Below are 141,074 nucleotides of genomic sequence, written 5' to 3' on the forward strand. Positions count from 1 at the left end.
AAATCAGCAGTTGGCTTCATTGTCACCGTTCCTCACATTTTCATTAGTCTTGTTGTCGCAAACTACCAGCTCATGCTTGTACAGTACTTTCACAGTTGTTATACTCACAGTGGAATTTATTGTGTGAGATCTAATACAATGTGTGCTTTGATTTTTCAGCTCTTACCAACGACGCTTTGAGGAGCCCTGCCTTGTGGACACAATTTAGGTGCATTGGTCCTCCTTTGTCCCTTCCTTTCCCATTACCCCTTCCCTTCTTCACCCTCAGCCAATCCTACAGCCACCCACAGAACGACTTTCCTGCAGTCCCTCTTATATAACAGGGGAACACATAAGCCTTCTAATCATTTGCCATGCAGGTTGGGACTGAGTGATGCAAGTCTAGTGAGCAAAGACATACAAAAGTAAGTGCAGGAGAAAACAGTTTTAAAAAGGCAATAAACACAGGAAGATGTAGGAGTAGACATAAACCAAAAGAATAATATTTTTTGAAAAAAAAAATGTAAAGATTTATATTTTGTACATCAAACTTTTGGCTGAAGCTTAACAAAACCCAAGGCACGACAACAGGCGTTTTGCACGTACAATCCCCCATTTAGTTCTCTTTTATTACTTGACACACACGACACGGTCTCATGATGATGTGCGAGGTGATGCCCACCATATCCGAAGATGGGCGAAGTGGCACCGGTGGAGGCCCCACCTCACCCGCCAGCGCGGGAATCGGAGGCCCAGGAGGAGCAATGGGTGGAGGAGGATTCAGTGGCAGGGAGCCCAGAGGTGGAGGAGATGAAGGAGGCAGCACAGGGAACTTGGAGTCTCTAATGGTCAACATGCTGACAGAAAGGGAAAGGCTGCTGGAGAACCTGAGGGAGACGCAGGAGAGCCTGGGTACAGCTCAGCTCCGCCTCCGTGAGCTTGGCCATGAAAAGGAGTCGCTTCAGAGGCAGCTATCAATTGCTCTGCCACAGGTAAATCTGTACACGTATATATTTACACTGTGCTTGTGTACGTGGGTTACAACGTTTGGGTGTGTTTTCCTGATGCAAGTGTTTTATGGAACATTTCTGCCTGTAAGGTAACTTTTGCTTATTCTCTGCGTTATCAGAACTGAGTTACATATGAGTCTGCATTTATGAGTGTGTCATCATGAAGCGAGCTCATGAGACAGTAAGCCTTTGCAGTGATGCCTCGTGGAGAGAGAGAGACACTCAGCTCCAGCTAGAACAGGACATTAGACACTTCCCCCACTGCATGCTTAGAGTCTTCACTAATTCTGTTTCTAGTAAATGCTGTAGGTTGACGCTCGTCTGGCTGTCAAGTCCAAGTTGCATCTGCAAATTTCCCCTTCGTTGTGTAACCAGGTTTTATTATGTTTGTTAATCATATCGTTAGTGGGTGATTAATGAGAGTGGAAGATAATATGTGCTTGGGCCTTATCTGAACTTCAATAAAAATGTAATTTATTGGAATTCTCTGAGCTTGCCTGATAAAATTGCTTATTGATATTAACTGGAATTTACAAGTTTTATCCTACCATTATTAAAAAAAACTCAATCTCTCCTTTCTCCTCATCTAAAGCTGAATGTATTGTAATTATAGTATGTAGAATTTAATGTACACGTGACCCCTCTAGCCACTAATATACAAGGTGTGTCAGGACAAATAATAATAATAATAATAATATTTTTTTAATTCAGTCAGATTCCTTTTTATGCCTTTTTGATAAAGTCCATTTCTGACTTGACTGTTGTAATGGCTTTCTTCCAAACATTTAGGGTTACTGATGTTAAGTTAATCCACTGAGTTACTCACGGTTCAGTTTGGTGTCCAAAAGTAGTCCAGAGTGAGTAGGAAGTCAAAGAGTGTGTGTGGATAACAAAAAGGTGCCGCAGCAACCCAAACTAAAGAAAGTGATTAATGTACAGTATGTATACAACACCATATACTGACCACGCAGTTTAACACAATACTTATTTATAGCAGGCAGTTTTACGTGTCTCCTTAGTATTAGGCTCTAACACTCGTCTAGAACATCATACAATCTACATATGCTCTCCAACTATTTTGATAGCTTATTATAGTTTGCTTATTTTGAACAAAAATACCACACATTTTCCCCTTAAATTTCCATAATAAACCTAGTTTAATATCATATACATCCTCCTACATGTCCACTATATGGATGTTGAAATGTGTTTCTTTGTTTTCTCAGCATATCAGTTTTTCCATAAATTAATTTACTGGTTATAATAATAAGCAGTTATGGCCTTGAACACCTCAGAAACAAGGTTAAGTATTAATGTAAGAGCCATATTGTTGGATGGAATTCGAATGTACATGTGTTCATGTGAGTGCAGCATGAATTATAAGACAATGTGTAATTTCTCCGCGACATAGGGCCACGTGCACTGTAGACCAGGAATTCAAATTTATTCAAACAAATGGAGGCCGTAGCCTGTAAAGATAGAGTGAGATGAAATAGAAATGAAACGACAAGGGGACAAGGAGAGCCAACTGCGAAGCTGACCCCTATCCAAACAAGAAACAATCCCATAAGGCCAAGAGCCAATAAACACGCTGTGTCACCATCTGTATAGATTTCTCTTTGGCTCTTTCTCTTTCCCCCCTTGTAAACACAAACCAGTTTCATATGCCTACCTTTAAGTGTTTGTGAATCCTAACCCTAAACATCTGCACACTGTCACTCTTAAAAGCAGCTTCTAAGGCCTTAGATGCGTTTTATGGAAATAAAAAAATCTTTTACCGTCGATCCTATGAGTTTTTCTCACTGTGCAGAAATCGTGTAGTACTACCTCTCCTTTTCGGGCTCACTTTCAGCACCATGAAGGAGTTGCGAGCGCATTCCCAGTGGTGCTGTAAATGACATATCAATGCTGTGTTTTGGGGGGTCTCTCCTGTGCATTCCAGAGCCGAGTCATTGTGTAACAGCGTGATGTAATCCATGCATGAATGCGAGTTCACAGAGGAGGATGAGCACGATGAGAGCGGTGGTGGAAAGTGTGTCATTGATTTACATGATTATTATGTAGGTTTACATCATGTTTGTCCTCCTACATTGCTGGTCTCAGGTGTTTCACAGAGTGTGTAACTGTAAGCCTTTGGTTCTGTATATTTTTAGCACTATGTGTGCATTTGCTGTGTGTGTGCATGCTCGTGTCTCGCCTAGATCAAAACTCACTGCAGCTGAACTGCCTGTGCCGAGACCACTTAATCTATTAAAGCCATACGTTTGTGTAGTTTGTTTTCTTGCCTCTGAACGCAGCTTGTGTGTTCCACAGGAGTTTGCTGTGTTGACTAAAGAGCTGAACGTTTGCCGGGAGCAGCTTCTAGAGAGGGAGGAGGAGATCGCTGAGCTGAAGGCAGAAAGAAACAACACACGTGTAAGATGTTTAGCAGCCATTTTGCTTATTAGCACTGTAACAGGCTCTGTGTTATCTTCCTCACCCATTGTGGTTGTGTGGGTGTCACACTGTTTCATTTGCTTCTGTTTGTTTTTCCTTCTCTTGATCTTCTTTTTTTTCCTAATCCACGCTCTCTTTTCTCTTCATGGCCCCTTTTCATTGTCCATATCTGCTTTCATTATGTCTTTTTTTGCTGTGCTGAACGTTTCTCGTCACTCTTAAAACCCTCACTGCTCTGTGCCGCCCCTGAGCCTACTCTCTTTTTTCATGATCCCGGCAGTTACCCTGTAATCTCTGCTCCTGTCTCTAATTCCTGCTCATTTTGTATGAGCTTTTTCCTTCAAATTGCCTTTCTTACCTCTCTCTCTCTCCATCCTTCTCCCAATTAACCCACTCAATCGTTCAGTTGTTGCTGGAACACCTGGAGTGTCTTGTGTCTCGCCATGAGCGCAGTTTGAGGATGACGGTGGTGAAGAGACAAGCCCAGTCCCCTGCAGGGGTCTCCAGTGAGGTGGAAGTCCTCAAGGCCCTCAAATCCCTGTTTGAGCACCACAAGGCCCTGGATGAAAAGGTGTGTTTGAAAGGCTGAGAGCAAGAGATTTCACTCGCTCAGACCAAAAATTGAGCCAAAAGATTATTAAACTCAAAGTCATAAGTCACTAGAAACATGCTTGAGGTAAAAAGGGAGGTGAAAGGACAGAATCGGCAGGTGGCAATAGAGCCCACTAGCAGCACGGAGATGTCAGAGGGAAAGATGGGAGACTTTCCAGATTAAATAGACCACCAAAGTGTGAGGGTGTGTTTGGTGTATAATGTGAGAACAGAGAGGCAGGATATACATATATATACAACTTGGCTGCTCAAAGTAGCATTCAGGCTGCAGGTTTAGCTCACATGTTTCCGTATAAAATCAAATATTATTGCTTTATGACAATGAAAATTTACTTTGACGTTGTTTGCTGTGATGATCATATAAAGGTCCACTTATAATGAACTGCTCTTCTCCCGAGTTAGCACTAGAGCATCATTTACTGTGATAGACGTGAATAAATCAAGTCCTGTCAGCCTTAGTGATTGTCTCATGAGGATTGCTCACACCCAGTGCTGAGTTGGGTTCAATTAAAATGCAGTGTGGTGTGCAGAAATTCCCAGTGTAGCTTCCGTGGTGAGCTTCATCTCTGATGCGTGTGTTTTGACCTCTCATGAACTCTTAGTTGCTTATTCGGTAGTGATAAAAATGTAATCACAATCTTGATATTAATTCCCCGGTGTCAAGTTGACTTACTGCATGCCATTTCGTATTGCTTCACCCCGCAGGTTCGAGAAAGGCTCCGTGTGGCCCTTGAGAGGGTGTCCATGCTAGAAGATCAACTCGCAGCGTCTTCTCAAGAGGTAAAGTCTAACGTGCCAGGATTGTGATTTGACGTTAACGAGCGGCTCAGTGTGAAGGGAACATTTATTTGGATCGTCTGTTTATCTCTCTTTTCAGGTAATCTCTTTAAGAGACCAAATTAAAAGACGTCAGCAAGGGGTGGACGGCGGGAAAGATGTAAGGGAGGGTTTTATGCATGTTGGTTCCAGTTGTTTTTGTGTATGTGTTAGCGTCCAGACAGTCAGTAGAAAGTAGATATTGGGTAACATGGTGTGTCAGTGTGATTTTTAACTCACCTACAGTTTCATTTACGTTTTTCTGCAATAACAACCCCATTCTAACTCTTTTTTTTCTTCATCACTCTCATTTCCTGCTTTATTCTCACCATTCCAGCGACTGCCCAATGGTCCTTCCTCTGGACTGGAAGATGGGGAGCTTGACAGACAGAGAGAAGGGGAGATAGAGCGGCAGAGAGCTGAACTCTCCCAGCTGAGGGAGAGGCTGGCCCTCATGTGCCGGCAGGTTGGTGTTTGTGATCCTCTGTGTCGAACTTTGTGAGAATGGCTTTTAGAGTTTGCATTGGGTTTCATGTCTTAAACGGTACGCCCACAAATTCTCTGTCAAAATCCAAAATAAAATATAAAAGCTTCTAGCAAAGTCCTGATTAAATCATTTACTATTGTCCACACATCCACAACATGCCTGACCCATCCCAAACGGCCTGAAGGAAAGCAGGTGAAACTGTTTGAATTCCCAGCTACATTTCTGTCTCCCCTTTGTTTGTAAGTTTGGTTTATTATATAACCCACCCTGGCTATCGTAATAAATCAGTGCCAGCTCCTCACTAGCAATTCCAGCAACACAGCATATCCCAAGGAGGAGGATAACTAATCACAGTACTTCTCCTGGTCACCCTCTTCCCTCTTGTGGCCGGTTACACTACTGCAGTTGCTTTAAGACACCGTATTCATCCCATATAGTAGGCTATATGACGCCATTTGATTTTAATAGCTGTACGTAGCACAAAATCTTACATAAGAGATCAGAAATGTTTAGAGTAAAATGAGTAATGCTTTGCTCTAACCTTCAAAACATCTTAAAACCTTTTGCGTGTTCTGTGCGTCACCACGTTACACCCCCAGAGTCTCGTGTGGACCCAACTGGCATTTGTAATCAGTCACTGTCTTGTCTGTTTACACTTAGTGCCGTGGCGGTTAATACTGGCTCACGTAGGTTCAATCTGTGTCATCTCTGGTCCCTTTGTGTTGTCACGTTAGGTCGGGGAAATAGAGGAACAGCTTGCCGCCGCCAGGAGGGAGGTGACGAAGTCAGAGGAGGCCAATCAGAAGCTCCAAAGGGAAGTGAAAGAGGTTTGTTGGGCCAGTCTGTCTCTTCATGGCCAAGACCCTGAGATCTCACAGCACCCAGGGTTCCAAGAGTACAACGCAACGGGCATATGTATTAATATTTATTATTCCAAAGGGGGATGAGAGTAAAATTAACCGATATCAAAGAAATGCTGGGCTGAAATGAATGCCATAATAAATATTAATATACTCCTGCAGTCTAACAATAGAGTGCTCTGTGCACGTATTCAAAGAAGCGTAGTAGAAATCTCTTACCTGGCCAGTAGTTTTCTACGTGATAAGCACTCATGTGTTTTGTATATTGCAAGTTTTATATTTATATCATTTTGTTTCATGAAATATTACCAGGCCCTTTGCCAAAGAGAGGACATGGAGGAGAGGATTACAACACTAGAACGAAGGTATTCTTTTCTTTTCTTTTCTTTTTTTAGTCTTCTATTTGTAGCTATCTTGTCTATTTGTCATCTATTTGTAGCTTGAAAGAAGCTCAAGACCAGAAGACCAGAATTTTATGCATAAACTATGATGCACATAGCAGAAGGACCATATGTTTCACCTGTTGGCAGGCAATGCGTTGCAAAAGCATCGTGACGCCTCTTTATAGCATCTAAGCTAGTTTTACATAATGACATTTGCATTCACTAATGATTCAGTGAATATTTGGACAGAAACAGTAATTAGTTTGGATGTATTACCCCTTAGATTTGATGTACCGGGTTATATTAACATTTGTTTAGAATTAATACTCCATTAAACTATCTAAGTTCCTGTTTCAGATTAGTGCTGTTTCAGCACCAGCTAACTTAAAACAGTCACAAACATTCATATATGTCACGGTATTTCGATTTAGGACCGCTGCAGCATTCCTCTTTGATGGCGGCTTTGTGTTGCAGGTACCTCAGCGCCCAGAGGGAGGCGACTTCTCTACATGATATCAAAGACAAGCTGGAAAATGAGCTGGCGAGCAAGGAGTCCCTGCACAGACAGGTAAAGTTTGGCTCAAACAAGCCAGTATCCAGCTGTGTTGGTAACAAAAGTCACGAACGTTTCTGTGTCTGATGAATGTTTTCTTGACTGTCTAGAGTGAAGAAAAGAACAGGCAGCTACAGGAGCGTCTGGATGAGGCGAAACAGAAGCTCCAGCAGACCCTGCAGAGGGCAGAGACATTACCTGAGATTGAGGCCCAGCTTGCACAAAGAGTGGCTGCTCTCAACAAGGTGGGCAATCAATATCAACCACTAACTCTTTTGAATAGAATATTCCAGCTTTTATTCGAATCTCATTTCAAATATTTTAACCAGCATCTGCAAATATCTTTCTGTTCTTACACAAAAGGCTGAAGAACGTCACGGAAACTTTGAGGAGCGACTACGGCAAATGGAAGCTCAACTTGAGGAGAAGAACCAAGAGCTGCAGAGGGTGACATTAATCATATTTTCCTGCTGAGACACAGTCTGATGTGAATTCTCAATTCTGAATAAAGTTTAAATTTTATCTCTGCTTTTATTCCTCCTCTCCTTCGTGTCTTCATTCCAGGCCAGGCAGAGGGAGAAGATGAATGACGAACACAACAAACGCCTCTCAGACACTGTGGACAAGCTTCTGTCAGAGTCCAATGAGAGACTTCAGCTGCATCTCAAAGAAAGAATGGCAGCACTAGAAGAGAAGGTAGAAAAAGAAGAGTATTGTGTATAAACCACTGTACCACATGAAAATGCATATGTATACTTTTTGTTTTCTTTGCTTCTAGAATGCTCTTTCTGAGGAACTGGTCAATATGAAGAAAATCCAAGATGATCTTCTTGCTAATAAGGTATTCACTTTTGTATTTTTTGTAGTTACAGATTAGAGGTGAGACACCCCATGATATGATGTTATCACAATACTTCACTCACGATACGATATTATTGCGCTTTTTTACAGTTTGCAATAACTAATACTTCGATGAGTAACCTTTTTTTTAATAGTTAAATAACTTATCTCAATTAAGTTATTATGCTGCCAAAAGAGGCTGTGAGCCAACACCAACACCGTCACTAAAATCTGCCATAGAAGAATGAATGAGGTCAACTTGGTAATTACATGTAGTCTGTTACTGATAGTGCAGATAAATCATCAAAGCTAAGTGTTGGGTGATTTTTCATTTGAGACTATTTAATCGAAGCCCTTTTAAATTGTTTCCAGAGTGTTCGGACTTGTTTAATAAAATATTAATATTTGTTGTATTGATACAATATCCCCACGCAAAATTTCACGATATGATGCTGTATTGGTTTTTTCCCCTACACCTATTACAGATGTTTAAACCTTTGGCGTCATGCTAAAAGTGTTTTCTCCTCTTTGTTTTAGGAGCAGCTGATTGCTGAGCTGGAGCGAGTCCAACTGGAGCTGGATCAGCTGAGAGGAAGGCCAGGCTCGTCCTATTCCAGGTTAGCTGACATGAACCCTCACGGCAAAGTATTTATGCACCGTGCCCTACATTTATGAATACTCAAAGTCTCCCAAAGAACACAGCGCTTATGCTGAGTACACCATTTGTTCACACTCCTCTGCTTTGTAAAGTTGTTCACATTGTACCTGGAGGCTGTTGGGCTGTCTGATAAATACACAAACAAATGCTTTATTCATAATTTTATAGCTTTTAGTTTTAAATTCCTTGTTTATTTATGGGGGAATCTTTGTGTGTGACAGTGCTGTGTGTTTGCACACTCACCCACGAAATGTTTTCAAGTGCTGCTGCTTAACATTTGAATTCTGGATCTCATCATAGGGCGGGCAGCGTGAGCTCACTTCCCTCCACCCTTTTTCGAAGATCTCTTCCAGGGAGTGCCTCGGAGCTGCGGTACCCTCAGGGTGGAGGCTCACTCCCAGCTGGCTATGGCAGCTCCTCTAGTGGGGTCGTGGTCAGGCGTCACCGTGGCCGTTGGGGGACTCCTAGAGATGATAGTAACAAGGTGTCGATCTCAGGCTGAGATAATGATGATGTGCATATATGCAACGTTATATACAGCCATCATAGGCTTAACTTTGTGCTCTGAATGATTTCTTTAAAATGTTCTTTTTTCCAGGGTGGTATGATTGTACAAAGAAACAAGAACTGGGTGCAAAAGTTTGAATTTATTTGGGATTTTCTCTGATCCATGCAGGGTTAAAAGTGTAGAAATACCCTCACTAATGTTTCATATTCCAGAAGCCTAGTGGGTCAATACTAAACATTTGCAAAGTTGCAAGATCATCAGTTAAAACAACTGTATGTAAAATTAAGTTATTTGGATTTGTCACCACTTCGTCAAGATCTAAAAGAAGACCCAAACTGTTACCTTCAGTTGAAAGGAAATTGGTTAGGATGCTCAGGAACGATGCAGGAATCACCAAGGCCTGCTATGAGCTGAGAACTGCCTTAAAACCAACATCACTTCCATACTAAAGTGTGTTTTTCATCACTATGGGCTAAGAGGATACAGACTAAAATCGGCATCTTCAATTTCAATTTCAATTTGCAGCTGCCCACATGGACAAGCCAAATGTGTTCTGTAGAAAGATTTTATGGCCAGACAGGATAAACATTCAGCTATTTGGCACAATGACAAGAGCTATGGTTGGGGGCTTTTGAGCGTAACAACACTATACACAAAGTGGATGGAATAATGAAGAAGGGGGAATTTAAATGAATTTTACCAACTCTGCCAAGAAGAGCAGTCACATATTCAGTCAGAAATATGCCAAAAGCTTATCGATGGGAACCAAAAGTGTCTGGTCAAGGTGCAATTTGCTAAGAGACATTTAAGCAAATATCAGTAGGGAATGTGTATAGTTTTGTGTAGAAAAAAATCCCAACTCAGTTCAAAGTTGTGCACCCAAATCTTGGCTTTTAAAGACTTTAAAGATGCATGCCGCACAATCATTCCACACCGGGACGTGAACAATTCAAATAAATCATTCAAAGCACCAGATTACCAAGATATATAAGCCTTTGTAAACATTTGACCACAACTGCATATACTGTGATATGGTGCTATTTTCTGAATGACACCATTGTCTCTATCCGTTCTATTGTTTTTCTCATTTTCCAGTATGGAGAGTGGGACAGCAGCACTATGCTGGGTCCTGGGTTTGAGGGCGGCGTGGAGGGAGGCTGCTCTGATGATGAAGAGGATCGGGAGACTATGTTCGGGTCGGAGCTGCTCTCTCCCAGTGGGCAGACGGATGTACAGACTTTGGCCATCATGCTACAGGAGCAACTGGAGGCCATTAACAAAGAGATTAAGTAGGTTTTGTGTGCAACAGTGTGTAGATGAGAGTGTTGTGAGATCCTAGGATTGTTTAGCCTACTGTTAAAATTCTTCTCTCTTCTCCTTTAAGGCTGATTCAGGAAGAAAAAGAAAGCACGGAGCTGAGGGCAGAAGAGATTGAGAGTCGGGTCAGCAGCGTAGCCCTCGATGCCTCAACTCTTCCACCCTCTTCACTGGGTGGACGTGACAGTGTCGGGAGGGGCTACATGACTCCCTCCATCACCTCGTCCACATTGGCGTCACCCTCACCACCCAGTTCTGGACATTCCACCCCCCGCCTGCCCCATTCACCTGCCAGGGAGAGCGATAAGCAGGTGCTGTCTCACTGCTGTTTTATACCAACAAATGAGTGAAGTTACACTGAATTTCCCCATATAAACCTTTTGAACTTTGTCCACCTTACAGAACAACAAAGACGGTGAAGAATGCAGAGCACTCGCCCTGATTGACTCCACCCCTCCGCCTGTTCCTCGAGCCCTACGGTTGGACCGAATGACACACACTCACCCAGGGGCAGGCCTTGATGATCACCGTGAATTTCGCAGGTACTCAGAATAATATTAACATGCAGTATATTTGGCTCTGAATTTAGCCCTGAAGTGGACTCAGTTTTCCGTCCCTCTGTTTGTCCAGTCTTTCTGCTGACGGTGCCACCACAGCTAGCCAGGATTCCCTTCACAAAGCCAGCAAAAAGAAAAGCATCAAATCCTCTATTGGTCGTCTCTTTGGCAAAAAGGAAAAAGGACGGATTGGTGCACCTGGACGTGAATCTGCCTCACTGGGTGTGTGAACAGCCTGGACACTAGTCATTCAAAATGCCGTCTCTCATGTCCAAGTCATACATTTATCTGTTTGCAGTGAGAGAATCATCAACAGTGAAACCAATACAGGAAGTAATTATTATTTTTAACCTATGATCTTTACAGCCTCCACACCCTCTGATGACCTGGGTTCAGCTGATCCATTAGGTCTGGCTAAACTTGGAACTGGAACAGTGGAAAAAGATCGCCGCAGCAAAAAGAAGTGAGATCAGTCATCTTTCCACACGCTTCTCATGTTGTAGCGACATCTTTGATCCTAATGCGATATAGCAATACATTTCGTAGTTTAGTATTAATTTAAACAGAAAAATGTACGCCTATGCGGTGCCGCAAGGCTGAAACGTTTTTAACTTCTCATGTTGATTTTCTATTTATAAAAGAAGACAGTGGTAAGGTGAGATATGAAGAAATTAATCTTCTGTTTTCCACTCTCCTTGCCAGGCACGACTTATTAGAGGAGGCATGTCGTCAGGGTCTGCCTTTCGCCTCATGGGATGGCCCGACTGTTGTTACGTGGCTTGAGGTACGTTTCTGAGCCTCAGGACATAAAACCATCAGACTGATTTGGACCAGTTTATGTAAAGTTTAGTATGTTGTCATTACCGACATATTACATTACCGGAATATATATTGTATACATGATGGTAGATGATAATATTATTTAAAGCCAAAGCTTTAAATAATGAGGTCAGTGAATGCACAGGTAGAAGTCTCTTTGGAGAAGTCTTTTTTTCCACTCTTGGTAAAGCAGCCCTACTCTACTGCTATTAAAACCTTTTGTCTGTGAAGGGCAACCAATCAGAAGGAAGCCAGCTTAAACGGAAGGTAGCTGGGGAGAAAAGCTAAAAATGCTCGTTTCAGAAATAGGATGTATTTTTTTTGGTATTTCACTCACAAGGTTTTTGTCACCAAGTCATACTTTATTTGAAGAATGTTACTGTTACTGTTCGTTGTGCACCACTTCTGCTTTCTGTTGTCCCAGCTGTGGGTCGGGATGCCAGCGTGGTATGTGGCAGCATGTCGTGCCAACGTGAAGAGCGGCGCCATCATGGCAAACCTGTCGGACACAGAGATCCAGAGGGAGATTGGCATCAGCAACCCTCTACACAGACTCAAACTTCGCCTAGCCATTCAGGAAATGGTCTCCCTCACCAGTCCATCTGCACCCGCAAGCACTCGCTCTGTAAGCCTGCGTACAAATCCCAGTTAAAAAACACGGCACGGGGGGTAGACACAAACTAATAATTTGTGCGCTGCCGTTACAGTCAACAAGTAACATTTGGATGACGCACGCTGAGATGGAGTCTCTCACTGCTGCCACCAAACCAGTAAGATTATATTTCATGTGAAATACAGAGAAGCTGTTTTTATATTGCATTGATTTATTTGACACATTTGTTATGTCGTGAGCAAACTGTCCCGTTAATAAGGTTTCTTCTTTTTTTTTGTCTCTTAATTAGGCATGTTTGGCTACACCTTTCCCTTGCTGTTCCCTAAAAATCAGTTTTGATGTAGTGTTTTCCATCTAATTCTCACTCACTAACAAAGCTTTTCCTCCTTTTGCCTTCCCTCTCCTCCTCTGTCCCGACACTGATTCATTACAAACACAAACTCTCACTGGTGACCTTTCCCTCTCTTTGCAAATATCTGCTCCTTTCCTCTGTACGCTCGGCCTGAACCGTAAGGAGCAGAAGGAGTTCAGCTGGGATCAGGTGAGCTGCTGAGAATCCACAGGCCATCACATGATTTGCAATTTATTTTTAAATAAAGGCTTACCAGGAAACCAGGAGACACAGCCTTAAAGGGAAGAAGAGCTAAAACGAAGTCTTTAAATATGCATCTGTGTGTCTAACGAGACATGCTTATATAAATCCAGGTTTGAAGGTTGTAGACTGGCACTTATTTTGCCTTTTTTTCATCTCTCTCTTTAAATAATCAGAAAGTGAAGGAAAACAAAAAGCAGCAGAAATACTTTACTTTCATAGGTCTAGAGTTAACACATAACTAATTATTTGAGACATGAGTTACACTTTAGCGGCGCATTTTTAGAAAGTGAGACCAAATTGTTTTTGCCATTTTAGGCTACAAGTATACTGTTTCCTGTTCCCAGTAATACAGAATTTGTGTCAGAGAGATGTTTAGCATGACCGCTGAGTGGCCAGCAGTGTGTATACACGAGTGTGGTGTATATAGAGCCCACGGGAAGGAGAAACAAATGGAGAAAACCCTGCATGGCGGGGGATTTTGTTTTTATTACACTTTCAGGTTTCCCTTTTACTACTATTTTCTCTGCACTTTATCTGCCCTGTTCCAAGGAATTAAGAAGTCACTAAATATTGTTAATACAAACACATTGTAATTTTTCCTGTTTCATTATTTAGCTCAAGTGAAACACACAAATTTGTTTTATATTCAGAATGTTACCTTTAGGATTTTTTTTTCATGTTTATTATGCATCTTGTTTACTCTCATGTCTATAAACCTTGTTCTCCAGATCCTGGCCTATGGAGACATGAACCATGAGTGGGTGGGAAATGAATGGCTGCCCAGCCTGGGTCTACCCCAGTACCGCTCTTACTTCATGGAATCGCTGGTTGATGCTCGCATGCTCGATCACCTCACCAAGAAAGAATTGAGGGGCCAGCTGAAGATGGTGGACAGTTTCCACAGGTGAAAGAAAGGACACCCACGTTATTGGATTAATTTTATGTTCTGCATATTTCCACCCACTGCATGTCTTAGGTCTCTGTCCTTACTACTTATAGGGTGAGCCTTCACTATGGCATCATGTGCTTGAAGCGCTTGAACTATGATAGAAAGGAGCTGGAGAGGAGGAGGGATGAGAGCCAACATCAGAACCAAGGTGAGGCCTTTGGATAATGCCCCAAACTTGATTTCAAAGCATTAGTTTACTCACACTGGTGTGTTTTTGTCTTTGTCTTTGAATTTGTGTTTCTCCAGATGTGATGGTGTGGTCCAATGAGCGAGTGATGTGCTGGGTGCAGTCTATCGGTCTAAAAGAATTTGCTGACAACCTGTTAGAAAGTGGGGTCCATGGGGCCCTGCTGGCACTGGATGACACCTTTGACTACACTGACCTGGCCCTCCTTCTTCAGATACCAAATCAGAACACACAGGTAGACTACCTCACGTGCTCTACAACAGCCGGCGATGTCAGATGCTCTTCTGTTATCTTAATCTACAGGTGTAAAATTACCCGAAACATCTTTTCGTCTGTCTCTTTCAGGCAAGACAGCTCCTAGAGAAAGAGTACAATAATCTCATCTCCATGGGAACAGAGAGGAGGCCCGATGAGGTACAACAACAGGAAATATTTTCAGGAAATATTTTTTTTTCCCTTTGTTTAATGTGCTATGAAAGATAAATTTCTTTCAGGGTTAAAAAGAAAGACTAAAACATGGCTTTTCCTTGTAAAGGAAGGCTTTACTGCTAGTGAACTGCTGGCAAGCCACAGTGGTTCAGCTGTGTTTACACGGGTGCTAATTGCTTAGTTACAGCTTGTAGGGCTAAAAACTGTGCAACTGTGGAATATTGTCACAACAAATACTGCTTTGTCAAATACTGTTTTGTTAAACCCCACTAATGCATAATGAATAAGGGCCAGTGAATGCTGTTGTTTTGAATCACTAGCATTATTTCCTTGTCTCCACAGGACGGCACAAAAACATTCACACGGTCACCGTCATGGAGGAAGATGTTTAGGGAGAAAGACCTCCGTGGCGTTACCTCCGATTCCTCAGAAACATTACCTGCCAACTTCCGTGCCTCTGCCATCTCGACCCCGTCTGTCACACTGAGAAAAGTCCAGAGTGAAGGTGAGGACTTGAGCATGATAACAACAATACTGTCAGGATCAGGGATTACACAGCAGTTTTTTCCTGTTTAAAAAAACCCCAAAGGAACAGTTCACCCCAAAATCAAGTTTCTATCTTTTATTTCTCTGGCTTTTGCTGCTATTTATCATTCTGAAGTATTTGGGTGTGAGTTGCTGGGATGTGGAGATATTAACTGCAGAACTATGATGGAACTGGTTGCTCCAAGCACCAAAAAAACCCCCAAAAAAACCTGACTCTACAAACCTTGCTGTGAGCATGTTATCTATGTGCATGCTTCCTTTGTTTGGAAAATAGAGACAGTAAAAAGAAAATAGTTCCTGCATAAATTTGCTAACAACAAGGTTTTTTGTGATTTATACAAAGAGATATTTTGGTGCTCCACATGTACCATCTGGATAGATTATATTTATATTTAAATACAGTGCTGTGCAAAACCCTTGAGTCAACCCTCATTTCTTTATAATTTCATTTCAAAGAGCCAGACTTGGGTTTGTTTTTTTTTTCTAAAATGGACTTTTGAAGCTTTTCTTTGGACATTGGCTGCTTTGTCACTCATTTTCAGGTGAACTCTTGTACCTGACCCTTTTCAGAGAAGTGATTTTTGTTTGTTTAAGTCAGTTAACATTGGTCTATGAGTCATTCAAGAATAAAAAAAGATGCACCTAATGGATGAAGTCTATACATACCAAACATAACTGAAACATGTGCAAACATATATGGAAATAAAACATAAAAGGCAAAGTCTCTGGGCCAATCCATGCCCGATATGTTCCTTTGTGTGTTTTTCCACCCAGATATGCTTTTACCAATCAAATGGTATCGCATGGTGGATCTGATGATCCTTTTCTTATTTTGAAAAGAGCTCCAACACCATTGGCTGAAATGCCTCCACCATGTTTTAGATGAAATTAACAGAAATATCCAGTATTTCTTTAGAAAACGGTTTCCTGTTCTTTTTCTTCATAACCAATGAAACTAAAGATGTCTGTAGACATTGATATGGTTTGGACCAAAATTTTCAAGTTTGGATTCAGCACTCCAAAAGTGTCACATATCTCATCCTTACTCCCTGTTTCACTTTCTTAAGAATGGCTTCTTCACGGCTCTTAAGGAAGAGAAACAGCAGCTGCACCTATTTCCCATTTTCTTTGCAAAATATAAAGCAATGAATGGTGATGCAAGACTTTTATATTAAAAACGCATTATGCAGAAATATAAACAAAGTCTTGCAAATGCTCCTACTTCCTACAGTGATAATAACAATTTAGCAGTTTCATTGGTTATGAAGAAAAAGAACAAGAAACAGTTTTTTAAAGAAATACTGGATATCTCTTTTAATTTCATGCAGAGCAGTAGATGAGAAGTTTAACATGATTTGCTTTACAGTAAATATGAAACTATAGCCAGTAGTTGGTTTTTCCTGAGGAACAGTAAGCTTTATTAGCTTAACAGAGCAAAATCGGTGTTTCCCTAGGATGCTGTGTTTCTTAATAGTTTATATTTGGAATACAGAATTTAAAGCTTAGCAGTGCCGTTTTTTTTAATAACATCAGTAATGTTTTGCTTTACTGACTTGTATCTGTTTGTCTTGTATATTTAACAAGGACTAATCACCTTTTTTTCCCCTGTCAGCAAACTCTGGTCCAAGAGCAGAGTCGGGGTCTGTGAGAACATATTCCTGCTAAAAAAAAAAAGAAATAAAGAATTAAATAAGCACACCAGGTGAGAAAAGCACTCTGATTGATCATAGCTAAAAATAGCTTGAGCGGACACCACATCAGTCACGTCTATACGGTGCCATTATGACTCTTTAAATGTCTTTTCTTATATTTTCATAGAACCCCGCCCCCAAATCAACCCAAGGAAAAACACATTTTAGAGGAAAAAAAACCTGAGGAACAAAAAACGAAAAAACGAAACAAAAAGGACACTAGAAGATGACCAACAACCTTCGAGCCACATGTCTCGAAAAATCAAAGATACAGAGTGAATGATTTAAAGATGTTAAAAATGGAGTGAATGTCTGTTTTACCATCAGTCTCTCTCTCTCTCTCTCTCTCTCTCTCTCTCTCTCTCTCTCTCTCTCTTTCGATCCATAGTTGTGGCATGATGCTGTTTGATTCTGTAGAAAGTGGCCTGTAGAAAGTGACCAATGCCTATCGTGAATTCATCTTCTGTTTTTCCTTTTTTTGGTTTTTTGAGTGTAAGACGGCAATATTGACACAATGAATTTATAGTTTTTAAACTGGAAAATGCATTCCTGTTCCTATCAAGAGAACAATAGTCCAACACGCATCCTTTAAGTTGGTCTGACTGCGATTTAGATTGATTATAGAACATACTCAACAACGCCAAGTAACATCACAATACAGTATGGTGTGGCGAGGGGGGAGGTTTAAGGCCAGAATGTAGGAGTACACAAGGAGGACGATATGTATGTTCTTAAGCCATAACGGAGGTGAGATGCACAAATGTGAATAGGACAGACAATGAGACAATTAGCAAAGTGCTTTATGACAAAATCCTGTTTAAACTGGGGGAAAATGACTTGAGTTACGGAGCATTTGTGTTAATATGCATGCCAAATTCAACCATTTTAGAGTGAACGTCATGATATCGATCATCAAATGATGTGAAAGCAGGACTTTGTAAAATGTGTGTATTTTATTTTTATCATTTTTTATGATAACTGCTATTGTTTGTATGTATGTATGTATGTATGTACAGTATGTATGTGTGCGTATTAAACTGTACGTTCATTTCATACTTAGTTTTAAGACTGACTGTAATTTCATTTTAGGTTGACAAAGGAAATATGTTTTAAATTATGGACATTTAAGATATGCTACTTGTATGTGTACATTTTGGACAACAAATTGTGTTATGATTTCAATTCATATTATTGGAGAGTAGTGATGATAATTGATTATAATATGATAACAATAATGATAATGATTGTAAAAGCTGTAATTAAAAACAAACAAACATACCTGTATGAATGTTATTGAAGGAGTTATTTCAGAGTTTCGCCTTCACACAGCCTGCCCACAGAAGATCACATGCGGGTGAGTCAATAGTTATGAAGCTCTTAGTAAGAAATATGTTTATCAGACTAAAATATATATATTTACATTTATATTTACCACACATTTTCAATTTCTGGCACTTTAAATTAGATAAAACGATGACTGGAAAATTCTAGAAAAGTTACAAAACTTTCTTAATGTGAGTTCATCAGTGGGGAGATTTCATAGTGATATCAGTCACTTAAACGTTTTAATGGTAAATTATGTTTTCCAGTAAAAATGTTAAAGTTAATATGCATCTCACAAAATTGTTTCATTTTTTCCCATTTTCACTGTTTCATTAAGGAACATTTTTATACCGAAATAAATGAGAGAAATTGACTTTTTATGGCTATCCATAACATTTTCTGATATATGGCAAAACAACATCCAAAATTTCCTTTGTAAAGACTTTTGCTTCTAATATGTACATGAAAGGAAATAGAAATCTTGAATCTGACTTTATATTAAATAATATTTAGTAATAAATGACAATGTCTGTTCTGTTTAAGCAAATTAGTGTACTGTATGCACTGTAGATGGATAAAATTGAGTTTGTAAAGCAAAAAAATAGATGCTTTATGTAAGTAATCAAATTGGGAAGTTGCATGGTAGCACTTTTTTTTTTAACATTTATGTTCCTGTCGTGCTTGCCTGCAATTTGGTCCATAACAGAGTGATCTATAATAAGACATGTTGGTGATATGTAAACAGCCTGGTTTTTAATATTATATTAGAGCAAAGAGATTACTGTAGTGACACTATAATTGCAGCCTATGTTACAGGGTAAATTTAGCACCACATGACTGGAAATGAGCCAAAACAGATGGCGGATTATAGTGGAAGTTATAAATAGTGCAGGGCCATTTATCGCAAACAGTTGGACAAATACAGATTTTTTTTTTTAAGGTGAGAACACAGAGGCAGAACATATTTTTCCAATCGTTTCACTTCCATAACTCATTATTTTAGGTTATGGGAATAAAACCATCGAACATACGCAGTCTAAATGAGTCTATTTGCATATTTCAGGATACCATAAAAAGTGTGAGACAAAAAAGAATGATTTTAATTTATGTAATTAACTGGGGTAGTTTTAGTTTGATTTCTATTCATTGGAATACTCACCCTCATCACCTGTAAATATATTGACGCATTCATAAAGATCCTTAATATGTGAGGGTGGGGAAAAACGTGCTTAAATTAAGAGCATGATGGGTTTTTCTTACAAGTACTTCTCGCACACACACTGATGGGACTTACACCCCAATTTGCTGGAAGCTTAAAAAGTAAACAGGAAAATCCAGCATAAACATTAAGGAATATTTTGAAGTGTTTCTGACTATGTTCTGTGTGTATTTGTACCATTTGATTGGGAAACAGCATGAAGAGTTTTCCATATAAAACAGAGACATTTATTTACCTAAATCTATTACTTATTTTATAGAAGTTGGAGATGGATCAGTAGTAAATCAGAGCTTTGAAGAAAGCATCATCAATTATTTCTTTGGCCTTAACGGTAGTGTTTGCAGATGCTTCACATTCTTAACTGACCGATTCAGTATGACAATGCAGTGAAATAAGTGATGGTGCAGTTTGAAGACGTTTCACTGTGATGCACCTTTTCCTAACTGGAGAGTTTCCGATCTGACGTGAGGCCTCTCTTGTGACTGCACAGCTGCATTCCTGTAAACACTCCGGCTGCTTATAAATCTGCTTCACCCACTCGTCCCCCCCATTCTCTCTCAAACACACGCATATCAAAATAAGATAAACACCATAAAACTCAAAACACACTTGGTCACTTCCCACTCCCAATTCATTGCTATTATTCATTCGGGAGATGACGCAGACACTTCCTGTTATATTTTCTTGCAGTTTTTAAAAGTATAATTGGAGGGATGAATGGAAAAGCAAACAGCACACTCGTCCACATGTGACGAAGCAAAATTAGTGTTGTGCTCCGGTCAATTTTCACTACAATATTTCAAGGAAAACTATGAAAAGGAAAGAATTGCTCCAATGTATTGTTGTGTAATCAAGGTATTTTGAAATATACTGAGTATACGTGATGCTCTATCTAATCAAGAAGTCATGAATTGCAAATTCCAAGCAATACTAAAAATTCCTCACATAAGGAGGTTCTGTAAGGTGTAGGGCTTCAATTAATATGAACAGAAGCAGTTGTTTAAATACTAATTCATATCAAAATGTGTTCTGTGCAAAAAAAGACTAAAATTCAGGTGTTGGTAAATATTGTGATTAAGTTGAGTTAAGTGATGAAATCACTGGTTAACATAATTATGTATACATGTTGCACACGTGCATGATGCCTCAGAAAATACTTAGTCCACTTGAACCTGTGGGAGTCCAAAAAAACACAACTTTACAACAACTCTTACTGTAAGTGATCTGAGAAGTCCATACACAGTATGAGAGCAAAGGTTTTCCCCTCAGCATTCAATCACACTAATTATGTAGAAATGTCTGACTCATGCGGTCATGAAGTAGGACCTCCTTCTCCAAGCTCCTTTATAAGGGCCAAAACTTGCTCCTGGAGTCACTAGTGCACAGTGGTATATTTCTTATTTAATATTTATTTATTTTTTTCATCTTTGCAAATCTATTTATTTTTATTTATCTCTTATTTATTCATCTCTTTATCTTAAAGCTTCGTCAATCTTTTTTTGCCCAAATGCCTTTGTTTTTTCACCTGTCTTCTCTTCTCTTAATCATTCCACTTCCTGTCTCTGTGTCGTTTTATCTCCCTGACTCCAACCCGCTTTTATCCTTTAATAATCAAGTCAGAGAAGTGCATCTTTACACAGGTATTTAAACATTTTTTCATTGCAGCAATTCACAGAATAATTGAATGCATGCGCAAAAATACAAACGAGGCGATGTCACTCTTATAAAACTCAAATGTTTCTGATTACTTTCCTTCATTGCTTCTTTTTGCAGATAACCACAGACGTGGGATGTATTTGCAGATGAACATGGATGGGAGAGTCACAGGAAGTGATGCTCAGACACCTTACAGTGAGTATTAGGAGGATAAGCTCGCAACAGATTGCATATTTGGCACTGACTTCCATCCACAAAAGACAGTGGATAATTTGAGGCCTATGTACAAATCTAATTTTTATTATCACTATTTCTGTATTTTCAGGTTTGCTGCAGCTGAAATCAGTTAAACCAGGCCATGTTATCATTAAAGGACCATCATCATCTCTTTTTCTCTGTATGGATAGCGAAGGCAATCTGAAAGGGCAGGTAAGCTATAACACCGAAAACTGATTCCTCCTTTTTTGCATCACTTTCTATCAAATCTTAACAATATTTTAACACTATTTTCAGAGTCACTATTCAGAAACCAGCTGCACCTTCAGAGAAATGCTGCTGGCTGACGGATACACCCGTTTCATTTCCTCACAATATGGATTTCCCATGTCACTGGCATCAAGACATTCCCCAGATCGACACGCACTTCCCTTTACACGGTTCCTACCACTGAGGAATAACTTGAAAACGGATAGCGTATCTGAGCAGATGCCAAACAATCAGAGACTTTTTAACGTGGACTCTGATGACCTTCTTGGAATGGGTCTAAATTCTATGGGCAGTCCTCAGTTTTCTATGGACAAATAAAAGAATGAACTGCACAGACTTCTCACAGATCGGCACCTTTATATATGTTTTTAGATTCAGCCTGTAAACTTGATTTAGTTTTGAAATGAGTAGCTTTCTGTTATTTGTTCTCAACATGTTTTTGCGGAGGCAATACTAATGTAAGTTATTTATTTATTACTATGTATTGTGCATTTCAAATTGTTATTTATTATTTTTTTTACATTTCAAAAACTGTAACTGTACTTTGAAATCATGTTTGTAACATTCTGCTGATTTTGACATGTGATGTTTCTGAAGGTTCCCTAACACAGATGTGCTGGGGAAGCCCAAGAGGTTTCTGTTTGTACAACTCAAGTGTGTTTATCTTATTGGGGAGAAATTCTGAATTAAAACAAACATGATATAAATATTTGTTGTCAAATTTGTCATGAAAAGATTGAGCAACCTTATTAAATGGTTCAACAAACCAGAATGTACTTAAAAAAAGCAAGCATGTATTTACCAAGTACACAGACCGGGAAAGTAGAAGTGGGAAAACAAGCGTGTTGAAGTGAAAGCATGAGCACCCTCTGGTGGTACAAAATCCAATGAGAGGTAGACCAAGTGTGTGGGTGTATGTTTTTTTCAATGACTGTAGAAAACATGGACGATGCGACAGCTCCCCAAAAATAAAGCCAAAACGTCTCTATCGTCTTTTTTTTTTTCACAGTTATTGTTTTTTTGTGCCTAATGAAATTTTGCCTCGTCTTTGGCCAACAGATTTTCTCAGTTTATATCCCCCTAAAAAAAAGTTTTATGTGAGTTTAACAATTTATATTTTGATTTATTTGATTTTTTTTGGTAAGGTTTAATTATTCTCATTTTATATCAGTTCTTTTTTTTTTCATTGTGATCTATAAACAGACATTGTAAATGCACACTTTCTTTGTTCATCACTTCAGGCCTGATTGCAGGTGACCGTAACAGTGATTACATTCCCTATAAAGATTAAAATAAGTGATCACAAGATTTGTATTTCATGCTATTTTCCATTATTATAAAGTAAACATAGAGTTTACTTGAGGAGTTGTTTGAAACTCAAAAAGACATCTACTGTCATCCAAGCATTGCATCGCTGACTAATCTATTCCAGCAGACAGGGATCCATTGTTAAAGACAATGAAAAAAGGTTTATTTTAATCTACACTGTAAAAAAAAGTAATATAAAAGTATTTTACTGTGTATTTTACAGTTTTGTAATGTTTTTCTAGAATATCATTAAAATTACGTAGACTGTGATTTTACATTTCAAATGTAAATTAACGTAAAATGACTGTAAATGTAAAAGAACATAATTTTCTTGTTTTTGCATATTTACATTGTTAAAATGCATTCACAAATGTATCATAATTTCACAAATATTTATCCGTTATTTGAAAGATTAAACTGTTAAATTCAAATGTAATGCTATGGAAAAATATATAAAATAATTCTCATAAACTTTTTTTTACATCAAATAATTATTATTATTATTAGCGTTGTTTAGGGCGAACGTGGCTCAAGAGTTGGCAGTTTGCCTTGTAATCAGAAGGGGTTTTTTTAGGATTTTTTTTTTTACAGTGTACTTGCCCTTTACTGACTGTTAAGCTAACATCAATAACACAAAGTAAAACACATTATTACAGCAGTTTACACAAGTGAGGTAACATAAGCACACATACCTTCCATGGATCATCACTGTGATGTGTTGGAAAGTCTTATGTGTTCCTGTGAATCTGACAGCAATGTTGTTGAAGGTATTGCTTATAACAGCTTAGTGGCTCTTGGAAAGGTCAGGCATGGACACACAATAGTGAAAACAGAGCCGCAGTAGACTAAGCTAGCAAGGATTGTTATATTTCATTGTCATAAATAACACTGCTGTAATAGACCTTTTCTTAACTGTTAAATACTGACTAAAAAAACAACACAAGGAAACCACAAAAAAAACCCCAAAAAAACAAAATGGGAAACTTAAGAAAATTATTAAAATATAATCTTTATCAAAAACACTGAATGCATTAATCAAGCAGATAAATACAGAACATTTGCCATGGCAGTCAAATCAATTATTTAACACAGGCATTTTAGGTAATATATAAGCCAGAACTAAAAAAAAAAAAAAAAAATCAAATATGCATACATTATACTTATAGAACAATATTGAGAATGTGAAAGGTGTTGTATGAGAGATCTTACTCTGTCCTCATTGACAGCTCAGCTGGTATTTGGTTGAGTTCTGAAAAGATGTGACATTCATATCGCCTGTGATCTGTCTGCTTTCATTTCAAACTTTCAGGCACAAGTACTAAGACATTATAGTTTCAAGACACAAGACATTCAGGAAGTCATCTCAAACACAAGCTGACAGCATTAATAAATAAAAGCTTGTATTTCATTAATATCACAACCCTGAGAATGTAAAACTTTTGTCTTTTAAACCAGTGTTATGCAAAAGTTGCTTTTCAGTGACATTTGACTGGTTAGTGTTCCAGCAAATAACAAAGGCAATATTAGGTTGTCAGGAGGTATATGAGCATTAAATTGAAATGACACAAACTAGCATTTGTTGGTTCACTAGTTTGTCTTGCCAGGACTTCAGAACCTTTAAATACATTTTTATTTAATTGTGAATCATGAACTTTTCTTGCTTTTATGATTTTGTCAAAGGATACAAAACTTCCTCCCTAAACTTGAGTAACCAGTGGTTCCCTCAGATACATGTTTCCTCCCTTGTACTCTATACTCTGTCCTGTACACAGTCCACCAAGCAAAGTCCCATTTAGAGGGCTGCAAATACCTTCACTGGCATAATAATCTCCCTCTGGATCCTGGCCATCTTCCTCAAAATCCTCTCGTTCAGCCTCCTCATCCTCCCATAGGCCAGTTTCGACATGAGTGTACTCACTTCGGTCCTCGCATTCAGTCTCTCGATGGTAAAAGTAGCTGAAGTTGGACACAATGACAGGAACAGGCAACGAGATGGTAAGAACACCAGCAATGGCGCACATAGAGCCCACCATCTTGCCCCAGACTGTTGCAGGGTACATGTCACCATAGCCTACTGTAGTCATGGTGACAACTGCCCACCAGAAGCCATGTGGTATACTGACAAAGTCTGTTTTGTTGTGGTCTGCTTCAGCAAAGTAGACAGCACTGGAGAAGAGGATGACGCCAATAAACAGGAAGAAGATAAGAAGACCCAGCTCTCGCATGCTTGCCCGCAGTGTCTGACCAAGAATCTGGAGGCCCTTAGAGTGACGAGACAGCTTGAAGATCCTGAAGACCCTCACCAGCCTGATGACCCTGATGATGGCCAAGGACGTGGCTGGAGAGGCATCATTGTCTTTGACCAGTTCTGTTCCCAGAGTGACAAAATAAGGCAGAATAGCACTGAAATCAATGATGTTCATGACATCTTTGAAGAAGTGCATTTTGCTGGGGGAGCAAGCGAATCGCATGATGAGCTCAAAGGAGAACCAGCATATGCACACAGTCTCCACCATAAAGAAGGGATCGTGGAAAAAACTTGATGCAGCAGGCATGTTCTCAGACATGTTCTTTGCTTGGGAGTGATGCTCCTGCGTGAATGACACAGGGTAGACAGGAAAAATGTAAAACATACTTGTGAAGTTAGAAGTAAAAACAAAAGATAATTTAAAAAAAAAATCAAAAAACACCTAAGTAACAAAAACATTTGCCAGCACCTTAAAATTAACAGGATGTGTCTTGATTGTTTGATCAAACTAAAAGTGCATAAGTTACACACACAAAGTCCCACAGGATTTGTTGTAAATCAAACCTACATCTATTTTCTAACTACCAATAAAATACATTTGTATGTCTCTCAGCTGAAAATGTGTAGAAAACCCATGGAGGCGTGGGGAATACATTCAAACTCTACACAGAGATGTCCCAGCTAACCAGAACTGTCTTGCTCTAAGGAAACAGTGCTAACTACAAACTACTATGCAAAACCATGGCAAAAAATCTGGTAGGTAGCCATCCATAGAACAGTGAACTAATTTTAATATTATATGGATTAAAATTAATTTTAAAAAAACTTTAAGTTTGCTGGCAAGATTTGTTACTTTTGATAGCACCAGGTTACCTGTTGTGACCAGTCTTTTTGCTAAGCTTAGTTAAGCTAAGCTAAGTGGGTCGCTATAGCTATATATATATATATATATGAATGTGGTATGCATTTTATAATCTAAGTCTTCCTAAAACATATTAAGTAAACATATGTTCTTTCAAATGCAAAGCTGTTACTGTATATTGTGCTAGTATTTTACTTTAAAAAATACTGCTGAGTTAGGTAGTGTTTGATACATTAAACTACAGTATGTCGCCCACCATGCTATTGGTTCTCACATTTGGCAGCATTGCAAGTGTTTGGCATCTGCACTTTTCCATTCAGCTATCTCTTCTGGTCCACCTGTCATTCCATCATGTGTGCCACTTATTATTATAACACTGCATATTCAAGCATTGGCTGGTGGCTATTTAAAACATCTTATACTAAACATTCAGTTAACAGTATGAAATCGGATTGCATGGATTAAAATAGATGTGTTTAGTATGCTGTAATGGGTTGTGTGGAATATATATAAAGCTCAGAGTAGACATAAACTTAGTGTATTCCTTATGACTTTCAGTAGCAGGTCAGTGACAGTGTTTATTACTAAAGGTGGACATCTATGTGTTGATTCGCTCCAAGGGCTCTCCTAAGACTATATTTAACCAAGTGAGATCTCTGAAGAGAAACATGAGTGTCTACTTGCACCACTCCTCATCCATCTCCACCTTCATCGCTATTCCCATCGCCCTGGCTGCCGAGGCCGTGTAACATTGCCAGTGCAGTTCAGTGAGTGTACCGCTGACTCGAACAGGAGGAGGTTACAGTAGTTTCCTGGCAGCTGCCTTGTGCAAAGGAAGTCTGCCACAGCACAGCAGTCCTGGAGGAATGTGTTAACATGACCCAAAACAATGCAGCTCATCCTGTGACACCTTTTAGTCTCTGGTTCTAAGCCACCTGGAAGGCCTTGGCTCACCTTTGCCTATATGTATGGTCACTTGTGACACTTAACTGTCTTCTCGGGTCTGAATATGCTTCCTATTATTTGTATTCCAATACCCACCCATTAATCCCTGTACCCTTTAACACTTCCTGAATCCGAGCGTATCAAATTTAACAGCCGACTAAAATAATCACGCCATAAGCTCTCGCTTGCTCTGGTCTGCTTCCAGACATATTGGCCAATAGTATCCTATGTCAGTATTTTTCCTCTTAGCACACTGTAGTACTCTTCTAGTGTGTGTTTACCTAAACAACAGCTTACCAAAGTATTATGTTTCCTTTGACCCAAACAATCACATATATTTCATTCAAGACTTTACAACAAGATTTTGGGTTTCTCTTTTAGTGCCTTGATACCACCATTTTGTCTTTCAGGTAACCCTGCAAAAACCATCCATCTTTCACACCTTTCCTTCCCAAACATGAACTTGAATTAAATTTCCAACCTCTCTGTCATGTCTGAGGTCAGGAAGTGTCTCCAGGCAGAAGATGAGGATGGACACCACGATTACCATCACACTAATGATGGCGATGATGCGTGCACCCGATGAGGACTCTGGGTGCTCAAACAGCATCCACAGTTTTCTCTGGAGTCTGTTGGATGGCAAAGGCCTCTCCTCTTCTTTTGGAAAACCTTCGTCCTCCTTGAAGCGGTTCATGATGTCCTCTCCGAGCTCATAGAATATCAGCTCATCCATGAAAATATCCAGGGGTATGTTTGCAGGCCTCCGAAGCCTACCCCCTGACTGGTAAAAATACAGAATGGCATCAAAGCAGGCTCGATTGCGGTCCAGGAAGAGCTCATTTCGAAGTGGGTCAAAGTAGCGTGACCTTCGTCTGGGGTCGCCGAGCATGGAGTCAGGGAATTGGGCTAAGGTGCGAAGCTGAGTTTCATAACGCATCCCTGATACATTGATGGCCAGTCTTTCACTCAGTGCCCATCCATTCCTCCATAGAGATCCTGAGCGACGCTTTTCTTTCTTCTTCTCTTTCTCGTTTCCCCTGATCTCCTTCTCTCCTTTCTCCTCACTGTCGAGCTGGTCCTTGAGATGCTCGTCCTTCTCCCCATCGCTCTCTTTCCCTCTGCCTTCTCCTTCACTGGACTGTGGATCCCTGCTTTCCATCCCTGTTATTATCCTAACCGAGGGAATGCTGCAAACCACCCTCTTGAGATTTTGAACACCTGGACTTAAAAGAAAACCTGTTTAAAACCAGAGTGATTATTACATCAGCGAAATAGGTTTTCAGTTGATAAGCATTAGCAGCAAAGGACTAAAGAGGGGAAATTGACATTTCATGACAGATTTCATTACATTAAAAGTTAATTCATGGTTTTGTTTTTAGATGAACTGAAGGCAAGACAACAAACAATGTTAGTACCCAGTTAATGAATATAATTTACTCACTAAGAAAAACAGCTGGTGGCAGAGGCTAATGACGGGGTGAAAAATCACATTGTTTGTTTCCTTCGGCTCATCAGGTTGTCTCTCTTCCTCTCTATCATCGTGTCTGCCTGTCACAAGCACAAAGCCCTTGTTTGGCTATCTAACTTATCACACAGAGGTTTAACTCTGATCAACTTTACACAAACTGTACTTCCAGTTATTTGCTCCGGGAACATCCAGGATCTCTCCCTGTCCCTCACTGCCTCACGTTGTCTGCCTTCAAATTTTGGGGGGAATGCTGTCCTGTTGAAATTTGATCTGTGCTGGACCCCTCCACCCCCTTCGTGTCCCTTCCCTCCATTTTAGCTAGGGGGCATGTCAACCTTCAACCTCCCTATCAAATGTCACCTCTGCATGGTATTGCCCTCTCTAACAAGCATGGGCGTGTGAATGACAGAAAACCCTCACTGTTTTTCATTAAGTCGAAATGACTGGATTTGAATGTGCGTAGATTAAAAACCAGAACTGTGGAGTTTGAGCGTCATAGAACGAACATATAGAAAACATATTTTTAAAGCTTTCTAATTAATTCCATTTTCTAGCGTCTTCAGTAGGCTCCTCCAATTACACTCAAACCAATGCTGCAGCCTGAGATTGGGGTAAACTGAAATATGCTGCAACAAAATTCCATGTTAAATTACAATAAACTACTTGGATCTGTTTGGCAGCATGAAATTGTTATTTTACAGTATAACTACCGTAATCAACAACAAATGTGTTGTAGTTACTAAGTTGCTCTAAATATGTTTTCCTTTTTACATCACAGTCATTTATTTTTACACCAAATTTAATAAATTTTGTAGTATACAAAAATGTAAAAGCACAATCACTTGAATTTCTTACAAAGCTCATATTAAAAATTAACTTTTGACATATCTTCATTTATGTAAATATTATTAGGGTTGATTTTCACAAAGTCCACCACTAAACTATTCCACAAGTTGGCAAACACAAATGAAATCATCATCCATTATTATTTTATTTAATACATCTCGTGCTTTTGTTATTTTTATGTACAAAAATGTCTTCAGTGACACAAACCTAATGTTTGTGTCACTGAACCTATTAGGTGAACTGGCTCACATTTTTCTATTTGTGGAGCGGCACAATAATAAATTATTTACCAGTGTAGGTTTTATTTTGCTATATCACATATTCACCCTCATTTCACAGATAATGATACTTTGAGTTCAAAGGAAATTGGACCCTTGTCTGCCTCCATCACCTCTAAATCAGGATCAGCCCCCACCAGACTCTCAATCTGTTGCTGACGATAGCTGTGCCACACAACAGGCTTCATGGGGGGGAAAAGAGCTACCGCCTACACCTTGGATCTGCTAGTTCATGCAGTTGGGTGGAAAATCATTCAAGTGTCTGTGACAACTTACAGGGGTACAAACGGACAATACGAGAAGAATATTATTAAATTTGTGGATTTTTATTTTTTTGGACCGTCATGACTGTAGAGAGATAATCTACTAGAAACAATCAGATTCAAGCCATTGTTACATTTAATGACAGGGCTGTCTTCTGAGAAGTCATTTGTTACCCATAAACAAAAAAGAAATAATATAAAACTATATTAAAATAGATAAATTTGCCCTAGAAGAAGAATACCAAGCTGTTATTGTTTTTAGTAATGTGTTCATATTGTAAAGGACCACAGATTATTTCTAACTGCACACACAATACTTGTGATGTTAACCTATCTCTACCAAAGTGGATTACTACTATGTTTTACCACCAGAGGGAGGTGATGTTTAGGCACAAAGGAGAAAAACTGAAAAAGGCCTCTGCAGACATTTCTAATAGCTGTTGGCAAAAAAAACAAACTGCCATCCGGGCTGATATAATACACTGTCATTTGATCACAGTCTGCTTACTAAGAACCTGATGACCATTTGTTTTACAAACCAATACACTCAGGCATATACAGATACAAATATTTCAACGCTTTGTGAATATAAAGTATCAATAAAATGCAAGAGGGAATTCAGCTAGATTTTTTGTTTTGGGTTAAAATTTTGGAAATCAATCATTTTGTGGTATTCTTGGTGTTGCAATATTCATCATAACCTGATTGCTCCTGGTTCTATATAGTGCCGTATAACTCTGCTGTTCGTGCAGCTATGCAGCACAGTCATTAAATCTTGTGACTCCCATGGGATGGCTACACATAACCACTACAATTTCACAACACAGTTTGAAACCGACAGTTGGTAACCATGAGTAGAAAGAACAGCCAATTCATTAGACCACATTTTTATTTCTTAGCATGTGGCCCTGCACCAGCTTCACTCCCTTAATTTTCCAAGCAGCAGTAGTGCAAATGTTATGCAGTAATCTTGTTCCACTACGCAAGTTTTCTTTTAAGAGGTTTGGTTTCTAAAGATACTTTCTCCCGGTAACAAATTTTACTCAAAATGAGGCTGCTTTGAGTTAAAAGTGATAGAAACGAGTACTAAACCTAGACAGCATATAAGACAGACGTAGCTTCTGGGTTGGAAAAATTAAGGCACTGCAGGAGTGTCTTAAATCTGCTTTCTGTCTACAGGCTACTAGATAGGTGACTGTGACTGCAAAAAAGACTTACAGTCCCATAGTAGTTTATTTTTTAAAATATTGTTTTAATTTTGGTCATATGTTGGTTTTTTTAATGAAGAGTTGTCTGTGATATGAATCCACACACTGAATATTTCTTATCAAACATAACTCATTAGCCAATGCGTGCGCAGTTTCACAGTCAGACATATTCCTCACTAGTAGTTTTTTTCTCTTTAGCAAGCCAGATGACAACGGAAGAAACACTCACCTCAAGGCTTCAAAAAACACGACCTCAGAAACCAGTGGGTACCATCATGGTAACTACATCCATCTTTTATGCTGTCCCTGATGTTGACACAGACAATGGCTAGCTATTTGCTACTTGACATCAGCTAAATTGAGTTGCTGCTTTCCGAAGCATTTAGCGAAATAAAACAGTGTGTCTTATTGTTAACTATAGTAAAAGCCCCTCCAAAGAACTTAGTTAGTAGTAAGTGAAAACTTAGTATCTGTCAGTTAGTTTGCCTGAATTAATGGGTGTTTGCCTCTGTTTAATGCACACATACCAGTATATGGATGTAGGTTGCTAACAAAGCCAGCTAGCATTAGCTGATAACTTAACAGACTGGCTCTTCGTTTAAATATGGTCACTTCGAGGTAAAAAACAACAACAACAACAGGCACGTGACTAAAATGCTTCAAAATGGCGCTTCACAACCAGGTTTCTAAATATCTGGGTTTTTTTCTTCCAAACAGTCCATAGTTCAGGTATAAAATATTACAGGTAGTAAGTAATACACTTTATTGCCAAAGATTTCACATTCATCAGTATAACTTGAGTGATAATTCCATAGCATTTAATATGATGTTGGCCCACCCTTTGAAGCTATAACAGCTTCAACTTTTCTAGGAAGGCTTTCCACAAGGTTTAGGAGTGTGTTTATGGGAGTTTTTGGTGATTCTTTCAAAAGTGCATTTTTTAGGTCAGATGCGAAGGCCTTGTTCACAGTCTCCACTCTGATTTATCCCAAAGGTGTTCTATTAGGTTGATCTGGACTCTGTGCAAGCCAGTCAAGTTCTTCGACACCATACTCACTCGTCCATGTCTTTATAGACATTCCTGTTCCTCTCATTTTGGAACAGGAAGGGATATGTTGGTATCCAGTGTCAGGAATATTATAAGTTACAGTTATCTGATATCAAGCTGGGAAGATAGCACTTAGAGTACATCCTCAATCTTAAATATCATGACACAGTTACTGCTGACCTCAAATTTATCGATTGCCATTATGTGACTGTTTCTCAAAGTAACAGTTACTGACTTAAACAGAAACTTCTTGTAAATGCTGGCACTGATATACACCATGTCCTTCCAGTCATGAATTCAATGTCAGTCTCCAGTTTCTTGGACAGCTTTGCATTTCACTGTGTTCTCACTTCATATCAAATTATATCAATCACTTTATTGTGGTATCCTGTTCCCGACAGGCTGATAAACAGTGTTAACTGTGACAGTCGGTGCAAAATGTCACTCTATCAGTCATATTCAGCCGGTGTTCACAAACGCCCACATTTGATCAGAAATCTTAAACAGACACACGAGTGGTGTTACTTTTTCATTTATTTTAAGTTAATTTCAATGATTTTAAGCAATTTTAATGTCTCTGAAAAAGCATCTCATGACTTTTAGTTTGTTATTCATTCAAGCTGCTATGAAGATTGAGATTCACATTAGATCGCATTGACATTCATACATTATAAGTCTCAATAGTAGAAATATGTTCAATTATGACACTTTATTGATATGTTTCTATTTTTTCTTCAAAATATAAAAAGATAGATCATGAACATTCCATTGAAATATACTTTATACAGTTCTTGATGAGTTGTTCTTTGTTTTACAACATTTCAAAAATAAAATCCGGCATAAGTCACAACCAGATAATCCAGTGACCACCTCTTCGCCCCATTCACTCTCCTACTTAGACTGCAGTACAATGGACTAGTACTTAAGTCTGTTTTAGACAGTTTGATAGCTTCTAAAATGAATATGTCTTCATCTTTGGATGCATAATGATACTATGTACTGTTAGTTCAACGTATATTGGGTATGACTTTGTATTAATCATTATATTTCTAATTAAAATAAGATATATGATATATGTTAGAAAAATGTAGTTAGTATGATAACATTGATAACAACTCTGTCATTATTAATTTGTAAAATAAAATATTTTTCAATTAGTGTGATTGCTAAGTTACTCTATGGAAAACCATAAAGCCACTACACATTGCAATCATCTAAACTGATGACAGAATATCTGTGTCTCAGGGAGCATACAGTAAGTGTCTATCAGTGGCATTCGTGGTGCAAATTGCATACCGTGTCCTCAACTTAAAAAAGAAAAACAGAAAAACATATTAAACATAAACGAGCATATAAAGAAAATGGTTACCACTGAGTATGTGTCATCCAAGGACCACATGACACTTTCCCAACACCTGCAGATGACATGTCCACATACATAATAGTCATTGTCACAACAGTTGCACCTCCTTACCATGTAAAGCAAATTTGTTCTTTTGGTTACGGTGAGTGTTTCTACATGAAATTTATAACATTTTTAACAGATTGTAAAAATAAAACAGACTTAGCACTCTCAACATTGTAACTCATTCTCTTCAAACGTGTCTAAATCAAATGGCAGTATTATGCATTGGAAAAGGAAAGACATCTTTTTCAGCCTGGCATTGGCAGAGCAGCCACAACGTAGAGAATGAAGGAAATAAAGACTGTAACCATGAAAAATAAAAAGAGGAAAAGACACTACTTGGCCATAAAAACAAAAACAGCTGGGTGAAGCACAAGGTTTTTGCAAGTGTGCGCACCATTGCAAGAAGTTTACCTCTGAAATATTCATAAACATCTTTGTGACCATCAAAGCCATGGTAGCTTAATGCCTTCCAAAATGGGAACTGAAATTGTGAGTTTTTAAAAGATACGCGACCAAAAAAGAAATTCCATGGACCATTTAATGCAAATAGACAAAAGTTCTAGACCCTGTAAAACCAGTGTAGACTCGACAGAATTTTTGAAGGACTTCTACAGTCTACATCACACCACTGAGTCTCATATTCTGGTGAGCCTCCAACTGCAATGTACTAGGAATGGACAAAGAACCGTGCAGCTGCCTGAGCTAAGCCCTGGACCAGCAGGGCCTGAAACTCACTTGGAATACCAAGACAAGGATGAGGGGCTTAGAGAGCACTCAACAGTGACATTATTTTTTACTTATTACATCATTATCAATCTCCCCTTGGTGGACACTGGTATTTCTCACCCTTTCGTTCCCACTTTCTGACATCATTTTGGAAGCTCTGGGTCTTTTTGATTGGTACTCACATGACTGTGCTGTTTGTTGTAATAAGCTGCCAACTAGCCAGCTGGATGACGATAATCATGGTAAGTGACGAATGCAAAGACCTGACCATCTAAAAAAACGAAGACGAGCTACCTCTACACACTCATGCTGACACTGCGAGTGTGAGTAGTTTTCAGTTGCCTCTTGGAGGAAGACGTTTCTGCTCTACAACACGGCACAGTGTTTATAGTTATCAGGACTGGATTCATGACAAACAATGATAGGAGGCTAAGGGAATATGTCAAGACTCTGTTCCCCCCCTTGAGAGATTATCAAGTCATAATGCATGCGTTTGTACACATCACTGTGAGGTGTTCACATTATCGTCGTCTATATACTAGGATTTTTTTTTTTATCTTAGAAAGAAAATAGCAAAACACCTACATCCAAGCACATCATTGACACACCTGAGTCCTTAAAACCACACAAATTTTGGAATGGCAGTTGGTTCCATGCAAACCTGATATCTCCGACTATTTGCCAATATAGTATCTTTCGTACTGTTATTGGTCTTTATTGGATAACCTACACATCTACTCCCATGTTTCTATGAATGGAACAGAATTGCCTATCCTAGCAAAATCCTGCCATGGGACATCCAAGGCCTTTATAAATCTCTAACACTGAGATTTTAAAGATACTCCAAGGACTCAAGGTTCTCCATTTGACCTGCTACAATCTTGTGACAACTACTGTATTATTGCCAAAGAAAAAAAGCAAACTATGAGTAGTATTCAAGCTGTCAAAGTTGTGGTATGGAGTGCTGCTGTTTTAGAACTGCTGCTGCTCTTGCTGCTGCTGCTACGTAAGTTGTGCAAATGAATCAAGGAGGAAAACATGGACCTAACAAAAAAACAAAGAACATCCCAGGAAAGAAAGCCTTTGCGCAGGTGCTATAGGCAAAGTCTTGAACGACCACTGTTGACTTAGAAGAGTTAAAAAATATACTGCTCAGTGCATTAGAAAATAAAACAGTGACAGAAAAGGTCAAAAACACTGGAATGACGAATGTAGGGCAGTAGTAGCAGAGAGATTTCATCAAACAAAACATAGTTCAGGGTGTACTTTGCAAACATACATGTTTCAATATTCACATTTTTTTAACTTTTCAAAACAAAATATAGCTCTTCTCTTTCATTATAATCTTTTTTAAAACATTAATTGCATATAACATTTTTTTTAATTAATTTTATATATATTTTTTTGTATCTCTAGCACCCTTGTCTTCAACTAAGGGCTTGCAGAAAAGACAGTCATGCAAAGTAGTCATGCTGGTAAACAAAGTTACAAAAATGCATTATCTTTTTTTCTCCATTTGTTTATCTCATCGTCCATCCTCCATCATCCCCATGTCTTTGTAGGTGCAGTCTGTCATTGCTCATTGTCTTTCAGAAAACATTTTCTCAGTGCTTGTGGGGTAAACAGCTTTGCACACCCCTCATAGCAGATTATTTTCTCTCCGTATTTTTATAGGACTTTGACTCCATTTCTTGATGCCAAATACTCAAATCACATTTGCATCTGACTCTATTTTTTCTGTCATTCTGGACTTTTTTTCTGCTCAGAAATCTCCTCCAAAGTAATGGAGAGTTGTGGATTTGTTTATCAAAATATAGATTTGTTCTCTTTGTACACTTCCGCGTTTGCTCTACTCTTGGTCCACGTCTTCTGGTTTAACTCTTCGCGTAAGGGTCCCCGAAATGGGCCATCTTTATCTTGACACTTGCCCGTGAAATCGTTCACATCAAGGGCAAGCGAGAGATGGGGCAGTATGAGTCCAGGGAGTGCTGTGCCTTGACTCGCAGTGACAGCCTTTGTGTTGAGGGAGAAGATTTATCTGATTGGTCCCTTTCAAAATAACATTGAAATTACAACCACTGGAGAGTGAATTAAAAACAGTTCTTGTAGTGGTATGGTCTTATTTGTCATTCAGGAAGGCTGCTATCCCTTGATCGATGAGGACTTCACCTCTCTTTACTCCCCATGGCTGAATGCTGAGTCAGTCAGACATGGGGAAATATCCTATATGTGCAAATCAGGATAGGGATAGTGGCAGTTTAATAAGTAAGTTCTATTGGGCAGTGAATTGTAGGGCAAGTATAAAACTCAACCTTAATGGAATATTTCCTCAATCTACAACACATTAAAGAAGGTCATTCAGCAAGTGCATGCTACAGGACCTTTGGGCAAGCCCATGTCAGTACATGAGAGATAAAGACAAGTCTTTTCTCACTATTTTGTTGCAGTGACTGTTTCAGGTGAGTATAAATGTACAGTAAATGCCATATGTGACATGTTTGAGCAGATGCTACATGTGCTTTGTTTACATGTGCTTCACACTTGGTATAGTTTGTAGTTTTTTTGATATCAGTGCTGTGAGGAGGGCAGTGTTTCAGTCAGATAAAAGTTAATGGAAGACATAGATTCAGTGGCAAACATACTATACACGTGCTAAGCTTGAACAAGGGACCATATGGGTGTAATATATATATATATATGTATACATATATACATATCAATATATATATACACACAGGGTCCCCCAAATGGGCCATATATATGTATATATATTTATGAATATATATATAAAATATATGTGTGTGAATGCCAGGTGTTTTAATGAGTAAGACCAATCCTTTGTCTCTCGTGTACTCGTTTTTTGTTTTTGTTTTTTTAACTGGAAAAGGAACCCAAGAGGAAAATGACATCTAAAAGATCCCTTGAATGCATAAATTCCTCTCTCTGTGAACGGTTGATGAGTTAAGTCAAGTTATTTCCCAGCCAACAAATGCTACAATATGTTAGCAGAGATGCTACATTGTTCATTCAGTCCCGTTGAAGACGTGTTTTTTTTTGTTTGTTTGTTTTGTTTTTTCAGAAACTCAAAGTTGCTCAGTTGTTCAGTACTGTAGATAGCACTGAGTTGGTCTTCATACAAGATGGCGAGTATTAGTGTCAGAGAGATGTCATCTGGAATGTGAACTAAGGGGTCCTTTTTTCTCCCAAAAGTGTGTAAGTGCAATGCTCAGTCAGTTTGCCAAAGGAAAGGAAAAGAAAAGGTCAGTCAGACAGCTGTAAAAAGTGTGGTTGGAGTTCCGAGAGGCTGCTTTGGTAACAATGTGAGGAGCAGACCATATGATTTTTTAATTCATGATTAACCTCTGGTCTCTCTTGTCACCCCAAAGATCTCCTTTAAACTGTCCATCCGTGTCACACCTGTCGTTATGTGGCTCCCGCCGCAAATTTGTGTTTACCAGTTATGGACTCTTCATTAGAGAGAGGGCGAATGCTAGAAACTTAACACTGTAAAGAAAAGAACAGAAAGCCATTAATATCAGGTCCACAGAGTTTGTGAAATAGCATGCACAGTAAAACGTTATAAACAAACTGATTAATTTATAAAAGTGCTTAACTGATATAAACCAGTCTTAGTTGTAAAGTCATATTCTGAATGTCAATAATAGGGACTTTTGTAATCCAGGTTATTAATTCTGTTAATATTATGTAGAATAGGAAAATAATCAAGGATTGCTATTACCTGTAAACTGCAGGTTAACAGTGTCAGAATGAGGTTCACACATTTAAACTGTAATGACATCTACAACAAGCTACAAAAAAACCAGTCTGTCTCATAGATATGTACAGACAGTAACTTTGCATATAACTTAAGTTCTGCAACTCTGCACATAAAACATGAGTGTAGAGGTTGCTATTTTTAGTACATTCCTGTAAAGTCCCATTTTGACAAATTGCATTCTGCATTTGTGATGTTAGCTGGATCCCCTCCGTTGTGTCAAAGGAACAATGTCGCAAGGAGCCAAATATGGCAAACAGGATGGGTGGTGAGTGAAGACTGTGTCATTGCGGCACGCACCACAGTTCTCTAGCAGTCACTGAATATATTACTCTGGGGTCTATGGTGAAATCACAGATGCAGAGTGCAAGTACAAAGTGGACGTATAGGAAGCAAACGAAAATGACAGCGCTGCTGGGTGTGGTCCAGAGCTGCACAAGGAGATAAGTGAGATTTAAGTTGGGATAGATTTTGCTTATTATGGGCAGAGTTGCTGTACTTTTTTGTAATCACACATTTATAATTTATACTCAGGTATCGGTGACGATAAAAATGACAGCTGACATTATTAAAAAAACAAACAATAGACTGAATGAAACTTGCTACCAGCCAACTGACCAACTTTGCACTTCAACTTTCAGTGAACACAGCAGTCATTGTTACATGAGTGAGTTATGCACAGAACATTTCAAAGCACAGAACATTTCAAAGTGAGCAGGATTAGGGAAACTCTAATCAGTTCTTCACTAGTCTGTGTAAGTGCGTGTGTGCAAACATTTTCATTTGAATGATTTGTATACTTCACGGAAAAGGACATTTTTGACATTTTGACACATGGACACATAGAAACATACTGAATGCCATTCATGGAGGTTTTCACATCCACAAAAGTATTATTGGACTTCAGATTGTGAGATTGTGGCATTACTCCCAGACACAGTTTCAGGGGTTTAACACCTACCCTTAAGCTACACTTGAAAACACAGCTACTAATTCCAGAAAATGCTTGTCAACAACACCACACTATGAAGTTCATTCATTTAACAAATCTAGCAAATTTTGTGATGCCATTAAACATCTTTCAAGAAATAAAACACTTCTGTTGTGGTCACACCAGCAAACATTAATGTACAATACAATTATCCATTGTTGATGCTGTATAAGCTCTTCCTGTGGGTCCTTCATCTCTTCATTTGACTTCCTTCTTCTATCAGTATCCAGTAGAAAGGTGCCAGACAAAAAAACCCAAACAAACCAAAAAATAAAAACACAGCACAGTAACTAGGAAAAGTCACTTTTGCAGTAAATGTAGCTCACAAGCTTACAATTACTGCTCAGTACATCTTAATTTAACCAAGACATTAAGTGAAGTCACTGAATTCTGTTAATATCAATAAAGTATTTTTTTTACATGTGTTAAATGCAGACATATAACCATTACTGTATATGACTCTCTCCTATTGTCAAGTGAGAGTTCCTATGTATGAATATAAATATATAAATTAGCCACTATTGGACAGTAAAACAATATTATTTGTCTGGTCATAAATTACACTTTAATATCTTTTTCCTCAATTTAGTATAGTTATGTTTGCAGACATCTTCCACAGCCTTAGACTCATACTTTGTGTATTGCCCAAAAATACACAAAAACACAAAATACACAGTGCACAAAGTTGAAGGAGGATGAGATTCGTCGTTATTGCTTTGTTTTCTTTTTTCATTTTGATAGATATTGCAATAATATTGTTATTGTGAAAAATCTGACATTGTGACAGCCTCATTTAGAATCTGATGTTTTGGGGACAAAATATGCAGTTCTGACTGTGCCTTTGTCTTATTCACTCATTTCCACACAACATAGCTACGAAGCTATAAACAGAGCATAAGTAAAAAAGAACAACAAGAAATATCTTTAACATTACACAAATAGCAAATACAGGTGTCTTTGACATTATTCCTATGTTCTTATATTGCTCCAGCACTTTACAAATGTAAATATTACTGCCTGATTTGTTTAAAGGGTGGTGTATGCATTATTTTAATGCATACACCACTAGTTATATTATATATTAGTTATAAATCTGATCCCTAGGGCAAATTCGAGGAACAGTTTAACTAATTTTTCCGCTGTTGGGGATTGACATTGTTTGTTTTATTCTGCTATGTCCAAGACTTTGAGATTTTATTCACTCATCATCCTCTTAATGGCCACTACAAGTTAGTCTAACTATCTTGTTATGCACAATAGTGACACACACAGGCGTTTAACTGAATTCACAGTTTCACTTCCACCCTTCTCAAAGCTCAAAGTTCAGCTTCATTCTCTTCCTTTCTAGAAGGTTTTTACAATACAGTCCTGCATATTTTCCCACAAAGCTGCACATTTATCAAACGTTTTTTGATACATTAGTCGTGATCACTGAAATATTCATACTCATTGTACGTTTATATCGATTAACATAAAGCACATGTACTCAAATCAGTTCTTATCAAAGCAAATACCGAACTTACACTCTGAACCTTCTTTCAAGCCATCATTACAGGTCACTGGATAATTACATAGATTTAAAAAAAAAAACCCTAATCATGTGATAACAGTAAAGAAAAAGATAATAAAAAAAAAATGCAAACATACCTCAAAAGTATGTATTTATAACTGGAAACCAAGTTTGTGCATGGGACTTTTAGGATTTTTAGGGAAAGCCAAACATCACTTTACATGCATATGAGATCAGAATCAGTGGTTATGGAATTTCTTGCCCTCCCCTCATATGGTATACATACATAGGTTTTGGCTTTAATGTATATGTAGATACAGATATGTACATATTTAGTAAAAACCACTGACCTATTGAGCATTACATCAAAGGTCTAGCTAGTTAAATCTAACTTTAAGTTAAGCCTACATGGGCCTCATAGAGGCACTTACAACATACTGCCTGTTTCGTTTACTTAAACAATGGGTGCTTTGGAGGATTCTAGGTTATTTGCATTTGCCACAACTACTCGTTTCTCTTTTTACTAAACATATAGTCAGTCGACTCTTGTAGTGTTAATGTTAGGATAAGGTTGTGTGGGGTGTGGTACTCCCCTCATTCGCTGTTAATCAGTTAAAGCATTCAAGCAAAACAATCCCCTGCAGACATTGTAAATGATGGATGGACATGTTCTTTTACTGTAACACAAATTTACATTCTACACAAAGTTGCATAACATCCGAAGTCAAAGCATCTGCAAACTATAACATCCACAATGGGGATTTTATAGATTGCGTAGACATTCTATGATAATACAGTACAGTAAGTGGGCACAAAAAAGGTTTAACGAGCACTGAGAAGCGATGTGAGCAAACCTTATAGTCCAAAAGATTTGCTTGTGTGGACTAAGAACATCTTTGAGCATGTGATCTAGACCAATCAGTGATTCATTTCACTTCACAAAAGACTTCTCTGTAGGATAAATTAATTGAAAAACCTATCCCAGAGTTTTCCTATCTTAACTGTACAAGTCCAGTTTGACATTTTACATCAAGTATCTATCAAAAATGCTTTCATTCACAGGAGAACTAAATCTCGGCATGCAGTTTCGGATATTTTCAGACAACACTAAAATGTTGTAATTTTCTGACATCATAATCATGAAGTGAATCAACCTAACGCTACTTTGGTCTGAAAATATATGCGATGGCCTTCAAAACCAGCAACGGATGAAGCCAGGCAAGCATTACTTCTTACAGTGCCTGAATGTCAAAATCTATCCTAACGCAGACACTAAAACATCATTCAAGGAAAACATTCAAGTGATGTCACAGCTTTCATGTAAACGCTGCATATCTAGGTTCACAAATATAAGGGGTCTGGAAGCATGTGGATAGTAAGACTTCAAAACAAGTATGGAAATACTTTCCTTTTACAATTGTCTGTAAAAACTAGTTCTGAAGCATTTTGATTTTTTATTTTTTGCTCTCTTCAGTCTATGTTCCTGTTGGTTAAGAATCCTATGAACAATTTACAACATTGTATTATTTTAATAGTTATTTTAGACAACCAGTGGCATTAAAATGTCATTTCTTGCCATGAAATACACAGTATTCATGAAAAAAATACAAAATCATTAAAAAACTAAAGCGATTTAAAATGACAGCCTGGACATCAAAAAGTCTATATACTGGCTTGAAATAAAACAAGAAAAATGGCTCGTGTCATCTGAATAACGTTTGTACATTTACAGCTGGTATAGCTAAATCAATGATAATGAGGAGATTGCCTGCTAAGTCTGTGCGTGTTTTAGATTAAAAATATATCTGTGTATTTACATATGTATGTGCACAGCATGTTTTCCAGCATTAACGTAATGTTGCATGTTTATTGCATTCGTGAATGTGTCACTATTTTTAAATCGTTTTTTTTGTTTTGTCTTTTTTGCTTTTGATTGAGATTGCTGAAGGTAAAATTATAGCGACAGCCCACCTAAACATGATGGTTTATTTGAAATTATTAAAGAAAATGTCAAAAAACCCTTCAAAGCATAAATGGTGAGGAAGAAATTAATTAGATTTAGAAAAAAGGAAGAGGCAAGTTTGATTAGGTGGTCCAAGGTTTTCATTGTATACTTGTTTTGTAATATTATCTGTTTCTGATGCCGAGACACAAGCTTCAAGAGTGAGCAAATTAACAATGATTGTTAGTAAAGTGCTTGCATTTGATTTGACTGTATAGTTAATTAAGTAGTAATCCATATCTGACATTGTACATTTGTTCTAATCTTCTTGTTTATAAATACTTTGCATTTAAATTTCTATAAAACGTTTTAGACCTACAAGTGCATATTTCATTTATATCACTGTCCTGATTATACTTCAAAGGCCAACTCAGTCATTTGCTACCATAAAACAGAAGATTTTGCTCCTTTGCCAAAGGCCATTTCAGAATAACCAGTTAGCATGCGTTGAGCCAAGCAGTCCCACTTATATGTAGATATTTGAATGGTAAAATTTCTCACATATCACCCTTCACTATAATTTGTTATCAAAAAGCTTAAAAAAAGACCTTGTGAATGTCTGCCTTACTGGTATAAAGATTTGGCTGACATGTGGGTAGATTTAAGGTTTAGATTTTGCTGTTATGTGGCGATTATATGATAGTGCATTTGAAGGAATATTACAACGCAATGCAAAATAATCCAGTGGAACAATATAATAATTGGGGAAATAAATTAGCGTTACAGGGAAGTAAATATGGAAAGCAATAAAATCTGATTTTTTAAGCTATTTTTTCTTAAGTTAATCATAAGCCTTAATTTTTTTTTCAAATCAGTTAAAGTGTCTAATGAAACAATACTTTTCTTTGTTAATGAGTATTGGCTTATCTATATTAGACATCTAGAATAACAACAGTAGCAAGTGGATCAAGTGAATGTGCAAGCATCTAACAAAGGATTAGACAACGAGACAATGATCGTATGTATTGGCTCCTAACAGCAATACAATATAAGAACTATTATTTTCAAGAGACATGTTCACCCTCAGAATTAGATAGCTCTTTTGGTACAATAAAACACGTATTACTTTCATTTGTTTCTGATTTTGTTGACAATGACGTCACAATAATGAAAATGAATTGAGTGTTAATTGAGACTTACATAGGATAAGTTTTTTTTTTCAACATTGTGGAATGCTTACGCGGCGCTGTGTTCACTCGCTATATATTTATTATATTATCTATATATTTTTCTTTGTCTTTGGCTAAATAAACTAAATTACACAATATGGACAAAAGTACTAAGCCACTTACGTATAACACTTACTGGAGCTGCTTGACTATGACTTGACCATTTTTGTCCTGATGTTAATACCAGAAGAGCTGTGGAGGTTATTGACCTTTATGTGTGACCCTGCTTTGTGGACACATTACAACAAAACAACTTACAGTTGATTATGGACTATCTTGGAGGGAAGACCTTTCACTGACTGACTTATTGCAATGGTGGCATCCAATTACATTTTTTAGAAGTGGAAAAAGTCTGTTGAATGAGAGGCAAAATGTCTTAAAAACTGTTTAAAAAATGTGAAGGATTTTATCCAGCTGTGGCAATGGCACACGTGAAACACCTGAATTCAAAGATTAAGAGATGTGGCTCAGTAATTTTGTTCATATCATGTATCTTGCTCCATGATTATTTCACTGTATGAGTGTTAGGAGTCTAAGTTAGTTTGGTCCAGAATTCGCAAAAATATTCATCTGAAAATGTAACTGAGCACATTTTTATAACACCTTCTTGATGCATGGCACTATTTTATTCACTAAGCAGCCCCAATCAGTTTTACATTACTTGTAATTATTTAAATAACCACTTATCTTTAAAGCTAAATTTTGCATTTAACTCCACCTAACATGCTTCATAAACCATTTGATTCACAAGACAAGATCTCATTCTTTCTACATTCGAGTTCATTGTATGTTATTGCTATTGTATTTGCATGGCGTACAATGCAAATGGAGGCTTCAACGTAATTGGTCCATGGCTAATCTGCTGCATCTCTTATCAGCCAATCATTAACACAATTTCTGCTACAAAATGGAGGGGATGGGGGAACGACAGCGCCGCAGAGGTCCTGGAGCCTCATAGGTCTCAAAAGGCGGGCTAGTAATAGGAGCGAGTCGCAGTGCTGACCCAGTCATTCCCGATATGTTATTAAGACTGCGAGATTTTTCATAGCCGGTTGCTTTAAGACAATAAATATAATAATAAATCAGTTTAATAAATTGTTTGTATTTTTTTTATGTCATGTGCGAATAAATGGAAAGAAAATCAGTGAAATGTTTACAGATAATATGAAAAATTCCCATATGCAGAATGTTTTTTATGAAGGTTTCATAGTTTTGAAACATGAACATGAGGTTGAAGATGTTAAAAGTAGGAATTAAAAAAAGAACCACAAAAGTGAAGAGAAAAGAAAATGAAGGATATTAAATGAAAATCATAAAGACATATAAAGGACAGACAGACAGAGACAAGACAGACAAGACAAGAAAATGCGAGTTATGATATGCCTTTTTTTCCTCAAAAAACATAAACGCAAAAGATTTGTAGATATTAAAAAATTTAACACCAATAAACAGGCCATTGCATAAATTACCCAACACCTTGTGAACGGTAACGTCCGATGTTCAGGTAATTTGGACAACTATTTGGCCAAAACCGCAGTTTACACAACAGCAAATACTCTGATATCACTGATACATTGTAGTTGACCACATGAAGTTTATGTGGAATCATATCATGCTTTGTCAGCAGCCCATTTTGTATTTACTTGGTATGAACTTGGTATAAACTTCAAATGGCCAAAACAAAAATGTCCTCTCAGCCACATTTAAATCACTTTGTACCCTCGGTAATCACATCCTGTTGTGAGTGACTACTGAGTCACTTTCTATTTTGATTACAGTGGGAAACAAAGAAGTTCATTTAAAACGCTTTCCAGCTACAAAAGGACCTTTAAATTATAATGCGTGACACTTTGCATTTAGCTTAACAAATAACCAATTCATCTAAGACTACGTTTCCTTTCCCACTGTATTTTTGGTCCAAAACACTTCATGCATACACTGAGCCCTTCTTGTAGGAAGCAGCCACAAACAAGGTTGTGTTGTGATCACAGTGTTGTTGCATCAGCTGTAGTGAAAGGCCCCATTGTTAGATAGCAGCTATCTGCTCTAACAATGACTGACTGACTTATAGTGAGTGGAGTTTTATACATTTACTAGCAATATGCTCATGTTAGCTGAAATGAATGTAATGCTCTAACACTGTGATGCTGGAGCAGAGTTTGTGGTTTCTGTACACTTAAGTTATGGATGTAAATTTTTGTCAAACTCCATCCACCATAAGGCTGCGTCAGACAACAAAGAACAGCCACTGATCCAGTGTGACACCCTTTGTGTCTTCCTGTTGCAATGGAAAAATATGACAACATTCAGGGTCAAAGTGGCCGATTCTACCACTCTAGATAACCAACCTTAAATCAAAGTATTTCTTTTTTTTTTTACTCAAACACTTTTGTCAGATGGTACCTCAGTGACATATTAATGATGCATATTTGCATCATTAATATGTCACTGTACTGGTCATCTTTGGAGTAACATACCACAAACACTTTTGAAAAGCTGCCTGGCAAATCTGGTGCTGCTTCATTCTCAAGTTAAGTTAGAGGAACGTTTTTCTCATACCACGCAAATGCATCAAGACAAACTGTCAGTTTACATCAAGTGGCAGCCATGTATAGAAAGACTGCTGACTGAGTACAAGACGGGAGGAGAAAAAATAAACAAACCTGGTATGTTGTTGGAACTGAACAACGCTTGATAGTGTGCTTTCAGAGTGAGAGTTGAAGATCAAAACTCAAACATCTCTGCTTATTTATTCTTAATATTGTTTAACAGTTAAAATAGTCAAATTGAAATAATCTGAAGGTGCCTTTCCTACAGCTAACAAGCAAAGATCTTTTTATGGCACAATGTATGCTTGAAATCCAACATGATTTTAAGTTTACTGTTCAGATTCACATGTAAGAAAAGATGTTTTCTTTTCTTTAAAAAGGGAAACAGAATAGTCATAATCGTGAAGGTTTACAAAAACAGTAAAGGCTGAATATTAGACAACTTCTAATTTGGATTAATGCTCTGCATATCTGAAGATATGACGTATGATTTATGGGGGTTCACAAAAAATAATCCTTTATAAGAACTTTTAACAAAAGTCGATTCTTTGATTTTAGTCACAAATTCCTTCCAGTATTTTCTATATATTGTTAAAGATCACCATGCAGCATGCTAAGTGTTCCACTGTGCTCGCGTAATAGCTATGTTTTATATACACTCACTCACTTTATTAAGTACACCTTTTCAACTGTTAAATATGGCAAGCATCTAACTAGCCAACCACATGTCAGCAAATCAGTTTATTTAGGCTTTTAGGATATGGTTGTTGGTGCCAGTGACTTAGCACCAAGCTGGTCTGATTTCAGAAGGTGCTATACTGGGATTTTCCCACACAAACACCTCTAGAGTTTATGGAGAACAGTCCAAAACTGCAAAAATATCTATTGAGCTGCATGTCTCTGGGTGAAAATGCCTCGTTGATGCCAGAGGACAATGATCAGACTGCTTCAAGATGACAATAAACACTTGCTACAACTGAGGTATGCAGAAGAGCATCTCTGAAAGCTGATGTACTACAGTGGCAGAAGAATAAAACGGGTGCCATTCCTGTCAGCTAAGAACCGGAAACTGAGGATATGATTGCCACAGGCTCACTAAAACTGGACAACAGGGTACTGGAAAAACATTGTCTGACCTGAGTCTCGATTCCATTCGGATGATGGGGTCACAATTTGATGTAAACAGCATGAACCCATGAATGGTTCAAGCTGCTGGTTGTGTAATGGTGCTGGGGATATTTAGTTGTCCATCCCTTTATGAACATGGTCAGAAGTGTACCAATATTCTGATGGCTGCTTCCAGCAGGATGTCACAAATCTCAAATAATCTCAAAGTGGTTTCTTCAGCATCACAATGAGCACCTTCGGGATTTTGTAGAAAAGGAGATTTTCACCATGGATGTGCAAGAGAAATATCCAGCAACTGTGTTATCCTATCATAAAATCATCATCGTCATCATCAAAATTGACCAGCAAGGGGTCACACCCGGTATTAGCAAGATGTACCTAATAAAGTGGCCCGTGAGTGTATATTCAAATAAAGTTGGTAATGGTGGTCTTCTTAATTTCTGGCTTTAATATGATCTCACTGACATTTAATAAACTGATTTCTTCAATCAAGCTTTTTAATGTGATTCGTAACACTTGCCGAATGGCATATCGGTAAAAATGGAAATTGAGACACAGAAAAGCAGTTCCCATTTGTTGATTATATGAAAGGTGAAAGTGATAGAGAGCAATGAGATCAGGTGGTAACATGGTTGTGATGGTTGTTCAGCTGACAATAGTTTGCTTTTGTCACACACAGACTTTGTTTTAAAAAAATCCAAGAAGAAGAAATATTGTGAAATGAAAATAAAATAAGTTAATCATGTCTCGGCCACTGCAGTCTCTCACAGTCTGCTCTCCTCCTCTCTGGGCTATCTGCTGCATTTACAACAACAATCATCTGTGGTTTTGTGCTCTGGGATTCTCTATCAAGGGAAACGGTGAGTCTGGCTGTCACTGTATTCAGTGATGACATAATTCCTGCCCAAAGTCACACTTAATTTACACTATAGAGGGAGTATGTACCTACCTAGAGTCAGACTTTAGTTACACTTGCACTGCAGTGGCGGCCTGGGGATGGGATGGAGAATGAGTGTTAATCACACAAGGAGAAGGCTATGTTGAGGGAAGACACAGAGGAACAGAGACAGCACTGCAAATATTGTTGCCAGACTGTTTACCAAGCACATAATCATGTGAAATTAAGACTGACTCAAAAAATAGCCTTAAAAACACACTGTACAGTACTGTATGTCATGGTCCTGGGCCATGTGGGCCCAGTATTCTTAGTTCCTTGTATTTTTGTATTTCGTTCCTTATTTAGGCCATGTTTTCTGAGTTGCCCTGTTGTGTTGTTCCCTAAGTGTTTTCCCTTCATGGCTTTTACCCCCTGTGCGCCCCTCTGTGTATCTGTGAGCCCTCGTCTCTCCTTATGTTTTATTCCATGTTTCCCCTGCCCATTATGTCTAAGTTCTCCCCGTGCTCTCTCTCCCCCCTGTGTGCCCTCTATGTATTTATGAGCCCTCGTCTCCCTTTGTGGTTGTTTCATGTTTCCCCAGCCCGTTATGTCTGTGTTTTCCCCGTGCTCTCTCTCCTCCTGTCTGAACCTCTGTGCCTGTACATGTCATGTTCAGTTCACCCCGCCCTGTCTCGTTATGATTATCAGTGTCACCTGTGTTCCCCGTGTGTGCCCACTTTCCTCGTTTACCCTCTGTGTATTTCTGTCTGAGTCTCCCTCTGTTCGGCGTTGCGTTCTCCCTCATGTTGTGTGTAATTCTCCCCGTGGTTCGGTTCCTTGTACAGCTCATGCTTTAGTTTTCCCAGTTTTAGGTTATTTTGTATTACTTCTCGTGGCCAGCAATAAAGCTGTGTTTTTTGAGTTTATCCCTGTGTCTGTGAGTCTGCATCTTGGGTCCTTCTCCTGCCTGCCACACAGCAAACCATGACACTGTATGCATGTGTGAAGGCAATAACCTGTTTTCAATCACTGTTTATAGCGTCATTGACTGTTTGATTCTTTTCTAAGAATGGCCACATACACACTGGTTCATTCTTACATGGTTTAAAGATCGTATGATCTCCTGTTACCAATAATGAAATGTACTGATTTGGTCATGACCATTACTGAAGCCACAATATGTGCATACACTACATACAGCTCCTACTATATCTTCTAGAGAAGATATAACATCCAGCTGCATCCTACATCCTTTAGTTTGTAGTATGTAGGTCAGACGTATGCAGTTCATGTCGAACCCAATTAATATTTTATGTCCCTGCTTCTTGTACATATATGTGAATATACGCTGTGCATACATGTGTATCGGTAAAAATCTGGCTCAGAGAGAATATTTGCAGAGTGTGATGGGGGGAACACAGTAAGACACACACAGTGGTACTGTTACAAATATCAGATCATGCATGGCAATGTAGAGCGAGTTTTACATACTGTGTCAACCGTAAAGAGAACACATGAGAGGACTGACAAGTGTTACCACATAAAAAACTTTCACACGGGTTATAGGAAAAGGCTTTTAGGAGTTACTTTTAGAGTTAGCGTGTCGCTCTGGTAATGACCTCGAGCACAGACAGAAACAACAGACAGGTCTGTGGTGGCTGGAAAAATATTTCTGCCAACAGTTAACTTTAATCTGTGTCAAAATTAACAATATAAAACAATGGGGTAAAAAAGGAGCAGATGAAATGTCAATGAAGAGCATTTTTTTCCCTGTAAACCTCAGCATCGTATCTGTTTAAAGTCTAGATAAATTATATTATCCTTCCATGAAAATGCTGCAGATTTACTGCACATAGCACGGATTTGCTAATAAGTATTAAAAAATCTAACACCAATTACCCAACAACTTGTGCACGGTAACATCCGATGTTCAGGTAATTTGGACAACTATTTGGCCAAAACCGCACAGTTTACACAACAGCAAATACTCTGATATCACTGATACATTGTAGTTGATTACATGAAGTTTAAGAAATCTTATACCACTAGTGAATTTATGTGGAATCATTAATTGCCTTGCATTATGCTTTGTCAGCAGCCCATTTTGTATTTACTTGGTATGAACTTCAAATGGCCAAAACAAAAATGTCCTCTCAGCCACAATTAAATCACTTTGTACCCTCGGTAATCAAATCTTGTTGTGAGTGACTATTGAGTCACTTTCTATTTTGATCACAGTGGGAAATGTCACATTACAAAGAAGTTCATTTTGAAACTCTTTCCAGCTACAAAAGGACCTTTAAATTATAATGTGTGACACGTTGCATTTAGCTTAACAAATAACCAATTCATCTAAGAATGAGCACACTGGACTCATTCTTATATATATATATATATATATATATATATATATATATATATATATATATATATATATATACACATACATATAAACTAATGATAATTAGCGTAATAACATGAATGCATAAAAAGCACAGATAAGTACGGATTTGCTAATAAGTAGTGAACGTTTTGGCCAAATATGCTCTTGAGAATGCCTTTAACCAGCGAGATTTGCACCACTTTTCTGTTAATTTGTTCCGCTGTTTTGTTGGCAGTTTTGTTTGTCACTCCGATTCAGAAAAGACAGATCGCAGGTGATGGTGAAACTCAAAGGGGATCACAGGAAGAACACGAGGGACGTCACAAAACACAAAACAACAAAAAGAACTTGTACAAAACACAATATCAAGAGAAAAACAAAACAAAATACAGAATACAGCAAAATATAATTAAAATTAACATAAATCAACTCAATCCACACACATACACCTCGAAACAATAAAGCATTCAAATAAATACTTCTTTTTTTTTTTACCAAACTGCTGGATAACACATCACAGTAATACAGATGCACAGAGCATGTTAGAAACACAGAACAGAACAAAAAAACACCTCATATACATATATAGAGGAAAAGAGTGTGGAGAAGAAGAGAGACAGAGGAAGAGAGAGACAGAAGCCAATATAAACTCCTTGAAGAAGGTCTGGAGGAGTGATTTGGAGTGAGCAATCAGAGGGGGGTGATTGACCGTTTGACCTTAGTGAGCCATGCATACGGCACTGGGTGCGTAGGAAGTCAAATGGCCAACAATCCAACAAAAGAATCTGAGAAGCTAAGAAAATAAGTTGGCAAAAACACCTTATGCATATATCTACAAAATAAATCACAAATAAAGCACACAAGAATGATTTTTAGTCAGCATGGAGGAAATCCCTCTTTAAAAACAAGTGGAGAGCAGGGACTATCATAACTGTTATAAACCCAGTGCTTTTTGTTCATTTAATTGATATTCAAAACTTCTGATTCACAAATTTAACAGATTAGTCAGATAAGTTTGAATGCTCCTATATAACTATCTTTTTTCCCCCCAATAGGAAAGAGGTAGGCATCACCTTGGCCAGGTCATTTGTCTAACACGGGGCTTATAGACATGGAATCTTGTTATCAGATACTAGAGACTCAAGTGTCAGAGAAAGTAAGAAACAGATCAAATTGATTTGGTATTTACTGTAAGCACTTAGTACAGTCTCTTCCCCCAGTGCACAAGGCTCAACATTAAAATACACACTAAAACAATAAAGACTTTTATACATCGCTTACCTACAAATTACAAGCTCTACGCAGCATCCTAATAACCCAAGCACTTGTTTTGCTCAATGGACTCCTGATTTGTTTTAAAGAGGGATCTTTGTAGCACCTAGATTTTATATTACATATAGAAAACCATTAAAAACTGCAGCGATGTCAGCAACCTCTAACTGAAAGGCTCGGACAGCTCGAGGCTCGCTTACCTTAAACAGCATGAAGCCGCTTTTTCGGTCAACTCTGTCATAGCATTTGTCTTTCTGTCTGGCCGGTAAGTGTTTCAGTCACCAAGTGCAGCTTATGTTCCTTCTGATTTTTCCACAGTACTCATACAAAAGGTCCTAATCTTTGGACTACACTAGGCACTGAAAGCACAGTTATACGGTCAGGGGATAGTATTTCAGATCCATTACATGCTTATTTTGTAAATTAGCACTCTGGTATTATAACTGATTTGTAGGTCAATTTTTTTGTTTGTTTGTTTTTTGATTAATGCATTCTTTAAAATGTTTGCTAGTGTTAAGCATGCCATGTTTCACGAAGTGATATCCCCTGACACAGATGGCTCCAGTGACCCCAGTTACCTTGGGCCTTGGAAAGGTGATATCCAGCACTGCAATCACAATGTGTTAAAGTATCAGTGCAGACCAGCTGATTAGAAATGGTGCATATGTACATGTAATTTTGCAAATCCTTGTGGCCACATCACGGCGTAGCAGGGACAAATGCCACTGTTAGTGCATACAACCAGTGCGAGAGTACATGTACATATTATATATACAGGTGTAAATAGAAAGGTGTTGTTTATAGTCAAACATTGTTTTTTTTAAATTGCAGTGTGCACTTCTGTTTGCCAAGGTGGAGGTCCGTGGGGTAGGGAGTAAAACACAATAGGAAGGGAAAAAACTAAATTAAGCCACACACGACAAACACAAACACAACACTCAGACGGCATTGAGAGGACAGAGACACAGTGTATAACATGTAAGAATGAAAAAAGCGCACATACACACGCGTGATATGACACAACCTGAAGAGAGAGACAACAACAACACAGAGGCACATCAGACAACAACATGACCCGCTGTTCCCATTGGTTCTTCTTCAGTGTCTTGCTTTATTAGTTATTGACACAGGACACAACAACGGGGTTATTTTTCATTTGAGCTTCTGGGTGTTATTTGCACATGTGCATACCCGCATGGATGCGCTCTTGCACTCTCATGACTGTATGCAGGTTTTAAGCTCTCACACAGACAAACAAGTAATTACTGAGTGTATATCACAGCGAAATTTTCACATTTTCTCTCCAGATTTTTTCTTTTCTTTTCTTTTTTATTACATCTTGTACAGTGTTCATTGAGATTGTCATTCACAAAGTTATAATAATAAGTACAACATTGGGCTGAGGTTAGGACTCATTGTATGAAATACCTCTGAAATCACAAGGTGAGCCCCGAAATACCCTTTGCAACCCAAACCTTAACATTCACACTGAAGTGCTACCTAACCTGAGCTCAAATGTTTGCATCATTCCACGCGTTCAGGCACAGATAAGTCTTCTTACAGGTGACACAAAGGACAAACTCCATTGAACATTTAGACACAACACTGTGAAAACATTTGGTGTATCTGCATATCTTTTGAGGTCATGCGTAGCATGTGCAGCTGCATCTGTGTTAAAGTGGGCACTACACTGCTGTTTGTGCAATTAAAAAATATCCTACCTCTAGGACAGCCAGATTAAAACTTTCTGGATGTTTCCAGGATACAAGCTCCTTTATTAAAAAAATTTTTTGTTTTTTTTTTAGTGTTACCTCTGGTCTATGGTTTGATCCAGGAAGATGTGGAGTTTGCATTGAGGTCCTGCTGTAACAGAGACCCCTCCATCTTATACCAATCCTCAGTCAGAGGGGAGTCTGGGCTGGGTGCCAGGGCTGCTGCCTCTAGTTTGTTGTCAACAGGGGGGTGTCGAAAGTTTGGAGGGAGTGTGGGGGAGTGTTTCAGTGCAGGTTGGTGGCAGTGGTGGTAGTTGGATTGCAGTAGTAAATGAGGTGTTGGGTTATCATGAGCATGAAGATAATGGACATGGGGCAACGAAAAGGGAAGGCGTTATGGTGGAGCACAAAGGAAAAGAAGGGGTGAAATGAGGGCGTGGGTTTCAAAAGGGAAAGAGCGGGGACAGGAGGGTAGATGTGGGGCAAGTTTGGGAGGGTAAGGGGTCAAGGGGTTGAGGGAAAAGTAAATAAAAAGGACAACACAAGGCAGGAGAGAGAGAAAGAGAGAAACAGACAGGGAGAAACAGAAGTGACGAGAAGTAAATTAATGCATGGTCAACTGTCTGAGTCCAGAAGACAGAGAAAGAGATCGTTTTTGAGCATGAATAAATGTGACATTATGGGACACAGAACAAAGTTCACAGAAACCGTGGAAAGATGGAAGATATGAATGGCTGAGGCATTGTGAAGAAAAAGGAAAAGGAGAGAGGTAGAGGGACAGAGATTCTTGTCCGACAGAAGAAATAAAATGTGATACCAAGCGGTGATGGAAACACAGACAACATGAATGTGAAGAGATGGAAACAAACAGAGCAGAGCAGAAGAACTTGGTGTGTATGCATGTGTGGTAAATGCACGACTGTAGATGTGTGGATGTTTTGTTGCTAGCTGTGACTGAAGTCTCCTAACTCAGTTTATAGTGTGCTGTCCCATCCAGCGCATCTTTCCTGCATGTTTGAATGTGACATTCAAAACGTATAATGACCTATATGTAGTTTATCTGCATTGGCTGCCTCTGCACTTATATAATATATAATGTATGTTTACATCATACTGTGCCAAACATCTTGCTGTGTGGATCTGTTTACATAAGATGTGCATGTTTTGCATATCCGTCTCCTGGTGTGAAACATACCTTTCCGCACATTCCCATCTGTGGCACGGAATTCCCTGGTATTAAGAAGGAAGCAGGCTCTGTCCTGCTGGTAGCGTTCCCGAGTGGGGCCTCGCCCAATAGGACTCCTCTCATCCGGGCTCAGCACCTGGTCGATGGTGGGGCAGTCCTCATTAGCCAAGGCGGCTGAGGCTGCGTCACCATTCTGCTTAGAATCTAGTTGAGGCAAAGGAAAGTGAAAAACACCCAAAGAAGAATCATTGTGCTACAAAATTAAACATCTTGTTTAACTCAAAAAACAATTTCATATCTAATTCCTCTTTTCCGCCTACTCGGCTGTACTTGACTCTGGTTAAGACCAAACCAGTGTTGGTTTGTTTGTAACCATTTCTCTTGTTCAAAATTTTCTCTGTTTGATTTTTGTGAAGGAGTCGCTCTCATGACCCAGCCTGAGCCGTCACTACCTGGCCAATCAGTGGAACGCAGGCTGTCGACGTCACATTTTAAGCTTGATGAAGCTCGCTTGGAACCCTGGCTAACAAAGTACTTGGTACCAGATAATACTACCTAATGGAAAACCCTATAAACCGAGTAGAGTCCAATCGAAAGAGAGGCTTTAATGTTGGCAGATGGCTTTCCTTTCCTAAACGTGGTTCTGCCAGAGGTTTCTTCTTGTTAAAAAAAGGTTTTTCCTTCCCACTGCCACCAAGTGTTTGCTCATAAGGGGTCATCTGATTGTTGGGGTCATTTCTAACATTATAGGGTCTTTATGTTACAATATATCTGGCATTAATAAAATTCAATTAATGTGTCCTACTCTAATGTAGGAAAATAAAGCATGTTCTGGTCAATCCTTCTGTTTGTAAGGGGAAGCCAACCAGAAGAAAATGTCTTGTTCTACGCAGTGAATGAGCTGAGGGCCTCACCAAGATTAATATGAATGATATGGAACTATGAGTCATGCAAAGACATGTTAGTAGACAAGCTTTGCATATAATGAAATTTTTTACTTGATTGTACTTTCCGAGTCTGGAGTCTGCTATCAAAAGTTTGACTGATACAACTTGCTAATAAAAACAAGGAAAAAAGAAAAAAAAGAAGAAAGAAAAGACACCGCCCACAAATACCTGGAAAAAAGCCAAGCAGACAAGATGTAGTAAAAGCACTGAAGAAATGTTTTCTGACTCACTAATGATCAGGCCATTGGAGTAATGCATTTAAGGTGCATTATTGTGGCATATGACTGACGCCTGATGCTGCAGCATGTAAAAAGCACGCCAAGAGCCACATTACTTCGCCTCCTGATTTCACTGTTAATGCCAGAGAGATAATATGTGGGCTGACTTTCCTCAATTCGGGAAGTCAGCTCAAAGTTGAGATGCATTAAGCTGTTTTAAAAGATAATTGAGGTCATTTTCCTTCCATAATGTTTGTTTTTTCCCCCCTGACAGATGGAGGCCTTAAGGCAACGGTGAACCTACCAGTTGATCATAAATTACATATGAGTTGTGATGGGCCAGCAATTTCTCCAGGGTGGCTCAAGAATCAGCTATGCATCTCTTCTTGATCGTACTTCCACTTCTTTCTCTTGACACTTTGGTACTCAGTTAATTCTCAGTTAAAAGTCTAAAATCCTTTTGTACGCTTCAAACTACCATGAGCAAACTGTCATATTGATTACAATCATGCAAGTTCATTTTAGATTGCTTAAAGTGGTAAACAACATAGTGAAACTTGAATTTTATCTTGAACATACACAATTTATTCATTTCTATATTTTCAACAGTAAAACAGATTGCATATGTTCTCATGATAAACATAAGCAGCATTAAAAAACAACAACAAACACTCACCTCTGTTGATCTCTATAATTTCTTCTTGGGCAAGAGGACAGTCACCTCCTATTCCTCCAGACCCCATCACTCCTCCTAAGACATTTCCCAAGATTCTTTGTGGTGATGCAGTAGCCATCGCCAAGGCATCTGGCTTGCAGTAGTTGGGGGACCCTGGTTGTGGCGCTCGGGGGATATGTTTGTTCTTCTTTTTGGGAAGCTTTTGTTTGGCCATAGCCAGAGAGTAGTACATGCCGAAGTTGTTGACAATGACAGGTACAGGCATAGCAATGGTTAGCACACCAGCCAAGGCACACAGCGCACCCACCAGCATCCCTGACCATGTCTCCGGGTACATATCTCCATAACCCAGCGTGGTCATGGTCACAACCGCCCACCAAAATCCAATGGGGATGTTCTTGAAGTTGGTATGGGCACTGGCTGTTGGGTCATCTGGGTCTGCACCAATTCGTTCAGCATAGTAGATCATAGTGGCAAAGATGAGGACACCAAGAGCTAAGAAGATGATGAGCAGGAGGAATTCATTGGTACTGGCACGCAGGGTGTGGCCAAGGACACGGAGACCTACGAAGTGGCGAGTCAGCTTGAAGATTCGGAGGATACGAACAAATCGGACAACACGCAGGAACCCCAGGACATCCTTGGCAGCTTTGGAGGACAGCCCACTCAGACCAACCTCCAGATAGAAGGGCAGGATGGCAACAAAATCGATGATGTTGAGGGTGCTTTTGAAGAATTCAAACTTGTCAGGGCAGAAGGTGACTCGAAGCAGGACCTCAATGGTGAACCAAATGACACACACACCTTCCACATATGTCAGCCAGCTGTCAGTCACCACCTCATAAACGATCTCCTCACGAGTCATGTTGCCCACTGTGACGTTCTCTGTCTTGTTGAGGATGGTGTTGAAGGCCTCGTGCGTCTCCATGCAGAACGTGGATATGGAGATGAGGATGAAGAATAGGGAGATAAAAGCCACATACTGAAAAGAATGAAGAAAAGGGTCAATAAAAAGAGTTAATGTAGGAAGAGAAATCAGAGAAAGAGCAAAAGAAAAAAGTCAAATTATGAAAATCCAGCGAGGCAAAGAACATCAGAGAAAATGTCAGCATTTTAACAGTATAAAACCTCAAGCCAACCGCAAAAGTAAATGCATTAATTATTCATTCAATTTAATTACATTAAATTAAATTTAACAACCAGTGAATGTATAACACTTATACCCTTAAATAGTATACTATCAGTTAATACTCAACTCAATATTTAAAAATGTCTTAATATGTCAGTGTGTATCCTACATATTCCAACTAATTACCACATCTTAGCCAGAAAACAAAAAGTGTGCAGAAAGCTATAAAAATATTTCAGAAGCATGTAGTCCACAAATAGAACTTATAATCAGAAGGGATAAAATAAATAACTGAAAATATGTCTGCCATATTACACTCATGTGGAGAAGGAAGTTTTCACAGGACTTTATTCAGCTCTATGCAAAGAAACTAAGAACGCCTTACTTAGTAATTAGCAGCCAGTGCTGATAATCAAATTGACCCAAATAACTGATCATTAGCAAGTGTGAGCACCTCTATAAAACCAGAGGCTTTGGCAGTTTCCCAGTCTAGAGCATTCAAGTGTGTGTTAACACAATGTCACCATCTTCCTAGTTGTGGACATCCCAGCAAATTCCCCCCAAAATCCAACTGTGCATGTTAAAGTTTAAAATTCATGAAGGTGCAATGAAAAAAAGACTAATAGGTGTGGCTTATTTGAAAGGGTTGATAAGAGAAATACTGTCTAAAAAGAACTTGGCAACATGATTTAGATTTGCAAAGTTGCATCTAAATAAACTACAGACAGACAAGACCAAAGACAGTTTGGTTAAATAGACAGCACCGCATTTGCAGAAAACCAAACACATCACCAAAAACACTTCATGCCAAGTGTTTTGCAGCCACGGGACCTGGGCAGCTTGCAGCCAGTGAGCCAATCTATGTGCCAAACTATTAAATGTCAAATGCGAGGCCATTTCGTCCATCAGCTAAAACTTGGCTTTACAATGTAACAGTGACCCCAAACACAGCAACAAATCTGTTGCAACGTCCCAAAGTCTGGAGCTCAAACTGATTGAAATGATGTGATGAAACCTTAAAAGAGCTGTAAAAAAATAAAAGGAAGAGTGGCCAAAATTTCCTCACAGTGACGTGAGAGACACACAGAAAACAATTAATTAATTAAAGTTTTTCCTGATAAAGGTCGCGCTGCAAATTAGCCAAAACAATCACTGGGTGTATTTAGTTAGTTTTTTACAGTACTGTTTGGAATCCCATTGTTATGAAGATTTCATTAACCTCACTACTCATTTAAATATCATGCAGATGCTTTAAGGTAACATTACCCTTCACACAGTCATATCATTTGGCCTACTTGTGTGTGTTTCTTTAAATTGGATATTTTGACGAGTCTTTTCAATACTTAATACTTGGTGTTCATATTCTTAATGCTATGGTTGCATTTGGCCTATTAAAACTAACAACTCACACTAACTCCCATGCTTTTTTGTTGATTTATTATGTTGTTATTGTGAACCTCTTCTGAGAAATGTATTGCTTATCTTTCCACAACCTGGGTCCTTTCTATATACTACAATATTTTGCATCCCATGGGTTTGCCTGTTCACTTCAGAAATCTCTGCAGCTTTCCTTGACAGAAAGAAAAACAAGCCAACTTAAACCATCACACTGTCCCGCTTCAGACATCTCTGTTTTCCAGTTTGTTTCTAGCTCATCTGCGTGATCTGCAGTTTACTATATGAAGCCAATCTTTTCCCTTCACTGTAACTTGTTCAGTTGTCAGCGAATCAATGACAGTAGTGTGATGACACCAGTGTGCGAGCGGCTGCTGCACAGTCTTTCCCCATTGTGGTCCATTCCTAAGCCCTGCAGTGTATTTATAGATGCAGTATACTTTGTGCATTATCAAATAAATAATAAAACACAACCATGGCCCGAGGAGCAAAAGAGAAAGGTAAATCATACTTGAGTGGAGTCCATATATATAAGAACCATGAGTGCCCTCAGCATATTGTGAGTGCCAGCCTGTATTTTTGGCATTATGCACTTATGTAATATCAAGAGCAAAATGTTTATAAGAAGAGGCTTTATAACTGGGCAAAAAGAGCAACCAGTGCCACTTATGTTTCTTGAAAGGTCTCCTTCCCCCCCACCATCCCTTTTCTTTGGGTTGGAAATTGGATGAGAGCCTACACATATTTTCTCTAAGTGCCTTCATGACAGAAACAGACTGGGCAGAAGGCTTAATACTGTGAGCGGTTGTATTTATTGAGGACATTAGCCAACGAGCATTTAGCCAAAGACGTGACCTTCCAGGAAAATCAGTAAGTTGGTGTCCATCCTGTAATTCTTTTTTGATTGTTTCAACCATTCGTTGGTTGTAATGTTGTTTAATGTTGTTTAATGTTGGCTCAATGAATCAAGAAAGTGTAATTGCATTTTTTTTCTTTACAGGCTACCTCTTTGCAGCCCAAATACTTTGGTAATGTATATCATTAGATTTGCTCCTGTTTTTCTCTTTTGCTTTGGTCTGTCATTCTTGCAGCATCTGCTGTCCTTTCTGGTCTGTTTTCCCTCCCGCTCTCCTTCTCCTCTACCATCTATGCTCTTTCTTTTTTCCCCTCTCTTTTCCATCTCTACTCTCTACCTCTTTTTTTCCTCTGCTATGTTTCTCACTAGTTGGTGTCTGACCTACTTTCTCAGATTGCTGCAGTACTCTCCTCCTCTGTATCATGAAAGCACACACATACACACACACTGAGGTTCTCAAACACCCTCTACACTCCCCCACCCCCGGTATCAACCCCCACCCTCCCGTCCCAGTGAAGCGGGATAGTACCAGTGGGACCAGCACAGGATGTTCCCTTATTGGCCGAGCACCAGAAAGTCTTCACAAGTACAAATCACAACAACGAAGAGAGTTTCACCCTGAAGTGTTGTGCTCATTTTTTGTTTGTTTTTGTTTCTACTGTTCTTTTTATTCTTTACGACGTCAGACATTACTGATGCAAGGATTATAATAATAGTTAATAACTGAGTAGATGATAAGCATGGGCAACTGTAGAAAGCATGAGGATGCAGAGACTGGGAAAAAAGTGTGAGATCTTGTCTTCAAAGTGAGCTTTTCCATGTTGTCCTTTGCGCATGTACGAGCTAACACATACACAAGAGACTGCAAAAAGAAACTTGTGGCAAAACCGTAATAACACTGTATCGTTTATGTAGGTTACACAGGTGGAGACACAGGAGGGGGTGGACAAGTGGGAGGGAGACCAGACGATGCGGATCCATGCGTGGAGAAGCACAAAGGAAAAAGCTGAAGCAGTCCAGAAGCAAGGACATAGAGTAATACGAGCAAGGTGAGAGGGATGGACGAATGCCAAAACGGTTAACAAAACTCAGAGATGTGACCGAGGCAAGATTTGCTCATTGTTCTGATGATGTTAATGTGATGTGACTGTGTGATGAAAAGAAGACTTTTGCAATGACAAGCAAGAGGACAAAAAGTATGACGGAAATGATGGTGAGAGGAAGAGCGAGGAGCCAAAGAAAAAGAAGCAAACCTAACAAGAGACTGAAGGCTAATAATAAATGACAGGCCTTAGCAACTTCTGTCAAACGGAGGGACAGATGGAGCTCTGTGTCTTTTTCCAACATGTTATTCCGTACAAGTGATTTCAAAGCTGCTCAGAACTTATGCATAAAGCTAGTTTATATTACTGAATCTCACACAAAGCTGGATTAGGTGAATGTCTGAATGTCAAATACGTCCATCTAATCGTTCTAGCACAAAAGTGGTAGAATCTACACTACCAGCCACTTCATTAGGTACATATGTTCAGCTATTTGTTAATGTAAATATCTAATGAGCCAATCAAATGGCAGTAAATCAATGCATTTTTTAACCTCCTGAAGTTCAAATCGAGCATCAGAATGGGAAAGAAAGGAGATTTAAGTGACTTTGAACATGGTAAGGTTGTTGGTGCCAGAGAGGCTGTCTGAGCATTTCAGAAACTGTTGATCTACTGAGATTCACTTGCACAACCATCTCGAGGGTTTAAAGAGAATGGTCTGAAAAAGAGAAAACATCCAGTGAGCAGCATCTCTCAAAAATGCCTTGTTGATGCCAGAGGTCAGAGGAGAATGATAGGAAGACAACAGTAACTTAAACAACCACTTGTTACAATCAAGGTGTGCAGAAGATTACAGCTGGGCTACAGCTGTGAGCTAAGAACAGGAAACTGAGAATATAATTTGAATATAATTTGAAGGGTCTTACCAAAACTGGTAAGCAGAAGAAACATTTCCTCTGGTCAGATGGGTTTTGAGGTCTGTGACATCGTTCGCGTGGTAGAGTCAGAATGTGGTGTAAGCTGGATCCATCTTGCCTGGTATCAACAGTTCAGGCCAGTATGGTGTGGTGTTGTGGCAGATATTTTCTTAGCACACTTTGAGTGAGTGTTGTTGCTGCCCATGTCCAGACCTTTATGGAGATGGTTAAAAGTGTACAATGTTCTGATTGCTGCTTCCAGCAAGAAATTGTGCCATGATGCAAACTGGTTTCTTGAACAAGATAGTCACCAGATCTCACTCAGTAGAGCATCTAGATCCTCATTATGGAAATGCAGTCAACAAAACTGCAGCAACTTTGTGATGGTGTCGTATCAATACGTATCAAAATCTGTGAGGAATGTTTTCAGCACCTCGTTGAATCTATGCCATGAAGAATTAAGGCAGTTATGGAGGAAAAAGAGGGTCCAACCCAATACGAAGCAAAGTGCACCTAATAAAGTGTCCAGTGGGTGTTTTAATCTCTTTTCACTTTTGAATTCAGTCTTTATGTTGTTGTTTTTCTCATTACCTCATATACCTATATATAACATAATTATGTGGGCTCAGACACAGTAGATGCACACACCTTAAGCTTTTATACATCATTTTAAAAAAGGCCAATTTTTATCTACTCACATATTAGCACCAAAATATGAAAGTTAAACAACTTTGTTTGAGCCGATCTGACAGTGAGCTCAGCTCACGAATTTAATACAGTGAAAATAATATTTCTGCTAAACCAAATGTAGCTGAGTGCACTGTTCACGAGCTTGATTTGTTGCAGAATTTTGTCTTAAACAGAGCAGATCTGTTTAGATTATTCAAACACACACATCTAAAAGCTGATTTGATTCCAGCTGCAAGAATCACTTCTGTTTACACTAAATAACATTTTCTTTTAACCAAAAAAAACAAAACAAAATACCTCCAGTTAACTCAACACAAAGGGAAAACAAAACAAAACAAAAACGAAAGCGTTAATCATCTGTTTTCATCAATCAACAAAATGCAGTGAATGAACAAAAGAGAAATCTAAATCAAATCAATATTTGGTGTGACCACCTTTGCCTTCAAAACAGAAAACAGCATCAATTCTTCTAGCTACACTTGCACACAGTTTGTGAAGGAACTCGGCCGGTAGGTTGTTCCAAACTTTGGATGTAGACTTCCTCACATCCTTCTGTCTCTTCATATAATCCCAGACACATTTGATGATATTGAGATCAGGGCTCTGTGGGGGCCCTACCATCACTTCCAGTACTTCTTGTTCTTCTTTACGCTTAAGATAGTTCATACTGACTTTCGCTCTGTGTTTGGGGTCATTGTCCTGCTGCAGAATACATTTAGGGCCAATAAACAATCATTTATAATTCTGAAATCATTCTTTTGTTTACAGCATTTTTCACACCTGCCTAAAACCATTGCAACTGTACCTGTAATGCTGGCACATCAACTCTTCAGCTGTTATTTTTAACTTATAAATGACTAAATTAATACAAGGGGGAATTTAAACTGATATTTTGGGTGTTATAATTTAATCTGGAACAGTTTTAAAACGATACTTGATGTAATAAAATTCAGAGGCGCTGTATATTTTTGATTCACCGTGCCAAAACCTTTAACACCTGCTGAGCTGGCACATAGTCGGACTGCTCTTAATGAGAGGCATTGGCTGACTTACAGAAAAAACAGAGTAAGTTGAGAAAAGGTATTGTTTAAGTTTGTTTAAGTTAATTGCACATTACACCGTTCATTGTGCATTACATGTGTACATATATATTCTGCACCCAGCTAGATTTGCTTGTAGTTGTAATGTGGTTGTAATCTCAGGTGTACCAGTACACTAATATTTTAAGGTATTACACCCATGGGTAAGAAGTCTGTGACCCCTCTCTGATGGCAAAATTGTAAGTGATGACCTAACAGTGGCTGAGGAGCTGCCATCGTCCACATGGAGAATAAACAGGATTATAATAAATTATAGTCAGTGCTAGCTCTAAGCCCTGAAAATTTATGTTTTTATCATCTGTGTTAACCACACTGACTTCTGCTATATAATGATATACAAATATCATAAATATAAAAGAGTCAAATATAAATTTATAAATGTATCAAATGAAACTGCCATTAAGATGGACCACAAGAATGTGCATGCTCTAAATGTCCGAGTGAGTCTTTGTGCCGTTCTGGCTGTTTTGTGCTATAGATGATTTCATTACAAAAATAATGATGACTCAATTAAGCATCATATGAGTCACGAGTCACAGTTCTTGGGTAAAATGACTGTTTTTCACTCTTTAACTTAACAAACAACAATATTTACTTACTCTTCCATCTTCCTTTCTTTATTAGCAAATTTCTTGCTTCATATTAAATTAAACTTTTGGAGTTGGATGTTTTTCCTAGTAGGAAATCTCATACACAGAGGAAAGCACTCTGTACTGAGAAAGCTTGACCTAACAATGACAGATAAACGTATTCAGCAAAAACAAAATGCAAAGACACATTCGGGTTTGGGTTTCATTACCCTGGCAGCTTGAACCAAAAGTACTGCAATTAATTTGACTGAGATGAGCTAAAAGCCACAATCAATTATTGCTCCTGATAAAACAAAGGTCCATTCATGTTTTCAGTGAGTAAATCGAGCCGTATTCACAGCAGCAGAGTACAGTAGATTGCACAGTAGATGCGAACATCAAATCAATACTACTCAATCAACATGGCAAGCAGGAGTTTTCTGGCTCTGAGGGGGACAGAGAAGCACTCAAACTGCTTGAACATTAATAAAATCAGCTTAAATCTATTCATCAAATCAGCCTGCAGCACACAGCTGCAGAGCCTGTGCGTGCATTCGATGCATATACATCTGTTGGTGTAAGTTCCTGGCACCAAACGTGTGCGTGTGTGGACATGACTCACAATGTGAAAGAGACAAACAGCCTATGGGCACAGGAGGTGTGTGCGCACACTTGCTGATCACAGATAGCAAGTGGTAGCTGCATGAGCACTGCATTGAAGTGATGGAGAGGGATGAGCAGGGAGACAGAGAGAGAGAAATGGAAGAAGATGATAAAAGGAGGAGTAGCAATCTGTCACTTCACACTTATTTATCTCCTTGGGCGCTTTGTTCTCTCCCGCCATCCCTTTTTTTTGTCGCTGTTGTCGTCACAGCAACGTAAAGGTGTGCACTCTGGACGATGCTCTCGGTGCGTAGCACTTACAGGCACAGGTGCAATGTGGTCAATTCCCTACATTAAAGCTAACAATGACCTTCAAGGTCCAATCGAGCCCACCACACCGTCCCACCACCTTCCTCCTTACTCTCTAGACACCGAAATTAGATTTTGAAAGATCATCAACATAAATTTAAAAGAGCGGGAGTCAAAGATGGAGAGAGGAGCAAATGAAAAAAAGAGCCTCTTTGAGAGAGCGAGAGAGAAACTGCGAAAGGAAGTTGATCAAGGCGAGCGCTGATTGTGTTTCCGATGGATGAATGAAGAAGGGAGAGCAAAGGAATGGAGGTGGAGGAGAAGGAAAGGAAAGAGGAGAGAAGACAATGAGGGGCAGCGGAGAGTGAGATTGCAATAAAGAGACAGGGAGCGAGGAAGGAGGAGGTGCTGGGAGTGCACGAATGTAAGCGATATAACCGAGGAGAGATTGTCGGAGCTGATATTAGCCCTACAGGCATTTTTGCATGCATGGCGGTGCGCTGCGCTCTTCCTTAACGGGACCCTAGTGGCGCTGTGTTTACTGCGGCACCATCCAGAAGAGCTTTATCATTACAGTATTACCACAGCCCTGCCTGGCTCTGTGTCACCATGACAACCACTGCGTTAGCCTCTGCTTTCAGGCACCAAGGACAAGACCAAGCCAAATACTGCTCCTACAGCTGGCATAGAGGGCTGAATGTATACAGGAGCAAGAGCCAAATTGTGATCATTTGGTCCAGACGCTGATTGTCCAATCAAAGGCTTTAGTTTATCAAGTTAAGGGCGCGTGACCTTGACAGTGATACACAAAGGCAGGTAAAGGATTTTGCTTCTCGTTAACGAGGCTTTTGTTTGATTACTGTTAGTATGACAATCAGGGAGCGGTGGAACGTGGAGTCTTTCCCAGCAGGGCAAAGCAAATGGAGGGGGGGGGGGACCGCCGCTGCGGAGTCAGCACTGATAAGGAGACACTGAAGGATGATCTGAAATCTGAACATGAATGAGGCATGAAAAATGAACATTTGAACGATGTGAAATACAGAACCCTCTCCTGAAGGGCAACCTGAGCAGCGGCTCAGACCGGGATCGGGTGATTAATCTATTATCTTAGGTGAACGACCGCGGCCATCACTCAGAGACTTCCAAAGTAACCACTTAGCGTGCAGGGCGAGTGTAACCTTGGGTGGGTAACGGGAATAGCCTTCACTTGTGCCATCATCATCATCATTGCTGCAGAGCAATACTGAAATTGATGGTTTTGTTTCTTTTAGTCCAAGATCATCAAAAAGAAAAAAGAGAAGAAAAAAAAGAGTGAAACACCAAAACTAAAATGTCAGGAAAAAGAGCGTGCTCCCTTTACCGACACGTGAAGTGGGAGACTGTGACAAGAGATGAAGTCTGAATCAGAGAAGAGAAAACACGCCTTCCTCTTTTTTCAGAACTGTATGTTTTCTTTTTGTTGAACTATGAATGACTTATGTCAGTTTACTTTATGCAGCTTATGAAATATGTCCATGTGAACCACGATTACATCATTTTGAATCCAGTCCACTGACATACAGCTAATGCCACAGTGGCGTTCCAACATTGCAGTTTAAAAGCTACACTTTAGAAATTATAATCAAAGCAACTGCCATGTCTCTGCCAAGTCTTAAGCTGTCCCTCTTTTCTTTATGCTTTGCAAATGCAAATGTGAAAATATGTGCAAACATAGATGGACATACTTTATATAAGGCAACAACGAAGCTTGTTCAATTCTAACGAGCAAGCGTTGGGATGACTTTCTCTCACCCTCAGTCCGAGGCAGACAAACTAACATACACACACTTTTATACACATAACCTCAAACGTGCACACAGACACACAGCACACACATGAGACAAGCAATCACCTCTATTGAGTCAGACCTGTTGTCACTGATTTTTAGGTCCAGTTCTTGTGTAATGCCGCATTCTTTTCTCCTCTTTTCCCTTCCTTAAGAATGGCTTCTGGACAACCACCCTTCCAGTGAGACCATTGCTGGCAGGTCTTCAGTGAAAAGCAGAATCCGCCAAGGTCCTGTGTCTGGTCTTTGGTGGATATTTTTCTATTGTTTAGGGACATGACTTTCCTACACTACTCATCTGCCTGCTGCAGATAGGCTTTCAATTTTTCTTTCTCCCCCCACTTGTCCAGTTTCCTCATTTCTTTTTGTTTAATTACACACTTCACATAATGCCAAGATATATGCCAAGTTTTCATCTAATAGCATCTAACAAGTGTTCTCTTTGCTATTTTTCATAGATTCAAGTAAAGAATTAGGAACAAATTATGGAGTTCTGCAACAGGCTGCTGGTAACAAAGAGCCTAAATGTCTTATTTGCTGAGTTGTCACACTGGTTCATCTCTTGAATTTAGAGACTATATTACACTTGAGGGATTCATAGGTCAGAAAAATATTCCTCTGAAAATGGTCAGGTAGAAGCACTGAACTGAAAATGAGTGAAAAAGTAGCCAATTTCTCAAGAGAAACACTAAAAATCTTCAGAAAACCTGGTGAACTTTTGCTCAAGACGACACAGCACTGTAAGAAGTGACCACCAGCAGCCAGACGGCTTAGACTCCTCCCAGTCAGGAAACAGTCCAGCACAAACCTAATTTTACATTTTATTTAAAAAATATATATAAATAAACTACCTGAAATCAACACTGATGATTAAAAAAAGTTAACAGGACAGATTTAACAGAGATGGCGCTGTCTAAATTTATAGCACAAGACAAAATCAGGCCAGTGTTGCATAACCGGATGCTGTTCAGGAACAGTTCCATCACATTTATCTTTGTTGACAATTGATGGAAGCCAAAACTGTAAATGAAAGTCAAGTTCCATTAATTGTTGAGCTTTTTTTCTCAGGATAAACAACACGGGTGGGGGAAAGTGGCACAGAGCGAAGAACATGCAGTTAAAGCCCCTACTAAGGGGTCACCCACCGCCCAACACGGGACACTGCGGAATTTGCAGGGCAGGAGAGGTGAGGCATGAAAATGATGGGCCTGGTAAATGTGGCACGTGCAGCAGGACAGCTACATATGTCGAATTATCAAACGCGCGAAACACGTGGCCACATCCCACGCTCGTACGGATGCTTTTTCAGGCTTATCAAACCCTGTGAATCCATGAGGACATGAAAGAGTAGAACGTTGACGGCTGGACCCAGGATGTGAGATATAATTAGCTTCTGCTCTGGTTAATCCTTGCGTATGTTTTATTTTCTGAGAGCCGGAAACGCTGACTTTCAAGGGTCAGTGCTCTTGGAATTGATTCAGGTAAAAATTCAATCACAACGCGCACTTCTGTTTCAAGAGATTCCCTGAATGAGTCAACTCCTTGACATGATACAGTCAAATCGGTAAGCTGTTGCACACACATACACACACTCTCCAGCTCTCTAGTCGACACGTCACAGTGTCGTACATGCTCTGCAGCATTCAGGTCTCCTCCATTTCATTCCCACTGCAATCCTGTTAAGCTGGGGGAAAAAAGAAATAGAAAGGCGCCACATGGAGATAAACTGAGAGCATGTATGTTTCTTCTTGTCTGCTCTGTATGTGGTTCAGACTCTTTTGCCATATATTTCCGTTTCTCCTAGCGACACAGCTCCAATCTCTCTCAGTCGATCTTTTTTTCTTGGTTCCTCACCCTGCAGTCTCCATCCGTGCTCTCCTATCCTGCTTGTACTGTCTGAGCCTCTAAAGCGGGTCTATTTTTCTAAACCTCCTTTGTCCTTGCTTCCTGTCCTCTCCCTTGTCTGCCTCATTACTTTGTCCATATTCCACCTCTTATAAAAAAAGAAGACGCATCATGGAATCTGAGCAAATGCAAACTGCTCATAGAGCACAACAACAACAAATGAAAATTTCCTGATCTAAACAAATGTTTGCACACATTTCCATCCAACTCTACTCCAAAATCAGGCTTTTACACGCTTATATAGATCCTCTTTATATTTAAAATGGTCATATACACACACTCCACATCGCCTCTGCTGCCACTTGGACACTTGGATCGCAAGTAAGCAGATGGTCACACAGGAATTGTCCCAGTGACGCCGTCTAATGTCATTTTCCAAGGGAATGAGCAGGGATCCAGTGTGAGTGTCTAAGTGCCACGTAAGTGTGGTGAACCGAGCCAAGACGCAAACCTGTTACTGTAAAAGCATACGCCTTATTAACCACACGCTGAATATCAGCACAAAAGGTATTTGATAATAAACTGTTCCTTTAGGTAATTCTACAATAATTACAATTAAATAATCATAATTACATTAAATTCCAAAACTGAACTGGTTGGGAATATTTTGTAAGTTATCCTAACCTGAATCTTGAATCTCTTTGGGTTGCATCCCAATGGCTGCCGACCTCCACTCTAGGCACATTCTGCAGGCTCTACTCTCAGGAGAGAGGACACAAAATATAATTTGCCCCTCGAGACTTTAGAAGATGTGGCAGGTTCTCCTTTGCATCCAGAGTTATGGTATATATTTCTTGAGGGTAGTAAAGTATATCATGATAAAATACAGTTGTTAAAATTAATATTTGAATGCTACTATCTTCTCAAATGTAATAATTTGCTGTATTTCTCTGATTTCTATCATTCAGTTTGAATAGTCAGCCAAGATAAGCTTTTTCAGGGAGTTACATTGTATTGGCTTAATCTAATTCTTAATAAAAATATTGATTAATTCCACCCTTGTGTGATTATGGGAAGCCTTTTTTTTGGTTTAATTTAATAGCAAACTAACATTCAGTTTGTTTAACGCTTTATCCACACGTGAGTGAGAGTGATCCGCAGGATGACGTGCGGAGGCATGAAGTGATTTATCAGTGTGCTCTAAGTGCGCACACTCAGCTGACCGGTTTATGGGCAGCTACCCTTACAGTGTACAGGCCAATGTGTACATGTGAGCGTGCTCAGAATGATGTATGTCCGGCCAGGTGTTTGAGGGAGTCAAATGGAACATGCGTGCCATAATAGAAATGGATAGCGTGTTTCTCTACCACACTAAGACTTTCTCCAGACACTGCTGGATATCGTTTATGAATTATTGACTGCCTTTACGCTGTGAAAGGACTTTTGATTCAGCATGCAATTAAAACGTTTTTTTTTCTCCTGCCAGTATGTGCACACGGTGTACTCCTTTGTTTACTCATACATGTGAATGTAGCAGTTTGTGTGATCACTACAGTACAGAGCACATCGCTCCTTTGCACGATTTGACAAGACTTGCCCCATTTAGGGAATTCAGACTCCTACCACTGTAATCGGCTCTGGCACCGTGCGAGCTCTCCTCCACGCCACTGTTCTGAATGTTTCCAATCCCAGAGAGCGCAAGAGCAAAATTGCCACTATGTTGAACTAATTGTGTGTGCAGTCCTGAAGAGTGCTGATTCAGCACTTAACCAGGATGGCTAAATGGACCAAGGCCGAGGTGAAGGAGGGAGACGGCTGAGACAGGCATAAAGAGCGGGAATGTATTAGAAGTGCTTAATGCTTCTGCCTGAAATATGATGCCGTGTCTGTAGTTTGACATTTTGGCAAATACCCTTATTTGTTTTCGCTGCCAAGAGCGGAGAGATTGATACTGCTTTCATGTGTGTTGGATAAATATGTTGCTGCAGCCTGCAGCACCAGCCGTAACCTTAACTTAGAGACAGCTAACCTCTTTCAGTCCCAAACGTAACGAAATGAGCATGCCAGAACATGCAAAAGTCACCAATATTGTCCCATTTGTGTAAGCTGTACAAGGCCAAGTGTATAAGAAGCAATTCACAGTTTTCAGAGGGTTATGTGTCAGTCTAGTTCCTGGCTCGGAGCAGTTGCCAGGCAACCAGCAGAGCCTTCAGATAGTCACTGGTCCTGGCTAAGACATAGCTAACATAACAGCTGAAAGATTTAAAATCAGTGTTGTTACACTTCGATTTTTGTGCAGGTTACACAGAATGTGTTATTAAGTGACATTCAGAATTTGCTAGTATTTATTACTCAGACCCGGCCTAACTGTTTCCATCTGTTTTCAGCCTCGATGCACAGCTAAGCTAACCAGCTGCTGGCTGCAGCACAGCATTAACTGTACAGGCATGAGGGGGGTATCAGATGTCTCATCTAACACTCAGCAAGACAGGGGCTGAGCATATTTCCCAAAATCTTGACCTACTCACTTAACCTCTTCCTCCCTGGAGGTCTGTTTGTTGGGTCCAGGCTATATCTGTTATAAAAAAGGGCAACAAATGCTTTTTTTGCTTTTTAAAGGCTTGGGGTTTTTTGAAGAAGAGTTAGAAGTCATGATTTCTAGAATAAGTACAATAATTCTGGATTTGGGCTTGTTGATAAAAAGTTGCGACTTATTCTCTTATTTAAAGTTTTGATTAAACTGAAGGAAAATTCATAATACTCAATAAAGTTGGTTTGTTTCTGTTTAAATTTCACTCTTATGACTGGTAATAATAAGCATAAGGACAATAAAATTCCCCAAAATGTGTCTTAATTGCATGCTTATTTTGTCCTAGCCTAGAGCATGAGTGTCAAACATATGGTCTGTGGGCCAGAACCTGCCTGCCAAATGCACATCTTTATATACATTGAAAACTCTAGAAAGTTAGGGAACGTATTGGGACACAGGAATGCAGGAAAAATGCAGGAATGTATTGTGTCGCATTTCCTGTGTTACAAGTTGCAAAAATAGCTAATGTCACAAGAGGCAGATGTCCCAAACTGTTTTGTTCTTCTAATGGATCAGTAATTCTGGAGTAAAAATAGAATGGAAACCTCCTCGCAAGCAGAAATTCTTTTATTTATTTATCTTTTTTTAAATGTTTGCATTCAGGAACAGATCACGCGTAGTTGCAGTGACCAACTGTTCGCCCACATGGTTAGGGTGTTGCATGCTCAACCTCTAAGTAACCACTTTCAAAATCAAGGTGATCACACAGGTCGCCTGGTGGACTGGACTCTGAATGTAAGCAGTTAATATCAGCTTCTGTTTAATGTGAATTTCTGTTTGTGTAGACAGTAACAGATATCAAAGTTAAATGCTGTTTTATCACAGACTGCATGTAACTGGGAACTTGACCCCACAGCTTTGACTTTGAAAATTTCCCTCTGAAAATGGCAGCTGGCTGTGAGCGGGTGCAGACCTGGTCCCCATCTTCAAAGCAAGCATCAGAAAGGAACAAGACTGCAAGTTGCTTGCACACAGCTACGATAATCTTGGATTTGGTAGTGTGACTGTAGCATAAACCAGAGTTATGTTTCTTAAGGCATCTGGGGCTCTTTTATCATCTGTTTTTGTTAATGCACAGTTCAATAAATGTGAGCTTTTTAAGAATGAACTAGTTGAAGAAAGGGAAAAATGTGGAGGTGTTTTATATAAGGTATCATTAGCAGTTTTACTGGCCCACTTGAGATCAAATCGAGCCATGAACTAAAATGAATTTGACACTCATGGCCTTGGGTAAAAAAGGTTAAACTGATACTATTTATTCAGTTTAGTCAACTCTTTTTTCCCCTCTAACACCTCAGATTTAAGTGTAGGCATTCAGATGGCTTACTTACAGCTGCAATGTATGCGGTCCTATATATATGACTACAAAGGTCACATCAGGCTCTTTTTGGCCCTCTCAGGTGTTGTCTGCTTATTCAAAGGTCGTGCTTCTGTCCTTGTTATGAAACATCAAGCATTTATCCAGTTATGTATCGCCAACAGTGAGAGCTCAAGTTACAAGCCAGCGAACGGAGGGGACAGGGACTTCCGTCGATGCAAACACAACACGAGAAGGCCTGCAGTACAGAACCTTGTCAGTGAAAATTGAAACAGAACAAAATATATATTTACCAATTGCAAGCACAGGAAAGGCAGGTTAAATAAATGCCACGCCTCTACTTGATCTGAAAAAACAGTTTATCTTAATGAACTTGATAACGTGCTTAAAGCTTTAGGTATTTTGAGAATTGTGGGGGTTTTTCTGCTTATTTGCTGAATGGTCATATAAGCACAGAGTCTTATCCTCTCTCCAGTAATGGAAGAATAGATTTGCGATCAAGAATCAAATTAGGGCCTCCTTTCCCTTTCTTTGCTATTTTCAGATGCAGCCCACAGGGAGGGGATCTAGAATGGAAGTGGGAAAATAGGCCTTTTTAGCAGGATTGCGTTTGAATGGAAGTAATTGGGAATCACTCCCACTGCTGAAGGTAGAACCTGAACTCTGGATCCAAAAAAGCTGCACATTAAATAAAAATGCAATGATTTGAGAAGTATTTAAACATGTTATCTAAATGGAAACAGAATAAATAAGACACAGTATTTCTCTAGTATTCTGAGAAAAAATGGTTTAATGAAAATAAACGCTCATTTAAACTTTGATGGTGCAAGAACTCTTAAAAAGTTGGGAGAGGGGGATGTTTATCGCTGTGTTACATCACTTCTTCTTTTAACAACACTCTGCAAGCACTTGGGAACAGAGGAGACCCACTGCTCCAGTTTTGAAAGAGTTTTGAAATAATTTTCTCATTGTTGCTTAATAAAGGATTTCAGCTGCAGGCTGGGCCCGCCACCAACACAGGATTTTGAAGACCGATATGACATGCGGTGATTTAGAAATCCAGTAAATGGGCCGATATTTTTTTTTTCTTCAGCACCAGAAACATAAACAGATTTGCCTAATTTCTGCTATGTTTAGTTATTTATGAGTTCTTACTAAGATGACATGACAATGCGGTTTAAAAAATAATCATTTTATTGTCACTAAAAGCCGTTGGCTATTCTTGCTCTGCTTGGATCGGCTGGTTTTTCCGATTGTGGCAGGGAACTGGCTGTTATTTGCCGTAGGAATTTGCAGACAATAGACAGTCACCTTCACCACAGTTTCCATTGAGATCCTACCAGAATTGGGAGTTTCTGTATTTGGAGCTGTGTAGCTCTGGGGCAAACAGAACTGGTGCAAAAAATCTCACAAGACTGCTAAATTAGAAGTGACCCAGTATATAGTATAAATCCTCTGCCAGTTAAAATCAAAAGAGGGCGACATGCTTTATTGAAAATTGATGTAATACTTTATCAAAGACCTTTTTACTACTGCTGTCTATGAGCCAAATTAGACAACTAAAACACTTTTTTTTTTTTGTCTTTGCATACGTAGCTTTTTAGTGACGAGTCTTAACTCAGATGTATTGTCTCCAACATAAACTTAGGTTACATAAATGCCTGTCAGTACATCCTTTCTGTCTATTTTCTGTCCAGTCCTGTCATTTTCTACCCGGAGACAACCTGTTCTCAGGCTGTGGCATAGTGGCAGGTCAAATTTGTGTTTATGACAGCATTGTGCGCTCCAGCACTGAACACGGTGGAAAAGAACTGCAAACAATGAACCACAAAACATGACCTTCAGGGAGAGGTAGGCTCTGGACAATCTCTCCCCCCCCCCCTTTCCAAAAAAAGACTCAAATACAGGCACACAAAGTCAGATTTGGTGGGGCCAAAGGGGCGTCTTGTACATGCTGAGCGGCAAATGGTGTTTTGTCAGAAGACTGCTGACAAAGGCAACTGGGCCCTTTTGGTTTGAAACTGGAAGTAACTGAAATACAGCAAAACCAGTGGGACAGTGGCGCTGTATGACAGGATTATAACAGGTAATCCATCAGTTAATAGCAGGTTGAAAAGTAGATTATTTTAAACACAGCAAAATATTTGAAACAGTACAAAGAATAATTAGTTCAACATTCTTATAGAGATCTATGTTTAAGTGGTGTTATTGATCTGGGTGTCACATTCATACAGATTAACTCCCCTAATCCAGGCTTTAACATCAGTCCCGTGTTTTTTAAGTGTCTGTTTAATTTGTTATTACACCATACATTTTTTAAGGTAACTAATAATTATGAATCAGCTGTTATTGTCTTCATCATTAGCATGTATTCAATCTGTCGAGTGACAATTAATGGCACTGACAAAACATTACTATGTATTAGTAGATTATATCTTATTTTTTTGCGATCGCTGCTGTTCAAGCAGACTTGAGTTTAAAACACTAAGTTGAGGAAAACATCAACAACAAAGGGAATAAACAGACCAAGATCAAAAATCTGTCTTAGCTCCGCTGGAAAATCTATGTCACCCAGGCCTGGATCAATAATGAAATCAGATGCAAATTGTATTGTATAACACCTCATCAAAGAGAAACATATATGTCCATAAAAATTGTCAATGGGTTAACCGTTTGTGTTCAGTGGCGCAGAATGAGCCCGAGCTTACCCGGAGTTTAAGAGCCGATTGAGAAAGAGGGAATTGCATTACAAACAGGCAACGAGAGAGGATGATCAATAAAATATCAATCAATAGGCAGGCAAGAGGGTCGGGGTAGGAAAATTGGATGGCTCGAGCCTTCACAGATAATCGAAGACGCTAAGACAAGGGTCCCCACCCCCATCGTGCAACGTCTTTCTTTCTGTGATTGTCACCCCCTCCTTGCTTGTCTCAGTACCCCTCTTTCACCTCTCTTTCTTCAGTGCACCCCCTCCTGCCAGTCAGTACCCCTCTCAGGCTCCCCTTCAGTCCCTCTTCCCTCGATGTCTCTCCACTATCTCACCTCTTCTCCATTTCTCTCTCACTCCCACCCCCTCCACCTCTTTTCTTTTTCTCCAGTGCTCCCCCTCCTTCCTCCCGCGTCTACTGCAGCAGAAAAGCCAGCACCGAGAAAACCAGCATGTGTGTGTTTGTACATGAGTGTGTGTGTGTGATACTACGGTAAATCCACGAGCTAGCCTCACACGATCACCTGCAATGAAGGTGAAATTGAGAAAAAGCCCCCGCGTGCGTGTCGAACGCTCCGATCAAAACATTGATTGCTGGCGCGTTACATCACAGCCATGCAAACAAACCCCCTTTAAATCATTAGAGTAATGTCTCTCCTCCTGTCTCTCTTTATTTCCTCTCATCTCCCACTTCTTCCCTACGTCTCTCTCTCTCATCTGCCTCGTTGTATTTCCACATCAGCATCTCATTTTCTTTTCTTTATTTTCCCCTGTTTCTCAGCCCTTCTTCATCTCTGTCTCTTCACATGTAATTCGGATCCCTCAGGATTAAAAAGGTTCTGCCACACCGAACAGGACACTTTTAGAAAGAGCAAGGCTGGAATAGAAAAAGGAATGATCTGGGTCACATCGCTGTTTGACGTATGGCACTGGCATATCAGACCTACACAGCAAACTGGGGCTACGTTCGCCCACAAATACAGCCAATGTTTTGCAGGCACTGAAACGAATCCAACTAATCGCACCTTAACACCCATGTAGTATCGCCAACACCACTAACTGCAGCCATTATGCTGAATGAATGTTTTTGTATGATTCATGTGGTCTTTGCCTGTAGATGTAGTGTTTAACTGTATATTGCATAATACAGAGCATAACACACAGCACTCGAGCAACTAGACAGGAGCTACAGTAGCTTGCATCCGAGGTATGGCAACAGCAAAAATGACGCCTCCTTTTGCTTGGACCAAATTTGCATGTAAATCCAAACTATGTCTCCCTCCTGTATACATAACTACCCAGGTGAGTTGTTTCTATGGGATGGAGTGGAGGTAGACGGGGTTGGAGTAGCGAGAAATCAATCTGAGAGCAATTCTTAGAGAAGCACTTCCTGCCTGATCCCAAGTCCAGAGAGGCAGATCAGGTGGCCTAAACCCAGACTATGTGTCAGTCACCATCTGCCACTTTTCTCTTCCTCTGGAGGGAACTGAAGTCAGGTATGCAGATCTATACCTGGCGCCAGAAGAGGTGCAAATGTATGTGTGAGTTTTGAAAACAGGGGGAGTGAAGGTATAGTCTCATCTGTGGATAACTGTAGATGTAGTATGTATTGCTGAGTGTGCAGTGATTTATGATTACATTTTCCCCACTCAGCTATTTTCAGCATGATGGCATGAATGCCTGGCCACTGCAGGTGTCTGCCGACTGTCTGGTTTAGAATGTGGACCTACAGTATTCATACATTCCACAGCACCAGTGGTTTCTCGCCTTCACACCTTCAAAACTGAAAATATCACTAGCAGCAAAAGCAGGGAGCAAGATGAGGATGATCAGAATATAACTCTCGATACACAAAATCAAAGCAGCTGTGATCAAACAGCTGGATATGCCTTTAAGTGAGAGGGGGGAGACCCGAAGCCAAATGTAACTGTTTTCACAAACCCACAGATCAAACCACAGTCGGGGGCACTTGTTACTCTTACACCTGTGTGATCAAATGCCATTAAACAGCTGCTTTTAGCAAGTAAATCATTAACTATTCACATGAAAACAATAAAGGCTATCCCAGCTCAGGAGTAAGTTATGCGTAACAGGAACAAGGACCGTGCGTAAAAGGCATGTAGCTTTCAACTGGAACAAGAAAAAAAATCAGCAGAGTGAAGCACTACCAAGGGCAAATGTGTGAAAAGACATGCAGTACAACACTGACGTTTCGACGTCGTAAAAGCTTGCTTTCGGCGTCGTGCCAGAATAAATACGACCAACATGAAAAACGGCACAGCGACGTGCATCACAAACGGACAAGCATCACCTAATGAAGGCGTTTGGATGCAGGAGGCGCAGCGGATGCTGCGTCCGGAGGCAGATACGCGTTAAACCTGCTGGAGCAGGAGAATGTGACGATGGAAATCATGATACCGAGACAAATGTGGAAATGTGATTGACAGTCTTCACTGTTACTTCGTCTAATACCCATTTACCAACACAGCTGACATATAGTTTCCCATTTTTTGTCTTGCGCTATCAGCATTAATTATTCAATAGCAGTAAGTCTACATACACCAACATTTAACTCGAGCTATACTGTTGGAAATAACACGCCAGCAGTCATAACTCTTCACTTAATTACGAGGGCTTGATTTTTCTGCTTTTGCGGGTAATGTTAACTGGATGACAAAAAAAAGTTTTTTTTAAAACTTATCATGACTCAGGCAGTACTCTGAGATGTCATTAGTCAGAATATGCAACAGTAGCCTATGCAGAAATAAGTTGGTCCCTCTGAAAGAGACGTGGGTAACTCACCCGGGCATATTTGGAGGAATAGGGGTCCTCAAAGAGTGCCCATATTCTGGGTTGCCAGGTTTTCCACCAGCCCGCTTTCCTCGCGTCCTCTTGCATGCACAGTCTTTTCAAGTCCCCATCCGCACCACCCAGCGCCGGGTCGTCGTCTGGCGCGTCCGGTTCTGGAGTCTCGAAGCTATCCAGCGCCTCCTCCGCATCCCGATGCTGCCGGTAATTCATCCAGCAACAAGCCTCCACGTCCGTCTCATCGATGCCCCAGAAGGCCAGCTCCTCTTCGAACAGGGGACCGCACACATCGTTGGGACAGTGCAACTTCCCGGTGCGGTAATAGTTGAGGATGAAGGAAAACACCGACGGGTGGCGGTCGAAGAAGAACTCGTCTAATTTGGGGTCGTAGTCGAAGTTGCTGAACGCGTCCGGCTCGGTGAGCCACGACAAGCGGGTACCGGGCAACGTTTTTAGGGTGCTCCGGTAGGTCTCATGCCGCACCCCCCCGCAGTTTATCACGATTTTCTCGCTTTCCGACGGACAAGTCATGTCTGCGCTGTAACATGCTTTGTTGGACGACTTGTTCCCACCCTTGCGCCCTTTAAAAGAGGATACACACACCGAACTGAGCATAGAGGACCGGGGGGAGGGAGAGGATGAGAGAAACCGAAGGGAGGAGGAGGAGGGAGGAGTCTGAGGAGTCTGCGGGAGAGAAAAAAGGGCAGAAAATTTCAGCAGAAGGGAGAAATAGATGTGGATTATCAACATTGCAATACACATTAAAAATCACACGCTAATGCCAGCTGTATGTGCAATCATTCACTTGATAATCAGCCAGTGGAAGGGAGGAAGACGACCTTGTGCAGGTGCAGAGGGAACAAGGAGAGCAGGGATGGAATTGATGGGTAGCAAAGTTGTTTTGTTTTTTTTAAGCACAGCATACCGGAGCACACAAACATGCCAGAGCAATAAACAGGTGGCTTAGAGCACATTCATGAGTCAGCAACCATATGGGCTGACTGTTGACACCAGTGTGATGAGAAGATCCCAGATCCCAGTCTGGAGTTACTGTTCTATGTAGCTTTAGGGTCTCTATACTGATCTGGTTGATGCTCAAGTCAGTGTTCTAACTGAGCCACTCAACTCAGCTTCACCCCTCCTGCACAAATGCAGAAATCCTGTTCCTTTACCAAAGAGTCATGTGTGAACATAGAGGAGAACTGGGGATCTTTCTTATTATCCCCCCGCCTTTCCTCACGAATGCTGCTCTGACACGGTGGTGTGTGTGTGTGTGTGAGTGTGTGTTAATTGCCTCCCGAGAGTGTGGTGTCCGTACTAATGTTAGATCTCCTCAATCAGCCTATGCGTGTGCTACACACACTGCTGCAGCCCCCTCCGACCGCACTGAGATCCATGCAACGCACAGTTATGCCGATGCTCTCTCTGCTGTTCTCTCTCCCATGTACTCTGTGTGTGTGTGTGTGTGTGTGTGTGTGTGTGTGTGTGTGTGTGTGTGTGTGTGTGTGTGTGTGTGTGTGTGTGTGTGTGAGATGGCATGCAGGGATAGATAAGAGGAGGGGAGTGAAGTAAAGGTGAGAGGAAAAGGACATAAATCCAATTTTTCTTTCTTTCATTTTTTTAAATCCACCAAAGGGGCAAAAAGGACAGAACAATCAGGAGAACGAGGCTCAGACAATGACCTTATGATGGGGGACAAAGCAGGGAGAAAGGGTGATTTTTGGAGAGAGGGGTGGAAAAAAGAGACAAAGTGAATGCAGCACTCTCACTGGGGGCATTTACAGCGAACAGCTACTGTAATATTGTCTCTCCTCTAGTAATGGAAGAAGGGGGTAGAGGAGAGTGTGTAAGGGGGCAGGAGGAGGAGGAGGAATTGCAAAGGAGAGTGCTCTATAAAAGTGAATGAATTCTGCTGCAGTAAAAAGCCAGAGTTATTTGCTCGCGCTCTCCCTCTGTTTCTACTCCAGGTGAGGTCGGATTGTTCACCCACAGGCTGCTCTGCCATCCAGAGGGGCTCGCGATGTTTCAGAAAAGCCACGTGATGGCAGCCGCAAAGGCCGTACCTGCACCACATCCATGTTGTGAACCTTTTTTTTATAGTCAAGGAAATGCACCACTCTCCTCCTCCCCCTCCTTTCCTGCAAGCTCTTAGTAGCCCTCCCTCCCCCCCCACCCTCTGCCTAGTTCGACTCTCTCCCTCACTTTGTCTTCCTCACTTGCGCTCACATTCCGCATAAAGGAATCACATTTCATTGGAGGAAGGGGATCGGGGCTTCACTTCTTCTTCTCAAGTGTACCTGTCCGTCTCTGTCTTTCTCTCCAGTTCTTTCTACTACCCCCCTCCCTGTTTTCATTTACTCACTGCAGTCCTACAGTCTAATTCTCTCTTCTCTTCCATTTCTCTCGTCTTTGACTTCGCTCACCTCTTCCTCTCTTTTTCTCCTTTTCCAAAGTAAGCTTCCTTTCCTTCGGCTCCATCCTTTCCTTCTCCTTCCCCCTCTTACTTTTTGCTATCTTTCACACGGGATGCCACTTACTATGTGTCTTTCGCTTTGCTAGAGTTTAATCCTGTTCTTCTTGTCTGAAGGAGCAACTTTTTGGTTGTCCATGGAAAAGTTTCCTGTGTCTTGGCAACACTCAGGTAAGATCCAGCAAAATCAAGGCTACTGCATGGATTAAGCACTAACTGTGCACAGGAGACAAAAACTTAAAGTAATACATCCTAAGTTCACAGATCAGAAAACAAATCAAAGTGTTAGATGCCTTAAGTTTTTTTTTTTTTTCTGTGGCAGTCTTACTTCTTTGCAGTTTTGTTTTTCTGCTGTTTTTTGGTTTGTTTTTGGGTGCAGGAGCATTCAAACTGCTTACTTGACAGAAAAGAAAGAAAAAACTGTGAATTTGTTAGTTGCACTGCATTATCGTGCCAAAGTACTTTTAGTTTGATGCTTTAAATAGAGCCTGAAGAAATATCTGCAACAAACAGAATGTTTGGAGTGATGAGGTCAGAGAGGGAGAGTGTAAAAAGATCTTAATCCACAGTCAGCTTTGTCCGGTGGGGCTTCCCAGCAGAGAACACTTGTGTTGTGGGGTGGATTATTTTTCAGCACCACGGACAGCGGCACTCTTTCACTCTCTCTGCTCAGGAACTTTTAAGAAGCAGCTTCTGTGAACTCCCTGTGAAACTTCCATCCTTTAAATAACTTTTTGCGTTGTTGCCATTTTAACTTTGACACATCGTGCCCTGACGTGTTCTTCACAGGCAGTCATGGGATATAGTTGAACTTCTGAATATTTTATACGTGGACAGCCGCAAGCCTGTCACTGCAGTTAAATGCCTTTTTATTCCCTCACACTTAAACATGGTGGGACTATTGATTCTCATTAACCATTCTTTCATGTACCAGAATGTGTAGGTTAAGTGGGAAAGGGCTCAGCTGGGCTCTCTCTCACACTCTTTTGGGGAATTGTTAAAGCCTTTAAGTTTGAACTTGAGCTAATGTTGCCATCATTGTGACAAGATTGCCTGTAAAGAGTTTAGAGGTGAGGTGAGTGCTTTGCATTTCAGTTCATCTTAATACAGGGGAGGTAAGCACTTCTCTTTAAGAGTCAGCATCAGCACCTTCAGCACTGACAGCAGCAGCACAAAAACACACGGAAGGGGGGGGCTAAAAGTGGGGAAGTAAGGCTACAGAAGGTGCAAAATGAAGAAAGTAAAAAAGCAGCGGTTATTAAAAACAATGATGGAGAGAAAGAAGAGAGAAAGGTTCGAGAAAGAGGATAAAAATTGAAGGAGAAGCAAGTAGGAGGAGGGGGAGAGTGCTGAGGGAGCAAAGTGAAGGAACAATCCCCTCGCCTCCTCTCTCCTCCCCTCCAGCATCACTACTTTCTTTCTCCTGCAGCTTTTCCTGCCTTGGCCACCATGTCCTGCGCCACCCTGCTACTACTGCCTCACCACTGCACACATACAGAGGGGGAAGAAAGCGAGAAGGAGAGGGGAATGAGGGAGGGAGTGAGGGGAGGGGTACACTCACACTCACACACACACATGCTCACCTGGCTACAATGAAAAGACTGAGAAAAAACACACACACACATTTTGGAGCCGAAAAGCAACTTAATTTTCTAAACCTTTTAGGGCAGGAGATCACGTCTGCAGATAGATATGGAGAACGGGTCTCAGAGAGGAGGAGCGCACGCGCGATGCTCGTGCACAAAGACTGCACTGACGCTAATATATATTAGCAGAAACACTGCAGCAAGAGGGGGAGGGAGCACGAGATTATGGGATGCATTGACTGTGAGGTACCAGCAGCAGCACCGGGGTGGGGGGGGTGGGGGATGCTAGAGAGAGAGAGAGAGAGAGAGAGAGAGAGAGAGGAGGAGGAAAGAGAGGAATTTGGAGGAGTGCTGACTATGCGGAACAGAACGAGCAGTTGGCAGAAAAAGCAACAAAAAAAATAAAAGAACCATTACCAATCGCAGAGAGGGAGATGGGAAGAGATGAGAGACACTTAGATGTGCTGGAGAAGGAGAAGAGGGAAAAAAGTAGGGGTAGGGAAGGTATAGGACAAAGTGAAGAGTGGTGGGGCAATGAAAGAGAGGAGCCAAAAACAGGTGGGGGAGGAGGAGGAGAAGCACAGAGAGGAAGACCTTGCAGTGGTTCAGGATAGCACCTGAATGTACGTGAAGGCATGTGTGTAGAAGGAGAGGGAGGGAGATGTCCTGCAGTACCAGCAAAACGCATGAAAACAGCAGAGTGATTAAAAGAGGGCGAGCAGAGGAAGGAAAACCAGTGTATGGATGTAAAACAGACACACAGCTGAGCTGAATGGCAAATGTGCCGCTCGGGTGGGGGGAGAGGAAGGCTTTACAGGCAAGTGTGTAATGTATGTTTATGTATGCGCGCGTGTGTGTGCGAGGGAGAGAGGAGAGACAGCGCAAATTACGTATGTGTTTCTGGTGTGCAGCCATTTTTTTCCCACCAGCTACCTCATCAAAGGATGTAACCACAAGGCTTCACGCTGTTCCATCCATATCGCCTCCCTCCCTCCCTTCCTCGTCCCCCCTCGCTCTCTCCCCTCTCGCGCACTCCCCAGTGCTGAGGAGACCCCAGCAGGAGAAACCGAAGCACTGCAGCATGGTAAAAAAGCACTGCGGTCACCTCCCCTTTTAGTGCGGTGTCACACCACGCTCTGTCCTCCCCCCACCTCCCCCTTTTCCACTGTCACTGCACCTCATGCTCTGACTCTCTTTCTGCCAGGAGAACAGAAGATGTGTGTGGGTGTTTGTGTCTGGATAGTGGCACGGGGTTGGGTAGAGTATGAATAGATATGAATAGCAGGAATTACATGAATGGATGCAAAGGAAGCAACAACAACAAAAAAAGGAAAAGAAAAAAGGGTGTGTATGCAAAGAAAACGGGGCTCTGAGCAGCTCTCAGACAGCTTAATCTAATGAAAAATATGATGTAAGCGGGCACCACACATCAAAAATAATAATAACAATGACAAAGCTCACTAGTGGCCAATTCCCAGAACATGAATTAAAGAGCCAATCAATTAAGGAGGCATAAAGGAAATGGCCAATCAACCGGAGGCATCTCCTCCACTCAGCAACACCAGTGTGTAGATCTCCCGGGGGCTGACCAATCCACAAATACCGCAGCACCAGCACCCCCAAGGGGGGTCTTGAGCCTTGTGCATATTGGTCAATCACCCCAGCCAGAAGCATGCAGCAGCAGCTGCTCCCTTTCTTTTCAGGAAAGGAAACATATCCCTGGGAACGTTTGTTTTAATGATGTGGGGGGGATGGATGGGGGGGGATTAATACATAAAGTCATTTTCAGGAATAGACTGGCTGCAATGAAGCCTGTAATAGAGCTCCGAAGCTCAGTCAGTGTCCATGACTAAAATCTTTTCTGCCTACAGGACGATGAGGGCTGACTTTTTTTTTTCTATTTGGATAGATCTGGGTGATACAGCATGTAGGGTGAAGGAGGAGTGATGGAGGAGGACGTGCTTCAAGGAGAGGTCATAACAATTCTGAAACAGCACTGAGCACAGGGGGGGTAAAGGCACAGGATAGTGTGTCATGTCGGGAATGAACTCTATCAGAATCAGAATCAGAATACTTTATTGATCCCTGGGGGAAACTCTAGTTTTGGACATGGATAAATCTGAGCGAACATCCTTCAGTATTCAAACTTTCTTGGAGCATTTGCATCAGAAGCAGATAGCTTCATCCCCCAAACCTCCCGTCTCTCTTTTAGGCAATTTAAACCTGTCTCCTCCTAATTAATGACACTGCCCTTCCTGCATGATTAGGACCATTATGATCCAGCAGTGCAGCGATGTGGTACATGAGGCCAGACAGACAAATGGGACGAGGGAAGAGGTATTACTGGACTAATTTCTGACCTGTGAACTATCCAGCGATTAGACATAAAAGCAGGGCAAGGTTAAGTCACAGATGGGAGTCTAAGCAGGTGGGGAGTAGGGCGAGAAGTTTTAAAGCAGAGCTATAAAAACAAGATGGCATGAGAAGAAATGACATGAAATTTGATCTTGAGGTGAACCTCAAGGTCAAGTGGTGGAAAGAAAGAGGGCGTAAAAGACCGGCTAGGCTCAATCAGGTGGTAAATCAGATGAAAGACGGGAGGAAACTTCATAACGGAAGACGGGAAGCGAGAGAAACCATCAGAGTCTCGGAGAAGAGACAGGGTCAGAGGCAGGGACACACACACACTAAACCCAGGACACGACAGATCAGTAATTCAATCACTGCCTCAAAATAGATTATCCCCCCCCCATTGCTTAAACAGCAGCGCCCTCCTTTTCAAGCCCCATCACTACTCTGCCAATCACATCAACCGACAGCATGCCACCGTCTCTGGAGTTTTTCCCCCCTTTTTTTCCCTTTTTTCTTGTGCTAAAATCGAAGGGGGTGTTTTCTGGGTTACCCTTAATCTAAAAATAGCACCAGCTGTAGATTTATAATGCAGGATGCTGGGGGCAGAAGAAGAGAGTGCAAATGGAGGAAAAGATGTAGAGTTCCCATTAGGGGGAGAGCACGTTGGAGCCAGTTGGCAGGAAAAGGAATGCATGTGCTGGATAAGTGACGGCAGAAGAGGCATTATGAAACCAGAGACTTTGTGTGTAATGCAGCGGAACGTGGCAGAAGCAGATTGTCAGAGTATAGGTGAAGTGGTGGCGTGGTGGGTTGTAGGGGGAAGAAGAAGAAGATGACCGTGTCTAGACATTTAACTGCCCTGCTAGACTTCCCAGATGAGACGCTATAACCTTCCAGTAGTTCCACTCCAGTAACCCCCACCCTTCATATCGTCCTCACAGCATCTTCTCCTCTGTGTGTTTGTGTGTCAGCCCTCTCACCCTACTCCTATAGTGCCTTTATCAAACCTCCATTTCAGGCCTTGACACTTACCCAGTGCTGCCACGATGCACAAGCAAACACACAAACACGCACACACTGAAAGCACATGCAGGTAGGACAAATGCATGCCTGTAAATGCGCAAAAGCAGCACACACATGGAGTTATTTACTCATGCAGACAGACAAAATGATGCAGATAGGAATGCATACACACACACACACACATACACATAGATGCACACACACACATTCCTCTCAGAAGCGTGAAACTGCTCTGATCTAGTGGTGTAGATGGGGAAACACCCACCATTTGTGCAATGAAGGATGTTAGGGATTATAAAATGGAACAATTCTGAGGCGTCATATCAGTGGGCAACACTAAATCAGACTGAATTTCTCTTATAGCAGCTAGAAGGAAAAAATAATAATTAAAAGAACAGAACATATCCTGATTTCTCCACGTACTGATTTTAAAACATGAAACAGGATACAGAAATATTTTGCAGATATTGTGGGAAAGACACGATACTTGTTGAATGCAGGTTAGAGGCTGTATTTTCGCCTTTTTTAAATCCAGGCCAATAAAAACCCTCTTGATATTAGGGGGATAAAACGCAGAATATAAAACCACCATAAAAATACAGACAGATACACAGACACGGTTAATACTCACTTGCTTTTGGTTCTGGTTCGATTCGAGTGCGCGCAGAAACACGCACATCAAGCTTTAAAAAGATCAATCAAAATGTAGTTTTCTTTGTTAGATTGCTCTTTCTTACGATTTCACAGAGTATCCAGTTTCTCGCAGGCATTCAGCTGATCTGTTTTTGGGGTTTGTTTGGGGGGTTTTTTCTGTTTTTTGTGGAGGGTTTTTTTCCTCCACGCGATTATAATAAATCAGAAATAGGATTGCGCGCGACTGTTGCTGGAAATCTTGTTTTGATAGCGTTATTGCCGAATGTTACTTAGAGCTTATGGTCATGCTGATGATGGCACGGGATGAGTCTTTCGGATGAAATGAAGCAGAAGTCCCCCTGAAAAACAAAAATCTGTCTTTTGGCTATTTCCCCTCGATTTCAGAGCCCCTCTCCCACCTTTGTTATTGCCAAAAACAAAAATAATTGCCAGCCTTTGTTACAGTGTCTCTACGCTTCCAGGCGCAGGGTGTAGCTACCATTCAGCTCTTCCTCTGTCTCCCCCATCCAAATGTTTCAGTGGAGATGCAGCCTGTAGACACCTCGCTCTCTTTGCCTTTCCCTCTCTTGTGCCTCTCTCTGTTCCTTTGGAGGAGCGTCACCTTCTGCACTATTTTTTTCCTCAGACGATACATGTGGGCGGATTAGAGAAGAAGACAGAGGGGTGGGAGGACCCCGGTGAATACAGAGGCTAATTTCTCATATGGCTGCTGAACTTTATAAATACATATGCTGAGGAGAGAGAGAGAGAGAAAAAAAAAATACACGCTGGGCTATAAAAAGAATAAATGCGCTGATTTATTTTCATTTGTTTAACTGCCTGTTTTTTCTCTCCCCCCCGTTTCTCCCCCTTCACTTCCCCACTTTAGCCTGGAGCCCACACATGCTCACTCTGCTGGACGGACGCACAAACACCATTTTGTCTACAGGTTCGCAGCCTTGACTCTGCCTTGGCTGACATCACCAGTCATGTGGTACAAGCTGGTGGATTATGTCTGAAAACAGTAAAAATACAGAAAATTGGCTTTTTTTTCATCTCTGCTATCATACATTAAAAGAAAAAATCTGAAATTCTTGAAATAAGTGAAGCTGCATGGAGAATATTCCCTTTATAGCCTGTAATATTACACAAAGTGTCACAGTATGTGGCAGGGACTAAACACGATCACAGACTTTAGAGGGAAAACCAGCACACCGCAGACCACGGCCTCTCTGTGTGAGGATCTAAACGTATTCTACGCTAGATTCGACACAGCGAACACCATGAGACCGGACAGTGTGCGCACCGCGGATGACGTCAGTGCGCACACTGTGTCTGAGGAGGATGTGCGGAAGTGCTTCAGGAAGGTGAACGCACGCAAAGCTACTGGTCCGGACGGGATTCCCGGCCGCGTCCTCAGGTCATGCGCGGCTCAGCTGGCTGGAGTGTTCACGCACATCTTCAACCTTTCCCTCTCTCTGTCTGTAGTCCCAGCCTGCTTCAAAATGGCCACCATCGTCCCTGTACCCAAATCCTCCACCATCTCCTCATTGAACGACTGGCGACCTGTAGCCCTGACCCCCATCGTAAGCAAATGCTTCGAGAAGCTGGTCAGGGACTTCATCTGCTCTGCACTACCCGACTCACTGGACCCTCTACAGTTTGCATACCGCCACAACAGGTCCACTGATGATGCCATAGCCCTGACACTACACACTGCCCTGTCACACCTGGAGAAGAGAGACACGTATGTGAGGATGCTGTTTGTAGATTACAGCTCAGCATTCAATACCATCGTTCCCTCGAAGCTGGACAGGAAACTGCAGGATCTAGGACTGAGCAGCTCCCTCTGCAGCTGGATCCTTAGCTTCCTGTCTGACAGACGCCAGGTGGTCAGACTGGGCAGCATCACCTCATCCCCCATCACACTGAACACTGGTGCTCCACAGGGGTGTGTACTGAGCCCTCTCCTGTACTCACTCTACACCTACGACTGCACAGCCACTAACAGCTCCAACATCATTGTGAAGTTTGCGGACGACACTACAGTGGTGGGTCTTATCACCAACGGTGATGAGACGGCTTACAGGGAGGAGGTCAGCGCCCTGACCCACTGGTGTCAAGACAACCATCTCACCCTCAACGTCGCAAAGACAAAGGAGTTGATAGTGGACTTCCGGAGGTGCAGAGAAGTACACACCCCCATCACCATCAACGGCGCTGCTGTGGAGAGAGTGAGCAGCTTCCGGTTCCTTGGCGTACACCTGGCTGAGGATCTTACGTGGTCAGTACACACAAACAAAACAGTGAAGAAGGCGCAGCAGCGCCTCTTCTTTCTCAGGAGACTGAAAAGATTCGGCATGAGCCCCCGCATCCTCAGGACCTTCTATCGCTGTGCCATTGAGAGCATCCTCACTGGATGCATCACCACCTGGTATGGCAACAGCACCGCCTACAACTGCAAAGCTCTCCAGCGAGTAGTGCGGTGCTCTGAACGGATAATTGGAGGTGAGCTTCCCTCCCTCCAAGACATCTACAGGAAGCGGTGCCTGAGGAAAGCGGGGAGGATCATCAAGGACTCCAGTCACCCCAGCCATAAACTGTTCAGACTGCTTCCATCAGGAAGGAGGTTCTGCAGCATCCGGTCCCGTACCAGCAGACTGAGAGACAGCTTTTTCCATCAGGCCATCAGACTGCTGAACACGTCATAGACACCTCAGCTTCACTACTGGAACTTTAACATTATGCACTCCACACTGTATATAAATGCCACTTGTTTTGCACATATTCAACTCTGTATATTTTATATATTTTATTATTATTATTATTATTATTATTATTTTATTTTATTTTTTTACTATTTAATTTGTAAAAATGTGTATACACACACACACACACACACACACACACACACACACACACACACACACACACACACACACGTAGGAAAATATTTAGTATACACATCCAGAAATGCATACACTATTATATATTGTACATATATTTATTAGTTTCAGGTTGGCCATTCTTGTATTTTGCTCGTTTGTGTTGTTGTGTTTGCACATCTCTGTTGCTTGTGGGGCTCGCACACAAGAATTTCACTCGCATGTGCTGTGCCAGTGTGCCTGCACATGTGATGTGACAATAAAAAAAATTTTAAAAAAGTGATTTGAAGTGATTTGAGGATTAACAACATGATTTTTAGGTGAATCTTGGGGCGAAAACTCTGCTTTCTACCTGCTGCTTTTACAAGAAGACTAATGGTATGTGGAGACGACTTCTAGCAAAAGTACAGAGATCAGCAGGATATCTTGATGGTGCACTTACTGGCAGGAAACTGTCAATGAGAGCTGCATCATCTCATGAAACTTACAAGGAAGAAAAGTCCTTTGACCACAAAATATTCCTGTAAGAGCAAAGTGCAGACAGAAAACCAGTGAGCTAAGGAGACAAAGGAAGGTGGGAGATATTTAAGGATATTTGCTGATTTTTTTATGGAATCAAACACTGAAAACTGTAACATCTGAACTGTAATGTGATAGTTTATCCAATGCATCCCATGCAGTCTGTGCAAGGAAAAGGGGCTTTATGCTGTAGGCAGGGCATCAAAATATAAATACAGTCAGCTATTCTGAACAGGAAGCCTGAGTCTTTATTTTCTTTTTCTTTCTCCACTAAGTTGAAAAATTAAAATGATTAACACAGGAGCCATTTGTGTCTTGCAAAGCAGCTTTTAAGTCCTTTTTCAAGTAATTTTTCAAATTAAGTCACCTTTTACGAACCTTACAGATCTAAGCACAAAATCTAGAAGCTGCTTTTTCCTCCCTCAGGGAACACGCCTTCATTTATACCTCCAAGAGCCCTGCGGCATTGTCTCAGATCAGTCAAACGTATGATTTATAGAGGTGTCAAACTCCTCTACACCACAGTTTTTTTTTATCATAAAACCATCTAAAGCACTTGGTGTATTGGCAGTACTATGAGTCTTTGGCCAAGACAGCAGCAGCTTTATTGGGCTTTACTGGACAAAAGCCAAAATTTGCATGTAATGCTCTCAGTAATGAAGCTGGTGTTTAGCACAAATTATCTACCAAATTCATCATTTTAGCATTTAGCCTGAGGATTGTTATTCCATCTGCAGTCATTTCAGTTTGGTGGCACAGCTCTGCTTTGGGACTTCCCCACCCTTGCATAACTGTGCATGGACAGCCTGAGGCAGGGAGAGAAGCGACAGGAGGGGCGTTTCCAGGATTTAAAAAAAAAATGGGATGGCAAAGGGAGGATCCAACAAGAAATCAGAGAATTCTATGAGAAATAAACAATAAACTAAATGTGTTTAATTGTACTGAGTGGTAGAAGTACACAAGAACTATAAGCACAGATCCTTTTGTTTACAGTTTTACACACTATTTCTAATGCCTGGATATAGTGTTAGACAATATGTAGGTATTAAATAAAAGCTTGACAAGTCATATAATTCACAAGAGATTTTACTGCAAATTCTGAAAAAATCTGTGCTAATGAAAAGGCCTCAATGGCAGATTTTGAACTGGCTACAGTGCAATCAATTGTCTGAAATAATCTGTCCAGACTGAAATAATCCAGTCTGGACCAAACTGGAGGAACAATCAACCATCAGACTCTTCTTCTTCTTTTGGCTGCTCTCTTTAGGGTTCGCCACAGTGGCTCACCTGCCTCCATCTACCACTATTCTGTCCTAGCGTCCTCCTCTGTCACATCAACACTCCGCATGTCCTTCTTCACTGCATTCCCAAACCTCCCCTGTGGTCTTCCTCTTTTCCTCCTGCTTGGCAGCTCCGTCTTCAACATCCTTCTTCAACTACACCCACCATCCCTCCTCTGCATGTGTCCAAACCATCTCAACCTTGCTTCTCTAGCGTTGTCTCCAACATGCTCAACCCAAGCTGCCCCTCTGATGTACTCATTTCTAATTTTGCCTATTCTGGTCACTCCCAGTGATCATCGTAACATATTCAACCACTGCCACTGGTTGGTCTGCTGTCTTTTTGTCAGTGCCATACGTCACAGCAGGTCAGACTGCCATTTTATAAACCTCGACTTTTACTCTTGCTGCTGCCCTTTTGTCACAAATCACCCCTGACACTCGTCTCCACCAGCTCCACTGCCCACACTCTCTTCTTCACCTTTCTTGTGCATTGTCCATTGTTTTGGATAGTGGACCATTTGTAGTCCTTGCACCTTCACAGCCACATCTGTCTACACATGTTCTATTTTGCTTCTACTGATTTTCATTCCTATTCTCTCCATTGCATACCTCTAGCTCTCCAGACTCTCAGTATAGATTACAGCATCATGTGCACGTCCACTAAGAGTCTTGCCTGACCTCATCTCTCAGCCTGTCAGTCAACCCTTATGTAAACCCACCCCCACCTTGAACCAATATGCCACATCTGCCACACACCTCACCACTGTGTGGCTGTCCCCATAAATGTAACCAACCAAAATACTAGCATGGCCCAAAGTCAAAGAGCTGCTAAGCTAAAACCTAATGTACCAACTATGTCCAATAACAACAAGACTATCAATCACTGCTCATCAAGGCACCATTTTCTGCTTTCAGTTCAAAGTGAAGCCTTGCTTTGTGGCCAGAACAGACGAGCAGGAAGTCAGCCACAGAAAGTAGCTGACACTGTTTCTTCATCAACCTGCATAAATACTGAATGCTCAACTTTGTCCATACTAAGAGTGAGCATTAGTCATCACAGACACTCGCAGTCAATCTCTGGGCGGCAGCATACCGCAGCTCATGCATAAGGAAGCAGGTAGCAGACCTGAGCATACATCGTGTGGACGAGACAAGATTTCCTGCATTGAGAAAGAAGCTGTGAAAATGCCCTCAATCTCATAGGTTCAACACAGTTTCTAGTAATCTATTTAGGAGTTATTGTTCCTACTGCAGAGGTGGATGTTGAGACCTTTACGTAGTTAAAAAATGAAAGAGGGCAGGACTAAACAGCCTATACAAAAATAAAACCTCCCGAAGCGATCTTAAGGCGTTTGATGCATTTTATGTTCGGTGGAAGGTGTACGAGGATATACAATTGCTTGTGGTAAGGGAACGAGACAGAACACACAAATCAAACAGAGCAGAGCTGCTGTTTGTATGCTGTGTGGGACCAAGCACCAGATGTCAACAACAGCCGCAGCAAAGTGCAGTAATTGGGAAGACTATAAGAAGCCTTTTAAAGAGTTATTAACTAGTGGCGTGTGAGCAACAGCAGTAATGCCTCCAGTCTCACGATGTGATTTATGAAATGAGTCAAAGCAGTCTTATTGTCATGGTGTTTCCTACACTGCTGTTAATATCGCCTCGAGCTGACTTGTTTCTATTGTTTATTGGGCAGTGTGTAATTATCTGCTTCATTCAAGATTTTTTAAGGGAAAAAAAGAACTATTGTACTACTGTAGCTTTAAACAGTGTACACTCAGACACATGCAATGCATGTGATTAGAGGTGGTTTGCTTTTCTGGACATAAATCTTGACCTTTCTTTATAATAATGTTTTGGACTTGGTTGCACAGAGGTGAAAAGTGCAATTGGGGATGCCCAGCACATCAGTGTTTTGTAGTAAACAGAAACACAATCTGTTGCATTTCTTTAACTTAAAATAAAGAAAAAGTATCTTGGTGTGGTTGTCTTTATTTCCTGTGTGTTTGTGATAACTTGTCTAGACTGGTGGCACTTTTGAATGTATCATTTATGCAAACTCTTCAATTGAAAAGGTGGAAAATCTGGAATCACATCACTGAATAGACAGTCCTCGCTTCTGTTAGCTATTATCTTGTCCTCAGAAGTTAATAGAAGCTATGTAACAGCCACCCCAGGAGAGAAATATTGATTAAAAGATAGGATAGTGCTAAACTTTATCAACACACCTTCAACAGTTACATTAAATCCAATGCAACTTGACGCCTCCCATAAAACCTGAGTAAAAGCGTACAGAGAGCGCTGCTTTTCATTTTTAAGGTTTTAGTATTTAGATAGTTGAAGCCCGGACATCCAGTAATGGATTTCTCCCTTTAAATTCAGCTGTTTGTTTGCTGTAGTATATACCTACATGTGACCACCGGGCAAGGCATGGTTACATAGTTTGAACTGTCAGCATATGGAAACTGCTGCTTTATTACATTACAACCAAAAAATATTTATATGCAGAAAACAAAAGTCATGCTACCATCTTGTGTCAACATATTAGGGCACACCAGCATCTGCTGTGCTACCTGAAGCCTTCGCACTACCTGTCAGAAACCCACAGAGAACCTAATTTAGAGCCTGGAGGCTGCAGACCGAGGGCACGTGCTTTCAATAAAGTACAGCGTAGAGCGCATCAGCTCCCGGGCTGCAAATCACGCTGACACACTGCTGGCAGGCAGGGGATTTCTTACTTTATCACCATGACATAGTAAAAAGAAAAATCAAAATAAGGCCTGCATGGGATTACGTAAGGAAATACTGGATTTGAGTAATAAATGATTTAAGCTGCACATTTGGTTGCACTCACAGCAAACGGTAACGTTTGTCCTCTTTAATGGCTTTTCTGATGTTTGTCAGAGAAATGGGAAATGAAGTCTCAGTAATCATGAACTAAATGTGAGGCAGCAATTCATGTCTTGACATCAGCTTGCATTAAATGTATTAAGTTTTTTAAAAAGAACTGAACCTCCTGTGGTTGTATTAGACTGTGACGACAAAAAAATATACATAGCAGAATTAAACGAATTACATCTTTTGTTTTATTTATACTTTAAAAACAGACATTTTTACAATCTTTGTATATAAAGACTCTGTTCTAATCCCTGCATGAGTCAGTCTGGCACACTGAGGAACAAAACTTCTTGATTTGCAACTCGATAAAGTCTTTCACAGCCTGCAACGATCTCCCCGAGCGACTTAGGCGGATGAAACCGGTCACTATCTGCGAAAGCATTTAACACGCTTTTTGTTGCGCCAGATCTCACAAAAGCTCAGGAAAGTCACGCTTTTATACAATCACAGGGTCAACATCCCTCACATTAAAATAAACAAAAATACACAGTTGTTTTTTCTTCTTAAAAGAATCCTTTGATCACTTCAGTCAGCTCTGCTCTGATCAGGAGATCATCTGTCCTCTTCTTGTTTTGAATTTGTAATCCTCAGTGATTCTTGTCTTTGGGAAGCTTGGCCTTTCTCTCGCTCCTCTTGTCCAAGAATTTGTTTTTCCTACTCACTTTAATCTCTGCCTCCCACTGCTTTTTCACCATTGTGTACAGCCTCATGGTGGCCTGTGCGTCTTGGACCTGGAGAAAGCAACAGGCAAAGATCAGCCCAAGTGTTACTAACATTGTTGGGCAATAACACACTGGTTGTTTCTACATGCTGCAGTACTGCTGGGTCGGTGATTTTAGTCCACTGTTGGATGATGACATCATGAGATTAACAATAAAGTTTTCTAGATATAGAATAAATGTTAATGTCATGAATATAAAGTGACACGATGCTTTTGTAAGATGCTACAAGTGCTAAAATGCTGCAAATTGACCATTTGGGTAAGTGGTTGCTAACGAGAATATTACTATTATATACACTTATCTTCTGGCCTTGAGGGGTCAAAGATATACCCGTGTGCCAATTTTCGGTCACTCAACCCTGATGATTTAAAAGGAGTTTATCGAATGACTTACAGATGAATGTTCACCCTCTTGGACCTTCACATCGAGGATTTTTCTACAAAGGAGTTTGAGCGAGGGTCGACCGCTCTAAAACAAAAGAAAAATGCCTCATTATCAGTTATAATTCATTCACACATTCACTGCGGAAACTGTTGAGACATTGGTGACTGCATCATACCTTTACGATCGTCTTAAAGGGTTTATATTTCTGAGTATCTCTGATTTTCTTTTTCGGATGATCCAAGAGCAGAATCTGAAACGGCAGATAGTTTGTGGCTGCTCATAATCAGACTAAAAAACAATATTGCATTTGTTCCATTTCAGATATCACATCCATGCTACCTTTAGATCATTGTGTATGGCGTGTCCAACCACTACTCTCCCTTCCAGGATGTTAGCAACCTCCCTCTGTACAATCTGTACATCCGCTCCTGCAGAGAGACAAACGTGGCTTAAAAAACATCAGAAACAAAACATAAGGAACAAAGAGACTTTAAGTTGTTCTTTGCAACTCATTTCATTTCTCTCACCATCTTTGATGTCCTCTGGTCGGATGCCGCTGACAGCTGTCCTGTAGTCTGTTACCTTCTCTGTGGGCTTCACATATTTGTCATAGATGCACTTCCCAAACTGGTTCACAATTGACACACGTGCCAAGATGCTGTCCTCTCCGTCAGGACCAACTCCCACCATCTCACAGTCAATGGCCACCGCCTTAGTGAGGCTTAAGGTGAATGACAAAGTGACAAGAAAGGAGAGACATTACAATCATCATCTTCTGTGTCAATGTAAACCCCTCAATGTACACCGAACGCAGTGGTTGCTTCGCTCGCTGACATGATTTTACACTTGCATCTTTAACCCTTGCTCGACACTTCAGGCTACAAAAATTGAGAGGTGCATCCATCAGGAGTCACAGGTTTTTCCACAGCATTTATCTGTATTATCAGTGACTTTCTACAGCAATGTAGTGAACTCTGAAGCGGTATTGACAGGTTGTGTCACCACAAAGTACAGTGAAGGATTTGAATTGTATAAATTCCATTCAATAATTTATCCATCTCCATATCCTGCAGAAAACATTCAGCAACCATGTTTACTTCATACTCTGTCAGGTCAATTCACTAAAACATGCAATGACAAAAGTATTTATCACAGACTATATGTAATATTTGACTCCTTGAAGGAAAGCTCCATGAAGCTCTCCACTGAGGGGGGAAAAATAGTCTCCATCTCCTTTGGGTCATTCCATCTCATCAATTTCATCAAATTAAAAAAATAAAAATCCCACCTGATCATCATATCTAATGGAAAAAAAAAATATTCCTGTGGAACGATACACTGTTCATCAGAAATGCCAGGTTTCTGCTGTCATTAGATCTTTCAGAATATATGGTGGGGGGAGTGTGTTTGACATTTTTCAGGGGTTCTGTGAATATGGGCTCTCAGGAGTGTCGCTCAACTTCATACAGAACGAGTCCCTGAAATAATTGGATATCTGATCTTTGACAGCAGATCCAGAGAACTGGAGAAGGTGGGGGGGGGATTGACAATTTACTTTGAGCTTCTTATACACGAGGCACATAATGTTGTCGACCCAGTTGAGCAGTTTCAGAGATATTAAAGTCTGACTTTTGGGAAAAACACATTTTGTGTGACATTATGTGCCAAATTCACATTGTTAATATTACATCCACAGTTAATCACAGCCAGCTAATCCCACCCCAGCAGCAACATTACTCTGAAATACTTGTATTGAGATAAGTAATGACATTAGAGACTTGATATTTTTTATGATCGCTGTTAAGGCATTCATCTTTCCCCGGGAATATTTTCAGGCACTTTTCTAAAATGGCATCAAAGCTGCCCACTGTATTCTGAGTGTGTTTCCCACTGTACACTGAATGCACAGCGACTTACCCTTCAAAAGCATTCTCCTTAACCAGGCTCTTCTCTGTGTCATTAGCCGAGGCACCATCCGTACCCTTGGCCTTGCCCTGCTTCTTCCTCATGATCTCGGCTGCTTCTGCTCCCATTGTCGCCTCAATGTCATCCGGGTCCACGTCATCAAACCAAAGGTCCTCTCTGCAACAGCAGAGAATGAGATGGGATTATCAGACATATTTATTCTTGCTGAATAAATGAGTCAACGTCAGTGCTAATATATACATACTCTGTTGGCTTGGTCTCCTCGGATTCAAGCTTCTTCTTCTTAGCTGCCTGTAGGCTGTTTGGCTTCCCGCTATCCCGCTCTCTTTTTGGAGCAATAGCATGTTTAGTCTTCGAGACATTCGACACCTTTGAGTTGACCCCAGTCTTACCGGAGACAAAACTCTTAGGAACAGTTTTGTGATCTGATTTTTTCTCAGTGTCTCTCTGGCTTGGTGCAGCATTGTTCTTAGAAATTATTTTAGAAGTATTTTCTTGGACATTCTTTGGCGAGAAGCCGTTCTGATGTCTTGGTGCTGCCGGCTGCTTCTTCTCTGACTGACTGGCCTTCAACAGCTGAAGGGAGTAAAATAGGAGAGAAAAACCTGTGGGTAGTATTAAACACAGGCACACAAAAACCAAAGTGTGTGACAGGACATGCATGGAGCTCAAACTATTGCACTCACTAACCTCTTGAAGTGCTTTCCAGTTGGCAGAGAACTGCTGGGAGTCTTTTGGAGGAGCAGTTTGTGGAGCTGTAGGCTTTTCTTGCTCCTTGTTTGCAGGAGCTGAGTAAAACCAATGCCTCTCGTTCTTTTTTAATATGCCGTTTTTCTTATTAGTTTTCCGCTTAGATGCTTGAGCGGGAAAGTGTTTTTTCTGTTTCTCCACCTTAGACATGATCACCTATCTCATGTATCCTCACCTCCTTATATTTTTCTTGGTGAGGTGTGTGAAGCCACGCTGGCTTGTCAGATGTCCGTTGAGTTGCCAAACAACTTCAGACAGTAAGAAATGCCTCCCCCAGACTAAGCTCACCTTTCGTCCAGCACACAAGCAAAACTGAAGCACGTCCCTGAACTGTACATAAAATCGCTTACTCGTAAAACTTCACTCACTCCGAAGCCATGCCGTAGAGTGTTTTCCCACGATGTGCAACAGTGAAATGTGTCCGTCACAAACATGACGTCGTGCTGTAGCGCAAGTGCGTCACGTCAGTAAGATATGAAAAAAAATCTCCGACCGTGCTTTTGTTTTACAATTATATACATGTGAAATTTTATATAATTAACGTAAAAAGTCATGTATTGACGCTTGTTTTGTGGGCGATTCAAAGGCGGAACTAATGTTTTAGAAAGGGTTTCGCATCGGTCTGAGGAAAAATGACGGACCGTGGCGGAAGGCTTCATGGCACTAATGTAAAAAAACACAGTGGGTTTTGATAGACGTATTAAACCCATGTTGTATTACTCTGGATAATCATCAGGCATATAATTAACGTGGTAATTAATGTTAAGCATCTGAGTAAAGTTAGCGTTTAAAGGAGCAAAGAAAAACGTATTTCCAGGTATGTAACTTCTTTTTGGGGCCTGAATGTATTATTGCTGTCTCGTTGCTCTCCCACACGTTTCTGTCTGTGTTTTGGTTGTAGATCATGTTGGAAAACTCGCCATCTCCTCTGCCTGAGAGGGCCATTTATGGGTTTGTTCTCTTTCTCGGATCACAGTTTGGCTTCTGTAAGTGAAATATCGCGTCCTCCAATCCAAAACACAAAAAGGTGTTCAAGCAATGCATGTCTGTAATACTCACTGCGTCTCTCCACAGTTCTGTATTGCTTATGGGCTTTCGTGCCAGAGGATTGGCTTAATTCAATAGGGCTCACTTACTGGCCTCAAAAGTAAGTAGAACTGCTCTGAAATAAATGGATCACTGGGGAAGCACCTGCACAGTTTCATGCCAGTGTCAAATGTGTGTTCTGTGTAGGTACTGGGCTCTTGCGATGCCAATCTACCTGCTGGTCGCAATAACAGTCTGTTTCATTCTGTTATTTGGTGTGAACATGAGCAACACGGCACCGCTGGACTCTGTGGACAACATCACAGGTGAGGATGCTGCACTGTTCAGACTCTGACTGCTTAGGTCTGATTAGGTTAACTAACATTTAGAGTGAGAAGATGAAGGAATCTAAAATTGTACTGCGTGAGAATATACATGTAAACAAGCTGAAAATAAAATGCACTTCAGTATATTACACTGATTGGCCATTTTATTAGGTGCTTTCTTATAACAAGTGGTTATCTGAGTTACTGTTGCCTTCCTGTCAGCTTGAAGCAATCTGGCCATTCTCCTCCTGTTGTGTGGGGAAAATCCCAGTAGATTACCAGCTTCTGAAATATTCGGACCAACCTGTCTGCCACCAACAACCATGCCCCATTTTCAGAATTTCCTGATTGTTAAATGTCCTTTTTCTGTCACAGATGTGTATGCACAAGGCCAGAGCACCGAGTCCTGCCGTAACGGAGGAATACCCCGATTGAAGGATGTGTCGATTAGTGAAGTCAACAAAATGTTCTATTTATCACCCAGTATGTAACAAGCACAGTCTGATACTGCTGTGGACAGAGCAGAAGTAAAGCTGCAGGGGTTTTATTTTGGTGTTACTGTTTGTCTTTTTTTATGAAATGTTTTGTGCCTTATTTATAAGAAGATATATTCTGTTGACTTTTTTGTTGTTTAAGCGTCTTTATAATGGTTAAATGTGAATACACTGGTCACAATAAGATGCATATTGAATGAAAACAAAAGTAAATGGCTGTACTGTCTATGTTAAAATACAGAATGTTTATATTTATTATTCTGTGCAATAAACATATCCTAAATAATCATATTTTTTATGTTAATTCTTTTATTTTTAAGTCCACTGCTAGAAGAAATGAACATCTTATTTTGTTCTTGTACTTTAATGCCTGTCAGAAATGTGTGTCTAAATTAAAAGTGGCTCCAGATAATTATTTATGCCCAATCTGCATCTGAATCATTACTAAAGCTGCAAATGAACATCTGCACTTGATTATCCCAGAGAATAAGAGGCAGTTTTTAGCATTTTATCCCACAATAAATTTTTGGTTTTTGGTCACCAGCCACTTTATTAGGTACACCTGTTTAACTGTATGTTAACACAACTTGTTTACACATTATGAGCTGCAGTCTTTTTCAAATATTTTTTATTGCTGTCCACTAGGTGGCGATAACGGATCGCTTTAGCCTAAACGTTAAACAAACACCAGGCAACCAGGAGATTTGTTGTTGCGCTTTAATCAACGTGCATAACCGGAACAAGATTACGAAATTGGGCGAGTGTCCGCATAATCCTGCAATATGTAACAACACAGAGAGCGCTGTCGACACAGGGACACAAGTGAACAGCAGAGGGCAGCAGCACGCCGCCCAGCGTCCAGTCTGCCAAGCCAAAGGAGAAGAAGACGTTGTTTGGGAACGATTTCGGGCACTCCGTGGGGGATCTTTGCTTGTTTAAATACTTCGGAGTAAAGACTAATGGCTTTCGCCGTGCCTGTGTGGCTTGCGGTCCAGGAGGAGCTCCTGGCACAAAACGAGGCAGAATGCGGAGCTTCGAGCTGTTTTGACACTTTCGACGATGAAGCTCTTTTTCAGTTGTTCCACCTGAGCAGACCCTGCATCCTGTTCATCGCAGACGCCGTCCGCATCCGCATGAAGGACGCCGCCCCCAAGAAATCTCAGCTGCTCGTGGACGAGATGGTCATGGTGGCGCTCAATTATTACGCACATGGGGTCTCCACCACTGCCGTGCTGCAGACAGCCGGACTGAGGCAGACGGACTGCCCCACGACTGTGGTCGGTACAATCTCGGGAGTCATAGCAGGGATGTCCGATGTATTCATCTCTTTCCCGCTAACCCTGGACGCCAGAACTAATGTCGCCTTAAAGATAGAGAAATTCTGCGAAATCCCAAACGTGCTGGGCGTCTTGGCTCCTGCGCACTTCAAGATCAGAGCATCTCCATATGAAAAGGACGCTTTCAGGTCTTTTATCAATGCCCTTGGTTACACATCGGTTGTAAGCCAGATCATATGCGACTGCGACGGCAACATACTGAGTGTTGAAAAGTGCTGTGTTGGTGGCACGTTTGAGCAAGAGATGTGGGACTCCTCCTTTAAAGGAAGGGAAATGCAAGAGGACCTGCTCAGCCCGTTCTGGTTGATTGGTAAGAGCAGTGATGACCTCTTGTGCAAATGTTTATTTAGAAATGTAAACTGGAGTGAAAGCACAGTGAGGTATCAAGTCAAGCATAAAAACCTACAAAACTATCATCTGTTTGCGTCTGACGATGACTGGTTGCCTAGCAACAAGAAGACGCCCAGGAAGACCCCACCCCATCATCTAAACTACCCGAAATTCTGCACCTCCCCTACTTGGGTCACCCAGCAATAACCCTTCCAGAAAGGTGTAAAGATCCCTTGATTAAGTAAAGGTGTATGAGGGATGCAAAGATACAGATATAAGTTAAGGCAATGAATGCAAGGCAGTTATTCCCAGAAAGAACAAACCTGCTCTTTAGTGTTTCTATTCCCTGAAAAAGGCTAAATTGACAGTTGGCAAAAGTATTAACTTCTTGGCAAACAGTTGATTTCGCTGGAATATTTCATTCTATTTACATAAAACACAAATAAAATAGTGTTTTAACTTCTTACACATAAACTTACTGGGCATGTTATTAATGCATTATTACGTTATTATTCATGACCTAGATTCAACAGGGTGCTGGAAAATTTCGTCAGAGATTTTGGTCAAGGTTTCTTGATTCATATCAGATTGCTGCAGATTTGTCAGCTGCACATCCATAATGGGAATCTCCCTGATCACCACATCCCATTCTTCTGTCGTCCAGTTTCGATGAGCCAGTGCAAACTGTGGCCTCAGTTTCCTGTTTTTAGCTGACGACTGTCGCACCCATTGTGGTCTTCTGCTGTAGTAGCCCATTGGCTTCAGGTGTTTTCACAGATGACCTTCTGCATACCTCAATCGTGGTTACTTTTGCCTTCCTAGCAGATCAAAGCAGTCTGGCCATTTTTCTCTGACCTCTAACATTATAAGCTGTTTGCTGCCAGGGAACTGCTGCTCACTGGATATTTTCTTTTTCCTACCATTATATGTAAACTCCAGCGCTTGTGTGAGGAAATCCCAGCAGACAGTTGTGAAATACTTAGACCAGCATATCTAGCATTAACATCTCACGTTCAAAGTTCTTTCTTCCCCACTGTGATTCTCACTTTGAGTTGTGGAGGCCATTTCAGTACAGGGAGCTCATTTTCATGCTCAAGAAACCAGTTTTACATGAATTGAGCTTTGTGACATGGCGACTATCTTGTCTAAAGGAGTCACTAGAAGATGGGTACACTGTGGTCATAAAGGGAGAACATAGTCAGCATCAATATTTAGATCTGGGCTCTGGCATTTAGAAGATTCTCAGTTTGTAATCAGGGATCAAAGTATTCCGAGAATGGCTCTCAATAGAGTGGCACCTGTGTGGTCCACATTGTTCAGAGATGCTCTCCTGCTCTGATATTCACTGAATTTTCTTTTGTTTCATTTGAAGGTGGGAAAGGCTACTACTTAAGCAAGCACGTCTTGACTCCTGTATCACTGCCCGCGAACAACAACGAGATCCGCTTCAACGAGGCCCACGCAAAGATCCTCGATGTCATGCAGACGACACTGGATTCCATGAAAAGGCGTTTCAAGTGTCTGATGCAACTTGGTTTTGCACAAGAAGGCTCACTTAACAAACAGTCTAACATTATCAAAGCATGCAGTGTGCTGCACAACATCGCTAAAAAGTTCTCTGTCCCTCCCCCACCTGACGCTGGTAAAGCTGAGCCGCTATATCCTGGCAAGCAGCAGTCAGGGCCAGTAGAGATCAAACAGGAGGCCCTCAAAGCCAGACAGGAAGTTATTGATAGTAAATTCTCTGCTGTGTCCAGCAGTCAGGACCCCTCAGGTAGCAACGTCACAGAAGAAGATGCATAAAGGGTTGTTTCTGGTCTATGAAAGAGGATCAATGACACACTGACACCAAAACTCAGCTTTTATATTTCTGTGAATGTGAAATATTATATTTCTTGCAATTATTCCTTTGTTTTGTACTTATTTTAATAAATTCATTTTTTAAACATTTTCAAGTCATCAGAGTGCTATTTTCTCACATAAAAACAATGACAACAAAAATAATAATATTACATATTTAGAAGAGATGCAAACTGAATAAGATCTGAAGTGTGCAATGCATTTACAGAAATAGTTAAGATGTAATAGTTTGTATTATTACGTTTAAAACCAACATATTGCTTATAGACAAATAGTTTTTCATTAAGTGCATAAAAGATTGAGTGCAGGGTTGACACTACGCATTTGCGTTTTGCCGACGGAGCTCTTGGAGGGCAGTGGCATTGACGTATATCATATCTGCGTTCTCGTATGTGTTCTCATAAATGTTCTCTTCATTCGTGTCTTTTGGTTGCAGACTGTCCATGATGCACTGGTGCAGAAAAACGTACTGAGACTGAAAAGGAAATACCAGAAGTTGTTGGTCATTTGAAATGCAGAACTTCTGCCAGGGGAGATTATGATAGTTTCTTGCAGGCAACATTGCTAAACAGTTTCACAATAAAGCATTTCTTTTTTTTTCTCAAACAAAAAGATCCAATAAAGCTTTGTTTTATGAAAACAAATTTTCAGCTCACTTACTTAAAAAGATGTAGACATAGACCCTAGAGAGAAATGCTGGCTCTAATGTCGCAAACAGACTATAATAACATTTCAATCAAGTGTTTTGCTGTCTAAATTACTACTTAACAAGTGCAATTAACAAACTGGGCATTAAATATATTTTAAGCAGGCATCTGTTGGTAATACCTACAAAGTCTGCCTTGTTCTGAAAAGTTGAACAATAGAAAAAATTCCTTTTCAAACTCATATTTTAAGATGAAATGATCAAAAACGATGACCCCAATTTAAAAAACAAACAAACAAAAAAACAACTGCATATCTTATGATGAATAAAGTGCTGTCTGTTTGTTGTTTCACCAGCTGTGACTATAAAGAAATACACGGTTAGCTAATTAAGGAAGTAGTGGCTCAATCAGAAGCAGTTTAACACAGTTACCTCCGTCTGCACCATGTACGGTCGGCTCAGTCTCATCTTGTGTACGAAGGCATTGATGCCGACTGCTTGTTCTTTCTCCAACTGCTGAAGCAGCACATCCAGGGAAATGATAGTGCCAGTTCTCCCGACTCCAGCACTAAGAGAGACACAAGCGTAATAATAATATAGCAAAAGGTTTTTAAGGTCACATAGAAAGCTCTCGTCACTGTGTCTGTGCCAAAGTTATTGTAGTTAACAAAAACTAAACTAGAACCTACAAGTAGATGTGAAAACTGTTAAAATGCAGAATTGGACTTTTGAAAAAAGTGAAAAACTATAATGTGCAATACTGTTCCTCCCTATTGAGGAAATGTCTTTGGTCAAAGTTGTCATCACAGTGAGGCTTTGATGCATGTGTTTGCAATTTTTAGTGTAATATCTGTTCAAAACTTTTAAAAATATACCCCTGACAAATACCCTCAATGTTCTAATCATAAAAAACCCACAAAAACTAATTAAAGCTTCAATAAAACGGAACATTTCCAAACAGTAAAAACCAAAGTGAAACTAGTTAATGCAAAATGAAACTAAAGTGAGCTGAAAACAAGACATAACAACAGAAAGAAAAACAGATTAGAAAACACAAAACCTGAACAAACTGTTCTGTCACAACAGACACACTAGCTGGGTGGATATTGTATAAAAGCAACCCTGCACCCATGTAAAAGGAAACACTTATTTCGTACCTGCAGTGAACCACAGTTGGTGCTTTGCCCCCTTCTCTCTCTATGTGCTGTCTCACCAGTCCTCTGAACTGGATCAGGACCTCTGTGCACTCTGGGACTCCATGATCAGGCCAGGCAGTAAAGTGGAAATGTTTAACTGTCCGTTCTTCTGAGGTTTTTCTCTGTGAAGAGAAAATATCCATATACAGTTACTTTATGTCTATGTCTTGATATACAGCAATTATCAATCAACCATTATTCTTTTAAAAGCAACATTAACAGCTAAAGCCTTCAATGTTTTCTATTTATGTTTTCTAGCCTTACTTAGTACCATCTACACACACACTCAGAAGATATAAGTAAGTTTTTATACATCTTTCAGGTTGAATTCTCTCAGCGTCCAGTTGGTCTCCTGTTGCTCAGATCTCATGGTGACCAACAGCTCTCCATAAAGGCATGACTTGCTGTCTGCAGGCCAGTATTGTTCACACTTGGTCTAGAAAAATGAGCAAAAAGCAAAAAAATACACATACAAAATGTCTGTGAAGGTTCTCAGTCATCCAGGTCATTGTAGTCAAAGGAGCTTGCAAAGAAAAGCGTCTGGACTTCTTTAAGTTGCTTAAAGACGTTTCACCTCTCATGCGAGAAGCTTCTTCAGTTCTAAGGTCAAATGGTGGAGAGTCCCAGATATAAACCTAGTGGGAGTAACCCCCCACAGAGGGACAAAAGGACCCCCTGATGATATTCTAATCGCCTGAGCCAAGGTGTGAAACTGGGCGTGGGTCCCAATCAGCCAGAGTTTTGGGTATGTTCATTGTGAAACCTGGCCCCACCTTATCATGCGAATTCCTGAGGTCAGATGGCCCAGGATGTGAGTGGGCGTTAAGGCGTCTGGGAAGGGATCTCAAAACTGGATTATAGATGGCAGAGAGTTGGTGTCGTAAACCCCCGCCTCTGTTCAAAAATGGTCGCTCACAGTGGACATAGATGGCTTCTTTCACTCCTCAAACCATCTGTCCTCTCTGTCCAAATTGTGAACATTGGCATCCTTGAAAGAGTGTCCTTTATCCTTAAGATGCAGATGGACTGCTGAGTCTTGTCCTGTGGAGGTGGCTCTTCTGTGTTGTGCCATGCGCTTGTGAAGTGGCTGTTTGGTCTCTCCAATGTAGAGGTCTGACCATTCCTCGCTGCACTGTACAGCATACACCACAAAATTATTGACCGCCTTACATATCACCGCCTTTACCCAGGGGATGCCATACCCTGCATCTATGGACTTCCTAAGATCCACAAGGAAGCTGTCCCACTCAGACCCATAGTCAGTAGCATAAACTCAGCCACGTATAACATTGCTAAACACCTTGCTACCATCCTCGCGCCTCTCGTGGGGAACACCCCACACCACATCAAGAACTCCACCGACTTCACCGAAAAGGTCCAGAAACTTACCCTGGATCCAGATGAAACCATGGTGTCCTTTGATGTAGTCTCTCTTTTCACTTGCATACCCACCACGGAGGCCGTGGAGACTGTCAGAAAATGACTACAAGAAGACAGCTCCTTGGAGGACAGGACCAACTTCACACCCGATCAGATCTGCACACTGTTAGACCTCTGCCTCACCACTACATACACTCAACAAAAATATAAACGCAACACCTTTGTTACTGCTCCCATTCCCCATGGGATGGACGTAGAGACCTAAAATTCATTCCAGATACACAATATAACCATCCCTCCCAAACAGTGGTCACAAATCAGCCCAAATGTGTGGTAGTGGGCACATCTGCTATATTGAGATAATCCATCCCACCTCACAGGTGTGCCACATCAGGATGCTGATCTGACATCATGAGTAGTCCACAGGTGTACCTCAGACTGCCCACAACAAAAGGCCACCCTGGAATGTGCAGTTTTGTCTCACAGCAAAATGCCACAGATGCCACAAGCAATGAGGGAGCGTGCAATTGGCATGCTGACAGCAGGAATGTCAACCAGATCTGTCGCCCGTGCATTGAATGTTCATTTCTCAACCATAAGCCGTCTCCACAGGCGTTTCAGAGAATATGGCAGCACATCCAACCGGCCTCACAACCGCAGACCTCGTGTAACCACACCAGCCCAGGACCTCCACATCCAGCAGGTTCACCTCCAAGATCGTCTGAGACCAGCCACCCAGACAGCTGCTGGAACAATTGGTTTGCACAACCAAACAATTTCTGCACAAACTGTCAGAAACCGTCTCAGGGACGCTCAACTGCATGCCCGTCGTCCTCATCGGGGTCTTGACCTGACTCCAGCTCGTCGCCGTAACAGACTTGTGTGGGCAAATGCTCACATTCGATGGCGTCTGGCACGTTGGAGAGGTGTGCGCTTCACGGATTAATCATGGTTCACATTGTTCAGGGCAGACGGCAGCTGAGAATGTCCCAGTTCTTGCATGGCCAGCATACTCACCGGACATGTCACCCATTGAGCATGTTCGGGATGTGCTTGACCGGCGTATACGACAGCGTGTACCAGTTCCCACGAATATCCAACAACCTCGCACAGCCATTGAAGTGGAGTGGACCAACATTCCACAGGCTACAATTGACAATCTGATAGACTCCATGCGATGATGTGTTGCACTGCATGAGGCAAATGGTGGTCACACCAGATACTGACCGGTTCTGGGTCCCCAGACCCCCAATAGCACAAAAAACTGCACATTCCAGGGTGGCCTTTTGTTGTGGGCAGTCTGAGGTACACCTGTGCACTACTCATGATGTCAGATCAGCATCCTGATGTGGCACACCTGTGAGGTGGGATGGATTATCTCAATATAGCAGATGTGCCCACTACCACACATTTGGACTGATTTGTGACCACTGTTTGGGAGGGATGGTTATATTGTGTATCTGGAATGAATTTTAGGTCTCTACGTCCATCCCATGGGGAATGGGAGCAGTAACAAAGGTGTTGCGTTTATATTTTTGTTGAGTGTATTTCAAATACAACGAAGGCTTTTACAGACAAAAACATGGCTGTGCCATGGGCTCCCCCGTGTCACCTATTGTAGCCAACCTTTACATGGAGGAAGTGGAAAGGAAGGCTCTTGGCTCTTTCAAAGGGAGAGTACCCAGCCACTGGTACAGATATGTGGACGACACCTGGGTCAAAATCAAGACACAAGAAGTGGAATCCTTCACTGCGCACATTAACGCTGTGGATAAAAACATCAAGTTCACCAGGGAAGACACAAAGGACAACTGTCTGCCTTTCCTGGACTGCGCCATGCACATTGAAGAGAACGGCAAACTCAACATCGAAGTTTACCGGAAGCCCACACACACGGACCAGTACCTCCTCTTTGACTCCCATTACCCTTTGGAACACAAACTTGGAGTAATTAGGACCCTACACCACCGGGCAGAACATGTTCCCTCTAAGCCTGAAGGAAAAAAGAAGGAACACACACATGTAAAGGAAGCACTCAAAACGTGCGGCTATCCTAAATGGGCGTTCTTAAAGTCAGCAAAGAGGCACAGAAAAGAAGACCAGACACCAGCGAGGGAGGATAAGAAGGACAGACGCAACAACATTGTCATCCCCTATGTAGCCGGTGTATCAGAGAAACTCAGGAGAGTTTTCTCCAAGCATGACATCCCAGTGTATTTCAGACCCAGTAACACGCTCAGACAGAAACTGGTTCACCCGAAAGACAAAACGCCAAAACACAAACTTAACAATATAGTGTATGCTGTACAGTGCAGCGAGGAATGCTCAGACCTCTACATTGGAGAGACCAAACAGCCACTTCACAAGCGCATGGCACAACACAGAAGAGCCACCTCCACAGTACAAGACTCAGCAGTCCATCTGCATCTTAAGGATAAAGGACACTCTTTCGAGGATGCCAACGTTCACATTTTGGACAGAGAGGACAGATGGTTTGAAAGAGGAGTGAAAGAAGCCATCTATGTCCACTGTGAGCGACCATCTTTGAACAGAGGCGGGGGTTTACGACACCAACTCTCTGCCATCTATAATCCAGTTTTGAGATCCCTTCCCAGACGCCTTAACGCCCACTCACACCCTGGGCCATCTGACCTCAGGAATTCGCATGATAAGGTGGGGCCAGGTTTCACAATGAACATACCCAAAACCCTGGCTGATTGGGACCCACGCCCAGTTTCACACCTTGGCTCAGGCGATTAGAGGATCATCAGGGGGTCCTTTTGTCCCTCTGTGGGGGGTTACTCCCACTAGGTTTATATCTGGGACTCTCCACCATTTGACCTTAGAACTGAAGAAGCTTCTCGCATGAGAGGTGAAACGTCTTCAAGCAACTTAAAGAAGTCCAGACGCTTTTCTTTGCAAGCTCCTTTGACACATACAAAATGTATTTTAATCATAGATCTTGATCTCTTCTTTGTGAAGTGACCAGTATGTTTCCTCCTGACAACAACTTCCTTGAAAGACTATCAATAAAACATTTTAAGATTTTCCTGAAGACTTACCCGCCCTCCTTCAATGCAGTTGGTTACCATAACGATCCTCTTAACTCTTTGTTCCCAAATCATTCTCCAGAAATCATTAACAGTAGAGGGCAGAGGGCCCTGAGTGGCAATGTACTCTCTGTTACTGCTGTAGCCCTGAAAAGCAGTGGACAAAGTTAATATGTAGACTAATTTAGCTTGTATATCTTCTGCTCGTTATAGAAATGAAAAAAGAAAGCTCATGAAATCGCACAAAGGTGCTTGTTTATATGCTTTCTGTATGGTGTAGTTATAAAGAGATCTTCACTGAACTTTATCTTAATGTAACACTTACCGGCATGTAATTGGCATTGATATAGTCTGAAATTCCATCAGGATCTGATGTAGTGAGCTTCACACGACACCAGTCATCTAATATGAGAAAACAGGTGATTTAACTCCAGTGCACCTCCAGTAGTCCTGACATAGACTGCTAGACTGAGCTCACAACAGCACGGTTCAACAGTCAGAGGAGAGACTCACATGGCAAGACGTTATTGAAACGATTCTTCGCTTTGTTTTCAGGTAGAATAGCAGTCTTTCGTGTCTGGTCTGTTCCAACAGGAGCGAGGCACTGCATGAACGTAGCAGATAACAAAGCATGAAACTGAGATACTGGCCATCATAAAACAAATAAAATGGTAAGAAATAAAACAGTAAAGACACAAAAACAGGAACACACAGAAGCAGAAGAGGAAAAAAAATCTTGATCTTTTTATGCACCTCATATTCCTCGCTGAAGCCTCTGTTCTCGTCCAAACTCAGCTGATGGAAGTGGTCCGGAAACTTTGCAGCAGGAATAGATCTAAAAATAAATAAATAAATAAAACATAACTCTCTCAATTTTATTAATTAATTTTGCCATAATTAATGTTTTTCTTCATTGTGGGTAATTGTCATTGTAAAAAAACACTTACTTGCTCTGTGTGTTAGATACTTTGGATCCACCAATGAATGAAGACTTCTTTCTGCTGCAGGATCAAAATTAAGACATTAAATTTGATAAATGTGTTAATTTAATTTACTTTATTCTTGTCGGTGAAGTGAGACCCACCTAATAATATCTGGTCTTTTGAGGAAAATTAAGACAACCAGAGCAACCAGGAGACCAAAAAGAAGCACACCAAATACGGACCCTGCAATAACTCCTAAAGGGAGCAAAAGCATAATTAGCAATGAAGTTGAAAAGTTTAGAGGTTTATTTTTTACACTTGCGTGAAATGAAACAATCAAGTCAAAGTTGAAAATACTGTATACTGTTATGATTACAAGCAGCAACATGGTAATATAGTTACTTTTACTCACCCCTTGGATCAGTTTGGCAGTAAAACACACGCGGTTCAGAACTCCTCACCCCAGACATTGAAGTTACAGACACTTTATATTTTTTGGCAGGTTGGAATCCATCGATTATGATCTCAGTTTCAGGACTAGCTACTGTGTGAGTCTTTCCAGTCACATTCACCTCCGCATTAGTCCACTCGCCCTCTGGGTCTGTCCATTTAATAAGAACAGAGTATCCAGCTGCCCAGTACTCACAGTGAGCATTTAGATTAGGAGGAACTGAGTAAAACAAGAAAAAGGTTTTACAGTCAAAACTAAAGCAGAAAATATATGACTTATAGTAAATATAATGAAACTTTTTATACTACAAAACTTTGTTCTAAAGTAGAAAAAGTAGAAATTTGTTCTAAAGTAGAAAGATTATTTGTCTTACTTTTAGGTCAAAGCAGTGCTCTTATTCTTTAAAAAGTTAATAATAAATTTTTGGATTTTCATATAAAAACAAAGAATGAAGACCTCAAACTTAGACATTGAAAGAATTACTCAGTCTGTATATAATTATAATTAAAAAACAATCTGTAGTAATGATTGATTAACAGCTCAAGTCACAAAAATAATTCCTGCCTTACAGAAGTTAGAATTTTCTGTTTTAGCCTTTTTAATTTGTTGAGATTATTTATCAAAACTAATAAGTTAGTTAATAATAAAATGATACTTGGTTGAAACTCATGTATTCATACTGAATCATATTAAATATGTGTGTTAACCTGTGGTATATAAATCGTACATAAAATTATTTTTCTGCAATAAACTTTTTCAAGATTAAAATTTGAATGCAAGAGTAAAAATTAAAAACTAAATCACAAGAATTCACACTTCATCTTTCAGGAAAGTTAAAGTTATTACTTTAAGTTCTTAAATACTAATTTACAGATTCTAGTCCTTCAAATGGTTTCTGTTGTACTCACGAATTGTTAATTTGTGTTCACACTGCAAGAAAACTCTGGAAGACTTTTCATAGACAAGAGAGATGTTATAGGTGGCACCAGGGTAAAGTCCAGTAAACAACACATTTTCACGTCCATCACTGATATGAACGTTAGATCCATTACGGGCCGTTGCGGTCGAAAACAAGCCTTCAATCTTTGCTTTGATTGATGAGTTGGTAACTTTCCAGTCTGCACTGGCACAGTCGATGGCTGAAATGGGTGAGAAAATAGTTATACGCAAGAACCTGATTCTTTTTTTATACAACTCATTGAATAGAGACAAGAAAAAGTTATAAAAGTCTAACACAGAGATGTTTTGGGGGTTTGTTTACCTGTTACTGTGAAATTCGTATAAGGAGTGCTCCTGAGTCCAGCAAACACTGTGGTTAAGCTGAAATCATACTGTGATCCAGGCTGAAGAGATGTCACTACTTTTCTGATTGTATCTGAGGAGACGTCTGACACACTACTTGGCACATCACCATTGATTTGAAGCTCGTATTGCCAGGCTTTATTCATGTTCTCCCACTCTAGAGTTATGCTGTTAGTAAATCGTTCAGTCACACTGACCCAAGGCACCACTGGTGGAACTGAAAAAACAAAAACAAAACTCAGAAGTGGAATTTGTTCATCTTTTTCTTTTAAAATGAAATACAGGAGTATAGAGCTAGTTCAGTTATCACAAGCTTTTACATACTTAAGCCTGAATAGGTGTGTGAGCTAAATGGCACTCAGCATTAAAATTAATTGAATAAATAATAACTATATATACAAATAATAAAATAATTACATATAAAATATAATAATTAAGCATTCTGCTTGCTAAGAGCACATCATTCATATTTGCTGCTCTATTACAAGCACAAGCCTATCATCAGGGTTAGATGCACACTTCCTTCTTCTCAGAGATATGGTTGGTGGGTGGAGCCTTGATGGATAAATGGCACTGCAGGCCAGAAGGAAAACATGGACATTTCACTTGGACTTATATTGCCCTTTTAAATATATTGTATCAGGAGCTAAAGATGAAATAAAGACAATTTTACAAAGGAAAACAAACAGTTTAAAAAAACCCACTTGATTACATACCTGTCGGTGCACTAAAGTTGTATCCAGAGCTGCTGACGTTCTCAAACACAGTAAAGAGGGTAAAATTGTAGTTTGTCCCAGCAGTCAGAGAAGAGACCACACATGTAACTGATGCACCTGATGTCGTGCATCCGTCCATGTCATTCTTGCCAATAACAATATTATCGCTGTCATATTCTAGGATGTATGTTAGTATGTCGTTAACCTTCTTCCACATCAGAGTTATACTGTTCTCATTTTGTGTCACAGTCATATTGTGGACATTTTCTGGAGCTGAAAGAGGACAAAGAATGATTTCAGAAGAATACAAAATCTGAGACATATTTTTAAAAAATACTGTGGGTCAGAAGCATAAATAGATGTTACTTTTTCCTTTTAAGGCACTCATAGTGATAAGCAACACACATATGTTAATAAATAAATGAAGCTCTGGTCTCATTTAGTCAGATTCAAATGCAGTTGCTGTGAATTATAAGGAGCTAAAGATGAAATAAAGACAATTTTAAAAAGTCTGATTCACAAATGACATCCTTAAGTAACCATTTTGGTTTCCTAAGCTTTTAGTAAGTATAAAAATCTGATTTCAAGTTTCTCCTGCTAATGTTGTAAATGTACATCAGACAAAAAAGCACCTTACCAAGTCCCTCTCAAGGATTATGACTGTTTTAGATGCTTTTAATTTGTTAACCTCCTAAACCAGTCTAGGATTAAAGGTGGGGGTAGTATTTGACATGTTCAGTGTTACAATATTTATGTTATGAGGAGCTATTATATAAGCATGGTCCAAAAAAACTGTAACTGTAAAAACCATTGCAAACGTTTATTTACAAATCACATAACATCCCCAACATTACCCATCTGTTGTAAAGAAACCTAAATACAGGAGTTTGTGAGAGGATTTCCATAAGTAAAACATCCAGTAACACACAAGTCTTCATGATCACCCACCTGTCACAGCAGTAAAAGAGTATCCAGTGCTGCTGACTCCCTCAAACACAGTGATGAGAGTGAAGTTGTACTTTGTCATAGCAGTCAGAGGAGACACCTCATATATAATGGGTCCCTCTTCAGAAACACTGATATTCTTCTCGATGTCAGTGCTGTTATTATACTGTAGGATGTATTCTGGGATGTTTTTAACCTTTTCCCACTGCAGTGTTATGCTGGTCTCATTTTGATGTACCACAGTTGCATTATTAACACTTTGTGGAGCTAAAGATAACAGAGGAAAGTGTCTTTGACAATAAAACTCTCCATCAGCTAAAGTTTCAAGTACTAATGAGCCGGTCCTTCCTGGCTTATATAACTATATTAGAAAAAATATATCTTACCAGTGACTGCGGTGCAGTTTACTCCACTGCTGTTGACATTTTTAAACACAGTGAGGAGAGTGAAAGTGTATTTGGTTCCATCGGTCAAATTTGAGACTGTGTATTCTTCTGTAAAATTCTTAATGCTGATCTGTCTTTCATTAAACAAAAGAATATAACTGTCACTGTTGGAGACTGTGTTCCATTGCAGCTTTATGCTGGTCTCATTTTGACCAACGGCCTTGAATTCTTCAGCATTACGAGGAGCTACAATAGGAAAAACACACACAAAAGAAACTAAAACAATGTTCCCAACAACATCTTGTATTTTGTTTATGTTTTAATTAGACTGAATGTTTTGTTCAGTGCTCACCAACCTGTCACAGCACTGAATCTGTATCCACTGCTGTTGAGTCCCTCAGACGTGGTGAAGAGAGTGAATGTGTAGTTTGTCCCAGCAGTCAGAGAAGTGACCACATGTACTATGGGTCCTTCTTCAGTTTTATTAATATCTTCTGTTATATTACCATATTGCAGGATGTATGTTGAGATGTTGTTAACCTTGTTCCAGGTCAGAGTTATACTGTTCTCATTTTGTGTGGTCACATCCACTCTGGCAACATTATTTGGAGCTGGAAAAGAAAAGAGGACACACAGTGGTTGTAGTTCAAAAACAAAAAGAACAAGAACTGAAGCACTGACTATACTGCTTTCATTCCTTTGTACCACTGTGCCTTTTGTTACATCATCAGGAGCTGTGATGAGTTGAGAGTAGCGCTCACCTTTTACCAGAATAAAAACCCAGAATGACATTCACTTCAGTTTCACCAACAAAAGTCAAAGTATAGTGTTTCATTCTTACGGGCTTTTGTTGTTGTAGATGAGTAAAACATCCAGTAACACACAAGTCTTCATGATCACCCACCTGTCATAGCAGTAAAAGAGTATCCAGTGCTGCTGACTCCCTCAAACACAGTGATGAGAGTGAAGTTGTACTTTGTCATAGCAGTCAGAGGAGACACCTCATATATAATGGGTCCCTCTTCAGAAACACTGATATTCTTCTCGATGTCAGTGCTGTTATTATACTGTAGGATGTATTCTGGGATGTTTTTAACCTTTTCCCACTGCAGTGTTATGCTGGTCTCATTTTGATGCACCACAGTCACATTATTAACACTTTGTGGAGCTAAAGATAACAGAGGAAAGTGTCTTTCACAATAAAACTCTCCATCAGCTAAAGTTTCAATTACTAATTAGCTGGTCCATTCTGGCATATTTATCTATATTAGAGAAAATCTTACCAGTGACTGCGGTGCAGTTTACTCCACTGCTACTGACATTTTTAAACACAGTGAGGAGAGTGAAAGTGTATTTGGTTCCATCAGTCAAATTTGAGACTGTGTATTCTTCTGTAAAAGTCTTAATGCTGATCTGTCTTTCATTAAACAAAAGAATATAACTGTCACTGTTGGAGACTGTTTTCCATTGCAGCTTTATGCTGGTCTCATTTTGACCAACGGCCTTGAATTCTTTAGCATTACGAGGAGCTACAATAGGAAAAACACACACAAAAGAAACTAAAACAATGTTCCCAACAACATCTTGTATTTTGTTTATGTTTTAATTAGACTGAATGTTTTGTTCAGTGCTCACCAACCTGTCACAGCACTGAATCTGTATCCACTGCTGTTGAGTCCCTCAGACGTGGTGAAGAGAATGAATGTGTAGTTTGTCCCAGCAGTCAGAGAAGTGACCACATGTACTATGGGTCCTTCTTTAGTTTTATTAATCTTTTTTATTATATTACCATATTGCAGGATGTATGTTGGGATGTTGTTAACCTTGTTCCAGGTCAGAGTTATACTGTTCTCATTTTGTGTGGTCACATTCACTATGTCAACATTATTTGGAGCTGAAAAAGAAAAGAGGACACACAGTGGTTGTAGTTACAAAAAAGTTTTAAAAAGAACAAGAACTGAAGCACTGACTATACTGCTTTCATTCCTTTGTACCACTGTGCCTTTTGTTACATCATCAGGAGCTGTGATGAGTTGAGAGTGGTGTTCACCTTTTACCACAATAAAAACCCAGAATGACATTCACTTCAGTTTTACCAATAACCAACAAAAGTTTAAAAAAATAGTGTTTCATTCTTACGGGCTTTTGCTGTTGTAGATGTTGTTTGTTCTGTTGAAGTTTGTGGAGTGGGACTTGTTTCAGCCAGTGGAATAAATTTTTGTGTTGTTTTTGCTGTACTTTTCTGTCCTGCTGTCACTGTCGTCGTCACTGTTGATGTGATTGTTGTATTGGAGTCAGTTGTGCCCTAAAAGCAGAAAAAGAGTGAAAACTACAGAATCTAAAATCTGTGAAAAAAAATCACCATTGAATACCCAGTTAACACGAGTCTGTGGCAGAGTCACAGAGCGATGTTTGCTGCTTTTAATTTCACATCTACATTATATCATAAACATTATGTGAACAGTAATACTTCGAGATATCCTCTGAGCATTCTGCTTTATAAGAACAAAAACTTTCACTAAAAATAAAAAAAATAATGTGCAGGAAACAAATAAGTCAGTGTCAAATTATTTTAGCATTTTATGTGTCAGCTTCTACAACTAGCAACATCTGTAACATAAAAATCACAGAGCTGGCAAAAAATCTATTAATTAAGTGTTTGCTTTGACTAAAAATGCAAATCATATGTATTATTATATTGTATATTATAGCTACAGTTACTTACAGTTACTGGCCTATGAAATATCTAACACATTTCTCCTCGGACACACTCTTTAAAATTCCACATCTGATTTGATTAAATCATGAGCACTGCACCATGTAAGTGTTTAAGATATTGTTGAATTTTCTTCTTTCGTGCTCTTTTTGTTCTCAGAGGAAACAGATCGGTGTCGCAAAGAAGGAATAAATTCGTGTTTCAAAATCTGGAAAAGTCCAGAATTTTCATGCCGTTTAACAAGATTTTGTTGTTCTTGTATTTCTGTACAAACCAGTATTTCACAAAACATAACTATAGTGTTTCAAATACATAATGAAGCATGTCATGCATTTAGGCTTCACTGTGGTTTTGACTGCACTGTTTCCTTTTGTCGAGGGTAACCTACACTGAGCTTCGCTATCTGATCACCATCAAAGTGAAAGGTAAAAAAAAAACTTACCCAAAGTAGACTCAGGAAGACACAGAGCAACAAGTGGTCTGAGATAAGGGATAAAAGCTTCATCGTCTTCAGGACTCCTAACTGGCACACATACTTTGAACTTGTTCAATTCCTTTGTTTTCCCCGGATAACCTTGTAGCTGCTATTTTCAGCACCTCTGCTGGTATGTTGACAAAAACCACACTTAAGCTTGGCAAAGAATTTCTCTGACATGCACTATGATAACTTTAATTCAAAGTTGTTGACTTTTAATTCTTAGCTACATCCTCCTCTCGTAACCTCTGGTCCCTTTTCATATTGGCAAGTGACTAAGTAAATAACTGCTTCTCCTTTCTGGCCTTGTACAACTACAGAGACCTTTGCCCCGCCTGTTACTTCCTTATTAACGGTCATGCTGTGCTGCTTGTCAAAGGTACGTCAATCAAGAGCATTTGCCTCTCTTACATGTTTATTGGAGGTAATTGCTGCATATCAGCTGCTATTTATCTGTTCATGCTTGTGGCTGCTTGTGTGCCTTTATTATGGGCAAATAAAAGATGAGACGTTTTTGTTTATGATCACAGGTAAAGTTGTGAACTGCTACTTTGAATAAATAATATTTGTGTTGTTTTATTTTAAGAATTTCCAGTTTTTTTAAGGTTTTAAGTAAAATCACTGTTTAGGTTCCTCCGCTGATTGCTTTCACAGCAGAGTGGATCTCCTTCTTGTGTCTTAGCACTGTCTCAGAAAGTTGTGATATTTATAGCTTCCTTGTGGTTGATCTCAATAAGGAACTGCGAACAGAAACTTACCCTCATACTGTTAACTGCGCACAAAGTCACAGCAGTCTTTATGGTGTCATATTTTGAGTAGCGCTCAATAAAAGTGCTGATATTTCAAAGAAAATTGTTGTCCACTGTGGAAACATGATGGGGAAGTTAGGATTCATAAATGATAATAGTTTTCCTCATCTGTTAATATGGAGTCATTTCAATTTTTGAGCTTCCGTGTTATACTGAGGATAAAGATAGCTCTTTTTAAACAAGTGCATGCATTGACTATTCATAGTTAAATAACAGTATTTTATTATGTAGGGAGCTTTCAGCACAATCATTTGCATGTTATTAAGACTTGTGAAAGTCTTAAAAACAAATGCGCTTCTGTTTAGCATGGTGCTTGAGTTTCATGACGCTTTTGCAAACCACATTCTGCAGCTTTCCTTTAATATAAGTGGTGGCAGAGCTCTTATACCACAATTAGAGCAGCCTCTTCTGTTACAATAGTTTGAATGGCAATAAATGTGTCACCTGCATATGCTATCGTGACAAGCCTCACTGAATCTACTTCTCAAATCTTTCAGCCCTATAGCCGCATACAATAGATGCAACTTTTTACCTCTCTGTGTGAACACTTATATGCTGGCCTTTGTTTCACTGCAGGAGGATAAAGTTTTCATGATGATGGTGAAGACTACCATCAAACACATCAGTGAAAAGCTCTAATCTCCCTCAGTGTAGGGATCAAAGCTGCACTGGAACAGCTTCACAGAAAGTACTAGAACTTTGCTCATCTTCCTCGTTCAAATCACATCCTAAAAGAGAATCGGGAAATATTTTCAAACCACATCCCTTGTTCCAGTAACTGGAGGAGATAGTTGCCATGGTAAAGTAATAAATAGCATATATTATGGCTCCTAAAACCACAAACGCATTTATCAGAACTCTAGCCTTAACTGTGTGTGTGTGTGTGTGTGTGTGTGGGGGGGGGGGGGGGGGGGGGGGAAGCAATGCATGTTTAATGTTGTGAAATTGTTTTAGCCGGTGATTATATTGGTAATTGGTTTACAGGAAACAAATATACTCACTTGTACAGTTTAGACGTCAGTTCAGTTTAAAGCACTCTCAAGCCATTGTTCTCAGAACACAAAAAACAATGTGTGTACAACACTTTTCTCAGTGCCACCACGCTGTGACTAACTGAAGTTGTCCAACACAAAATTGCTAGCTGCTGGAATGTGTGACTGATCTGTTGCTGCAGTCTTGGATGTCCGTGAGAGAACCACCTCTAATGCAACTATTCTTGGTGGAAATCTAACTAGACAGAGATACCCAGATTAGTACTCCAACCTGTACTTTAACCATTGTTGAATCAGCACCCAGGCCCAAGCTGAAACAGAGAGACACAAGACAAGGGGAACTGGGACAAAGAAAACACTTAGCATATTAGCTTAACTACATGTTTGGTGTGTTTGGATGCCAGGGAATCAATTGCAGTGTACTGTGCAGGGGTATATTAAGAAAACAAATAATCTGGTGAAAACAAAAGTAAAGCTGTAATAAAAGGAAAGCCAGAAAAATATGCCAGGTGCATGGAATAACACAACTGTATATAAATAATCCAAAAAGAGACGTGTCCCGTTTCAATACAGTGGTTTGCAGCAATGAAAGAATGGGGAAACATAAAAATAGAAGTTGTAAAGTTGTAAAGTGTACAGAGAAGGGAAAATTTTTTTTAAAATAAAGACAGGAAGTGTAGAACAGACGTATAGAAAAAACCTCAAGCCATGAAGTATTTGTATAAAAAAAAATTATAATAACTTCTGCTTTCTCTCTCTCGCTCCCTCTCTCTCTTCCATTGTGCTCAGGTTAAAGCCTCTGCAGTAATCATTCCGACCACAGGGGCGGCGCTGCACTTCAGTGTATCTCTGCCATACAACGACGACGAAGAAGCAGAACCGGACGCTACTTGTGGCGTAAACAATAAACAATTTTGTGCTGGGAAGATAGTGACATTGCGGTCACGTTGGTATCACAATAAAAGGTAGGTAACAAAATGGTAGGGTGACATTGACCCGGAATAGATTTATAAAACTTTATTCATAGTCTGGCGTATCTTACGGTATATTAACAAGCACTAAATTGCTGCAAACGTAGCTAAAGTTAGCTAAACTGCACCCTGATAGCATCAGCAGGTATTTCTTGTTTAAGTGGGTACAAAAAGTGGTGTTTAACCGAGCAACAGTCTTAATAACATGTACTAACGTAACAACCACCTGAACCCAATCGTTTGATGACACACGGCGGCAGTGGGGCAGGTGTTTCTCTGAGCTCTTAAATATCAGTTGCAATGTGTTGCTGGCTGATAAATACGTGCTTCGCTAAAACGAGCGCATTTCACACGGAACGTCTTTGCTAGTTTGAACCCGAGGAAGAGGCGGTAGGCGATATTTAACTTTCTTTTGGGCTTACTTCTAACACGAAGGAGAAATCACTCATTGTTGGCACTTGTCTCTATTGTTCTTTCTGTCTTTTAAGCACAACACTAGCTGCATTCGTTGCTTTCTTTTTCTGTGTTGTAGACATGCAGTCTGCGGTGAAACAAAACTTTCATGCAGAAACTGAAGGAGATGTCAACAAACTGATCAACCTGAAGTTAAATGCATCCTACGCCTACCTTGCCCTGGTATGATTCTTGTAATTGTAACACTAATACCTAGCAGTATAGTGCCTGTATGTCTCATAATCTGTACTATATATTTCTAGATATCATTGTTTTCTTTTCTTTTGTTTCTCTTTTTTAGGGTATGTATTTCGACAGGGATGATGTTGCTTTGCCAAACTTCTCCAGTTTTTTCCTGGAGCGTTCAGCCAAAGAGAGGGAACAGGCTGAGAAGCTGCTGGAATACCAGAACATGAGAGGCGGACGAATTTTGCTTCAGAACATCTCTGTACGTCCCAAATGTTATGGGTGTCCTTTTAAAGATGTTGTTGAGATGGGTGTATTTGTTGGTACACACTACTTTTTTTTTTTTTTTTTTTTTTTTTCTTCTTCCTCCAATAAAGTGTCAACATTTTGTTCTAGAAACCAAGTAAAGAAGACTGGAAGGGCGGTCTGGATGCAATGACCTTTTCCCTGGAATATCAGAAAACCTTAAATACACGTATCCTTGATGTGCACCGCAGAGCTGGCAGCCATACTGATCCCCATGTATGTCTGGGATTTTTGTTTAGTTTTTTAAATATCTAAATATAATTCTTGTGCTATTAACACAAGAAGTATATTTGGTCTAGAATATTTGCAAGTGTCATAGTATGAATTATTTTACCACTTACTCATCTAACTTCTCTTGTAGCTGTGTGACTTCCTCGAGCAGCACTTCCTCGTCGACAGCCATGACACCATCAAGAAGCTGGGCGACTACATTGGCAGTCTCACCCGCATCACTGCGTCTGAAACGACCGGTGCTATGGGAGAATACCTCTTTGACAAGCACACTCTGTAAAAGGTCCTGGGAGAACAGTGAAAAAGGTCCACATTTCAAAATATACAGAGATAGGCAAAGGCAATAATCCACACTGTACGTCCTTTCCCATTAAAACTTTACAAAGTTGTTACAGTCAACCACAGGTATTATCCAATTGCACTAGACCAAGTTAAATCGAAATGCCTCAGTTTTTCTTATAAAGAAAAGAAATTCAAATGTGTTGGGGAAATTGTTCTCATAAATGTGGTGCTAAACACTACCATTTTTCTAAGCTGTTACAATGAGTAACTTGTTCATGTGGATTCTGTTTTTTATCATGTGTGAAACATTCCATTGTCATGTTTCAACCCACAGAACATTTTTATAAATGAACAATTTTTGAAGAAGGAAAAACAAATGGACATTTTCAAACATTCAATAAAGTCTCATTATGCTGAAAAATCTCTTGTTTGTCTTTAAAAGTCAGGTTTGTGTGTGTAACTGTTATTTTCAGTTGCTCTGACAGGTAGTTATCTGACTCGTCACAATGTCTGAGCACATTATCTAGGTCACGTCTGCACGAGATAACAGTGGGCACATGCTTACTCCCAGTTGGGTGGTGCTAACGCTGGGCTGCTGGAGAGTTTGGTTAACGATTTCCAAGCTGCTTCTTGGTTAATTATCTGACAGCAAAGATAAGTCATGTGACTTACGTCAGAGTGGATCCCACACAGGCATGGGTCTTAGGCTACGTCCACACCTCAACAGGTATTTTTGAAAACTGAGTTTTTTCTATGCTTTTGAGCCTTTAGTCCACACAAACTGCATTTTCGATCACTGAATACTGATATTTTTAAATACTCCTGCCATGGTAAAGATTTTCGAAAAACTCTGTTTTTGCGTTTAGGTGTGGACGAGGAAAACAGACTTAGTCACGTAATGCCAAAGGTGTGTACCTTGACGTCATGCTGTGCGCCACATTATTGTTTACATGAGATGAATTTCTACAGTGGCGGATATGGACAAAATGCTGTTGCTCTTACTATCTGCAGTTTTTACATGGTTACATATGCATACTCAATTACTGTCACTCCATTTAAAAAGACAGAGGCATTAGAGTGAACTTCTCCATTTAACAGACGCTCTCAAAACACAAATCCCAACGTTGTCTTCGGGTTTGAATATTTTTTTAATTAAATTTATGCATGCTGTATGCATTTTGTTCATTCCTAAGTTGTGAGTCTACACAACAGCTAAAATACAGTCTTTGGTTATTAACATTTGAAATGATGAAGGCACTTGAAAAGTAACACAAAATTAGTTGCCTTTCCAGAAAAACAAAAAGAAGTACTCAAGATTTGCATAAAACCCTGTTTACTCTTTTCCTCCCAGGCTTCTAGACTTCTGATTGGCCATTTCTACACTGTTAGGATTTGGCATGTTCTTCACAGTGTTTGACTGCGTCTTTTGGTGTTTACATGTGGACTGAGGTATTTTTTTCAAAACCACATGTGGATAGAATTTCTTTTAAACTAAAATGGAAAATTTTTCTTTTCAAAAATACCCGTGTACGTGTGGACGTAGCCTTACTCTGTTCAAGTGTCATTTTGGTTCTAGTGGTTTGAGGTAGAACACTTGACAGATTAAGAAACCACAAGGGTTTGCACAGATTTTCCCAGGTTTTCACCAAGTGTGAAAACATTCGTAACTTGTGTTTGTGTGGTTTAATGTATTGCAGCATAAAATGTATTTTTTATTAATAAAATATCCTGAAATGCAGAGTTCTTTTAAGTGCCCGCCCTAACTCTATGTAAGGCAATTATGTCATGCTCATCTGTGCCCCCCCCCCCCCCCCCCAAACAAAACAAAGGCATATATAAATATCCCTGCAGATTACTGTTTACAGTTTAATAAATATGCGTATGTGTTTTGTACAGTAAAATGGCAGGCTAAAAGGATGGGAAACTACATATCCACACATACATGCACAATATCCACTCGCAGTACAAGTTGTTGTTGGACGATCGACTGCGAGGGCAGCTATGCTGAGGAGATTAGTAAAGGGCTGGATGTACTACAATCTCTTGAGTCTAATGGATAAACACTGCCATCAGTGTAATAAACAGTTTTCCCCTGGCGCAAGGAAAAGCTTTGAATACTTCAACATGTTAAATTTACCAACCCTGCAACTACAACACGATAAAAGGTGAATGATGGTCTAAATTTTTCTTTAGTCAGACGTAAAGCAACAGATGTGTTGTCTGCCTTCTAATATCAGTAGGAGGGGGGGAAGTGGGGGGATTAAATGACAACATTTCTCTAGTGATTTGCCAGTGCTTTAGCTTTGGTGGAAAGGGTTGCAGGGAGCCTGCCAGTTCTAGTCAACAGCATACCCAAGGATTGATAGGTGTGCAGGGTCTTCAACAAGCCAGAGGAAAAGCTACAAGAAAGACACCGAACTAGAAGTTGCCTCCTTTTGGTGTTGACAAAATTAAAGGGAGATATCAACAGGTAAGATAAATATTCAGTAAAATTTCAAACACTGTTGTTATGATTAAGTGGAAAAATCCTAAAAAAAAAAGGGTCTAAACTGAGGAGAAAAACATGCTGTATTTCTGTGTGTGTATTTTCTTCCTGTTGGCTTTGAAGAAACCAATTTAAAGGACCACTAATATTGCAGATTGTTCATTTTACATACTTTAGTTTCCTATTAGATATCACATCGTGTTTTCAATTTTAATAAATGTCCTTCAGTGATCATTTAATTTCATTAAGCTATATTCAATTTCAATGTTCAATTATTAAACACAGTAAATGGGTGCAGTAAAAATTACTTTTACTGCCATTTTTGTTTGCTTTTAAAATGGAAATACAGCTCATAATAACTACTTATTAAAAAATCTGTTTTTTCCAAAAGTTGCCTGTGTTCCACTTAACCTCATTTAAATATTGTTCTAAACAGTCAATATGACAGAAACAGTGGCTTTATGCAAGGCAAACCAAAGGATGATACCAACCCCTATTTTTTAAAGCTTTGAGAATCTGTGGTTTTGGATTAATATTGTAGAGGCATAGTTTAATCCAGTCCACAGCAGAGTCAGTGATGAGAGAGAAATGGGGATGGGCTGAACGTGGGAGTGAAAGCGTGGGCCACGAGATGGAGGAGAGCATGAGAGTAACAGAGGGATTAGGGTCAGCCATGTTGAGCATCTGGCTTAGAGTTGTCCTATGCTCTTCAACCTTCCTGCAACACATTAACACAGGGATTACACAGCATGCATGTAAAGTTGTGTTATCATTCAATGTGGCAGCCAACTTAAAAACAGCGTGAATAACTGTAGTAATTCTAATGTTTTGGCAGCTGACATGAGGCTGGTCGGTGCTGGGGTTCGAGTCCGGAGGGCCGCTGAGCCGTCTGAACCAGAATCGGAGGAAACAACAGAGCCTGCTCATCATGAGCACTCTCATTCAGAACACCATGAGCACTCACATACAGAACATCAACCTGGGCACGACTACAACCACATGAAGGAAAAGTTCATGAATGAGCTGAGTCATCTGTCAAGTAAGCTACTGCCACAATCTGCAAAATGATACAGAAATCCATAAACCAGTGATGACGTAAACTAAATGTGGCTATTGGGGAGGAAACTATCCCTGTGCAGAATTTACATTATGTCAAATTTATATTTATCAAAGGGATTTATAATTTATTTATCGAAAGGAGCCAGCTGAGGAGGTTCGGGCATCTGATAAGGATGCCTCCTGGAGTGAGGTCTGGGCTTCTCTACTTAGGCTGCTGCCCCTGTGACTCGGCTCCAGATAAGCAGAAGAAGATGGATAATATTTATCAATGTATTTACCAGTTATGTTTAGGAGTTATGTTTATAGTCTTCCACAAAAGTTCAAGCTACTGTAGATGTAAGGAGAAATTTCCAACACTAAATTGCTCTTTTTAACATAAGTGATGTGGCATAAAGAATGATTTCAAAGAACGTCAACAGTTTAAGTGTTTATGCCTACAATGACAGAACACGAAAACGTGCTTCTGAGCCATTTTGCCAAGAAATGAAGAACTACTGCTTATGATGCTAAGAGTAAAGCGTTTAATGAGCTTCTGCAGTTGGTGGAGCAACTAGTGGTGGCTGTGGGTTTACAGACTGTTATTATCTCAATGCTGACATGTGTGTTATTGACATAACACAACATTAGCAAAACATAGATAACAAAGTGCTTAAAATATAATTTTGAGAAAGTTTTAGTTATTGTGGTAAAAAGAAGAAATCATGATTTATTTTGACATTATGCATTACACCTTTGGTTCTGTCTCCAAGCTCATGAACAGCTGTTAATGTCTGAAGGGGAACTGCTATGTTTTGCTTTTACTTTCTGAAATATATTTATTGTTACAGTGGCAGATACTCATAAACAACCATGAGCAAAGTCTGAAAAAATGAGGTAATCACATACAAATAACTGTGAGTTATTTGACCTATTTCAGATCAAACATAAACTAAGCCTCTGCGCAAAGGCCCAGTATTAGAATATTTTGAAATTTAAATGAGGCGTCCACTATTCTAAGAATGCATTCCAGTGCAGAAATCTTATGCCATCTCTAATTCATTCATATGTTGCTTGGAAAATGGGAAATGGATTCACTGATTATTGAAACACGTGGAAACATAGATAAACGTTTTTGCCTCATAAATGGTATGAGGCAAAAATCAGGCTTTGTACAATTATAAAGAGCTTGAAAGGTAATATTTAATATGAACACCTTAATTCTGCAACACAGTCTGAACTCTCTTAAGCAGCTTTCTTGTAATTTCCTAAGTAGTCTTCAGAAATAGTTCTCTAGGCTTCTTGAAGGACATTTAAAGCTCTTCTTTGGAAGTTTGCTTCCTTTTGTTCTGTTCTCTGTCAAGATGATCCCACACTGCTTCAATAAAGTTGAGGTCTGGGCTCTGGGGAGGCCAGTCCGTGTGTGTGTGTGTGTGTGTGTGTGTGTGTGTGTGTGTGTGTGTGTGTGTGTGTGTGTGTGTGTGTGTTAAATCCAGGTATACTTTTACTGCTAGTATGTTTGGGATTATTGTTATGCTGAAAAACAAAGTCTTTCCAGATGGTACTGCATGGGTGATCAAAATCTCCAAGCACATTTTTGCATTCATAATTCCATCAGTTTTGACAAGATCTCCAACACCACTGGTTGAAATGGAGGCCCAAACCATGACAGAACCTCCACCGTGTTTTACAGAGGCCTGTGGACACTCACTTTTGTACATCTCTCCTGACTTCCTTTGTGTATACCAGGGGTCGGGAACTCCAGGCCTCAAGGACTGGTGTCCTGCAGGTTTTAGACCCTCGGTCAACACACCTGACTCAAATGATTAGTTCATTATCAGACTTCTGGAGAACTTTAAGACATGTTGAGGAGGTAATTTAGCCATTTAAATCAGCTGTGCTCGATCAAGGACACATCTAAAACCTGCAAAAATACTATTTTATGCCCATCAAACTGTGTTATCTTTGGCATTCATATATTCAACTAAAGAATTCCTTCTTTGCTAAATTATGTGTGTGGACAAAACACTAGTTCATCTATTGTGTTAGTTTTAGTTTTTTTTTCTTCTTGAATGCAAAAAGGCATTTGTTTGAAAAAGCCCAAATACAAGAACTGGACTGAAAATGAGTGAAAAAGAACCCAATGTTCACAGTCCTTCAGAAAGTCTGGAGAACTAATGCTGAAGACCTTGCTGCTCAAAATCGAAAATATCACAAATGAGGGGTGGCTCAAAACTTTTGCACACTACTGTAAAAAACAATTAGGTGGATAATAGGTCCCCTTGAACAATATTGTTATAACTGATTAACCTGATGCAACTGAACACTGGGAAAAAGTGACTTTCCCTAGTTTTTTTTGTAATTTTAAGATATAAAAAAGTTCAATCCTCTTCTTAAGGTACGAGATCAGCAAGCTTTTAAAAAACCTTCCATAGAGAGAATTGAAAAGTGAGGATATCAATCTGAAGTTCTGACTCATATTTGTTTAATGAGGTTTTGGTTGTTGTTTCAGCATTGTGTTAGTTCTGTGTATGTTAACAGCAAAGGCGGATCAGAGATTTCCAGCACTTTCATGATAACCATACTTCTATAACATCCACTGATGGGCCAACCCATATCTCTATTTTGGCAGTTCCCATGTGGGCAGTGGGAGCCATTGTTGTGGTGGTTCTGGTCTTGGTGGCATGCTTCATCTTCTGCATTTTTAAGAAATGCTTTGGTAAAAAGAAAAAGCCAAAGAAAGCGAGGGAGGGGAAGGCAGGTCGCCGCAGAAAGGCAAAGGAAGGTGAAGGAGAGACTGGAGAGAAGGTACGCCTATCACTGTATTATATTATCTTATCTTACCAGCTCAAGAACTACAAGAAAATCATGTGTGTGTGTGTGTGTGTGTGTGTGTGTGTGTGTGTGTGTGTGTGTCTGTTTTAATCTTATAGGAGGGGGAGGTGAAGAAAAAAGGGGAGGAAGAGGAGAAAGAACAGGAAAAGTTGGGTAAACTGGAGTTTTCCTTGGACTACAACTTCACAGATGCTCAGGTAAGTCCTCCATGGAAATGTCAAAATTCCTACCCTTTTTCTTTTTGACCACTTAAACCACTGCAGACCAGTTCTGTCCAGATATATTAAAGTTCTGTATTTTTAAGTATTTCTATTTCATCTACCGGAACCAAATTCCTTGTATGTGTCTGCACATATACTTGGCCAATAAACACGATTCTGATTGTGATTCTGATTCATTTACAGTTTAGTTTAGATTTTTATTCCAGATAACTAAAACATTTTTCTCAACTAGTTTTAGTCTTTACTTATAGATAACTCTAATAACATTGATTCTGACACTTGATCTCTTTCCTCTAAAGCTCATCGTGGGTATCCTTCAGGCTCAGGACCTTGCCGCTATGGACATGGGGGGGACTTCAGACCCCTATGTCAAAGTTTTTTTGCTGCCAGATAAAAAGAAGAAGTACGAGACCAAGGTTCAGCGCAAAAACCTGTGCCCTGTTTTCAACGAAACTTTCATCTTCAAGGTACTACTTGTCCTTGTCGACTTGATGCTGTCAGGGTTTTGTCTTTGTCACAGCTCGAGTTGGTGCTTCGGGCTGTTGCTTTTCACGCTTCGCTGGGCACAAGTCTCCACTTCCTCTTCAGACTTCTCTTCCCCTTAATCAACCTCAACCTGTCCCTTCCCCCCAAAATACCAATGCAGTATGTTTTGAAATGTCTGTTATCATTTTCCCCCTCTTTTTAGATTCCATACGCAGAGCTGGGTGGAAAGACTTTGGTCTTGCAGGTTTTTGACTTTGATCGATTCTCCAAGCATGACATGATCGGTGAAATAAAGATTCCCATGAACAGTGTTGATTTGGGTCAGCCAATGCAACAATGGAGGGACTTGGAGAGTGGTGAGAAGCAGGAGGTACTGTATCTTTGTTTAAACATGTTTCAGCTCTTCAACCCTTCAATGCTAAACATCTGGATAATAACCCTTTTTCAATATTCTCTTCACAAAATTTTATCCCTGCAGGAAAAACTGGGTGATATCTGCATCTCATTGCGCTATGTACCCACTGCCGGGAAACTGACAGTGAACATCATGGAGGCAAAGAACCTTAAGAAAATGGATGTTGGAGGTTTATCAGGTAATCAGGCCTCATGATTTTATCAGTCAAATAAATGAAAAAATAAATCCCCAAGTATCATAAGGAATTGAAATAGACATGCATGATGCAACTCACCTTCACTTCCTCTTTCAAAAGATCCATATGTGAAGATTGTTCTGCAACAAAATGGGAAACGGATTAAAAAGAAGAAGACAACAGTAAAGAAAAACACACTCAATCCTTATTTTAATGAGAGTTTCAGCTTTGAAGTCCCCTTTGAGCAAATACAGGTACCTTTTATTACCGGTAATCAGTTTTGAAACACCAAGCACTGTGTGGACAAGCTTGTCATTTGTATTTCTTTTGCCTTTCAGAAAGTGCAGGTTGTCATCACAGTATTCGACTACGATAAACTTGGAAGCAACGACCCTATTGGAAAGACCTTTATGGGTTATGGAGCTACAGGAGTCGGACTGCGCCACTGGTCAGACATGCTTGCTAATCCCAGACGTCCAGTAGCCCAGTGGCACACTCTTCTGCCTGAAGAAGAAGTAGATGCGGCACTCAAAGCAAAACCTCGTTAGAGTCACACCTGAGTAGTGACTGCTGCCAATATGCTACTTGTTGTTAAACCCGAAGTTTTCTTAATTTCTATTTTCTCCTTTCCATTTTATTTCCTTTGAGACACATATTGCGTGTGTGTGTGTCTGTAGGTGTGTATATATGCACCTGTCAAGCAATGTTTGATATTTGGCTGTTATTAAAACCTTGTCTCCCCATATTTACCTCATACCATAAACCAAAGTGATTGTCTTTATAAGCCTAGAAACCACATATCTGTAAATGTGCATCTCTTGTGTAGGCCCATGCAAGGTTATGTTAAAAATTGATGAAAGAGAGTTTATTCACATAATTACTCAATGATGTGAACTTTGTTGTTTTTTAATGTATTTTGGGCCTTTTTGCTCACTTTCTAGTGTTGTGGTGCAATAAACAAATAAACCTACAATGGAATGTTTCACATTAATGCTCGGTTTCTTTTAATAAATTGAATAAACTTTAACAATGAAGGCACTCATAGAAGAGCGTACTGTGTAATTCACTCTTTTCACCAGTAGATGGTGTCTACGTAGCCAAAAGTGTTGCCTAGCAACAGAACCCAAACTTACTTTCAGCTTCACACTTTTTACAGCTGTCGTCAAAGAGTCGGTCGGGTGAGATTTAACAAATAGTTTTTGATATTATCTAAGGTTTTTTAATTACAGAATTAAAGTCAGAGACACACTTATGCGTTTGAGCAATAGCTGTATTTTCAGGGCACCATTTAAAAGTTCTGTAGCAGTTGGCTAGCATTAGTTGAACTAAGCTATTTTATATTTTTACGGCTTTGTGTTAAGATGTGGTCCCTTGCCTGCCGCCGTTTGTTTTGTCTTGACGTAAACCAACGGGGTGCACGCCTTCGTTTGCCTTTCTTTGCAGTATGAGTGCTGGACGGGCATCTGAGGGTGCGGGTTGCATCACTTGGTGGGGCTTCAGTCCTGCACGCGACCTGCTCCATATCGGTAAGAGTCAGCAGAGTGAAGCTGACCCCCCACCCACTTGAAACGTAAAGGCAAATAGGCGGAGCGGTTAGTGCTACGTTTGTGCAGATTTGTGCAGGTAAAATTAGCGTTTGTGCTGCTACGGTTTCCGAGATATTAAACTTTATTTTATAGGTCATTCAAAGGTCACCATCCCCCCAGACTGCTCCAAAACGGGCCAAAATGGTCTACTTTTTTAGTGCTACGTTTGTGCTGATTTGTGCAGGTAAAATTAGCGTTTGTGCTGCTACAGTATCTGAGATATTAAAAGTTATATTTTTTGCTGATGACATCACCATCCCCCCAGACTGCTCCAAAACAAACCAAAATGGTCTACTTTTTTAGTGCTACGTTTGTGCAGATTTGTGCAGGTAAAATTAGCGTTTGTGCTGCTACGGTTTCCGAGATATTAAACTTTATTTTATAGGTCATTCAAAGGTCACCATCCCCCCAGACTGCTCCAAAACAAACCAAAATGGTCTACTTTTTTAGTGCTACGTTTGTGCAGATTTGTGCAGGTAAAATTAGCGTTTGTGCTGCTACGGTTTCCGAGATATTAAACTTTATTTTATAGGTCATTCAAAGGTCACCATCCCCCCAGACTGCTCCAAAACGGGCCAAAATGGTCTACTTTTTTAGTGCTACGTTTGTGCTGGTTTGTGCAGGTAAAATTAGCGTTTGTGCTGCTTCTGTTTTAAAGATATTAATGAAAATGTAAAGGTCAACCAGCCCCCCCACATTACCCAAATCCAACAAAAGTGGTATCAAACGTTTGTGCTACGTTTGTGCTGGTTTGTGCTGCAAAGATTTTCGTTTGTGCTGCTATCATTTTAAAGATATTAATAACAATTTCTAGAGGTCATCAGAGGTCAACCAGCCCCCCCACATTAATTAAATCAAACAAAATGGGTGTCAATCAACTGTGCTACGTTTGTGCTGGTTTGTGCTGCTAAAAATTTCGTTTGTGCTGCTTCTGTTTTAAAGATATTAATGAAAATGTAAAGGTCAAAAGGTCAACCAGCCCCCCCACATTACCCAAATCCAACAAAAGTGGTATCAAACGTTTGTGCTACGTTTGTGCTGGTTTGTGCTGCAGAAATTTTTGTTTGTGCCGTTATTATTTTAAAGATATTAACAAAAATTTCTAGAGGTCAACCAGCCCCCCCATATTAATGGAATCAAACAAAATGGATGTCAAACGTTTGTGCTGGTTTGTGCTGCAAAAATGTTTGTTTGTGCTGCTAACATTTTAAAATGTTTAATAAAATAACGTCTTGATGCGTGCTTAATCATCCAGGTAAGTAAATCCCAAAAGGTTGATTCTGTTCATCTGGACATTTTCAGTTGGAGAAACGTTTCGTCACTCATCCAAGTGACTTCTTCAGTCTCAGCTGACTGTAGGTTTCCCCAACCATATAAACATTACATTTGCATAGTGAAGGAAACTAGCGCCACTGAATGAACAATGTGCCGGGGGGTTAATTCCATGATTGTTAGTATGCAAATTCTTATGACCATTGATCAATGACAACTAATCAAAGCCTATTGATCAATGGCCATGAGTACCATTCACAGAAAGTGGGGAATGGCTACAATCACAGCATTGTAGGATGGCGAAAGATGTACCCTTGGGCCCCCCTTCTCGATCCAGAGATGGTCAGCATCCTGACAGCCCGATGGACGAAGCTGTCTCTCAGTCTGCTGGTTCTGCCCCGGAGGCTCTTCAGTATCCTTCCTGATGGCAGCAAACTGAAGACGCTGTTGAAGGGATGAGTGGAGTCACCTGTAATGGAGACGACCTTCCAGATGAGGCAGGTGCAGTAGATCTCCTGGGGAGGGAGGCAAGAGAGGTCCCCACAATGCTCTCGGCTGCTCTCACTACCCGTTGTCATTTTTTCCTGCAGAACCCAATGCAGGAGTCATACCACACCAGTGATGCAGCTGGTGAGGATACTCTCAACTGTGCCTCTGTAAAAGGTGCTCATAATGGGGGTTGAATCTCTTGTGCTTCTCAGTTTGCAGAGGAAGTAGAGTCACTGTTGGTCTTCTCCACATTCAGGGACAGGTTGTTGTTGCTGTACCACTCTGGCAGATGGTTAACTTCACCCCTGTAGTAGATCTCGTCGTGGGTCAGCAGAGTGAAGAGAAGGGAGCTCAACACACATCCTTGGGTAGCCCCCGTATTCCGTGTTCTTGGGCTGGAGGTGTTGCTGTTGACCCGTACTGTCTGCTGTCTTCCTGTCAAGAAATCTAGCAGCCCGTTATACAGCAAGGTGCTGATCCCCAGCAGATCCAGTTTGTGAATGAGTTGCTGGGGAATGATGGTGTTGAATGCTGAACTGAAGTCTATGAACAGCACTCTGACATATGAGTCTCTAGTGTTCAGATGTGTGAGGGCTGAGTGAGGGGCAGTTGAAATTCCATCATCGGTTGAGCGTTTTGACCGGTATGCGAACTGAAATGGATCCAGGTTGGGGGAAAGCAATAATTTGATTTGATGCATGACTAACCGTTCAAAGCACTTAACTTAATAATGATGGAGGTGAGTTTGACAGGACGGTAGTCCTTAAAGCAGGAGATAGATGACTTCTTGGGTTCAGTAATGATGGTGGAGGGATCTCCACACACTGTCTGGGGATTGTGTCACCACGGTCTGTAGAGTGGGCTTGTAGTCTGTGATGGTTTGTATTCCTTGCCACTGCCTCCAAGTATCTCTGCTGTCGCTGAAGCTTTGCTGTAGCTGATGCCACGTGACAGGTTTTCCCTTGCTGTTCTTAGACTCACCTAATTCCCGGCTCTGAAGGCTTGCATTTTTCAACTTTAGGAGCATTTAAACCTGACCTGTGAGCCATGGTTTCTGATTGGCCCAGACAGTGATAGTCCTGGTCTCTGTGACATCATCGATGCATTTTGGGATGTAGGCAGTGACAGTTTCTGTATATTCCTGAAAGTCTGTGGTGTTGTCGTGTGTGGCGGCCTGTGGTGGAAAAGCAGTGCCTCTGAGGACCCTTCTGGCCACACCTGTACCTGCTTACGAACTGGTTTGGTGACTTTGACCAGGGGCCTGTGGGAACCCATGGCACACCTAGATTTCTGCCTGTACTGACCCTTATGCAAAATAGGTGGAATTAAGACAGTTCCAAAAGCAAACACAACTGATCAGTGCTGAGAGTGGTCCTGTTGCTGAGGTTGGGATGATCCTGTAATCTCTTATGAACGACCTCCAACGCTTCTATGACTGGGATGCAAGTGAAGACAGATGTAACATCTCTCTCTCACTGTACATGTACTGTTTATAAAATTAGGGAAACATAACCTGCACAAACAAAATAATTTGCAGGACAAATGTTTGACATCAATTTTGTTCGATTTGAAGAAGGTGGGGGGGGCAACTTCACTCACGGGTGTTTATAAGGTTGGGGAAACCTGCAGTCAGCTGAGACTGAAGAAGTCACTTGGATGAGTGACGAAACGTTTCTCCAACTGAAAATGTCCAGATGAACAGAATCAACCTTTTGGGATTTACTTACCTGGATGATTAAGCACGCATCAAGACGTTATTTTATTAAACATTTTAAAATGTTAGCAGCACAAACAAACATTTTTGCAGCACAAACCAGCACAAACGTTTGACATCCATTTTGTTTGATTCCATTAATATGGGGGGGCTGGTTGACCTCTAGAAATTTTTGTTAATATCTTTAAAATAATAACGGCACAAACAAAAATTTCTGCAGCACAAACCAGCACAAACGTAGCACAAACGTTTGATACCACTTTTGTTGGATTTGGGTAATGTGGGGGGGCTGGTTGACCTTTTGACCTTTACATTTTCATTAATATCTTTAAAACAGAAGCAGCACAAACGAAATTTTTAGCAGCACAAACCAGCACAAACGTAGCACAGTTGATTGACACCCATTTTGTTTGATTTAATTAATGTGGGGGGGCTGGTTGACCTCTGATGACCTCTAGAAATTGTTATTAATATCTTTAAAATGATAGCAGCACAAACGAAAATCTTTGCAGCACAAACCAGCACAAACGTAGCACAAACGTTTGATACCACTTTTGTTGGATTTGGGTAATGTGGGGGGGCTGGTTGACCTTTACATTTTCATTAATATCTTTAAAACAGAAGCAGCACAAACGCTAATTTTACCTGCACAAACCAGCACAAACGTAGCACTAAAAAAGTAGACCATTTTGGCCCGTTTTGGAGCAGTCTGGGGGGATGGTGACCTTTGAATGACCTATAAAATAAAGTTTAATATCTCGGAAACCGTAGCAGCACAAACGCTAATTTTACCTGCACAAATCTGCACAAACGTAGCACTAAAAAAGTAGACCATTTTGGTTTGTTTTGGAGCAGTCTGGGGGGATGGTGACCTTTGAATGACCTATAAAATAAAGTTTAATATCTCGGAAACCGTAGCAGCACAAACGCTAATTTTACCTGCACAAATCTGCACAAACGTAGCACTAAAAAAGTAGACCATTTTGGTTTGTTTTGGAGCAGTCTGGGGGGATGGTGATGTCATCAGCAAAAAATATAACTTTTAATATCTCAGATACTGTAGCAGCACAAACGCTAATTTTACCTGCACAAATCAGCACAAACATAGCACTAAAAAAGTAGACCATTTTGGCCCGTTTTGGAGCAGTCTGGGGGGATGGTGACCTTTGAATGACCTATAAAATAAAGTTTAATATCTCGGAAACCGTAGCAGCACAAACGCTAATTTTACCTGCACAAATCTGCACAAACGTAGCACTAACCGCTCCGCCTATTTGCCTTTACGTTTCAAGTGGGTGGGGGGTCAGCTTCACTCTGCTGTAAGAGTCTTGGCTGCACGAGGATCCTGTGAGTGGGCCCGCGCACGTGCGTCAGAGCAGATAAAGGATTGTATGAGTTGCTTTGATGTTTTTCAAGAGTATTCATTTATTATGCTGCGTTGAGTGCATTTAAAAATAGACAGCCACGTTTTAGTTTCACACACATAAATACACAATACACGTGTGATATCTCAAAATTAGGTACAGTCAGTCGGGTTTTTGTTTTTTTTTTTAGGTTTTTTGAATAGAAAAAATAATGGTGTACTCATAAATATAGATTTATTAGTGTGCAATTCTAAATTTATTTTAAATTCCAACAAATAAAGAATTAAAGCATTAAAAATACATAGTGTAAGATGTCATGTTGCCTCTTGAATACAGTGATCCCGATGGACTGTTCTGCCTGATCTTATGTATGTGGCCAGAGAATTGCCACATATGTCTTATATCAGAGACAGAAAAGAAGTTAATTCTCAGGAGTTCATGTGCTGAGGAGGCAAGTTTTAATTAATGTTTGCACCTTCATACTCAAGATATGAAGAATTATTTTATTATCTGAGAAGGGATCCACTTCAACAATTAAGTGAAAGCACAAAAAGAGACAACACAATCAGCATCTGAATAAAAGTTCATCCTCTTCCTCCTCTCAAGCCCCATCTCCTGAACTGAAGTCAGGAAGACATGCATAAACATGCTTATTTATTCCTGATATTGCCGCAGTTACTGATCGTCAGCAGATTAAACATGCGACCCTCCTGTCTCTGGACAGCTGATGATGAACCAGCTAAACAAAAACACCAGCTGGTTATAAACTAGCCAAATGTACTTCTGAGGCTAATGGTAGGCCTCAGAAGTACATTTCCTCCCAATAAAGTGTTTGATTACATTCTCACATTGCATGAGAGTCCAACAATTCTGGATCCGCTTAAAAGAAAGTTTCACTAATGCCAGCTAACAGCAGCTAACAGAGGCAAAAATAGCACTGATGATCAATCATTTGTCACATTATAAGATAAGATAAGATAAGATAAGATAAGATAAGATAACCTTTATTAGTCCCACACGTGGGAAATTTGTTTTGTTTTATAATTGGTCACACTGATATAAATAGTGTTTATCACAGTTGGATCTTGGAGTTGATGGCAATATTTGAGTGAAGATGAGGCTGAAATGATTTAAAGACTGTAAAACAACTAAATGCATTTTTCAGTGAGTTTTTTGGTGCAGCTGTAGACAGTTTGTCTTCTGAACATTTTGCGGAAATTTGTTCAAAGATTGAAATTTGACATTTGAAAGGTATGGTGTCTGATCCTTCCACTCAAAATCACACAAATCAACCTCGGTAAGTCGACCCAGAACTGGATACACGCAATGGATCAGCAAACTGTGTCATCCGTCAGTCGTGTTTTATCATCTGATACTGTATCCTACACTGTGTCTCTGTCAACTCTGTCAGTATCACAGGTCCATCAGTAAACATCTGACCTGTTTCTCCAGATTTCTATATTCAGTTTCTATCACCTACAGTTTGTCCCTGTCAGGTTAAATGTACTGAGGTTCCTTATCCAGCAACAGAAGCATAATATGTGTTTTCTCTCTCTCTCTCTCTCTTTCTCTTACTAGGCCCTGAGAGATGTGAAGGGGAAATGAATGTTTTACTGGTGGGCAGTGGAGATCCACGACATATTTTAAAGACGATTGCCGGTTTGCAAGACAAACAAAGTGTCCATGTGAGCCTAAGTCTTTTAAAACTGCAAATGGCTAACAATACTTTGAGCTTCAAATAACTTCTTTTTGCCACACTGCAGATATGGGTCATAGAAAACAACATGGAGGTGGTTGCCAGACAGCTGCTGCTCCTCTACCTGGCACTGATTCCCCAGGACAGCATGGGGATTAATGGTACATGGGAGTTGGATAAATTATTCATTTTATTAAAGCAAGATATGTTGTTGTCCATAAACCAGTGGGGTTTTTTAATCCTTATTTTAAATCTTTAGAGAAGACCGAAGTTTTCCTAGAGGTGTTTGGAAACGCAGAAATCCGCAGTCAGGCAGAGGAAGTACTGCAACGTGTAGCATCACAACTTTCTCTGTCTGTTACTGAAACAATGGCAACGCATGCCTGTCTGAACACAACTCTCCTTAAGGTACAAACATCTGCTGAGGGAGCTTATTTTTACCTAAACAGCCAGACATTGCAGCTTGCTCAGTATAACCTGTAGTGCACTGCACATAATCATTAAAATTTGTAAGTGTAAGTGCTTTACACATTCAGAAAAAGCTTCAAAATTTTATTCACTGAGTATGGACACTTTTTACAGTTTAAGGAGCGAGACGAACTGGACATGATATTTAAGTCATGGATCCAAACTCGGTCTTCATCACCAGAGCGTCCTGCTCCTATCATGTCCAAAGCTTGGGATTATCGAGTCAGGCAACACCTCGGGACACGCTATGACTCCAAGAAGGGCTGCTTTGACTGGGATCTTACAATGAAGCTTCATGAGAAAGGGGTATCTGAGTACTTTCTGCACATTCCTCTGGTGTGGCCAGAGATTTTGCAAATAAAAAGTTGGTTAAAGAAATTCAAATATATGTTTGTGTCCTGGTTGTCTGCAGTGTGGCGTCATCAACAGACAGCAATACATGCGATGGAGGGAACAGGGACTGGCATTCGAAATGAGGGAAGGCGTCTATCAAATAACTAATCCTAGTTTGCTGTCTTCAAGAGTCTTTAGTCAGGTAATTACATATCGTTTTTTTCTACATCGCTCTTCTACAGTGCCGTGAATTTTTCCCTTCAATGATTTTTTTTTGTCACGTGTTTCACATTTGGGATCATTAAAGAAATCTTAATATTCGACCAAGATACACTGTGTGGATAGAATATGCAGTTTTTAAATTATGATTTCATTTATTAGGAGGAAAAAAAACTATCCAAACATGCCTGGCCCTGCTTGAAAAAGTCATTGTCCTCGTATTGTTTTAATTCAGCCACTGGAGGATTTTAAGTATGAACAGACTTGTTTAAAGCTTGTCAAAGTAACTCAGTCTGATTTTAGTCCAGACAAACCTTCCAAAAAGTTCAGCTTTTGACTCATCATCAAGATGTTTTTTGGCAAACATGAGAGAAGCCTGTTCTTTTTGGTCAGCAGTGGTTTTCATCTCGGGGCTCCTGTGGATGCCATTTCTGCTTAGTCTCTTTCTTATTGTTGAATCATGAACTCTGACCTTAACTGAGGCAAGTGAGCCCTGCAGTTCTTTAGATGCTGTTCAGGGTTTTTTGTGCCCTCTGGATGAGTCATCTATGTGCTCTTGGAGTAATTTTAGTAGGCTGGCAAGGTTCACCCTGTTTCATGTTTTCTTCATTTGTGGATAATAAGGACTCTAACTGTGGTTCACTGGAGTCCCAAAGCCTAATAAAATTCTTTGTAACCATTTGTAGATGATAGATAGAGAAGCCTGCTCTATCTATCACCTAAACAGAACAGACAGGTTCTGTTTAAATGATTTCATGATCCAGCAGGTCTGGCATTAATCAGGCCTGAGTGTGAAGGAGAAGAAATTGAACTCAGCCATAAAGAATGTGGTTATCACAGTTCATTCATGATTCAACAAAAGGGGCAATGCCTTTTTCACACACCATCATTGAAGACCTGCATTTTGTATTTACTCGGGTTATCTTTGTATTATATTTAAAATGAGTTTGCTGAACTGAAACATGTAAGTGTGACAAATGTGTGAAAAACCATATCAAGAAATCAGGAAGGGGCCAGCTACTTTTTCACTTCACTGTAAACAGTAAGTTGACGAAGGAAGCTAATTTTGGTCATGTGTCTGTACAGAAAGGAGACAAAGTATCCATCAGGGGATACTGGGGAGACATTGTTTCTAGTCCCTACCTGTCCTTTGGCATTGAAACTGATGACAAGAGTCTGCTGAAGACACAGAATGGGCAACCCATTAAGGTAAAACATACAAAGTTTTCTGTCTTTTTCTGTCTTCATTGCTGGAATCAGTGTGCGCACATCTCTAAACACATTACTGTCTGTCTGTTGTCATCCATCCTGTTCTCACATCCACAGACCGCCCAGGATATCTCTTTCGCAAATCTGCAAGGATTGTTCCAGTCCCTGTCCAGCAGACGGGGCTGCCCTACTACTTCTCAAACATACACCGATGCAGAGGACGACACATCCATACGGACTGTCAGTATTAAAGGTGAAATGCTAAAAGGCCTTCAGCTTTAGCTTTGATTAAAACCAGAGTGTAAAACCACTGTGACAAAAAGACCCTTAAAGTGATGTGAAAGGTTGGTTTCTATTTTTATATGTTCTTTCATTTTGTTCTTTTGGACAACTTTAAGAGAAGTTTAAAGGGGAATGAGGTGCTCCAGCTATTTACTGTATTACTTCCTGTCTTCATGCAATATGTTTTGATGTTTCATTTCCAGAAAATAGCAACTAAAACCAGCACTGCGTTTTCTCTAATCCCATTCAGACTTGATGTATCCAAATGGGATCTCTGTCACCTTCCTGCCTTTGGACTCATTTCACAAACTGCCTGAGAAACAGAAATATTCCCAATTCTTCAACACCATTTACTTCTCCGCCAGGTGGATTTTTCTTTAAATGAATACGAAATATATTAAGTCATCTTGAAAAAATATTCCTTTAGCATCCAGTCACCTGGACTGCACACTACTGATATAACTGCTGACCATGTTTCGTTCTCTGTGCTTTTGCTTCCTTCTCTGCCTCTGCTGTAAAGCTTTGTGCACCAGTTGGGCCCGATGATGAGACAGATTGCAGCACCAGACGCTGTGCTTGTCGTGGAGTTGGCCAAGTGAGGGTTTTTTTAGTAACACAGGGCTCGTTACCATGGCCACCAGGACTACAGTGACTGCCGTGTATCGGCATTTGCATATGGGATATTTTGAGTTTGCCACATATTCCTTATAATTCAATTGTGACACTGTTCTTGAAAGTTAATAGCGACAGCGATTGCCATATTTGGATTCACAGTGCATTCCTGTGTCATTATGTGTGTCTCAGGTACATTTTGGATCTGAATAAAGAGCAAGAAGCTGGCTTTGCAAAGAAAGTAGAGGACATCGCTTTAGAGGCTGGATTTGAACCTTGGCATGAGGGGACCAGTAATGACGTCCACGCCGTCTTCGTACAACACATAAAGTAGAGATGTTCGTATCGCAGCATAGCTGTTTACCAAGATGCGAGAGACACTTAGCATAATAAAGCCATACAACAGAGACATTTCACATCTTGTTTATCAGCAGTTTGCAAACCAACTAGGAGGAGCTGTCAGATGCTTCAGATAATAATTCATATTTGTTTGGTAGCAACTATGAATTAATAATATTTCACATCTTGTTTAAATGAAACCATTACAGCAGTTCAAATATATTTATATGTGTATTTTAATAGCCACAAATGTAAGTATAAGTTGATGTATTCAAATAAACCCTACAGGAAGCCATTATTTGAACACTGCAAAGGTGCTGGAAGTTTGTCCTGGAACTAGTGAACCATCCTCTTGTTTGTTTATGCTTCCTGTGTGTGTC

The 141,074-nt window shown here is 40.3% G+C and overlaps 11 protein-coding genes across 13 annotated transcripts in view; 7 read left to right on the forward strand and 4 right to left on the reverse strand.

Moving 5' to 3' along the window:
• Positions 1-635: 635 nt before the first annotated feature.
• LOC146626556 (liprin-alpha-3-like) lies at positions 636-17,192 on the forward strand. Its single transcript, XM_085360674.1, has 31 exons — positions 636-971; positions 3,303-3,404; positions 3,832-3,996; positions 4,743-4,817; positions 4,915-4,974; positions 5,191-5,319; positions 6,075-6,167; positions 6,513-6,565; positions 7,058-7,151; positions 7,247-7,381; positions 7,500-7,583; positions 7,701-7,832; positions 7,915-7,977; positions 8,514-8,593; positions 8,935-9,118; positions 10,238-10,431; positions 10,527-10,770; positions 10,862-11,001; positions 11,090-11,238; positions 11,383-11,479; positions 11,719-11,800; positions 12,260-12,460; positions 12,543-12,605; positions 12,963-12,989; positions 13,772-13,947; positions 14,043-14,140; positions 14,239-14,414; positions 14,525-14,593; positions 14,951-15,113; positions 16,767-16,856; positions 16,973-17,192. The coding sequence occupies exons 1-30, from the start codon at positions 636-638 to the stop codon at positions 16,817-16,819; spliced, it is 3,717 nt and encodes a 1,238-aa protein (XP_085216800.1). The 3' UTR covers positions 16,820-16,856; positions 16,973-17,192.
• A 3,985-nt stretch (positions 17,193-21,177) lies between these two features.
• Positions 21,178-21,847, forward strand: fgf21 (fibroblast growth factor 21). The gene is made up of 3 exons (XM_085360675.1): positions 21,178-21,238; positions 21,369-21,472; positions 21,557-21,847. The coding sequence occupies exons 1-3, from the start codon at positions 21,178-21,180 to the stop codon at positions 21,845-21,847; spliced, it is 456 nt and encodes a 151-aa protein (XP_085216801.1).
• Positions 21,848-23,906: 2,059 nt separating this feature from the next.
• On the reverse strand, positions 23,907-28,575 carry LOC146626558 (potassium voltage-gated channel subfamily A member 7-like). The gene is made up of 3 exons (XM_085361328.1): positions 28,334-28,575; positions 27,374-28,128; positions 23,907-25,428 (listed from the first exon to the last, which is right to left on the reverse strand). The coding sequence occupies exons 2-3, from the start codon at positions 28,049-28,051 to the stop codon at positions 24,535-24,537; spliced, it is 1,572 nt and encodes a 523-aa protein (XP_085217454.1). The 5' UTR covers positions 28,052-28,128; positions 28,334-28,575; the 3' UTR covers positions 23,907-24,534.
• Positions 28,576-32,725: 4,150 nt separating this feature from the next.
• LOC146626559 (voltage-gated potassium channel KCNC1-like) lies at positions 32,726-78,866 on the reverse strand. Of its 2 annotated transcripts, XM_085361329.1 has the most exons (5): positions 78,231-78,866; positions 56,533-57,514; positions 54,701-54,895; positions 53,605-53,733; positions 32,726-37,641 (listed from the first exon to the last, which is right to left on the reverse strand). In XM_085361329.1, the coding sequence occupies exons 1-4, from the start codon at positions 78,849-78,851 to the stop codon at positions 53,612-53,614; spliced, it is 1,920 nt and encodes a 639-aa protein (XP_085217455.1). In that variant the 5' UTR covers positions 78,852-78,866; the 3' UTR covers positions 32,726-37,641; positions 53,605-53,611. The 2 variants fall into 2 exon arrangements, with proteins under 2 accessions (XP_085217455.1, XP_085217456.1); XM_085361330.1 differs by lacking the exons at positions 32,726-37,641; positions 53,605-53,733 and adding an exon at positions 44,462-44,639 and having other exon boundaries at positions 78,231-78,851.
• A 15,277-nt stretch (positions 78,867-94,143) lies between these two features.
• On the reverse strand, positions 94,144-98,060 carry rexo4 (RNA exonuclease 4). The gene is made up of 8 exons (XM_085360676.1): positions 97,611-98,060; positions 97,165-97,496; positions 96,912-97,076; positions 95,522-95,715; positions 95,334-95,422; positions 95,170-95,244; positions 95,004-95,078; positions 94,144-94,619 (listed from the first exon to the last, which is right to left on the reverse strand). The coding sequence occupies exons 1-8, from the start codon at positions 97,818-97,820 to the stop codon at positions 94,476-94,478; spliced, it is 1,284 nt and encodes a 427-aa protein (XP_085216802.1). The 5' UTR covers positions 97,821-98,060; the 3' UTR covers positions 94,144-94,475.
• Positions 98,061-98,370: 310 nt separating this feature from the next.
• On the forward strand, positions 98,371-99,558 carry pigp (phosphatidylinositol glycan anchor biosynthesis, class P). Its single transcript, XM_085360677.1, has 5 exons — positions 98,371-98,487; positions 98,572-98,656; positions 98,745-98,817; positions 98,904-99,022; positions 99,398-99,558. Exons 2-5 carry the CDS (start codon positions 98,575-98,577, stop codon positions 99,511-99,513), a joined length of 390 nt encoding a protein of 129 aa, XP_085216803.1. The 5' UTR covers positions 98,371-98,487; positions 98,572-98,574; the 3' UTR covers positions 99,514-99,558.
• Positions 99,559-100,419: 861 nt separating this feature from the next.
• On the forward strand, positions 100,420-102,986 carry LOC146626562 (putative nuclease HARBI1). The gene is made up of 2 exons (XM_085361350.1): positions 100,420-101,163; positions 102,556-102,986. Exons 1-2 carry the CDS (start codon positions 100,476-100,478, stop codon positions 102,984-102,986), a joined length of 1,119 nt encoding a protein of 372 aa, XP_085217476.1. The 5' UTR covers positions 100,420-100,475.
• A 373-nt stretch (positions 102,987-103,359) lies between these two features.
• Positions 103,360-141,074, reverse strand: part of LOC146626563 (receptor-type tyrosine-protein phosphatase H-like) — a 447,591-nt gene continuing 409,876 nt past the window's right edge. Inside the window, exons 6-24 of the mRNA XM_085361332.1 lie at positions 115,678-115,932; positions 115,322-115,567; positions 114,943-115,206; positions 114,395-114,649; positions 114,039-114,284; positions 113,656-113,919; positions 111,951-112,208; positions 111,598-111,828; positions 110,651-110,908; positions 110,400-110,493; positions 110,263-110,316; positions 110,069-110,150; positions 109,829-109,919; positions 109,641-109,717; positions 109,328-109,462; positions 105,199-105,321; positions 104,847-105,007; positions 104,122-104,257; positions 103,360-103,518 (exon numbers count right to left, since the gene is read on the reverse strand). Coding sequence (XP_085217458.1) covers positions 103,360-103,518; positions 104,122-104,257; positions 104,847-105,007; positions 105,199-105,321; positions 109,328-109,462; positions 109,641-109,717; positions 109,829-109,919; positions 110,069-110,150; positions 110,263-110,316; positions 110,400-110,493; positions 110,651-110,908; positions 111,598-111,828; positions 111,951-112,208; positions 113,656-113,919; positions 114,039-114,284; positions 114,395-114,649; positions 114,943-115,206; positions 115,322-115,567; positions 115,678-115,932 — 3,389 coding nt within the window. The remainder of the gene's footprint in view (positions 103,519-104,121; positions 104,258-104,846; positions 105,008-105,198; positions 105,322-109,327; positions 109,463-109,640; positions 109,718-109,828; positions 109,920-110,068; positions 110,151-110,262; positions 110,317-110,399; positions 110,494-110,650; positions 110,909-111,597; positions 111,829-111,950; positions 112,209-113,655; positions 113,920-114,038; positions 114,285-114,394; positions 114,650-114,942; positions 115,207-115,321; positions 115,568-115,677; positions 115,933-141,074) is intronic.
• Positions 119,903-121,839, forward strand: LOC146626564 (ferritin, middle subunit). 2 transcript variants are annotated; one of them, XM_085361366.1, is made up of 5 exons: positions 119,903-119,995; positions 120,534-120,637; positions 120,756-120,902; positions 121,037-121,162; positions 121,308-121,839. In XM_085361366.1, exons 2-5 carry the CDS (start codon positions 120,536-120,538, stop codon positions 121,455-121,457), a joined length of 525 nt encoding a protein of 174 aa, XP_085217492.1. In that variant the 5' UTR covers positions 119,903-119,995; positions 120,534-120,535; the 3' UTR covers positions 121,458-121,839. The 2 variants fall into 2 exon arrangements, with proteins under 2 accessions (XP_085217492.1, XP_085217493.1); XM_085361367.1 differs by lacking the exon at positions 119,903-119,995 and adding an exon at positions 120,245-120,391.
• Positions 124,785-129,659, forward strand: syt5b (synaptotagmin Vb). The gene is made up of 8 exons (XM_085361347.1): positions 124,785-124,983; positions 127,612-127,787; positions 127,913-128,011; positions 128,335-128,502; positions 128,724-128,891; positions 129,000-129,114; positions 129,232-129,365; positions 129,450-129,659. The coding sequence occupies exons 1-8, from the start codon at positions 124,785-124,787 to the stop codon at positions 129,657-129,659; spliced, it is 1,269 nt and encodes a 422-aa protein (XP_085217473.1).
• On the forward strand, positions 130,556-140,689 carry dnaaf3l (dynein axonemal assembly factor 3 like). Its single transcript, XM_085361349.1, has 11 exons — positions 130,556-130,637; positions 137,115-137,221; positions 137,300-137,393; positions 137,492-137,640; positions 137,815-138,006; positions 138,113-138,235; positions 139,339-139,461; positions 139,579-139,714; positions 139,994-140,108; positions 140,264-140,338; positions 140,548-140,689. Exons 1-11 carry the CDS (start codon positions 130,556-130,558, stop codon positions 140,687-140,689), a joined length of 1,338 nt encoding a protein of 445 aa, XP_085217475.1.

This window comes from Diplotaxodon limnothrissa, linkage group LG8 (genome assembly GCF_057381915.1).
Source record: "Diplotaxodon limnothrissa isolate DT_005_m linkage group LG8, D_limnothrissa_male_GT1.1, whole genome shotgun sequence".
NCBI lineage: Eukaryota > Metazoa > Chordata > Actinopteri > Cichliformes > Cichlidae > Diplotaxodon > Diplotaxodon limnothrissa.

Excerpts from the sequence above, each read along its gene's own strand:
- LOC146626556 (XM_085360674.1), top strand. The coding sequence starts at position 636 with ATGATGATGTGCGAGGTGATGCCCACCATATCCGAAGATGGGCGAAGT. Across the intron at positions 3,405-3,831 it reads CAGAAAGAAACAACACACGT|TTGTTGCTGGAACACCTGGA; the intron begins GTAAGATGTTTA and ends TCAATCGTTCAG. Across the intron at positions 11,002-11,089 it reads GATCACCGTGAATTTCGCAG|TCTTTCTGCTGACGGTGCCA; the intron begins GTACTCAGAATA and ends CTGTTTGTCCAG.
- fgf21 (XM_085360675.1), top strand. The coding sequence starts at position 21,178 with ATGTATTTGCAGATGAACATGGATGGGAGAGTCACAGGAAGTGATGCT. Across the intron at positions 21,239-21,368 it reads TGATGCTCAGACACCTTACA|GTTTGCTGCAGCTGAAATCA; the intron begins GTGAGTATTAGG and ends CTGTATTTTCAG. Across the intron at positions 21,473-21,556 it reads AAGGCAATCTGAAAGGGCAG|AGTCACTATTCAGAAACCAG; the intron begins GTAAGCTATAAC and ends CACTATTTTCAG.
- LOC146626562 (XM_085361350.1), top strand. The coding sequence starts at position 100,476 with ATGGCTTTCGCCGTGCCTGTGTGGCTTGCGGTCCAGGAGGAGCTCCTG. Across the intron at positions 101,164-102,555 it reads CAGCCCGTTCTGGTTGATTG|GTGGGAAAGGCTACTACTTA; the intron begins GTAAGAGCAGTG and ends TTTCATTTGAAG.
- rexo4 (XM_085360676.1), bottom strand. The coding sequence starts at position 97,820 with ATGTCTAAGGTGGAGAAACAGAAAAAACACTTTCCCGCTCAAGCATCT. Across the intron at positions 97,077-97,164 it reads GAGGAGACCAAGCCAACAGA|AGAGGACCTTTGGTTTGATG; the intron begins GTATGTATATAT and ends CTGCTGTTGCAG. Across the intron at positions 95,423-95,521 it reads ACCAGAGGACATCAAAGATG|GAGCGGATGTACAGATTGTA; the intron begins GTGAGAGAAATG and ends GTCTCTCTGCAG.
- pigp (XM_085360677.1), top strand. The coding sequence starts at position 98,575 with ATGTTGGAAAACTCGCCATCTCCTCTGCCTGAGAGGGCCATTTATGGG. Across the intron at positions 98,818-98,903 it reads CTCACTTACTGGCCTCAAAA|GTACTGGGCTCTTGCGATGC; the intron begins GTAAGTAGAACT and ends TGTTCTGTGTAG. Across the intron at positions 99,023-99,397 it reads CTCTGTGGACAACATCACAG|ATGTGTATGCACAAGGCCAG; the intron begins GTGAGGATGCTG and ends TTTCTGTCACAG.
- LOC146626558 (XM_085361328.1), bottom strand. The coding sequence starts at position 28,051 with ATGGAAAGCAGGGATCCACAGTCCAGTGAAGGAGAAGGCAGAGGGAAA. Across the intron at positions 25,429-27,373 it reads ACCTCAGACATGACAGAGAG|GAGCATCACTCCCAAGCAAA; the intron begins GTTGGAAATTTA and ends TCATTCACGCAG.
- LOC146626564 (XM_085361366.1), top strand. The coding sequence starts at position 120,536 with ATGCAGTCTGCGGTGAAACAAAACTTTCATGCAGAAACTGAAGGAGAT. Across the intron at positions 120,638-120,755 it reads CCTACGCCTACCTTGCCCTG|GGTATGTATTTCGACAGGGA; the intron begins GTATGATTCTTG and ends TCTCTTTTTTAG. Across the intron at positions 120,903-121,036 it reads TTTTGCTTCAGAACATCTCT|AAACCAAGTAAAGAAGACTG; the intron begins GTACGTCCCAAA and ends ATTTTGTTCTAG.
- syt5b (XM_085361347.1), top strand. The coding sequence starts at position 124,785 with ATGAGGCTGGTCGGTGCTGGGGTTCGAGTCCGGAGGGCCGCTGAGCCG. Across the intron at positions 128,012-128,334 it reads ACAACTTCACAGATGCTCAG|CTCATCGTGGGTATCCTTCA; the intron begins GTAAGTCCTCCA and ends TTTCCTCTAAAG. Across the intron at positions 129,366-129,449 it reads TCCCCTTTGAGCAAATACAG|AAAGTGCAGGTTGTCATCAC; the intron begins GTACCTTTTATT and ends TTTGCCTTTCAG.
- dnaaf3l (XM_085361349.1), top strand. The coding sequence starts at position 130,556 with ATGAGTGCTGGACGGGCATCTGAGGGTGCGGGTTGCATCACTTGGTGG. Across the intron at positions 137,394-137,491 it reads GGACAGCATGGGGATTAATG|AGAAGACCGAAGTTTTCCTA; the intron begins GTACATGGGAGT and ends TTAAATCTTTAG. Across the intron at positions 140,109-140,263 it reads ACCATTTACTTCTCCGCCAG|CTTTGTGCACCAGTTGGGCC; the intron begins GTGGATTTTTCT and ends TCTGCTGTAAAG.
- LOC146626559 (XM_085361330.1), bottom strand. The coding sequence starts at position 78,851 with ATGCTCAGTTCGGTGTGTGTATCCTCTTTTAAAGGGCGCAAGGGTGGG. Across the intron at positions 57,515-78,230 it reads ATTCCTCCAAATATGCCCGG|TATGTGGCTTTTATCTCCCT; the intron begins GTGAGTTACCCA and ends CATTCTTTTCAG. Across the intron at positions 44,640-54,700 it reads AGATGGGAATGTGCGGAAAG|CAACCGGCTATGAAAAATCT; the intron begins GTATGTTTCACA and ends ATTGTCTTAAAG.